The sequence below is a fragment of the Lissotriton helveticus genome, chromosome 6 (genome assembly GCF_964261635.1).
Source record: "Lissotriton helveticus chromosome 6, aLisHel1.1, whole genome shotgun sequence".
Lineage (NCBI taxonomy): Eukaryota > Metazoa > Chordata > Amphibia > Caudata > Salamandridae > Lissotriton > Lissotriton helveticus.
In genome coordinates, this window is record NC_136067.1 from 1014347613 (window position 1) to 1014491791 (window position 144179).

The following is a 144179-nucleotide window of genomic DNA, read 5'->3' on the forward strand; positions in this document are numbered from 1 at the left end:
ACAAGGACCTGTCTACCAGGAAGGAGGGGAGAACTTTTTTAGATAAAGGAAGATAGAGATTTGTTCTCCTGGAACGTAACAACAAAACTAATGAGGGTATCCCTCTGCCTAAACAAAACTAAAATGTACCTAGGACATACAAAACTTTTGCAAACAAAGAAAAAGGACAAGGAGTCTTTTTCTTTTTATGTATAACTCTCACCCACTCTAGTAGTGACAGGCTTCATCATTGGGTTCATCCTGGTCCTTAAAAGTCAGGATTGGCTTGACCATGTTGAGGAATCTCTTTGAATATTATGGTGACAAAGGGAAGCTAAGTGTCATAAAAATGTCTCATCCACACCCAGGTTTCCCTTTATTATTGGGTTGATGGGCACAGTATAAAATCAGTAGAGAGGGACAATGGGGGATGTAATGGTCCTCCTATTGTCTTAATGCGTCAACATGTTTCTGCCCTACTCTATGGCCACAAATGGTCTAGAGCATTCGTCACGTGTTGTCACTACCCCGGAGACATCCTGTGAATCTCTCTTCACTGCAGCATGCAATTATAATTAGCATGCAAAGGGAGTATTATACTCGCCTGATCAATGTAGGGGTACCCGATCGACTGATAAGTGGTGCCTGTAAATGGAGACTCATAGCTACATATGTTATCAAGCTGCATAAGTGGGGATCACGTGGTGCACCTGCGAAAAAACACCAATGCGTGTTTCACTTCATTTTCTTAATTCATGCTCAAAATCGCCTAAGTCACGTATTTAAGCCCGTGCTATGCTTCATGAAATTTTGGTGCAATACAACGAGACCTGTGGAAGAACGCTCACAAATTCACTCCGTGATGGTAGGGCTCCTAGTGGTTACTGCAAACCAAGCAGGTTAAAAACAATCAGAGTGAGCCGTGGTAGCACGGTTGACATATTTGACAAGTTAGGCATGCATCAACATAAGTAGTCATTGAAACTTACCCGTACTAGTATATTGTCAGACCCCACGGAGGGAGGTTGGGCACTGTAGTCAGACATGGTTGCCCATATGATATCAGTAAATGGAGGATATTACCACAACAACAAAAAATACAAATATATTAACAACAACATAAAAAATACAAATATATTAGTAACAATGAGGCCATTGCTCAGAAACACTGTCTCGTGGACCCAAAAATCCACAATGCGGCATAAACTGCCTGGGACTGATGTCTCTTTACTCACGTCTTCAAGGGACCCAAAACCTCCTGCATTCCTGCTTGGTTCCTCATTCGCTTGACTTTCTGTACAAAGAAAGCAACTCCGGGACGAGGATTTATCTCCCCTTGCTGATTCCAGATGTAACAAATTTTGGTCATATGGTGTGATGCGAGAAATGTCATGCATCTGCTGGACCGGAGGCTGATGGGGAATGGGTTTCATTCCCCCTTCGTGTAGAAACACTTTTGGAAACAAGGGCTAAAGGTGACTGATAACATCTCCACATGCAAATGGTCATTACTGGGCATCAATCATTGTGAAAATAGACAAAAGTTCCCACCAAACTTTTATGGGGATGGCACTAAAATGAAAGTGAATGCCCCTATGAATAAAAAAACAATTTAATGCGCAGTGGTAGGTGCTTATACTAACATTCCTTCCTGCAAATGGTAGTTACTGGGCAAAAATCAGAAAATAGCTTAGGATAGCCATGTTAATACCAGGGAATTGTTTATATTATTATGAATACCTCTAAGGCTATAATATTTAGGCAGAAGCTCTGTGTTGGGCATTAGAATTGCATGATTTCTCATTCAGGTTTCCAGGGGGCACTGAAGGAACTGGGCACAGAGGTGCATCGCTATGGGGTCTTCTGGAGGATATACCATATGTGTTTCCCTCAACTGTAGAACATTTAGCCCTTAGTCTGTGTAAGGGTATCTGGTGTATGTAGGGTATGGAGACCATTGGTCATATGGAATTAAGTTGGTTCCTCAAGGTATCATCATTGATCCCAGTCCTGTTAGTGGGAAGCCTATACACCCACCATTGCTCTCTCTCTCTCTCTCTCTCTCTCTCTCTCTCTCTCTCTCTCTCTCTCGCTCTCTCTCTCTCTCTCTCTCTCTGTCTCCCTCTGAGTCCTAAAGAGGCCTCCGTCTGTTGGCATATTTTCTCAATTACTGTCTAATCCATGCCACTATCACTGTGATTTTTTTCAAGGTAGTTAGTGGTGAATTTAGTAGATGCTCTTTTGCACCGAATGATCCTTCTATGTTCACCTATCCTGACCATAATTTCTCTTGAGGTTATTCCTATGTAGCACAGTCCGCATGGACATTCTATCAGATATATCACATTTTCTCTGTAGCAATTAGTGTGTACGCATTGCTCCCATGGGTTAAATAATCCAAGGTCTACGGTTTAGTGTTTGGTTAGGGAGCACACAGAGGAATTTCCACAGTGGTAATGGCCGGATACCAGTGGTAAATTCCACAGGGTGTATGGTCTCTCAGTGTTTTATTTCTAGGTTTTTGTGTGGACTTGCCTATCCCTAATGCTCCTATTTTTTTCTGAAGGGGAAGAGGGATTTGGCAAAGATCAGCTGGCTTGAAGTGAGGATCCACCAGTGTTACTTGATAATCCTCTTAACATTGTTTTAGGAGGTTTTGTAAGTGCTGAAACAGATCAAGGCCTCCGTGTTCTGCTCACCATTGTCTCCAGAAGGACCTCTCTGGGAACGTTGTGTGCTTGTTTTTTTGCTTTTTTGCTTTTGCAATTATCTTGCCAGTGTATTGATTTTCCATGAGTATGTTTGTGAGGACCTCTACTTCTCTTTTAAAGTCATCTACCTCTGAACAGTTTCTAATTATGTGAAAGAACTGTCCCACCAAGAGATGTTGCCTCAGTGTCCAGAGGTGGGTGCCGTTAAAGTGAAGGAGGCCATACCGATCTGTAGGTTTTTTGTTTATGGTGGTAGTCAGCTTTCCGTTACTGGCCTCAAGGGTGACATCAAGTAACAATACAGATTGTCTACCTGCCATCATTGTGAACATAAGGTATGGGTTTATGTTATTAAGCTACTTTAGAAAAAGCTCTGTGGTCCTATCCTCACTGTGCCAGATGACCAGGACTTCATCTATGTAGCGGTGCCAGAGGCATATCTCCTCCAAAAATGGTTTGTTGGTCTATATGTTCTGCTCCTTGAACCAGTACACATATAAGCATGCTTTGCTCGGGGCAAATGTGCTTCCCATAGATGTTCTGTGGCGTTGTTAGTAGATTTTGTCTTCGAAGGTGAAAACGCTTTCTGTTAGTACCAGCTTGGCCAAGTCCATAATCAGGTATATAGGGCCACCCAGTTGCATTCTTGAGAGTGTAGGAGGCCTGTGATCACCTGTAGATTTTCCTCTTGAGGGATGCTGGTGTAGAGTGCTTCCACATCAAGGCACAGCATCTTCTCAGTATTAGGGTCATACTCTACATCTTTGAGTATGTTAAGGAGGTGTTTGGTGTCCTTAATGTAACATCTGGTTGGAGTTACCAAAGGGCGTAGGAACTAGTCCATGAACTGAGACAAAGGCTCAAGAACTGTACTAATGACACAGACTATGGGCCGACGTGGAGGCAGTGATTTTCCTTTGTGTATTTTTGGGATAATGTAAAGAGGCATGTGGGGTTCAATAGTGGTATGGAAGTTCCATTCCTTCCTGGAGATCCACTCATTTTCTTTTGCCTTTTCGAAAAGAGTCTTGATTGTGTCCTGTTATCGCCCAGTGGGATCTGATCTGAGGACCTCATAATTCCTCTTAACACGTAATAGTGGTTGGAATGTTTCTCTGTAGTCGTCTTTTCATTGTATCACAATAGCACCTCCCTTGTCAGAAAATTTTATAACAAGGTGTGCCTTTTTACTTAAGATTTCCAGTGCCTTCTTTTCACCTGTAATCAAATTCTGGCAAGTATTTCTTCTGGGGTTCCGCTGTTCAACTTCCTTTATAACCGCTTCTTCAAAGGCCCAGACTTCTGTAGGTATCATGGAGGGAGGAGGGTTGAAGTGGGATTTTTTTTTACGCAGTGCAGTATGCCCATCACTAGTATCAGTGGTACCACAATCTTTCTAAAAAATTCAGCCAATTCATACCCCATTTTGAATCTGCCCATATTCGTTGTAGGTACGAAGCCTATTCCTTTATTTGATACGGCCATCTTATCTTTAGTGATTTTATACTGTGCCCATCCACCTCACTAATAAAGGGATACCTGAGTGTGAATGAGACATTTTTATCTTACTTAGCTTCTCCTGGTCACCATAATATTCAAAAAGCTCAGAGGAACACAGTTGAGCCCATCCTGACTTTTAGGTGCCAGGATGAACCCGATGATGAAGCTACTAGAGAGGGTTAGGGCTATACATAAAAAGAAAAAGAGTGTATACGTGCGGTGCACACCAGTTTTGTTTAGGCGGAACACGAGAAGAGCAACATGTTCAAAAGCTTTGCGAGATGTGTAGCCCATAAACCGTACCTACAATTCCCATCCTCTATCCTCAGGTGTACTCCAGGGGTCGGCTCTCAACCCTATACTATTTAACATTTATGTGCCTCCCCTGGTCGACATTTTGGAAAGTAGTGGTCTCTCTTTTTTTATTTATGCAGATGATAGATACACAGATTATATTTTCCCCTTCACCTAATGAGCATCATAGCTCTGAGAACCGTCAACATTTGTCTTTCGAAGGTGGCTACCTGAATGAGCAATAATTTCCATAAATGAAATAGTAATAAGACAGAGGTTTTGTTCGTGGGCCCTCATCCTTGGGGACCGCATCACTGGCCAGATGTCCTTGTTACTCCTCCGGTCCCTGTTTCTGTAAAGAAGAACTTGGGTTTATTGCTTGATGACAAGCTCTCAATGAATTACCAAATTTTGAAGGTAGCTGTTAGATTTGGGGGTCTCTAGTTGGCAGAGGTAGGTACCTTTGACAAATAGGGACCCTTCCGTCTAGTCAGGGTAAGGGGGTACACTCCTAAAATAACCCCAGCTCACCCCCTTGGTAGCTTGGCACGAGCAGGCAGGCTTATCTCAGAGGCAGTGTGTAAAGCACTTGTGAACACATACAGTAACCCAGTGACAACACTACAGATGGACACCACACCAGTTGCATATTAAAAACAAATATTCTTTATATAGATTTAACACAAGACCACAAATGACAAAAATGCACAATACTGTACTTAAAATGGTAGAATTAGCTTAGTTCTTTTTAGATTTTAAAATGCGGCACTTTGAGTTTAATGTACCTTAGGATGCGTAACTCTATACAACAAAAGTGGTGCAGGGATGGTGATGCGTCTGTTCCTTACACGCAGGAACGGGTATGCATTGGTTTCTTACTGCTCTTCTGTGGCGGTGCGACCCGCAACGCCGTGATGCAATGAAGATCTGGTGTAATGAAAACAAAGATGGTGTCTTCTTCTTGATGCAACACGATGCATGCACACCCGACGGCCATGCGGCGACTCACCGATTCTTCTGAGCCGCGACAGGCCATGCGACACGCTTCTCCTGTGAAGCGAGCGCTTCAGCGATGCGATGCGTCAGCTGCAGCGGTGACACCCTTCTTCAGTGATGAGACAAAAGCGGCTGCGGCGGCAACACGCTGCTCCGGTGATGCAAGACGCTCCGGCGATGTAATGCAACAGCTGCAGCGACGACACCCTTCTTCAGTGATGCGACAACAGCGGCTGCGGCAGCGACACGCTTCTTCCTCGTGAGCCGCGCTTCCAGCTCCTTCTGACACGCAGTCCCTCAGAAAGCCCAACACAACTGCAGGCACTTCCAAAGAACTCTTGGGGAGCTGGTTGGTGAAGTCTGTTGTCCCTGTGTCTTCAGCAGGAGGCAAACTCTTTCTAAAGCCCTTGGAGATCCTTCACAAGTTGATGAAAGTACACACAAAATTCCTCTCTCCTCTCTTTGGCAGTTAGGCAACCACTGCAGGCCAATCCCCCAAGCAGCACTTCAGCTTAGCGATAGTCTCTTCTCAGACTCTCTGGTTCCTCTCCTCAGCAAAGGTTTCTTCTTGTGTCCAGAAAGTGATCTAAAGTTCTGGGGTCTGGGTCCCCCTTTTATTACATAGTTTCTCTTTGTTCTCTGAAGGCATAGAGGCCTTTGCCTAGTCCAAACCAGTTCTGGTCAGTCCTGGAGCACTCTGTTTACATGACTCCTTCTTTCCATTCACAGTGCAGGGCAAGAAAATCAGACACGCCATAGGAGGCGGAGCCAGCAATGTGGAGGGAAGGCACAGCCCTATTCAGATGCCAGGTGCAACTCCTCCCTCCCATCTACATGCAGATCTCTCTATTCAGCCCTGTGCTGACTCACCCTGTCTCCTGGAATCCCCCGGCCCCTGTCACTCAAATTCCAGACAAGGAATACACAACCTAGCAGAGGCATGCTTGAATGGTTAGACAAGAAAATACCTACTTTCTAAAAGTGGTATTTTCAAACACAACATGTTAAAACCAACTTCACTAAAAGATGTATTTTATCATCCTTGTTCCCTGAGTCAGTTAGGATTATAATAATCAAACTGCCCATTCTGGCCTATAGGGAACAGGTAGCCTTGCAATAGTGAAAAACAGAAAATGGCTGTAATTCACTATTAGGAAATGCCACACACATCAGGGTTTGTCCTACCTTTTACCTACAATGCAACCTGCCCATGGGCCTACCATAGGGGTGTCTGATATGAAGAAAAGGGAAGGTGTAGGGACTGGCAAGAGGGTGCACTTGCCCAATCAGCATGGCAGTACCAGACTGCACCCAGGCTCTGCAATGGCAAGCTTTAGACACACTTTTACAGACTGCTTCGGTGGGTGGAACAACCAGTGCTGCAAGCCCACCAGCAGCATTTGGATTTACCAGCCCTGGGCTCCCCTGGTGCACTGTACTTGGGTCTGACAGGTAAATCAAACCAGCCAATTATGGAATCACTAATCCATACATGAATTTACCATAGGAAGCACTTGCACTGTGGCACTGAATAGCAGTGGCACAGTGCCAAAAGCACCCAACACCAGCAAAAATACACGAGGCAACAGCAAACAATGGAAGGGAGACCCAGGGCAAGGTGCCAGGTCTAACAGTAGCCTCCACCTGTTTTGGTGTTTTAAGCTGGCGTAGGAAATTACTTTGGTTACTGCCTGTTTATGTGCAAAGAACAGGTTTTGATTCTGTCTTGGTTGGAATATGGTAACATTCTTTATATTGAGGCTTCCAAGGCCTCACTCAAACATCTGAAAATAGTCCAGAATGCAGCCGATAGATTATTTCTCCATCTGCTCAGACATTCGTCCATGTCCAGTCTTCTTAAAACTTCCACTGGCTTATGGTTGATAAGCGGATCCAGTTTAAAGTACTGTGCTACATGCCTAAAGCAAGGTCAAACTCAGGTCCACAGTATCTTAGATTATTGGTGCCACTCTACCGTCTCAGCTGTTCTCTCCGATTAAGCAAAGGTAATTCCTTTATAGTGCCGAACCTCTTTTTATAGAAAGTTCTTTGTTTTGATATTTTTGATTTATTTGAGGTGAATTAAAAGCTGAAACTTTATGCTTTTCTCTCACTCTCTCAAACTAGAACTCTTATTCGTTTGTGACGTACTCCTTTCTCACAATTCTTTAGGGATTCTTTTGTTTATGGAATGCACTTTAATGCATTCATTATTTGATTTGATTAACCAATATTGTTTTTATATTTCTGTCATATATTGACTATTGAGATGAATCTGAATTTAACTTGTGATTTGCAATAAAGATAATGTACTAAAAGATTTTGGTTAATAAAGGATTTTAAAGGGTTAATAAAACCCTTTAAAACTCCCACACACTCGCTTTATTGACAAATATGTGGCTAATAATTGTGATGAAAATTTATCTGATGCATTGCCCTCTTCTTCTCTAAAACAACAGAAAAGATCCATACGACCAGAAGCCAAGATAGATAATAATAGAGCGGGAACTAGCTTGTGTGATGGTAAACCGAGTAAATTTATATTTTCTGAACTAATTCCTGCTGCAGCAGCACTTATATCCCATGTATTATTAAAGTCTGTGGGCAATTATAATCTAAGGGAGGGATCACAGAGGCTCACACCTCGTTTGTTTTACTATGGCACCTTATGTTGTAGTTAATGGAAAATAGGTGTTATCCAAATGCATTTTAAAAGGATGTTACCTGTCTAATTTATCCTGTTTGTTCTGCAGTTCAGGTACCAAGTAAGTTAACTCATAGGACCTCAGCCAATAACATGTTGTCCCTCTTCAAAATCCAAAACATCTGCCTATTAAGGGTTCTCTAGATCCAAAACTACTGGTTTGCTTGTTGGCACAGGGGGAAAAGGGCCATTTTCAAGTCAAAGGAGAGGCTAGAATAAATTGGCATCTAGGCTCCTATGCGGTAATGGGGGTTATTGGGTATAGCTGAGTGAGCCCACTGAGGCACCACACTTTAGGCTCATGATTGTTAAGGAAGCCTAGGAGTAAAGTAAAAGCAAATGGCACCCCTCAAGTGGCACTCACGGCGTCCAGAACTTTAACAGTTATATCTAATGACTGGCATGTCACACAGGTCCCCAGTACTATGTGGCAACCACAAGACTGTAGTCACCTACTGGACATGGTGGTCCCTCCAGAGAGCATGGTAATTACAGGTAAAAATCCACAGCAAAAGTTATCAGTAGGTGGCAACAGGGACTGGGCAGCCGGGCAGTTGGGCAGCAGATAGGTCAAGTAAAGAGAGATGCATTGCTGCCAACTCCCCCTATGTCTTAAATACTGCCTGTAGTGTTGCTTTTCACTGTGGCCAGCACTGCACTGGGAGAAATGGTTAGGACGTGGGTGTGAGTTACTGATGTTGCTGCCACGATAGCTACAGCTCAGTGAGTTCCATCACAGTGCTTGCCCCAACTCCTTGCTCATGCTTGGTGCCCTCACTGCTGCCTCCACTTGCTGACATACCCCACCCCTTCTCATGTTCTGCATTACCTGCTATTTTTGAGGTCCAGCAGGCCTACATGATGAATGAGGGATGGGGGCATAACATTGTCCAGCACTTACCGGGCCACAAGGTCTGCCTTATAGGTTTTAGCTTCCAGCAGTTATTTGATTTGTTTCAGGGAGTAGACTCTGCAGGTCCAGAGTCTACCCGGGATGCTTTTTCGCTGCCACCTTTGGGACCAATTGCAATAGGGAGCTGCAGAGAGAAAGACTTCAAGTCTCCTGCCTTCCCTCCAGATACACATTTCTCACAGTGTGAGGGAGGAGGCAGAGCCTGTGGCGACGCATAACCGGGAGATCGCCATCAGGTTATGTATGACTTTCTGGCTGTCACAGCTAACTTTGAGTAACATTGGAGCGGGCTAGGCTTTAAGTCATCTTGAAGGGAACGGGATCTGGAGAAGTGATGGCTAATCCTACCCAGGCCAAAAAATGCTACAAATGTCTCCTAAGACCACCTCCCACAGATGCCCCGGCGAGGTTGTGAAACGTGAACTGCTTTTCGATCATGCCAATAGTGCTGAGCCTTCGTACCTATGCTGGAAATGTCCACCTCATCTGCTGCTGGCTGTGATTTTGGCTCATCAAGGATTGACCGTTTGAAGTGTGTTGATTTCGTGTGGCACAGCATGTCTGCAGCTTAACTAAAGCAACATCAGCATTGGAGGAGGAAATGGAAAGTTGAGTGTGGTACTGGGGTAGGAAGGGACAGTAAAGACCACAAGTTGGAGCACACATCAACAACTATAGAAACTGACAAAGGACAGCCATATTATGAAGTTAAACAACATTTCTATGTTAGGACAACCGGAATATCCACGTAGCAACTATGGTGTTTCCTTCTCGAGATAAAATTAATTTATCATAGGATTTGTTTAATTATTTACAGATTTTTCATGAAATAAGTACCAAATAAGCGGCCATAGTCACTGACAAGGACTGTTGTGTGCTTTCAATAACTCGTGAGAAGCCCAGTAATAGTAGTGTGGTGGCTGCCATGTTTTCAGCTATCCTGCCACTCAAGAAATATTGTTAATTTCAGAAATTCTTAGCATTTGTACAAGGTAGAAAGGTATTTCAATCCATTGTATGATGACTACAATGGTAGGTATGAGGCGGGAATGGACCATGGTGCATGGAATAACTAATTCAGTTCAAGTATTCATGTTGTCTCTTAAGTTGGCCCACTGTCTTTGTGGAAAAGTCAGCCCATAACGCACCTGATGCCCAGGCTGCTGGCGCAGGACGCCTCTTAGTTCCCATCTTGAACAATTACCAAATAAAGAGACGGGCGCTGGAAGCAGGAAAACAAGAACAGAGTTTTATTTCTCATGAGGAGAGCCTGTCATTTCGGACACTCGCATAGTGTCTTCAGGAGGTGCTCTCTCTTGGTGCCCACCACACTACAAGTTTCTCTGAGGCTTCGTCTTTTATACACATGTTTATGATGCACAAACATTCCTTATTGCAATAAAGACGCTTTGAAGTAGGAAAAGGTATGCTTGGAATCCCGGCTTCAGGCCTATTCCCATACCAGTCGCTCAGATGTCATCCTCCCCTCCTGAATGCAACAAGAGATTGTGATCTCTCAGCCGGACATTCCTACAGGACACGAGGGCAGGAGGGGATGATCAGGTCAAAGGTTGGGCAGGCGATAAGATCGGGGACTTCGGCTGGTGTATCACGGTTTTGTTATGCTGGGCAGGAAAAGGGGGGGGTACATCCACGAGGCTTGGTCTTAGGACTTGGGACTGGGTCGAAAGGCCAAGTGCAGCTGGGGGGGTCGTCAGCTGAGGGGAAGGGTGTTCTTGGGAGGAAATGGGGGGTGTGGGTCAAGCAGGAGTGTTACTTCTAGGGCAGGGTCACGCAGAGGGAGAGGGTCTTATGGCCGATGCATGAGCAGTGCGCGCGGGGAGGGGTGCCGGGGGGTTAACAAACGGGCAGAGAGGCCATGGTGCCTAAAATGGCTGTCGTGTATGTGTGTGCATGGGTCTATGCTGGCGGGATAACACAGTCAGTGTTTAGCGATATCCGTTCTGCTTACAACAAGGGGTACAGTGAACACAAATGAACGCCGCTTATGTGCATATACATTGCCATTTTCAACAGTCGCCGCTTTTTTTACATAAGCTAGTTCATTTCTATACAGTCGATACGATTGGCGGAATGCGGTACATATGATTTTACATTTGTTGGGTTATTCATACAAGTCTAGAGATCGGCATAATACTTAGTCGGGGTCAATCAAGAAAAAGGTTCCGACACATTATAGAATCAGGTTCTGACTTTCTCTCCGGTGACATCAAAATACAGTAAAAAGTGCTCTGATACCTTCGGGTCTTGTCAGTGCTATAAGAGATTTTTGGAAAACTAAATACATGAGTGACCGATGAAACATTTTTGAAAGCAACACAAAAATAGTTGAGGGAGGAATTCAGTTTGATACAAGCAATTAGTCAAGGGGTGGGTAGAAAGTTCAGGAAGGGGGGTCTTCGTCACAATGTCTTTTTAACAGAGTCCGTCTTCTTTTGTTGGCGCTGTTGAGCACCGGCGGTGGAGCTATAGGTCCAGCTCGCATTCATCCTTACGCGTTGCAGGGTGCGATCAGTCATCTGCTGTTAGATCACAGTCCTGTTTCCTAACTAATCTTCTTAGGGGTGCCTCATGCTGGGCACCTGCGTGTCTTTCTTCTTCCATGGCAAAACCTTATTCTATCTAAATGCTGCTCTTCTTTTCTGAGTCAAAAGTTATGCGAAAAGGGTGATGTTGTTGAATAATCAAGCGAAGAGAGGGCGGAGTGGGATCAGATCATTGAACACACCAAGGGACCAAAGGAGCAAAGGACAACGAGCAGGCAGGCCCATCAGTCGGACTCAAAAGGGACGGGGACTTCAGGCACGAGTGGGTCAGCAAATCGAGGGCTTCAAGGCAGCCCTTCATTCCTTCATCTGCCGAGTTTGAGAGTGGTGCCTCGTCCCGCGTCTCGTTGCTCTGCGACTCCACCTTTGGTCGTGGTCACACGTGCTTCATGATCTGTGGCCAGGCTGTGCGTCACGTCCAGCTCCTCTCCTCCGGTGATTGTATCTTGAATGGGTTCAAAACAAGTTTTAGAAAACTGGCAGGAGAAGACATTTATACATCTCAATTCCGTCCCCAATCCTAAGTAGGTGGGGGATAGGTTCATCGGTCACAGTCAGAAGTCATCATTTATGGAGTATGTAGGAGGGCATTTCCACTGTATTCGTAAGCCTATTTGGCGTTCATTCGTGGCGTACGTGGAGAGAAATCGGACTTCTATCGACAGTGTATTATATCAAACTCGAAATCGAGTCCTTAGGTAGAGACTCGACCCTTTTTTTAACCCAAGTACTGACAATCTTACATTTCCCTTCGGGGTCGACTAACTCTTGCAAGCAGGGGGGTTATCATCATGAGAGGGGGGCAGAGGTTAAACATGCTTTTCTTGGGGAGCGACGGCTAATCAAGGTCATCAATTATGCTTCGGGGATAGCGGGCATGGAGCTGGGGTCAATCGGGAGAAGCGAGGACGCTTTGGACAGGGAGCTGGGGTCAATCGGGCTGAGGCGAGGACGCTTTGGACATCCGCACTTAAGTGCAGAGGGGTGAGGCAATCTGGACATTGGGGATTGCATTTCTAACGAACTGAAAAACAGAAGACCATTGACATTATAGTCCCCCTATAAAAAGGCCAGATTTAGGGGACATCAGTCGTCTTACCTGTCCTTTCTTTCATTACCAACTCGGGTTCTATCGTTTTGCAGAAAGGAGAGGTAGTAATATGGCAAGTTACAATCGTTTTAGTTCCGGTCAATTTTGCCGAACACCTTTGTGTTCGAAGAGACCCAATTAAGTTTGTGCCGGTGGGGCACAACGTTACCACACAAGGGAGGAGGGAACAGGGGGACCCTCAGAGAGAGAGAGAGAGAGAGAGAGAGAGAGAGAGAGAGAGAGAGAGAGAGAGAGAGAGAGAGAGAGAGTCCGCACTCTAAACGAACCATTCGGTACACGTATGACATGGAGAGAGAGAGAGAGAGAGAGGGAGAGAGAGAGAGAGAGAGAGAGAGAGAGTGAGAGAAACGTGTACAATAATAGGCCATTTAGTGCGCACACAACACAGAACAGCAGGGGTCAAGTAATACGGAAACACAGGCAGAGGGACGACGTAGATCCATACATTACGTACACACAAACTCAGGCGGGGGAGACAGTACATGTATTATTTACAAAAATCCAAGACAAAACATAGAACAGTGACTGGTATTATATACAAAAATCCAAGACAAAACATAGAAAAGTTATTGGCCAAAATGATCTCTTCCTGTACGCTGCGCATCCTTAGTATCCTAAGCTCTTTTTACCTTTTTCTTCTCTTTTATCGTCGGCTGCCTCCACTGGTGGCTTTGGTTGCGCACACTTACGCCTTTGGCAATTGGTCAAGAACTAACCTGGTCGGGCTAATGTGTTTCCAGGCTGAGGCAACAGTGGGTGTCAGTTGTGAGAACAATGGGGCAGCTTTGAGTTTCATGTCTATGAGGGTGCGAAAAGGAGGTAGTAGATTTTAAACACTGGCAACATTCCTAGTCCTCCAAGCGGAGGGTACTTGGGTAAACCTCACCTCGGAATATTCCTTAAACTTTCCCTATTTAGTTAAATGTAGGAATTTATTCATTAGTGCACGTCATTCTTGGTTGTATTATTCGGGGTGCCAAGCGAAGTCATATTTTGTAGTTTCCGCTTCAGGCTGTCCTCTCAAGCGCTAAGTTCAGGGAGAGAAATAGCCATTGTTCGCTCGTCGTGTGTAAGCACCATAATCGCACCCCTTTTTCCCATCTCTTCGTCCGCTAGATCACCATTTTCTTCCGATGTGACCTGCAGAAAGAGGGAAAAAGAAGGGGGGCGGGGGCAGCATCTTAAAAACACATCAGCGCGCATAAACTCGAAAAGGCTTTTACTTACTACATACTCGGGCTATCTCCACTGGACGCAGTCCCTGCCAACTTGGCGTTTAAGCCCAGGTGGACCGTTTAGTGTGGGAGAGATGAATATCGGAAGCCTGTGGATAGCATAGGTCGCCCAAGTGTGGTATTACGGATCGTGCGCAGGGGGGGGTGTCAGAACAAAGGGCAGTTGGTGCAACGTGGGGGGCGAGCTCGTGCTCTCCTTTGAGGAAAAGTGATAACCTACAGTGGTACGGGGTCGTTTGTCGTTCGTACTAGTGGGGTCAGGTGGCGCTCCTTCGGGGCGTTTTAGGGGCATTTTAAAACAACTTTTCTGACACAGGTAGCATATAAAGTATAGGCTAAATACCAGGATCTTTAGCAGTCGCTTTAGGCTTGTACAAAAATGAAGAACACATACAACAAAAACCTGGACCATTCATATTTGCAATATTTCTGCGTATTATACTTTTTTAACCCTTAACTAATCGAGCTGAGCCATTTCACCTGTAATCTAGTTATATCGGAAATAGTGGTCATTTTTTCGAAATTTATCAATTTACGCGTGACAACTACGTTTGCTTTTTCCAAAAATCTTTAATAAAAATGTCGGTGCATAAATACGGGCCTACAACCTCGTGGGCCGGCCAGAACTGTACATGTGGGGATACTTATTAGTGGAAAACCTAATGGAGTCGGTGGTCGTTGATTTCATAATAAAAATTGCGACAAGTGCAATAAAATCATATCGAAACTTCAGTGTGAGCGAGTATCATAAGTGTTGAAATTCGAACTTTCAACAATCATGATGCGCCAAAACTTAACAACAATTCATTGTCCGAATGTTCAATCAGTACCCATCTCACTTCAATTCATTGTCCGAACACATAATCAGTACCCATCCCATATCAATTAATTGTGTTTAAAAACTGCATACATATTTCATGACACCAAGGCTGAGCAATCGGGGTACAACAAGGAGTTGAAAGTTTCATTTGTACCAGCGCCATTTTGGGAGCAGCCAGGCAGATCTAGACATAGTCAAAATCTCCACCAACTCGTGGTTGGCCCAGAGCCTCGTTCGGCAGTCCAAAAGTTCCGTTAAAGGGCAACAGAAAGGATCGGCGGTATGAACCATCAGTCAAATGGGGGAGGGAGGCAACAATTTTTTCTACCGGGTCATACTGGGTTTTCACCGGAACTGATCCGAACTGTAGTCTGCAGGATTTTAGTCATTCAAACTGAGGCTGGCGTCAGCATGGGAGCGCCGACGTCTCGCGGCTACATTTTCATCGTTCCGCGGGTAATCATGGCAGTCATTCCCCATCGGGGGTGTCTGCGGGGGTCGGGGGCCCCCATGGCTTTTATAGAATCTTCAAAGTCGAGGAGAACACTTCTGATTGTGGGACTCATTTCTTAATCAACAAGCAACCGGGCCATCTCTTCACGCCGGGCCCGCTCCTGCAGGGTCGACCGCCATTTTACGAGTGGACGAACCCTCGTCGGGTGAGTGGAGCGCTGGGGGTAACGCTGGGGGCCTCCACCTGGGGAGGTGGGAGAGGCTCGTTCGCGCCGCCTCTCCCTCCCAGCGCACCCCACGCCGTTTTTCTCGGCGTTAATATTCATGATGGCCGGACCAGGCGATGAGAAGGGGGGGGGGTCGGAGGCATAGGCAAGACATCCCCCCCCCGGTGGCCTGCAAGGCGCCGCTTCAGGGCCGAACGGGGAGCTTCTACCAAGCCGTGGCTGGACCAGGAGATGCGAGGGGGGGGGTCGGTGGCATGAGCAAGACATCCCCCCCGTGTTGTTGCAGCCATTATTGAAGAAAGAAGAGGGGACGCCCGGATCCCGTCGGCCTCGGCTCCTCTTCTGGCCCATCTTATGCGACGACCTCCGGCCGACGGCTGGCAGCAGGACCCGCCCTACACGTGCCGAAGATCTCGTCTTCCGGATGGGCGTAGCCGCGAACCTGTAGCACTTCGGGAGTTTCCAGAAAGGGGGTAGGTATCTGCTGATTTGTATCTATCTCATGTTACCGTTATTGAGGCGTGGCAGGCGGTGGGACAGACATGTTTGGAGCAGTGAGGGGTGGCGAAGCCTGGTTGCCTCGTGGCCGTTGCGATGTCAAGCTTGGCTTCTCTCCCCATTTTCGTGTTTCTTATTACGGGCTTATTTCTAACATTTCTTATTTCTAGCGAAATCATGTGTTTTATCGTGAGCTATTTCTAACGTTTTCCTATTTGTAGTGAAATCAAAAAAACTCATCAGTGGCCTACTGACTTTGCTTTCTTATTTCTTTCTTCCCTTTTTTTCCTAGCGTGTTTCATGCTAAAGTTTCTGTTAACAGGATACGGTGATTACTTCGTTATTGTTGCACATGTCCTTTTTATTAGGGGTGCCCTCTGGTCGAGCCAGATGACCTACCTCTAATAAACGGTCCGGGTGGAACTAGTTTACCAATCAGTGGGGAGTAGATAGGCCCGAGAGATTACAACGGGGGACAAAGGTCCGCATTACCTACCCTTCACTACTTGCAAAGATTAGACAGAATATTTCTATTCCACGTTATTTTCAAACAGAGAATACCTCAAAAGAACTATTCCTTGAACAATAAATGTCCAGACAATCAATCAATCAGTGGGGAGAAAAACAGGCATGACGGATTACAACGGAGACAAAAATCTGCATTACCTATCCTTCACTATCTGCAAAGGGGGCAGAATATTTCTATTCTTCCCTGTTTGTAGACAGGGAATATCTCAAAGAGCAATAATCGATAAAAATCGATAACAAACAATCAGTGGGGAGAAAAATAGGCATGACGGATTACAATGGGGGACAAACGTCTGCATTACCTATCCTTAACTATTTGCAAAGAGAGGGGAACGTTCCTATTCATCGCTGTTTGCAAATAGAAAATGTCTCAAAGAGAACCAATACTTCAAGTACAATCAATCAATCAATCAGATGGATAAAGCCATCCTACCAATCGGACGTAAAGACGTCCTACTTAACCTTACCCGGACCGGACCGTGTGGGCAATTCTTCGCCTTCCCTTTTCCAGCGCCCAATCGTTCTCTTTCTCCATGTTTTTACCGCAGCATTCCTGTGGGATTCCAGTCAGGACAGTAGGTCACTTGAGAGAGGTCCGTTCGGAATCGGTGAAGTTCATTCAATCGGCAGCCGGACGAGGGCCCTCTCAAGGCAGGTATACTCCAATCATTTAGATGTTCACCCCATCGTCTGGACCTCTCTTACCGGACCTTATGTCGCTGATGGACCCCGCGTTGGGACGCCAATTGTGGAAAAGTCAGCCCATAACGCACCTGATGCCCAGGCTGCTGGCGCAGGACGCCTCTTAGTTCCCATCTTGAACAATTACCAAATAAAGAGACGGGCGCTGGAAGCAGGAAAACAAGAACAGAGTTTTATTTCTCATGAGGAGAGCCTGTCATTTCGGACACTCGCATAGTGTCTTCAGGAGGTGCTCTCTCTTGGTGCCCACCACACTACAAGTTTCTCTGAGGCTTCGTCTTTTATACACATGTTTATGATGCACAAACATTCCTTATTGCAATAAAGACGCTTTGAAGTAGGAAAAGGTATGCTTGGAATCCCGGCTTCAGGCCTATTCCCATACCAGTCGCTCAGATGTCATCCTCCCCTCCTGAATGCAACAAGAGATTGTGATCTCTCAGCCGGACATTCCTACAGGACACGAGGGCAGGAGGGGATGATCAGGTCAAAGGTTGGGCAGGCGATAAGATCGGGGACTTCGGCTGGTGTATCACGGTTTTGTTATGCTGGGCAGGAAAAGGGGGGGAGGGTACATCCACGAGGCTTGGTCTTAGGACTTGGGACCGGGTCGAAAGGCCAAGTGCAGCTGGGGGGGTCGTCAGCTGAGGGGAAGGGTGTTCTTGGGAGGAAATGGGGGGTGTGGGTCAAGCAGGAGTGTTACTTCTAGGGCAGGGTCACGCAGAGGGAGAGGGTCTTATGGCCGATGCATGAGCAGTGCGTGCGGGGAGGGGTGCCGGGGGGTTAACAAACGGGCAGAGAGGCCATGGTGCCTAAAATGGCTGTCGTGTATGTGTGTGCATGGGTCTATGCTGGCGGGATAACACAGTCAGTGTTTAGCGATATCCGTTCTGCTTACAACAAGGGGTACAGTGAACACAAATGAACGCCGCTTATGTGCATATACATTGCCATTTTCAACAGTCTTGAGATCTATTGGGAGAAGAGCATTGGCACAAATGCCCTCTATATGACTTGTATTGCACTTCTCAGGGAAGTTTCCACTATGAAGCAGTGCTTAATTTGTAAAACATTAAGTGCCAGGGCTCTGACCAGGAGGCCATTGCCGCTTGCACCACCCATTGCCCTTGTCATCGCTGTCAAAACAACTACTAACCATCTCTCTCGCATGTAAATGCGGCAGTTCAGATTATTCCAGGTCCCAAAAGTTAAAGAAATGGCTGGGGAGACAGATATCAGCAATTTAAATGCTTACTGTACAATCGTTGTTCTGCTCATCTCTAAATTAGATGAGCAGCACCCCCATGTGGTAGACTGTTCTAAGTATGTTGTTGACAATTAGGTGCCGGTCCCGAGCACCGAAACCCATTAAGTGCCGGTGCTGAGCACCGGAAAGCCCCAGCTCAAATTAAGCACTGCTATGAAGTACTGCACCCTGTTGTAAGTCTGCTAAGCAAATCTGCAGATAAGAATAGTCTATTTTACACAGAATGTTCTTGCAGGATTACCATGATGGCAGCAGAATTGCCATGTTTCCATGTATGTGGCAAGCAGCATAATTCACTAATTAACTGTGTGCTTACAGGTTCAAAGCGAGCTGCTTTGTTATGCGTTTGACGTTTGACCTCCAATATCTGCGTACTACTTGGTACTATTAAGCGCCTTACGGTTGATTGCTTTGCTGGGTAATATTTCATGTTGACCCCCACAAGGGCAGTGCAACACAATGAAATAATGCACTCGGGACACTTGCAAGAGCACACGCGCACTCCTCTACTGCTCTCTACTCAGGACCAGAGACAAGCACGTTCCCATCTGACAACCATGATTGTGCACTCACCCAGCTCTCGGGAACCCAGGTACGCACTAGCAACAAGGCCAGACTAGCTGTACCTGACATTGAGCATTTCCCTGGGAGGCTGGAAGGGTGGGAGCCCACTTTTGTTAGAGGGGGGTTTTTGTAGCAGTGCCTCAATTTGAAAAGCACTGCAGAGTTCCTTGCACATCCTACAGTTTTGAGGCAACAATAATAGTGCTAAGATAACTCTGGTGATTAATGTACCTACTGGAGAGAGATCAGAGTTTTGTCAAGTGGCAGTTTTGACTCATCCATAAAAATCTTTCGTAGAGTTATTTTAAGTAGATTACAAATCTGGGCGGAAGAAAATTCTATTATTAGTGACCTTCAGTATGGGTTCCAGAAAGGGGTAGGAACGGTAGATCAGGGCCTAAACCTATTCATCCTACAACAAAAATATATTAGGGCTAGGAGGGAACGCATCTTTTTTACATTTGTTGACCTAACGTCAGCGTTTGACTGCGTTTCACATAGCAAATTGTGGTTGATATTACAAAATTTGGGGGTAGAAGAAAAACTAATCTACTTCCTAAGGGAGCTTTACTCAGGTGCCACTGCATCAGTGCGATATGGAAGAAACGGGGAGTGCACAAAATCATTTGGCATAGGGCGCGGAGTACGCCAGGGGTGCGTTCTTGCTCCCTTTTTATTTTTTATTTATATTAATGACCTTGAAAAAACATTACTCCAGGAGTGCAGGGATATGCCTATGGTAGCAAAAAGATCAGTCCCTGCACTCCTGTATGCTGATGATGCGGTCATAATGGCTCGGACGCCCCTTGCCCTACAAAGACTGATAACATCCTTTAATACATTTATGTCAAACTTAGACTTGAAAATTAACTGCACAAAAACGTTTTCTATGAACTGCGGCCCTGGTGGTAATAAACGGAAAAAAATCATGTATATTAATGCAAGTCCCTTGGACTTCACCCCCACTTTTCCATATTTAGGTATCCTGTTCCATGAATCCTGTTCTGTGGTCAAGTGCAATAAAAGCAAGAAGATTCATGTTTTGTAAATCAATAATGGCTTTAAAAAACTTTTCGAAAAAAATGGGGAAAAAGCCAATTAGGGAGCTTTTAAAAATGTATAGTGCTACGTGCATATCAAATGCTGTCTATGGCGCAGGTATATGGGAATATGCCAATGTGAAATACATCCAGTTAGCAGAAAATATGTTTTTGAGATACATCCTAGCTGTACCTGAGAGTGTCTCAACTTACATTTGTCACTCGGAACTCGGTCAACCATATATTGAGGATACCATCAAGGCCCAACCAATACTCTTGTGGCATAGGGTTTGGACAACCGAAGACTGTGCTTTGAACCGTACTATTTTAATGGATGCGATAAGTTTAGATCATGTGAGCAGGATAAGATGGCTCCCCTATGTTAAAGAATTTCTTGTGAAATTGGGCTGTCTTAATTACTATGATGATCGGCTCTCAATGTGTCGTATCTCCAGGAAGGAGTTGAAAAACCAATGTATGAAGTACCTGGAAGAGATAAGAGCCAGTGATGAAATGAAGAAAAAGACAGTATTAGCACATCAATTAATAATGACCTCGGGCAAACTACAACCATATTTAACCTTATGTATGAGTGATCGCGAGAGGTTCTTATTAATACGTTTTAGGTTAAATATTCTTTTTAGAGTTTTTAGCTTCCCTGAGATGAATATTTGGACACGAGAATTGACTAAATGTCCTTGTGATGACCTATCAGAACAATCAGATATTCATATTTTATTCTTCTGCAAGTTTTATACATGGCCACGGAAGAGACTGATTGTCCCCATATTGAAGGAGATGGGAGTGAATCGATGCCGCCTCGCTTTTTTAGTAATGCAGAAATTAGACACTATATTAACAGTTGCATCTATTTTTGAATTTTTTAAAAATGTTTTTTGATTGCGGAAATCAATTTGTATTTGAGAATTACTATTTTTAATGCTCATGTGATGCTCATCTTTTTATATTGTAACTTTTGATTGTAGTATTTAATCATTAAAATTCTGTGTGTACTTTTATGGTTGTTTTTCTCTGATAATAACCGAATAAAGTTTATAATGAATGACTCATCTAAGATGGCGGAGATGGTTCATATTCCTGCTACATAGAACATGCACTATGTAGATGACAGAGCAGTATTTTATGTGCATAGCTCTGAGGGATACCGCTTTTGTCACAGAGTTCCTTTTGTGACTGTGCAGTTCATAAATCACAATCATACTCTGGCACAGTGAGCTATGAACTGCCATTAAAGAGCTGCATGCAAATTTCTTTATTGAAGGCAAAACTACACTCTCACAATTGCTTTATTCTCTTTCTTGCTTTCCCAAATGTGCTTGAAAATGCACATTTGCCCACTATTTCCCCAAAATGTTCTAAGGAGGACAACCCCCTCCCCCCCAATTATTCCTTATGATGGTCGGGCTCGCTTGCTCACCACAGGACACTCCTCCCAAACATTTTACTCCCCACCAATTTCAAATGTCTCCAGCTGCCACTGCCTTTAGGAAAATTGGGAGCCCTGGTGGAAATCAGAGCACAAATCATAGAGTGAGCCACATTTGAGCAGGGAGCACTGTGGGAGGGAGAAGAACAACTTATTATTGAGATGTGGAATGGAGAAAGCAACAGCAGAATATACGCTGGTGGCCAAATCTATTTTAGCCTCATGCTGTGGTAGGGTAGATCAATCACGCTGAATGTGGATTTCAACACATAAACTTGACTTGGGTGAAACCACTGTGATGTTTCCTGTACTTTTGGTTCAGTCTCCAAATATAGAAAGCATCCTCCTTCTTGTGCTACACGAGTTGTGTCTTCAGATCAGACTCCACTCCCCCAGCACACAGTCTTTATAGAAAGCACACAACCACCACTCCTACACGGGGGAAAGAGGCAGGTTATTGATCAAAATTTTAAATGATGTTAGATATATTTCAGTTCCAAAAGAGTATCTTACCCTCACCAACATGAGCCCTGGCCATTGGAAAAAGACACTGCTTATGAACTGGAACTGACCTTCAATGTCAAGATTCGTAGGGTCGATGCACTGTAATTTTTTAAAACAACAAAAAGCAACCATTGGACATGAATTTTTGTAATATTATGTCTGTTTACCTTCTTTTTTGTGCCTTACGTGATGTTGTATAATATTTGATGATTGTGTTAAAAAAACAATAGCTTTGAAACAATTAAAAAGAAAGTCATTGGACACTTCTCCTAGAGGTATAGGTAATAATGTGTGTGCCTTAAATACCAGTCAGCTGACACCAATCACCCATTTACTCATGCTCCAATGCAAAACCATTAGTCAACATCCAATATGTAGGAGGAATAAGTTGGAAGCACCCCCAGCCCAAGCAACATACCCCAGTAGAGCTGGAGTTGTCTAAGCAACTAGGGGAAGCCAGACGGGGTTAGCAAGAAAGCCGAAAAAGAACAGGGTGGTGCACATGTCCGCACAGCACGGTTCTTCCAACCTTTCAATGTGCACAGGAACCAACCACACAAGCACAGGTACATTTTGACTTTTGTAGCAGACGTAGGAGTACCAAGTAGCAAGTTATGTGACAGACAGGATACATGCAATGTATACAAAATCCAAAATAGCACCATTCATGGCATTCAAATACAATGATGAATTCTCCTGCGAGACAACACTTATTTTAGCACCTAACTGACAACCTAAGGGCTGGGAGTAAGTTCTTCAAAAAATGTAGTAAACTGTATTCAAGTTATTTCAGGATGTGAGGCTGAGGGTACCATATTTGATGAAAGAAAATGTCCTTTGGAAAATCTAGTACAGGAGAAAAAATGTAACATTCGAGAAGAATTCTAGCACTACAAAAGCAGAATGTATAACTTACAGTACGAAAAGGAGTGAACGTTACCTTGTACTTTAAGACTGAACATATAAACGTACTTTACAAGATGCATACTTTGTCAAGTTGCATGAAACCATTCACGAATAATTAAAGAAATTCACAGATTATGCATAAATATAATTTACACATTACTTAATTCACACATTTTTTTCCCACACCTTCCTTAATTTCCCCCCTTCACTGCAACCTACATTTTTAACACCGGATATTAAACCTAACATAGCTATTAAGTGGCCATGTGTCCCACGTGACACCTTATCCTGGCCTGGCTTTTTTTAGCCATCAGCCATATAAGGTTTGACGTGTTGCTGTTACCGGTGTGAGTAAGGCCTCACAAATCCCACCATGTAAAGTGCTGGTGCCTGAAAAGCAAATACTAGAGGAAGAGGAATGTATCATTGATCACATCATGGGCCACTTGACAACTATGGCATATATAAATGTGCTTTCATTGAAAGATGGCAGTTTCGGACAACATGGCATGAATTGGAATGAAACATTTTAAGGGCCTCACTACGAGTTGTGCTGTAGCAACATTACTGCTGGTTTCATTAAAATACACACATGTTAAACACTTCGCACAATTAAGAGTTGTTTATTGCAAGCATTAAGTACCATGCGCGTAAAAAAATTTAGAAAAAATTATAGAATTTGTAAGACAACCCCATTTGATATTTACTGTACGTGGTAAAAAAATACACTATGTCGTATCAACGACTGCCGTTAAATAAGCCTAATCACAAGTGAGGCTAAATGGGGAAATTGTTTGGAAATTAGCATAAAAAATAACACCAGCCATGACCTGGTGGTATTTTAAAATAAAATATACATCTCTTGAAGAAAAGTGAGTTGTGTACCCAACAATAAGTCTGATTTCCTTTGTACACCTAAGACAACTTATTTGCACACCTACGGCTGCATATTTGTGGAAAGATTTGAGTTTTGTGAATGCACCCAAAACACATGACACTATAGTTGCGTAACACATATCCTCATAATATATAACACAATAGAAATACTCATATTAGCCAAATAAAACACAATATTGAAAGGACTGCTACCGAACATTTATTAAAATGTGCAATAACATGCAATTAGTAGCATTACACAAGTGTCATCATTTTAAATATACAGGCAAATATTCTTATAGCAAATGTAACAAGCAGCTTATGTGAACAATATAAACTGGATGGTCAGTTAGTTGTTCGGATAAGGCTCAATGAGTCAGTCAAGAAGTAATGTATTATGTGTTGCACACTTCAGTTTCTTTTGTGAGGTTTGAGAGGTTGGAGAAGTGGATGCAGTAGATGGAATAGATGGAGTCGCCCTTTCACGAGACACAAATTGTGCCATTTTAATTTTTTTTAATTTTTTTTATTGAAGTTCTTTAGGGTCTTAAAAACAAAACATACAAAAGGGAATTAAAAGAAAATTAGAAATATATAACAATTGCAGATACAAAAGCAAAGAAAGTATACTTATAAATCTCCATACATCTGTCCATAATTAGCCAAAAAATGATTTCCAAATTTTGTCGAACTTTCTAATCCCTCCTATTCGTTGTGCGTACAAGAGTTCATTCTTTCTAACTCTCTTCATTTTCTGCAGCCATTCTGGGAACAGAGGGACCTGTGTTGACAGCCAATTCTGTAGTATAAGAGACCTCGCCACTGCAGTTACTATATACAACAATTTAACCAACTGGTCTACTAATCCAAGATCGGAATCATAACCATACAACATTAATTTAACATTGTAGGTAATCCTGATCTTATAAAAGGTGTGAAGAAAAAGGAAAATTTCATTCCAGAATAACAAAATTTCACGGCAATGTACAATTATATGAGACCAATTAGCTGGTGCAAATTGTTGACATCTAAAACAGTTGGGGGAAGTATTAACATACATTTTAGTGATAACAGCAGGAGTGCGATATAAAAGCCATTTACTAAAAAATAGCATTCTACGCCAATTAGAGCCTCTCAATACACTAAAATTTAATTTATTTATGTTCTTCCAAGTATTAAAGGATAATGCATGGTTCTCTTGTTCCTGCCATTTTCTAATTGCTTTTAAAGTAAAATCTTTCTCGATACTCTGTGCCAAACAACGTCTTCATTCCCCCGGATTTCTGGATCGTGAGGTCAAAAAGAGGTCATTCCAAAGCTGGGTAGGAGTCATAATATACCTTAGATCCAATTGTTCCAGCATTTTGTAAATCATGATATGAGACAATTAACAAAAAATTTCCGTGGATTAATCGTGACATCTCTCCCTGTGTAATCCACATTCCATTCCTTAAAAAATCTGATAATGTATTGAACCCAGCACGATACCAGTTAATTACGATTTCGGATCCAATTTTAATCCCTATATAGATAAAAACATACATTAAGGGAGTCATTAAATTAAACTGCGGGAGAGAATATCTTTTAAGCATAGCGTCCCTTTTTTTAAAGAACCAATTCATAATCTTATATCTGACAAGTTTCGGAGATTTAGGCACTTGAAGGGGGAAGGGATTTGAGCCTCACGACAAATTTGATCAACAAAAAAGTTGATGAATAGATCTGGACATTGTATTTCAGTTTTAAATCTATCCAAATATTGTGCAGAATATGCATTGTAATAGTCGTTAATATTTGTTAACGAAAGACCTCCCTGCTCTATATCTGCATAGAGTGTCCCCAATGCTAAGCGGGGAGTCTTTTTACCCCATACAAAACCTGAAAACAGAGATTCTACTTTTAAGAAAAAAGAACCAGGCAAAAAACAAGGAATGGTTGAAAATAAGAAATTGAAAAGCGGAAGAACGGATATTTTAATCAATGCCACACGGCCCAAAATGGTTAATGGCAGCGAGTTCCATCTAGCAAACATGGAGCGAACCTTCTGAAGAAGAGGATCAAAGTTAAGTGTATATAGGTCTAATACTGGGACGGAAAACAAAACTCCCAGATACCTTTTAGGTTTTGGGTTAATACAGCCTGCTAAATCTGGATGTAATTCTGGATCTGAACCCCCACAGACCAAAATTTCAGTTTTTTTTAATTGATCCGATAGCCACCTAGGGCTTCGAATTCTTCAAAAATCTGTAAGATGTGGATCTGATATTGCCGGTCAGGTTTAATTAATAACATAATGTCATCCGCGTAAAGTTTGATTTTGGTCATCGAGATAATCGGAGAAACAATATTCCCAGAGTTCCGAATTGCAGTAGCTAGTGGCTCAATGAAAAAAGCAAAAAGAATAGGTGACAAAGGACAACCTTGCCTAGTACCTCGTTGAACTAAAACTGAGCCCACCATAATAGAATTAATAATTTTGTTGGCTTTAGCACCAGTGTATACATTTTGAATTAAGCTAATAATTTGTGAAGGAACTCCAAAGTGCGCTAAAATAGTAAAAAGTGTTGCCCAAACCACCAAATCAAAAGCTTTTTCTGCATCTAATAATAAAATTAAAGCGGGAATACTCCTTATCTGAAAATAATCTAATGCCTCAATCAAAAAGTGTGTATTGGTAATTAATTGATGACCAGCGATAAAGCCGTTTTGATCCGGGTGAATAAGATCAGTAGTAATAGTATTAAAACGAATAGAAAGTAATTTAGTAGTAATTTTATAATTGGAATTTAATAATGTAATCGGTCTGTATGAATTGGGATCTTTAGAATCTTTCCCCTTCTTCAGAAAGCTCACTACCGTACCTTCATGAAAAGAATCTGGAACTCGCCCACCAGTCAACGTAGAATTTAACAATTGCAGTAATAAATCAGAAAAAGAATTGAGAAAAACATTTAAAAATTCAGCAGGAAACCCATCAGGACCACAAGCCTTACCGATCGGTAAGTCCTTAACCACCAATTCCAATTCTGCCTTGGTAAATGGACTCATCATTGTCTCCTGCTCAATGTTTGAAAGAGAAGGCATTGGATATCTACCAAGAAAGTTAGAAAGCTTAGAATGGTCTATATCTTGATGTTTGCCATAGATCTGTTGGTAATGAGAGAACATTGTAGAGCCAATTGCCTCAGACTGTGATATATCAGTGTTATTAACAGGACATTTTAGGCAATGAATCTGGTTCGCGGCGGCTTGCTCTTTAGCCTGCCAGGCTAAGAGTTTGCCAGTAAAGTTGCTTTCCTCGTATATTTTTTTAGATTGACCATGAAAAATTTCTTCACTTTGCGTAAATAAATTAGAGCTAAGTTCACGTTTAGCTTCATTTAATTGATTTTGAACATAGCTTGAAGGATTAAATTGACGTTGCAAAGTTAAGGTCTGGATTTTTTGTTGTAGTAAATTTCTAGATTTCCTAATAGCCGACCAACGATCTGCGTCCTTACTTATCACAATGCCACGAATAAAAGCTTTCAACGAATCCCAGATAATATGCAAAGGAGAAGTAATGAAATTGCGAGCTATAAAATCAGAGATCTCAAATTTAAGGAAATTGTGTCATTTGTGACTATGTCATTTCTTGTCCTTCCCTCAGTTGACCCAGGGTATTTAGGGATGGCCCAGTTTAAGTCTGTCCAATCATCATCATATGACTTATTGTGAGTAGAGATGCAGTCATGTGGTTCATGGCACCGGTATTTAAACACATTAGATGTCCATGTTGTGCATCAGAATACTTCATGTGCTGTAGCTGCTCCTGGTGGGTATCCCTGATCTCAGAAATAGCGGCATGTGACTCTACCTCATTCTTGAAAGCTTCTAGGAATTGCTCTAGTCCTTCAAATGTTGTTGTTCATGCATTGGCATAGCACTTCATACATTTTACTTGTGATGCTGATCTTCTGTCATTTGTATGTCCACATCTTCAAATGGTGGTGAGCTGAAATTGTCATCATTTCTTTGCATGTTGATGATGTATTTTTGTTGGTCAGTATCAATGAATTGTACTGGGATCATTTCCTCAGATGGAATTACCCCCCCCACTCCTGTACTGATTGCAAGCGGTGCTAGGGCCACAGTCACCACTGAACCGGTAGTTTGACGTGTTGGTGTTCTCACATGTACCCAAAAGACTACCTTCTGCTGCAATCTCCATTGTTGTTGAAGTGGTGGTGGGTACAGTCGTAGTTTTGTTCAAATGTTTGGCATACGATGCCAACTGACTCTTTGACTTTTCAGCAGATTACACATTTGTATTTGACATGGCATCATCTTTATGGTCACTGTTTGTTTTCTTACCAATTGCTCTGGATGTTTTGTCATTTGTTCTGATTTTAAAAGTGGGGGCTGAAGTGACAGTTGTTTTCCTTGGCAAAGAGGATGTGGTCTCATGACTAGGGAAACCAAGGTTCGAGCCTGGGGTCGACTCCCCATCCTGTGATTCTGGGCAAATCACTTAGGGGCATATTATTAAGAGCTGACGATTTAATTATCGTCGCTTTAGCGTCCGTTTTTAGGCGAAAAGCGGCGATAATTATATCGCAATATCATCAAGGACACACTAGTGCGTGTTTTCCTCACTTAGCGCCCGTTTCCAGCACGCCTACCATCGCATCGCTAATGAGATGCGAAGTAGGCGTGGCTGTCAAAACAACACAGGTAAATATCGCAAAGGCAGCAGCGCGATATTACCACTGAGTTGCAGCGATAATTTCAATCGCGCTAACTGTGCCTTAACGCAGGAATTTAACGTCTGTTAAATTCCTGACTAAGGCATACCTAACATGGGGGGTGGATTGTGCGGCTAAGGCCACAGGGCCTTATTATCAAGCCTATCGCCGTTTTCCATGGAACATCGCTGGAAAACCAGCGATGTTCCATGGAAAATCCCGCTATTGCTGGATTTCATATCTCCTTTGAGGTAATCGTTGATAATACAACGGTATCTCGGCGATTAAATCCAGCGATAGCCGGTGATAAGAATAACAGCGCTAAGGGTGCTTTGCGTTATTTATCGCAACTCCTTGGTAATATGCTCCTTAATCTCCCCGTGCGTACCCAAAAAACATGAATGTGTACTTGTGTAATATAACTGGTGCTCATGTAAAGCGCTCCAATACCTTCGGGTCGAGTTTGCGCTATATAAATCTGCACAAAAAAACAAAAAAACTGTCTTACTTGTAGATCCATATGTAATTGGATCTGAGGATGGTGCACCTGTTAAAGTCGAGCCACAATTGTTTTCTTCATCCTCACCTTCAGGGGGGCCAGTGTTCTGTACAATAAGGTGATATTTTTCTCATACCACATTTAGGCATCTGATTGTGAATTAATAAATCAGTGCACCATTACATAAGGAATGAATGTTTGGAAGTACATGCAAGTGACAATGTTATCATCGTGAAGCATCGTTGTTGCCATTAATTTAGAGCCATGTGAAATTACAAAATCACCATAATTATTGGAGATGGAAAGGGAAAAGGGTACGTTTGCATAGTGCATAGACAATGCAACAGAGTTAATGAAGTACTTCTCCGATGCTGTACTGCGTGGAAGGGATTGAGAAGTGATGATATATATGTAGATAAATATGGCACTCTTGATACCATTTGTGAACCATATGTTAACATCACACTTGATGAATGTACATTACGAATAACGGGGCATATTATCAAGGGATTTATCTCCGCTTTTTTGGCTTTAAAAGCCAAGAAAGCGGAGATAAAATTATCTCCCTATTACCTAGCTGTCGCTAACACCAGTTAGCGAGAGCTAGTAGGAGATAGCGACCATCTTGGGCCCCGCTTTGCATATCAGAGAAATTTATCACTAATGACATGCAAAGTGGGCGTGCCAAGATGTTAGCGACTGGAAACAGTCGCTAACATCGCTATCTCCTATTACCAACTTTTGGAGATATTCGCACTAAGCGCAAATATCTCCAAAAGCTAACACCTGCCCTGAGCAGTTCTTAGCCATGTTATCCAATGGGAGGTGGATAACATGGCTAAGAGCATTTGCTCGGTAATGCATGAATATTGCTGACTTTTCAGCGATATTCATGCATTTCGGCCGATTTTTATCGCTTAGGAGATAAACCTTGGTAATATCAAGGCTCCTAAGCGATAAAAATCGTCGCTACACGACGATAAAAGTATTGCCGCTAAGCCAACCTAGCGATAATTATCGCTAGTTGTTGGTAATATGCCCCAACATTTCTTCAAATGCTGTATTGGGTTGTCTGATGAAGTGATATTTTAAACACAATGGAGTAATATTGGATGCAGTGTTTTGTGATAATGTTTCTTTATGTCCTCGACCTCACGTCGGAATAATGAGACTGCATTTACAATGTCTGTGATATATTTCCATAGAAGGGTACAGACTTTACGAGGTGTTTTTAGCATCGAGTGAGCCGAAATTCTATTGTGGTGCTTCACTACACTATCAGCAAGTGCTTCAACCTCTGGCTCTGAAAATGTATATTTACGTTGCCTGCTGCCATCAATCCTGTTTAGTTTTGTACCTAGGGGCATATTATCAAACAGGGCATTAAAAATGATCGCTGTTTTAGCGGCAGAAAACTGCTGCTAAAGCAGCGATAACGGGATTGATAATATGGCCTTGTGACTTCCAATAGAAACCCATGTTCTGGTGGGAACATGGGCTTCTATTGGTATTCTCCAGGGCATATTATCAAGTCCATTATCGCCGCTTTAGCAGCAGTTTTCTGCCGCTAAAATGGGGATAATTTTAACGCCCTGCTTGATAATATGCCCCTTAGTTTGCTCCACTGAAGACTCCTCTGGAAGGATGGATGTGGATTGCACATACTGATGTTTTATCTTGCATGGGTGGACAAAATAGCCGCCACCATCCACTATTGCCTCTCCAGTCAATGGAGATGTTTCTGCAGCCTTCAGATGCTGCACACATCTGTGCATGGGCAATTTCTATTGTGGTTGCCAGTTATTTCTCAATAGGAATTGTCCTTATGCTCCATGCCTCGTGAAATTGCTTCTTTCTGGAATTAAGCACTTGTGCATGACTTTACCCAAGAGCTATTCTGTGCATGTTGGAAATATGGCATACTTTAAATACCTATTCCTGCGATGCAATATTTAGCACATGCAGAAATGAACGCACACGGTAAACAACAATATCGTAGGGGACGGTAAATACTCACGTAATCAAACAATATTTACACCAAGGTATCTTTATCATTATGCAATAATTCCTGTGATTTTTATGCACAGCTCGTAATCAGGCCCTTACTAGTGCTAAATTTGCACCAGCGGCACCAGTACTCATTTTTTCAGGACTGATATTTATTTTTTATTTTTAGACTTCGACCCAGAGAAAAAGGCTAAAAATGCAAAAAGAAGGAAAAATAAAGAGTTTATCACCTAGGCAAAGGAGAATGCAGAGATGAAAAATTACTTGCATGAGTGTCATAAAGAGACCAGAAGTGTAGGATCCTAAAACAAAGGGGCTTATTTACAAGTCCTCCATGCCACCGGTATGTCACTTTTCCCCATATTAAAAGTGATGCACCAGCGGCTCAATGGGCTTGTATATAAGCCCTAAAGAGTTATGTGGTGGAATCAAGGCTAGTCAGCCTAGCCTCCCGCCAATCCCCGCAATTGGCAGTGCTGGTGCAGGGCTCCTAAGAACGACTCCTGAGCTTCGGTGCTTATTGTTTTAGGTCTCAGCTACAGACTTCGGGCCTGATTACGATCTTGTGGATGGGATACTCCTTCACAAACTTGACAGATATCCAGTTAGCCGTATTACAAGTTCCATAGGATGTAATGGAATTGTAATAAGGAAGAAGTGATATCCATCATGTTTGTGATGGAGTATCCCATTCAACAAGATCATAATCAGGCCCTTTGCTACCTGTCTGTTGGCAAGGCCTATTGTCTCCAGTACATTAGATAGACTTAGAGCATGCTCTGGGTCAGTCCTTTGCTTATGATTGGATGGCTATGATGTCTATTTCACTTCCTTGCTCCTAATTCCATGACTTTCCTCCCTTTTCTTGTGTTTGACCCACCAAGGAGTATTTCGTAATCACAGTGTTCTAAGTATCCTTTCATTGCATAGTTGAGGGGATTGTTTTTTCTTTTCTTGTCAGGATTTGATATGATAGAATATGTTTCCCTCTCCCCTTCATTAACTCTTGCCCTGTCCTTGCATCCCGCACTCTGTTTCCACATCTTCCTTTTCCGTTGTTTTCAGCCCTGCTCTGCTCCCCATCCTGCTTCTCATTTTTTTTCTAAGTAATATTTTTACAGCAGCCCCACAGCTGCCAAGAGCTGCAGGACTGACTGCGTCCATTCATGCCCTTTACTTATCTTTATTTTGACAGTTTCATTTACCGTTCTTACATGGTAGTCTGTCATATTGTAAAAATAAATTACAATATAGCCAACACCATGACACATGCATACAAAAGCGTCACAATGCATGTCATGACTCAAAAATATGACATGTTACAACACGTACTAATACCACGCATGTCATTACAACGCGGGTATTACTACGTGTAGTTATTCACCATGACCTACCATTACAACACAGACTTTTACCACGAATATGCCTTTACCACGCATGCCATTACAACTCAAAGGCATGCGTGGTAAAGGTATTCTCTTGGTAAAAGTATCTAAGGTAAGTTACACTACCCTGCCCTACCTTAACCCTAATTTAGTACCCCTGCACGACCCCCGAGCCCAAATCCTTTCCCTACCCTGAACCCTGAATCACTCTGAATCACTACCCCTGCATAACCCCAACCCCTAATGACTTACCTCCCACAAAACACCACCCTTGCACGACCCTTCCCCCAACCCCCAGTCCTCTCCCTACCCGAAAACATTACCCTGCATGACCTTCCCCGACCCTAATCCCCTCCTTACACTAAAATTCTACCCTGCATGCCCCCACGACCCTACATTAAACCCTAAAACACTGCCCTGCATGGCCCTCCCCTGACCCCTACTCCTCTCCTTACACTAAAACACTACATTGCATGGCCCTCCCCACCCCCAGTACTCTCCCTACCCTAAAACACTACCCTGCACAACCCCTCCGAACCTAACCTAAACCCTAAAACAATACACTGCATGACACACACATCCCACCCCCACCCCAGGCCCAATCCCTCTTACCTCTCTCTCCGTGTGGTTCCTCTCCCCTCCTGGTTCCTGCTGCACGTCAGGTCTGAGGGGCGTTGCACGTCATTATGAGGAAACGGAAGAGCCTCTGTTTCCTCACAACGAGGTGGGTTGATTACATTTTTTTACAAGGCATGTGCTTTTACAACGAAATTCATTGTAAAGGCATGCGTGGTAAAAGCACATGCGTTATAAAAAAGTGTGAAGTAATGACTACGCATTCTTACAACGCATGCGTGGTAATGCTTGCACTGTAATGGTATGTGGGGAAACAGCTGCATTGTAATGTCTGTTTCCCATGACTCACATGTGTAATGACAGGTGTATGTGTATGCATCATGTTGCATATTGTCCATCATCGAGTGAGGTTCTTTTAGTAATAGACCTATTCCAATATTTCCAGCCATGCATGCCCATGTGACTCGAGGCATATATTCATATGCCAGTGGCAACAAGCATCAGCAAAGCCAATAGGTTACTTATTTAAAGATGCCACTTATTGGCTTTGCCAGTGCTTGTTTCCAAATTACTTGATGGTTCTAGTCCTGAGCACACGTGATGGCAAATGGTGATGGAAAGAGCTTATGCTGAGTGATGTACAGGAGAAACTAACCAGACAAGTGTAGTACATCGGCTGAAGGTTTTCTGTTTTTTTAAAGATATTTGTTGATAGGTTCAGTGCTAAATGCCATGTGGATCCTGCCTATGAAGAGGGAGGAAGGTGTTTGGAAATTATTGTCTGCTGACTGAGGCACGCCGCGAAGATTTGTTTGTCTCTTGATTTTTGTGCAGTGGCGTAAACAGGAATTTGTCTTCTTCCCATATGCAGGAAACAGCTGCTTGGGACCAGAGACCTCACATTGCAATGACTGATAAGTGATAAAAAATCTTTAGAACCGCTGAAAGGAATCAGAATTTTAGCACACTTCTGTCTTTTGAGCCTGGTCGTTTTTGATCAACTACAAGGAAGAACAAAATGAATAGTTTGGCATAAAACTCCCATCTGTTAATATACAAAGTTATGTGTAAATGTAGGACAGGAATACTGAGTGGGATAATGCTGAAAACAGATTAGAGAATCTACCAACAAAGCTTAAAATATTTTAGAATTCATCCTCCAACCAGAATTCAATATATTCAATATCATTGTATAACCTATAACAAAAGTATTTTTCTGAATTCAATATGCCTACATATATATTATCACTGAAAAAAACAGGTTTCAGGGACGTTATAGTTAGTTGGACATTTCACTCATACAAAACCAGTGAAATTCAGCCATTATAGTTAGTTGAGCTAACTATAACTCGTGCCCTTGCAATGCACTCCTGATGACGTCACATTTTACATCATTTATGACATGGTCAGTGACATCACTGATGACATCTCAAATGACATCACTGATTACATCATCCATTGAATGTGTGTTTCTGTAAAGTTTAAATATGTTTCATATGTATTTATATACAAGGTGTATTGAAGAATGAGTGTGTGTATAAGAGTCTGAATGAATGATTAAGTAGGTGCGTGACTTACTGTATAAGTGAGTGATTAAATGTGTCTTACTGAATCCATTGTTTAGTGACTAAACTGTAAGGATGTCTGTATCAATCTGTCAGTTGGTGTGTAAGCGGCTGCATGGGTTGGTGAGTAGCTACATGAGTGTCTATGGGTTATTGATTGGTTGACTGAGTATCTGTTTGGGTGCCTGAGTGTCTGTGTGGGTGGGTGGGGTTGTGCGACTGTGTTCAGATTTGTGAGTGGGTGATTCACTGGGTGTATGGGTTCAAGAGTGCATCTGTGAAGGGCTGTATGGGTGGGTGAGTGTGTGTATGGGTATGTTGGTGATTGAATGGCTGTCTCAGTGGTACATGTGTGAGTGACTCCATATGTCAAAGGCAGTATATGTGAGTGTTGGAGTACATAAATGACTTAATGTGTGAGTGAGTGATTGTGAGAGTGGCTGTATGGATGAGTGTGTGCTTGTATCAGTGATTGTATAAGAGACTAAGGCTAAGTTAGTATCTGTATGAATAAGTGAGGTCGTGTGTGTATAACTGTATAGGTGAGTAAATGGGCGTGTCATTGATTCTTTGCATGACTGACTAGGTGTGTGAGTAACTCTATGGATGACTGGCGGTGTGCAAGTGTCTGTAAAGGTGTATGAGGGCATATGATAGTGCTGTATTGATGAGTGACAGCATGTATGAGTGACTGTGTGGGTGAATGAGTGGATGTGTGTGTAGACCTAGGAATCAGTGAGTGGGTATGTAGTAACTGATGTTGGTGTGTCTATGGTTTAGAAAATTGCAGTCTGTATTTTTGAGTGGGTGTATCAAAGGTTATATTAGGGTATGAGAGGTGCATCAGATTATCACATGGGTGATGTAACCAGTGATGTCATTTGAGATGTCCTCAGTGATGCCACTGACCCTGGCATGAATTATGTATTATGTGACGTCATCAGCAGTGCATTCCGGGGGCTCGGGTTATAGTTAGCTCAGCTAAAAATGATGGCCGAATTTCTCTGGTTTTGTGCGAGTGAAATGTCCAACTAACTATTACGTCCCTGAAACCTGTGTTTTTTCAGTGAATTTTTAAGGTTTTTTCAATACTAATTTCTAACTACAACGTCCCTGAAACCTATGATTTTTTCAGTGAATTTCAAAGGTTTTTTAAATGCGAATTTCTAATTATAACGACCTGAAACCAATGGTTTTTTCAGTGAATTTCTAAGGTTTTTTTAAGTGCTAATTTCTAACTATAAAGTATTAGTCGCGTTTGCAGGTGTCTACTTGGCCACCAAAGGCCCTCAGGAGTAAAGTGGACTTCATCCCCCAACCAGTACTGTGCCAGGAGGCGCGTTTGCAGAGTGGTAGAGAAAGGTGAGCGTTGCCTCTGAAGACCTCTTAGCAATCTCACTGTGTGGGACTCACTGGAGGTAACAGGAGGGGTAGTTGGCCTTCAAGGTCAACCTTGGGGGCCAACTACCCCTCCTATTACCACCAGTAAGTCCCACACAGAGGGATTGCTAAGTTGTCATAGCAGGCCATGCCCCCTTTCAAAACCACTTTGCAAACACACTCCCTGGCGTCCTCTTAGATGGGGATTAAACTTCCCTTCGCTGCTGGGGTTCCTTAGAGGACAACTAGCCTTCCTGATACCTCCAGTATGCCCAAATAGTGGGATTGCTGATGGGTGGGCACAGGCCATGCCCCCTTTGTCCACCACTCTGCAAATGCTCATCCTAGCATGCTCATGGTTGGGGGATGAAGTCCCCTTACCTCCTTAGGGTCCCTGGGGCCAATTAGTCCACCAGGTACCTCCAGTAAGCCCCACACAGCTAGATTGCTGAGAGTGGTCCGAGGCCATGCCCCCTTTTAACACCATTCTGCAAACACGCCTCCTGGTGCACTGCTGCTTAGGGGATGAAGTCCACTTGTGTTCTAAAGTCCTCAGGACACAAGAGGACCTCACCGCCCCACCAGCAGTGCGCTATATATATATATATATATATATATATATATATATATATATATATATGCAAATCCAGCTTCCCAAAATGTGCTTTCTGTTGTTTTCTCGGCGCTTTCCACACCACACAGACAGAAGGACCTCCAGAAGCAGGAAAATTACTGGTGAAGATTTTTAATATCTCGCAAGAAGTAGTATTTTCGGCATGACGCGTTTCGGTTAACAAATAACCTTGATCACATATATATATATATTCAAAATGTATTTATTTAGTGCATTAAACTCACAAAGAGATTGCTGTGATACAACAATAGACCATCTCCAAGAAGGCCTGATTACCACAAAAATGTAGTGGCACATCATGCACATGTAATTATGCAGAACCTTGCTAAGGAGGAGCATGCAGTTCTTCTACACAACACATCTCTCTAAGGCAAGCACACTAGTAATGCTGTATTCCACCCAGAGTACCAACATGGTAGTCAGACACCACCTTGCAGAGCTCAGGTACACCACAGAGGCACGAACATCGGAAGTACCGAACGAGCAGAACCCCCGACCCAGAGCACGACATCCTGGAAACGAAGGAAGCCTGAACTACATGAACTCCTATCCGGCATATGTACTGACATTAACACGTTGAGAGCATATATACAACAAAGAACTCCTATCCAGCATATGTACCTACATTACTGCGTCAAGAGCATATTTACAACAAAAGAAATAGATTACGGCACTTGACATTTCCGCTGGAATTCGAATAGAAAAATAGGATTTTGCCCTGAATGTTATAAATAATAATCGTCGGATATTTGAGAGTCAGGCAACTTCAATAAAGACTCCATGGAAACGTTTTTATCGCAACTTGACCTAATTAATTGAATTCAACACGTGATTGAGTGCGCTGAAAGTCATTTGCATAAATAAATCAGCATAGCAGAATCGATACCAATGAAATATTAGCTGCCTGCGTAGGAACCAAATTTTCTGTGTTGATTCCACAACGTGACATTTATGATGTCATATCACATTTTTTGTTTATATGTAATGTACGAATGACGGTCACCTGACGAAGGCCTTTGGGCCGAAACGCGCGTAGTTCTATTCAACCGCATTGCCTTCATCAATTGTTCCAACGACTGAATATCTCGTATATCACTTGTGTATTTTGTTTTTAATATTGTGGTTATGTAATTTTTCTGTTTACACTGATTGTCCTTGCACTTTTCTAGTTGTAAAAAATTTCTCTTCACAACATTTGAATGTCATTTATCATATATACAAATGTTTTTAGTGTAAAAAATGAAATGAATAAGTAAAAGAATTATAAACAAAAGGAAAAAATAACATGAAAATATACTATAACCAAAATAAAAAGATTTAAGAATTTTTTGATAAATCACTGTTTCAGCACATACTTATTTGAATGTTGTAGAGGGTACATTATTAGATGTTGATTTAGGGTCTATATATGCCCTTGGAGTTTGCTACACCTCTTCTCTACATACACCACAGAGGCACAACAGGAATCTCAGAATCACTGCATGACACATAGTCCATAGGGGAAGACCCTACCCGCTCCCACGGGTGGTCGCCACCTCCCGTTCACCTCAGCAACTCAACATCGCCAGGGTCAGTAGCCACTTCTTCACCATAAATGAACAAATATAATCGAAGAAGTCCCCATACATCGCAAGATCTAGAGGCATCCGGAAGCAGGTCAGAATAAAGCTCGAGCTGTTCATTGCAATAAATCATATCACAGAGACAGTACTTAAACTTAGAAGTCTTCCCCTGCCCTAGATACATGCTGTCTGGCGCTATGCCAACAAAAAGACAAGAACCAGGAACCATGCGTGGGGGCAATCCAGATACCCTAGAGAGCCCAGCAGCGCAACCAGTGGATCAATTGGCATCCTGTAATCCACCATATCTGACAGTACGGTGATCATCTCTGACCAGCAATCATAAACCACTCCACAGGACTAAGCCAGATGAAGAAACCCCAGCTTTGGCCAGCCACACCTGCACAATTTACATCCCCCCTAAAGCTGAAGCTATACAGGGAGACTGGCGTATAGTAAGCTGTTTGCAATATTTTAAAGTGTATGATGCGGAGACGGCTACTAGAGGGTTCCAAATGTGTCTGGTTGCAGACATGCACCCACATTTCACCACTAATCTCCTGGTCCAATTTTTCCTCCTAGACAGCGCTCGCTGCCTGCTGACTGCCCACCCTGCTCCCTTTGCAAAGCAATATATAATATAGTGATTATATGCTTCATTGAGATCATAGAGATCGGGCTCAGCAGGCATTCAAGGGGTAGCAGAACAGATCGCTCTGCAGAATATTGTGGAAAAGAGCTTTGCATCTGCTACAAAGCCTGAAGTAATTGAATATATCAAGCAGGGTACAGGGGAGATCCCCCTATACTCCTCCGATGTAAAAAAGGAGCCATCCCAATATAAGTCCCCCCAAGAGCGCGGTACTCTGGCCTGAAATTGCACTTAAGTACCAGCCTTATGAGTGATTGCCAGAAAGGGGTGATACTCTAATGACATGCGAGGTGAGTATATGTAGCACAGACCCTCCCTCCTACTTAGCCTATCCCATGCTCTGATTGTGCACTCTGCCGTCAATAAATTCCTCCGTGTATTGGACACCTGCCACCCGAGGAAGGAGTTAGATGGAAAAGGGGACTTACTATCAACCTCCAACACAAGGTATGGTAAAAAAGGGGAGGTTTGTACCAGTAGTGAGCAGAATAAGCCTGTGTGTATAGATAATAAAGCTCAAGGTCTGGCACCCTAGCTGTGGTCCAGCCCAAGCCAGTCTAAATGTTTGCATTCACGGAGCAGCAAAGAGAACCCTATTGAGCAGGAGTGGTATGTTAAAAAATATATATAACACCTGGGGTAATATCACCATTTTCATGAGGCCCACCTGGCCAGCCAAGGCAAGCGGAAGAGATATCCATCAAATTATCTGCTCCATGATGCACTCGAGGACCACTCCATAATTTTCCTTAATTATCCCCTCTGGATACTGGTGCACCCAGACACCCAGGTATTTAAGAGAGTCATCGCACCACTCAAGGGAAATTCAGGCATGAAGTGTGGTGTGTAGGAAGTAAGAGGTAGGATCTGAGACTTACCCCAATTAATGGTGAACTCAACAGTAGGCCATACTTTTGCATGATGACACTGAGACTTGACTGCAGGTTCTTAAGACACATATGGTCATGTTGTTTGTGTAGAGGGATATCACGATAGGCCAGCTGAGATATCTTATTGCATACTGGGAGTAGTGCTACCACAGCCCAGCTGCCAATGGCTCCATGGCCAGTGCAAAGAGCTGAGGCGACAGGGTGCACCCATGCCTCATACCACTAAAGATCATCAACGGCACAGAATAAACATTATTTATAAGCACCTGAGCCACAGCAAACTATAAAGTAGCTGTATCCAACTCAAGAAAACTCAAGTTATACCCAGCCTGCTCAACACAAAGGTATCCCCACACTTGGATGCGCCTAAACAAATTCTGCAGCATTTATGTTGGGGTTAATGTCCTGCATAATAGGGAATAAAGTGCACAGATTATTTGCAGTAGAGTGACCTGTAACATAGCCCGACTGATCTGGTCTCACAAGATCAGATAGGAAAAGGACAAACCAATTGGCTGCAAGTTTAGCCAACATCTTCGTAACACAATTAAGAAGAGACAAGGGCTGGTAGGAAGTACATTGGTGTGGTAGCTTGTTTGGCTTTAACAACATTACAATCACTACGTCCTGCAAAGAGGGAGGAAGAGTCTCAGCCAACCATGCCTTCCCAAAGAACCCTAATAGCTTAGGGACTAAGAGATCCAAATTTTGCTTATTGAATTTGGCAGGCAAGCCAGCTGACCCAGGCTCCCTTCCCATGGAAAGTGCATCCACCACCTCTCTCAACTCTTCCACAGTAAAAGACTGCACCAGGAGGAGGTGTTGTGCCTAACTCAGCTATCCCAAAGTTGTATCTTCCAGATAGTCCTCCACTTTGACTGATCGAACCCCCATAGTCACATCTAGGCCCTGAAAACATTTGAAGAAGACAGCCCAAATTTATGACAAGTCACTGCACATCAGCCCCTGATCATCCTTAACCTCTACAATGTAGTCAGGGGCCCAAGGTTGCCTAATCCGAGTGGCCAAGGATCGGCCCTGCCTCTCTCCCTCACCATACGCTCTCGCCCTGGCATATTTGCCCCTGAATTTACCTTCCCTTGCCACCACCTCATTGTACTCAGTAAGCTAAGCACAGAGTCGGGCATACCCGACAGTCTATTGCATGCACCAAGGCACACTCCGATGCCCTCAACCCTCCCTCCATCCGGACCAAGTGAGCTCGAAGAGACTGCAGCACACCACTTGGCCATCCATCTGCCACAAACTGTAGCCTTGAAAGACTCCCACTCCATGCCCTTAGAAGTGGCAGTACCATAATTTATTTCAAAATATTCCATGATCTCCACGAAGAGTTTCTGAGCAAATACCCTCTCAAGCAAGGTCTCTGAGTGCAACTTCCAAGATAGGCCAGTCATAGGTGTCATAGGAATTTTCACAGTTAGCAAGTACGTCACCTTTTCTAAGATGGTATGAGCACCCAAGGTACCACATCTTTAGACAGCAACCAATAAGCCAAGTTGTGACCACTCCCATGTACGGGGGAATAGTAAGTGCTTTCTACGACATAGAGGAATTTATGCTACCAACTATCAGTGAGGTCATAATCCTACATAATGCTCTCAGATGTGCAGCTGGAGTTGTTGCAGTGCCAAGCGACACTCAAATTCTATCCAGTTGGGGCTGCAGAACACAAATGAAATCACTGTCCCTTATCAAACCATTTGGCTCAAAAGCCAGTATCCTTCCCCATAAAATGTCAAAGAAGACGGTGTCATCAATATTGGGCCCATAACAATTGACAATTGTGAGTGTCATAAGTCCTAACCTTCCCATAGAATAGCAAACCTACCTTGTGCATCCATGAGCGACCCACCCATGGTAAAATGGAGACCATGCCTTACCAAGTTGGCCACGCCACAAGCATAAGAGAAATGAGATGAGGTAACCCTACAAGTGGACCAACGTTGACCCAGAGTAGCCTCCATGCATGTTGTCAGATGTGGCTCTTGTAGGAGTGCAATGCTTAGCCTGTGCCTGCCATGATAGGCAAACACTTGACTAATTGCCCCAGGGTTATTGAGTATCCTGACATTCCAAGTCAAGCTGTGGCAGGACTCATCCGTCCTATCTGCCATGCCTGGAAACATTCGGATAGAAATAGGATCTCCTCAGGCTGGAAGCGTGCACCAACAGTACTGTGTTTCCTATACACTGCAGTGCTGGTAGATAACATAACATACAGCGGTAAACAACCCCCGCACTACCTACCCACCCACTCTGATGGCCTAATTCCACCAGGAATATTAACCCCCTGTAATGGAAGACAAACTCAGCCACATTAAAACAAACTAAAAACAGAAATAGGGGCAAGTAATGCCCAAAGGAAATTTACGGGTGTGTCCCTCAGAGTCTGCCACGAGGGAAAGTCAAGTGACCCTAGCGTAAACTGAGGGTGCCTGAGACATCCAGGTCCATGCTCAACAAAACAAATGCAACTACACATTGTGAGAATAGTGCAACCACCCCTCCTCCCAGCATCAATAACGTTGCAGGTGCACATGCCCATAGGTCCAAGAGCTAAGCAGCGATGGAAGCAATCAATTCAACACCCCCATACCAGGGGGAGATCCAATTGAGATGGGAGAAGCTTCCCACCTCGTAGAGGGCACTGCCAGGGCAACAGCGAACAGTCTCCTCTCATCAGTCATTCTGTGAGGCTTGGGAGTGACAAGAAATCTTTCCCACACTGTGGATGGGGCAACAGGCCAGAGGTCGAATCCTTTCCCTCGATTGGCATAAAATAATAAGAGAGTCCTTAGTGGAAACCACTGCTCAAGTGCTAACATTCGTAGCGCCTCACTATTTGGAAATGATTCCTTTAGAAATCCCATTTGGAAATATTTCTTCTTTACAGAGTCCCCAATGAGGACCTGCCTTGTCTCTGGATCCACTTGATCCATCACCTTCCACAGCATCACGAGGAGGGACTTTGATACTATTACCTTGACCAGGCTGTATGTCTAGTCCTGAGGACAGCAGCGGCTGGTGCAGGTAAGCTGGGTGGGGCAGTGGGGCAGAGAGGAGGGAAAGTTGACAGATGACGGAATAGGATTTTTTTAATTTTCCCTATTTCCTTGTCTGTCGACCCCCCCCCCGCGCCCCGCCCTACTGCACTTACCTGCACCGGCCACTGCTCCCTGACGAAGACCGGTTATGGACACACTCTGTTGAAAGTGTTGAAACATCAACCATATGGATAAGTGTTTTGTATCTCTGTCTCATATATCTACCATCAAGAAATGAGGAAATATGTCTGAGTTGCAAATAGACGCCCAACTGAATATTTTTTTATTTTCTGTATACTGTCATATGTTTTGTATTATGTTACATATGAAGCACACTTTCTATTGCACCAATTTAAATTATTTATGTTACATAACAGTCCTGTGTTTTTTGATATGCAACATTTGTGTCTTTCCACGATATATGAAAATTAACATATAATGCAAAGTACAGTTTTTGTGTCAGTAGTGAGTATTTTCCTTTCATTAGTCAAAATATATGTGGCACTCCATTCATCGGTATTTCCTGGTTAATCTGGATATAAATGTTCTAACTTGAAAGGTATTGTAGTCGTGGCTGGCAAGAGCGTCACAGAAGTGTGATCATCGTGCGTGTCGACTTTCTAGTGGCCCCCGATATGCCTATATTTATACCTTGCATCACACTGTCAATTTACCTGCACAACCAAATTTCACCAGTGGGTGAAACTGGGAAACAGAGTGATGATTGCTGGTTTCCAAGTCACAATCTTATATAGATGTTCTTATGAGACTTCTAGATCACAAATCATGAGAAAGTAATCAAATCCACAACAAACAATTTGAGCAACTTCTCTCCAACCAGAGTCGCCCAAATGTTATTTCTGCACCTGTGCAAAAGCAGGCCAGAATACATTTTGGGGAATCTGGCTCCCTGGATTAACAACAATAAAAAAGCCAAGCTGGGGTGAACTACTGAAATACATTTGAACAACTGCCGCTGTGTGGCAATATTTCAAATCACTTCTTTCATTTTCTTTTGTATTTCTTTAGAATGGTATACATAGGTCTGGCATTAGCCAAGACCTTTTGATTTTACTAAAATTGTATTCATAAGATACTTACTTAAAGGGGCTTTCAGCCAGCTCTCTTCATCCATATATCTCTGGTTGTGTCATTCACATTTGGATTTTGCCCACTACTGCATAAAGCATCGGCACTGGGCTATCATACTTCAGCCACTGACCTTCTTCACTTTATGACTGCATTGTGCTCTTTCACAAGGAGCACACCGCACAGAAATTGTCCCTGAAGTTCTAGTGTTATTGTGTTTAGTTTATTATTACATTTGTGTTGTCTTTGAGGTTAGAGCCTGAAGTGATAGCAGGATGCTTTTGATGTGAGCAGAGTGCACATTCTAGCTTCAACAGATCCCAACACCGCTAATGATGTTGTAATTTCCTTTTGGGTTGGCCTTTGTTTATCTGACTGTTGCTATGACACAGCATATCACATTGTGTTCATTTGCAACTTGTTTTATAATGTTATCCTCCTTTTAGTATGCAGGCAATGAAGTGCATTTATAACTGCACTCATGCATGGCATGTTGGCATTTCTTTTAATTGATAGTTTACATATAAGGGCAATTTAACAGATGCAGTAGTGATATGTACTCTTCATAATGGGGCAATGTGTAAAGTTCATGTTTACATACATAAACAATGGATTGTGTTAATTTACCCCTTAATTGCTGTTCATGATTCTAAAGGTACCCGGGCCCAGAGTTATCATTATTTGGAAGGCGTACAATTTTGATGCATTCACAAGTTTGCCAGTCTTGGTAAATCTGGGACTGCACCAAAAAGCATGAGTGGTGGATGCGTGGGAGCATCCGTGCTTCACCCATGTGTCAGGAAGCCATTGTTTCATCACTTCTTAAAAAAGCTGACCCCCTGGAATTGAAGAATCTCCACCCTATCTCCCTTCGCCCTACCCCGGCTAACATCCTGGAGAAATGAGTTAATAAAGAACTGATTAAATATGTTGAATCCCAGGAGATCTTGGATCTCTTTCAGATTGGGTTCTGCGGCGGTCACAGTACTGAGTCTGCCCTTAATGCAGCTACCGACTGTATTCATGCGCAGGTAGATCAGGGCGGGTGGCGGTTCTGATTATGCTTGACCTCTCAGCGGCATTCAACACCGTCTCTCCAGTGCTTATGGTTCCACGCCTACGGCAAGTAGGAAAATCTGGGCAAGCCTTACAGCTTTTACAGTCATTTCTTTCAAATAGGGCCCTGTATTGTCAGCTGTGAAGGATTTAGAACCAATTCCTTTAGTCTTCTCTATAGCATGCCCCTGGGCTCACCTTTGAGTCCTAAACTTTTCAATCTTTATGTGACTACCTTGGCAGATTTGTTGCGGTCTTTTGGCTTTCATGTGCTATCCTATGCTGACGATATGCAAATTATTGTTTCCATTTGAAATGACCTGCAATGGTTCTCTGAGAGGTTCAATCATTGTATGTCTAGCATTATTTGCTGGATGAAAGACAATTCACTGAAAATCAACATGGACAGGACAGAAGCGCTGGTGTTTGGCTAGCAAAATTCCATCTGGTCAAAATCCTGATGGCCGGAGGTCTGTGGTCCCCTCCCAGTTAAGACAGGAAAAAATCTGGGGGTCATCTTTGGTAATGGTCTGAGCTGTGATGCCAAGGCCAGCTGTATGGTTAGTACATATTTCTATAGTCTAAGGATTTTGAGAAAGGTTATGCCATTTGTTTCATCCAAACTGCACCAGCCCATTATTATCGCTTTGGTTACCTCTAAGCTGGATTATTGAAACGCTCTGTACCTGAACATCAATGGTGTTTCCCACAATAAGCATCTGGTTGTACAGAATGTGGTGGTCTGTCTTATTTTGAAGATTCACAAATGTCTGTAAGCCAGGGAGGGGATTTGTTTCCGTCCTTGGCTTCCCATCAGGAAGCGTATCTGCTTTAATGCTCTGAGAATGGTATATAAAGACCCCTGGGAGGAACTTGAGATCCGCTTCACAAAAAAGACTTGTGATCTACAGATTTCAGAAGACACAATGGGGTGGCCGCTCATTTTTGGTAGCGGCCGCCAAGCTATGGAATTCCCTACCCAATTTTATCTCCAAAGCGGACTCTTATCCAGTTTTAAAAAAAATCTGAAAACCTGTTTGTTTTTATCCTAGGTTGTGGCCTTGCACCTCCTCTCGGTCTGCTCTATGTCGGCTATAGCGCCTTGACACCTTTGGGTATTAGTGCGCTCTGCCGGTGATATCCTATTCTATCTAATGCATTCCTGGCATAGAGTAAGGCTATGTTACTCCCGGTTGTCCAGACAACGCAGGGCCTTGCAAGATGGCCTTGTGTGGCTTGGTAAATCTGACCTATGGATTGTGTTGCCCTTGGGCCACCTTGTGTAAAGCAAGAGCAACACAGTCCTTTGATAAACCTGGCCTCTATGGTTTATGGATTTCAATGGAGAGAACCATGAAAATAGCAAAAATTTAGCAAACTTTTTTCTTGCAAAATTTGAAAAAATGCTATCCATGAATCTGTATTTGTTTCTAGCAATGGCATCAAGAAAAGGTTTGCTGTGCTAAGAAAACCCTCTTGCCAGTTTTCAGGCAGAGGTAGAGTTGGAAAAAATATTTTTAACACAGTTGTTTATGCGGTAATCAGTTTTTTCTGTTTTTTACCTATGTTATGTTAGTAGTGGAAACAGATGTAAAACCCATAGGTAAATCTGTAGATGTATACATTTCTGAAAGATAGACAAAATTCTTTAAGTGTTCATTAGTGTAAATTTCTCATGGTTTTCCCAAAAGACACTAATTTTTAAAATCTAAAAATAAGCCACAAATTTGAAAAAATTGAAATTGTTGGCAACAATGTAATTTGCGATTTTGTGCTGATTTCTAAAAGTAATATACCATTAAGTCTTACATACTCTTCTGGTCACAGGGTATATTCTGTTTTGTCAGTTTTTTGGGTTGTCCAAAATCATGCAATATCCAGAGCCATCTAATGAACTACGGCTTATAATGATTTTACACGGCGTATCAATCATGCATCAATTCATATAATAAAATCTAATGTATGAAAAATGGAATAGTGGTTATTTCAACAACTCTGAATTTGGGGTTACCAACACTATTATGTTATCCAGACGCATTTTGCTAACTGTGTTCTTTCTTACACTCTGGCTAACATTTGGAAGTCAAAATGGAGATACTTTTTGTGTTCTCACACTTCTCCCAATAAAAATGTCACTGAAATTGTGTTTCCGGCATATTAGCAGTGACAGGAAAATCCACAAAATGCATCAACAAATTAGCAAGATTTTACATTGCAATTTGACCCATTAGGGCGCAACCGCTTCTCTGAATCTTACCAAACCCATAAATTTCTGAAAGCTAGACTCCCAGGTAAATCCAAGGTGGTGTGAATTTCCTTACCTGGAATACACTGCAAATGTCAAAGGTTGCATAGAATTAGATTTTCCTTTCAAATCTATGAGCGAAATCTCTGGAATCTGTGCTTTCCCACACTTGTCCCGATTAAGACAGTACCCCACTTCTGTGGCTGGGCCTATAACCCACAAAAGGATTTTCTTCAAAACAAGACAAGAAAACATCAAGGTTTGCGCTTTCAAATTGACACATTCTGATGATGTGGGTAGCTGCAGTATTTTGACCCAGGCTTGGTCAGCACCCAGGGAAACCTATTGAAGCCAAACAATTTTGAAAAGTAGACACAAAAGGTAGTCAAGGGTGGTAACGCTTGTGTGGATTCCACTACATTTGGTTCCTCAGTATGTCCTGCAAGCATTCAGGGCCTGATTCACAAAGGGCCTCCTCACTCGTGGGGAAGGCCCTTCAGTTGTCGATAATTCCTATTATGGTGATCCCATCACAAGTGCGGAGACCCCTCCACGATTGCAGGGCCTCTGCCTTGAGTGCGGAGGCCCTTTGTGAATCAGTCCCACAAACTTTGGCTAAAATTACAGATTGTCCTCACAGTCCTTTGAGGGAAAGTTCTGGAATATGTGGGAGCTACAAAATTACTACCACCAAGCAGTCCAACACTTATCCCATTAAAAACAATACCCCACTTCTGCAACAGGAAAAGCACTAAAACGCACCAAGGATACATCAACAATTTGACATGCAATTTGACCCATTTGTGCAATGTGCATAGGTGCAGTATTTTGGCCTGGGCTTAGCTGGCACCCATACAAACCTCCAAAACTCAGGCATTTCTGTTTACTAGACACCGGAGAACAGTGTAGTTACCCAGAATTTCCTGCAAATGTCAAACTTTGGCTAAACTCACATAATTTCCTCAAATTTCTGTGAGGGGAAGTTCCAGTATCTAAGTGACTCACAAAATACCAAGAGAATTCCCACAATTCTCCCAGGAAAACAGTACCCCAACATGGGTGGTTGAGCCTATCGCCCACAAAAGGAACTGGTCAAAACTTTGAGTGTGTGGAATCTATGTGGTGTCAATGAGGTCTTCACAAGGTTACAGTTTTGGTTTGTGCCTTTGACATGCTTCAGGTCCACCGCCACATGGGAGGCAGTATTTAAAGCAGGATAAGTGTTGTAACAAAGGGTGAGATGCCTTGGCCATTGGCTCGACACCCGCTTTCTGTGAAATGAATACATTGGGAAAAATAGCCTATTTGTCCAATACTTTGATGTTTGGTGGCCATTCAGGGTAACAAAACTTGCTGGGATTCGCAAAGCCACACCATCTTGGATTCCCCTAGATATGTAGGCTTCATAAAAATCCAGGGTTGGAAAGTTCACCTGGCTGCCGGCTGATCCAGAGTCTGAAAAGTGTATCCATTCACCATGGCAAATGGGAGGAAATGTGGATTTCTTTGGCCATCTTATTGACAAATGTGCCAGCAAAGAAGGGGTAAATATCCCATTCTTCCTCCTCTGGGTAGCAGGAATACTAGATTCAGGATATAAAACGGAGGAAAGTTTGACATTTCCGTATTCACTGTTCGAGGCTCTGGACCCGATTTGCCGTCCTACGGAAAAGAAGCAGGTATGACATTACTGCTAGGCGAGGGGAAAATGATGGAAGAGAGGAAATATAAGTAACCTGCCTCTCTTTACTTCTTTTTCAGACTGCGGGCGGTCTAGCTACGTATGGGGACTGTGATTAGTTCGTAATTTTAAACTGACGACCCGCTTTATAAATCAGCAAATTATTTTCTGAAGCGTATTTTTGCGCGGACACTGGAAAAGTAACCAGGTAATTTTTGGCGTTCAGAAAGTCCGTCCTTGGTTAAGGGTGGACAGATGTTCCCATGCCTTATACTAATTGTAAAGAGTGAGATTAAACTGTCTTTAAGTTTGATTAATGCATCTTTCTCACTCCATACCTACCGTTTTTGGGGGATTGAAACGCTGTTAGGGCCTCTCCCAAGTCTCAGATGGAAGCTTGAGGTACCGACGGATAGCGCGGGGCCTCGTACAACCTGAGCAAGGTCCAGGTGAGGTGAGGTCCTTCTCCCTACCATGGAGGAATTTGTATTTCCTTATTGACATGGAGGGCTAATGTCTTCGGTTGTTACAGGTTGTACCGTATTCAACCTTTCTAATTTTTTATTTCTCTCACTTTGGTGGTGGTGGTGTTTCTTTTGTTTCACTACTACTTGTGCAACTATTGAAAGAACAGAGGCCCTGACGAATGCCATGGGATTTTATACCCGATAGGCAGAAACATGTTGGCCCGTTATCAGACAGATATTTGTTTGACTGTCTCTCTTGCACTGTTCTTGTTTTTTAACTAGGAGGTGTGGTTCGTCCGCAGAATAAAGTTATTAGTAGGAGGACACTCCATCCTATTTTAAAGTCACTATTTCTTTGTTGCACTGCTATTCACTTGACCATCAAGGATGAGCCATCACTGACGGTTCGCATATGTTGGTGGACCAAATCCTTAACCAGCAATAGATGGTGCGGTGTTTGCTGTCCCAATGATCAGGGGACCAGACTGACATGCACTTGGGTTTGGCCAAATGATAGGACTGATCACTGAGTCTATTTGATGGAAACCCTTCACTAATTGTTCTGGATTTGTCAGCCATGTATGAATGATCATCGCTGTGTTGGCTTTTCCTATACACATGGTGTTCACCGTATATTGAATTATGCTGTCTTCATGTGATTTATACACCCCGAGATCCTGGTGACTCGGACTGACAGTCCAGCTATATAATTAAGCTGATAGACCCTCTGTGTTTGCTGTGTTATACATATAGAAGTTGCTGGGGATAATAACCAGGTACGAGTCTTTAAACCTTATATCCCTTGGACCCTCCCTGAATCCGTTTTGTTGTTGATTAGGGCACAATATAGACATACGAATGCAGTTCATGTTCTTTTATAAACACATGACTGCTTACTCTGACAGAACGACATATATAAAAGTAATTTGTGCGTTTTTACTAAGCTGTTACTGTCTATAAAAACAGCAATTAATTGAATATTGGTGTTCCCCTGTTGTGTAGATACGTTTAATTGATAGAAAGATATACTTAAGAGCAACTCTTTTGCCGTTTGAACCAAAAAGCTAGTGTCGACAAATATATGAATGAATTGAATAATGGTATTCCTCTCTTCTTGTAGAGAAAACTGGAGAGTACATTCGTCTATTGCCTCGCATTTTATAATCTCGAATACATGAGATCTACAAACCTGATATAGGTGTGTAAAATATGGGTGTTTAAAAACCGCGTGTAGCATGCCCAAATGAACTATGGCGCAGCATTATATAATATTTGTATTTTTCAATCCTAATGTTTAGATGATCATTAAATGGTATCGTGGATACAGCCTGAAGGTCTGAGGCCCTTTTGTAACCCGCTATGAGGTAAAACGACCCTATATCATTACTGATCTAGGTAGGCCTTATCACCAAATGTAGGCAGTTGCCTTCTTGTTATAAGCTGGTTGTTATGTGGCAACTGAGTCATTTCTAATAAGAAAAATTAAAATGTATAGACTTAACAGGGTGTTGAAGACAACACGTAGTGACTCTTTTTATGATATGATTTAGAGTGGTGATCAAGTATTCTATGTGTATTGACGAAACTAATCTAGTGTTTCCTGGTCAAATTGCTATGCAATTGTTATACAATGATAAATGATTTGGTATGCAATTGATTGTATGATAGTATTGTCTTAGTCTTGAGCACTTTGTATAGGAGCAATATTGTGTATACTAATGAAATGGTTTTTTTTGTGTATCTTATGCTGTGTATCATATTTTCTGTTTCAGATGTATTACATTGTTTGTGAGAATTGATTTTTAATCCTGAAGAAGGTGTTGGCTTTAGAAATAAGTGCCAAACCGAAACGCGTCGATGCAATTTTGAGCTGTGATACGTTAAGTCGTTGGAAACAACTACCCCAATTACGATATTAATATATGATTTGGAGTCTGATTAGGTTCTTGGACTAGTGTATTCAGCTCATTTTAATTGGAACTATTTTCCCTGTTTTTGTCCCACTGTGTCTAGAATTATCATGTGCATAACTTTATTTTTATTGGTGTAACACTGTATACTATGTTTTTTAATATATACTGAAATAAATTGTACACTTTTTATGCATTTATTATTATTATCATTTTTGCTCCTTATTTGTTGCTCAATTTAACTGTGTATGGAATGATGTGGATATAAACATTGGCTATTTGTAAGTTCACCCAAAGGGGAAACTTTTTGACAATTTGTCTTCTGGTACCCTACCCCTTTGGATTTCGGGTCCCTCTCTTTTGTTAGGAATAGCAGGAATACTGGCCTGTGACAAGGCAAGGTTTGGGCCTGTTGCCGGGGTAGTCCAGCATCCCACCCCATTCCTTTTCTCATGCATGTTTCCTAGAAATCATGTGGGCTTTCACACCCCCTGTGTGAACTGATTAGGGTGTTTTTCACCCATCTACACATCACAAGGGAATAAGAACCCACAAAGGATCATCAAGAAAAAAGTGAGAAACATAAAACAGAGTGAAGAGTGTCCATCCTGGCACCAAGCTGCCTCCCCCACCCTGGCACTGACAGCACCGATTATTTTTCAAAAAGATAATCCTTTCAGAGATTACATCAAAAAGATGTTCTCTGTTTGTACTCATACTCTAATTTCACAGGAATTTCGGTGCTATTTCTTTTTGTGATCTTAATTTGACACAACAACATCAGATGGGGACTCCGGAGTATGAAGAAGCATCTAGATGTGGCTGCCTGACCTGTAAATATTATACCAGAGATGTCATCCATAATGTATATTACATGTCAGAGGTGTCTTCCATACATGGGCACAATAATAATAAAAAAAATCAGATGTGGTCTAAAGAAATTGATACATTCCTGAATTTGGCACAATACCACAGGGTTGTATGAAGTTACAACGCATGCTTTTACTCCACTTGCCAGTTTGCAGGATGTTTACACCACAAAACTTTTACAACGCAGGTCTTTACAACGCAATCCATTACAATGCATTCCCCATTACAATGCAATTACTATTCTACCTCCACTGTGGCGTTACTTGGGGGAATGCGTTGTAACAGTTCGCAGTGTAAAGCCCTGCGTTGTAAAAGTTTTTGCGGTGTAAAAAATGTCGGGTAATTGCATGCAGAGTAATGCATGCGTTGTATTGGTTGTTTCCCATGCCACAGAGGAGATATCTAGCACTGACCACGTCACTCTAGATGCTGCATTCAGCACCAAAGATAATACACGTAAGATGGCCTTCAGAAAGTGGCACAAGATGCCAGAGGTGGAATAGGCATTAATAATAATAATATTAATCCACATTTGTAAAGCGTGAACAATCACCCATAAGGGTCTCTAGGCACTAGGGGCCGTTGGGAAGATTAAGCAAGTTATTGCCCAGAGTCACATGGTGCTGGGCTAATCTGCCACCGGTGCCACGGATCGAACAGTGATCCCCAGATTCCGGAGTCAGTCGCCCTGGGCGCGGCGCCACACCTCTTCCCTTTGAGAACTGGGTACAACACTCCAGATGTGGCCTCCACAATTAGGAGCTATACCTTTGATGCAAAGGTAGTAGTAACACTCACAGCTGAGGTACTGACAAATAGACACAATATTACAAACATAACGTCTTCGGCACTGGACTTCAATAAGCACTTAAAAGTTAAGTGTACACTGTACAGTAGTAACTTAAACACCCCTTTCTGCTTGTTCTATTATCTACCTCTAGACAGCAAACAGTACATTTGCTCTACCTCTGGCCTTGCAGTATTGTTAACCCAATATGAAGAGTCAAACAGTGTGTGCATGTGTTTTTGTATGTAAGTGAGAGAGAGAGAGCACGAGAGAGACAGAAAGAGATATTTGCACTCTTGTGTCTCTGATGAAGTTACTGTTCTGTTTATGTGAGTGAAGCTCACACATCTACTGCAAGTCTTTCACATCATGGATGAAAGACAGACATGGGGAGGTGGAACACACAGTCTAATCTCCTTTCAGGGTGGGCTGAGAATAAAAAGGAAGAGAACGATGGAGAGCCCCTTCAGGCTGCTTGTAGGACAACTGGAATAAGGGCATGCTGGATGACTAGATCCTGGCAGATGTAGGCCAGTGTAGGAGCTATGGAACTAAAGAAGTGTGGGTATGCTTCTAGTCCCCTCATTTAAACATGTACTGCTGTACAATGGATGATGTGTTGATGGTATGATTGAATGCTGTATAGACGAACTGATATTCATCCAGTTAGTGTGTGTTGTGTAAAGGACAGTGTTGTTGGGATAATGCTGACACCTGAGTATGTGGAATGCCTACTGTGTGTTGTTTGTTTGTATCAAGTTCTGTCTCATGGGCTCTTATGAGCTGGTGTTTGTGTTGAGTTATGTTGTGACTCCATGACAGGCTTTTTGGCTTATCTAAGCTGTGTATGCAGCTTATTTGATATTGTGTCCCAATGGTAATGAGCTGGGCTGACTCAGTATAGAACCGACAACCAGTTTCTTATGCGTCTGGCGTTTATAAAAAGTTAGTTCATGTAATGCAACATTTCTCCGAGTTAGAGATTCATTTTCAGACATACCGGACGCAGTGGACATGGTTTGCATCTTTCTATTTCTGAACCCTGTCGAAAGTAACTGATGGAAACATTTGACTAAATTTATTGACGTTACACACAGGCGCATAAAACAGGCCTTAAGAGAGAGAGAGAGAGAGAGAAAGAGATTGGTGCACATGGGGTTGGTGTGAAATCCTCTTCCTCGTAAGTAATAAATTAAGAGCAGTACCGATCATTCCAGACACATTTTTCAAGCCTCCTAAAATTCTTAATTCCCAGAGAATTTAATCCACGTCTACTTTTCTTACACCTGTTATTCCTCATAAATCAACCTTCACCACTTGAAATATGCCTTGGACAGGGAACAATATGACCCGTTTGCATTCATTTTTCTGGCAGGTGCTTTGTGGACTGTACTCACAATCACTGCTTGTTAATATAGGCCAGAAACGTCTTCAGATTTCCTAAGCGTCACCTTCTAATGCCTGCATTGTACCTATGTGTGATATTCCTATGTCTTGTGTACGACAGCTTTAGTTGCATGGCTCAGCACCACTTTACACCAAACCAATTGCCACATTGTAAACTCTGAAACCCGCATACATCCTGAGATCAATATATATATCTCACTCTTTTATTTGTCTAGCCTTCAAGGTCTTTATTGAGGATTCAGTCCAGAGACCCCCTAAGCTGATTCCCTCTGGTGCTAACACCCTGGCTTGTGCAGGACCTTGTGCAGACTATTGTGCCATGGCTTGTGTGGACCTTTTGGCTTAGTGTGCAGAGACCTACACGCTTTTACAAAGCACACTAAGTCATGACCCTAAAAGGGTTCTAACCACTTGTGGTACTTTTTCAATAATGCAAAATGAAACTCATAACATTCATCAGAAAAAAAGGTGTATGTATTGAATCTTTTGCAATCAACATCAGTATAAATGATACAATGAACTTTATTCCACATATAGCGTATACAAAAAAACCGATGCTGAGGGCATGAGAGATTATCAACGCCTTCAATAGTAACGTGACTTATCGGTCTGAAAATGGGGAAAAGTCTCCCACTTATTACGAAGCCCAAACCTTTCGGGCAACTTTATTGAACGTGCCTCGTTGACAAAGACACCGATACTAGGGGTGTGTAAAACAATTCAAGCGTTTAATGAAGCCTCCCAAGGAGGATCGTCCTATTGGTATAAAGCAATGTATTGAAACTAAAATTACTCGATGCAACAACCTCAGCGCCTTCTTCCACTGCAAGATTAAGGAGATCTATGACAGCTTCAGTAACCTCGATACCCATGACCATCTCACTAAACTTGTAATCATTGCATCCAACGATACCAGAACCCAGTGGACCCTGATTAGTTGGACTCCCCTGACCACAGACGACACCTTAAAGGTCATGAAGAGCATCCACTCGGGCAGTTCACTCTCAGACCCCTGCCAGCAACACATCTTCAACAGAGCCGGCAACTCCATCGCCTCCGGACTCTGCTGCACCATCACCTGCTCCATCAACTCTGCCACATTCCCGGGAGACTGGAAACACGCAGAGATCAACCCCTTGCAGAAGAAACCCTCTGCTGACCCGAAGGACCTCAAGAACTTCAGTCCCATCTCTCTGCTCCCCTTTCCAGCCAAGGTCATTGAGAAGGCAACGCCCAAATTCCTGAGATCATCGAGGGGGAACCACATCCTGGACTACTCACAATCTGGCTTCCGAAGCAATCACAGTATAGAGACCACCCTAATCGCCACCACAGACAGCGTCCCATTTTCCCATTCTTGCACTTGGCTTCTGTGCCCCTGGCTTCTAAGAACACCCTCCAGCTCTTCTCTCTCACTCAGTTCAAAGGGGCAAAGGGACGATCCGGGGTGTTATCGGCCTATATCCCTTCTGGACTCCTCAATAAAGATCTTGGGTAGAGTGCTTTTGGCTAGGTTAAGGGATAGTCTGGAAGGCTGCGGTGGGTTGGCCGATATCCAGTACGGTTTCAGAGAGAAAAGAGGCACGATTGAGCAGTGTTCTAACTTGCACCTGTTGATCTCAAAGTACACGGTGGCCAAGGAGGGGTCCTTGTACTTAGCATTCATGGACCTCTCCTCGGCCTTCGACTTGGTCAACAGGTCCAAGCTTTGGGATACCCTCTTGAGGATGGGGATTGACGAGGCCCTGGTCAGGTTCATGGCCTCACTCCATCAAGAGCTTTTTGCTGTGGTGAGGGTCACACGGGAAGGGAGATGTACGTCCCGCTTTAAATCGATGCGGGGTGTTAGGCAGGGTTGCATACTAGCACCCCTGCTTTTCACAATCTACATCAACGACCTTGGTAATCATTTAGAGGGGGCTGCGAGAGACGTTCCGCGTGTAGGAGAGGTTAAGATCCCTGCTCTCCTATACACGGACGACGCAGTACTTATAGCCCGTACTGGCGTCTGTCTCCAACAGCTTTTGGATGCATTTGGTACCTTCATGGACCATCTTGATTTGAAGGTTAATTCAAATAAATCACACACTATGGTCATTGGACCACGAAATAAAAGAGCCATGGTAAAAACATTTAGATGCAAAGGAGAAGTAGTCTCTAGAGTTCCCGTTTTTCTCTACCTGGGTGTGCTTTTTGACAACAAGGGTACCTGGGGACCCCAGGTAAGGGTTAAAAGCCTAGCGGTGACAAGGACATCAATGGCCCTCTTGGGCTTTGCCAAAAGGTTGGGCCACAGACCGATGGAAGCCATCTTAAAGGTGTACAACAGTAAATGCTTCTCTGTGGCACTTTATGGCGTGCCTTTATGGGTTTATGGGTTTATGTACATTTGAAAAACATTCAGAAGGCAGAAAATAGATTTTTACGCTCTCTTTTGTGCCTTCCCCAATCGACACCGACTTTTTCCATTCACGCGGAGGTAGGAATGGACTATGTCCATGATAGGTTAAAACTGGCGCCCCTAATATACTGGCTCAAGACATGGCTAAATACAGAACTAACCCTTAACCACCTGATTATGAAAGATGTTATGTGCTTGGAGCATAGTAGTGCAATCCCATGGCTGGCTTATTTGAAAAAAACCTTTATGAACCTGGGACGGCCAGATTTATTTACTGACCCTTCTGGCATAACTAAACAAGATGTGGATACCATAAAAAAACAATTTATGCTAAAGGCAAGAATGAGCCGAGAAGAAACTGAATTGTTAAAGCCAACAGTAAGACGCCATTATCTGTTAGTTAATTCACCTTCACTTGAATCTTATTTATGTTTTGTCACCAATCCATTTCACAGGTTTCTTTTAACGAAATTTAGGTTTAATCTTATTCATTTTCAATACTTGGATAAAACCAGAGCTAGCACCACCCTGCACATGTGATAACTTTTCTGCACAAGATTCCATGCACTTTCTTATGTTTTGTGATTATTTTTCTGAACTAAGAAAAAAATATTTGTTACCTGTTTTAAGGGAAGCTGGCTTTTCCCAGGTAAGACCAGTCATGTTTTACCTACAATCATTGAAAAATATCCGCATTACATTTTGCATGGCAAATTTTTTAGTGGCGGCAGCTAGATCTAGATCATGTAGGAATTTAGTAGATCACCCTGTATAAATTGTTTTTATAGATTTCTAATTTTTGCTTTATGTAAATACCCTGTCATATGTATTCGATTGTAATGAAACTGTTTAATTGTATTTTAATTGTATATAATATATTTTTATGCTCTTTGTATGATTTTTAACTAAATCGAATAAAGATAATTTGACTGACTGACTGACACTCAGTTCACCCCCTCATGCCTCTCACTCGTATTGTGCCCTCTTCACCCACCTCAAGCATTGTCCTCATCTTTCCATCATTAGGTTAAGCTCATAAGTGACCGTCATGAGTGTGTTATCCTTAGCTTAATCTAATTCTTTAAATAAGGAAGGCCAATACTCCTTTTGCGAACTGATGAGATAGTAATGCACCTGAATGGTCAATTGAGCTCAGCATTCAGTAGTATAAGACGTTCAAAGCAACTGTGGTAGGTTAAGTTCTACTTTCTGGGCTCCTTCCAGACTCCTCCTCTCTTGTACTTATCCTCTGACTCTCATTGCTTACAATCAACACCCTCAGTTACCCCATGCTCCTCTATCACTTCCATTCTGTAGAAGTGCCACACCTTAGTAGCACTAACTGACCCTGCTCTCTGTGTTTGTGGGCAGCTGCCCCATCTTTTACAGTGCCCCCTCTCTCTTATTCTTTGGTGTAATGCAAAATCATTGGGCCCTCTGGAAGAATACAGAGAGGGGCTCTTGAGGCTTCCAAATCTTTCAGCTATCTATAGATTTGAGGCTAAATGGGGCTTCCTGGAGAGTGAACCCCCTCCTCCACGTCACAGAGGCTTCTGGGGTCTATGTTACACTCCTGCTCTCATTACCCACATTATGTGTGTTTCACCAACTTCCAGACCCACCACTCTTGCCTCACCAGACAGCTCACAAACTCATCTTTCCAACTCAATTGCTTCTGCTTTCAGTAATATAGCTCAATAGGTCATTGAGACTCTCTCTGGGATCTATGCATCATTCTGGCTATCTCAGATAACGATAAAATGAACATCTCAGATCACCTGAAAATTAACTGAAAAGCTATTGGACACTAAACCTACTCATTCTCCCAGCCGCATTTGATATATGGAAACCATCCACTCCTTCTTCGTTAACTATGAGAGGAAGGAACTAAGGGCCAGATGTAGGTGGCCGTTTCAGGCCATTTACCGACCGGTAACGGGCGATTTTGGCCGTTACCGATCGGTAAATGGGTGACAGGTATGTAGGGGGCATTTTTTTACCGAATCGGTAAAATTACCGATTCGGTAATTTTACCGATTCGGTAAAATAAAAATTCTGTAAATTTACCGAATCTGAGGCACCCAGATGTAGGTGGGACTCTTCTGAGTCCCAGAGGCCTTACCGAATCTGTATTTTACCATCAAATCCAAATTGATGGTAAAATACAGATTCCGGTGTGCATGCACATGTGTGCATGCACACCTATGCCATGTGACAGGCAGACCTGCCCTTAGGGCATGTATGCCTGCCACATGGCACCCGAGCCTGTTTTGGGGGGCCAGAGGGTGTCAAAGTGACACCCCCTGCACCCTTCTGAATATCGGTATTTACCGATTCGGTAAATACCGAATCGGTAATGCCCATTCATTCCTATGGGCTTCAAAGCCCATAGGAATGAATGGGCATTACCGATTCGGTATTTACCGAATCGGTAAATACCGAATTTTTCTGATTCGTTATTCCAGCACATCTGGAATACCTACATATCCACCCCTCAGATTTACCGATTATTAATTACCGAATCGGTAACATTCGGTAATTTTCGGTAATTAAGAATCTGTAAATCTATTTTACCTACATCTGGCTCTAAGGGGCATATTTATGAGCCAGTTTGCATTGTGTTTGCATCTTGCAATGTAGTACATGTGCAACACAGACCTTACATGTAATTTATGAAGCCACACAAGGCCACATTGCATAGCCTTGATTTGCTCCGTAAATCTGGAGTAAAGCAACAAAGTGCAAATTGCTGCGTTGTCTTAGTCTGTGCCTGGAACGCATTCCTGGGTAATGCAGGGGTGTTCCCACGCTACTCCCAAGGTTTTTGATGCATTCCCAGATTTAGCTGAACTAGTAAATCTGGGGATGGGTCAAAAAGATATGCCTTTACTGGAGAGGAGTAACAAGGAAAAATATCTTTATTTCTCTCTGTTACTTTCTCTTTCTATGTGAACTGCAATCTTCAACACACATAGATAGAGTAATATGCATCTCAGGATTGCTTTTGCACAGGAAGGTGCCCATCCTGCACAAAAGCATTCCTGCATGCAATTGAGGCACCCTTGCACCATGGCGCAAGGGTGCCTCCATTGACTCTAAGCTGCCAAAAGGGCGCCAGTGCAAGGGAGAAGGCAGCAATACACCATAATCTTTTTAATGCAGTGCATTCCTGTACTTCTCCTGTCACACAGTGCAGCGCAGCAAGGTGACTTACTGCGCTGCACTGCCTAACAATCTCATACATCTGCCCCTAAAGACACAACCCTGAACGGAGTCAAGTCTATTCAGTTAGTCTGTTCCTAGAACCCTGCTTTATTAGCTTTCCTAAATTCCAATTAAATCATAATATTTATGTAAGCTAGTGCTCTCCTATGCCTCCTCTAATCTGGTATGACCTTCAAGGAAGAATGAAGCAGACATTGAAGGGAGGCTTTAGCATATTTTATTTTTCAACCAAATGTCATTATTTTAACGAATAGTATTATTATCTCTGCTGATGTTACTTCATCTTTGAGAACATGGACGAGTACCTTGAGTCCACTGCAGCATGCTTCTTTGGTTGCTTCCTGCCTCTTTCACCAGCTTGAAAATATCTTTAGTGGTGGTATTTCTCGGGAGAAACATTGTACGCGCTCCTCCCCCCCCCCCCCTAGGGCACTCACAAGTGTGTTGGTGAAGGAACAAAATGAAGGGTCACAAAGTGTAACATCCATTCCTGGCTTCTCTTCGTCAAACGTATGTTTCACCACATCGTACAGCTGTGTTTTCTCTGGTCTACCCTTAAAAACATCTGACATCTGTATTGGTGAGGGCAATTATCCATCTAAATCTACTTCACTGCGAATTTGCCTTCTCTCTTGTTAGGAAAGGTGCTACAGGAGTCAGGAGTGTGGCCTTACAAAACCCTGCTGTGGTGTGCACTTCTCTGCTATGTCTCACCAGTGGTTATGTTTTCTCAGTATCATATTGACCATGGTTGCCATTATCCTGGCAGAATTCACCATAGACAAGCTTCTCAGTGAAAATTGGCACCATGGTTGCAAGTATCTTGACACCCAGTGCATAGGAACCTCAACATGTGAGAGTTTGAAAAGTTGTGGGTGCGCTAAAGAAACCATGACACCTGGGAATCTCTGGGAACTAAATGGGTGCTACCAAGCTGTTGGGCAGTAATTCAAACCAAAACAATGGAGCCATGAGCAGGGTAAGCAGTGACTGTAGAATGGGAATCAACACAATCCATGGTGAAAGCAAAAGGAGCTGTGAGTAAAGAAGCAGGAATTGTGAAAAAAAGCCGTGGGATCAAGAGGGGGAAAGGAGCTACTCTCAGGGAATCGCCACACAAGCCAACATCGCCTCTGTCTTGTCTACAGTGTGGCTATCAAGTAATCAGTCAGTCAAGGTGTAACTATCAAGTCATTTTCTCCAACTTCCTCCCACTAAATTCAAGCTCCTCTTAATGCCATGGGATTCTCTTCTGTGGCCCTTTGTTATGGTCACCTGTCCACATTCCAAGAAAGTAGCCTGGAATCTAGGCAAGCTGGTAGTTGCTAATCTGTGACTCTCTTACCAGAACTCAGTAGTGCTAAAGAGTTGTTTTCTTTAACTTCGGAATGTTTTTTTTTATTTATTTATTTATTTGAGAGTTTTGTAGAGTGTGAACTTGACCTGAAGGCTTCAGAGTGCTATTAGAGCACAGGTGGTAGTAACAGAGAATGTGAATAAAAGATGCGAGTGCAGTTAACTTACATTAGGTACAAGTTGCCGTTAACGTTTCTAAGGGGGATATTCTCAAGAACGTGTGATAAGTACCACAAGATCAGCTTAATGTAACTCTTCACATCTCAGTCTATTGCAGGAAAATAACACTGTGTTAACTAAGTATTAACAACACAGAGGCACCATGCAATAGGCCCACGACAACGCATCAAATGTCTGCGAAAAAGTCAAGTGACGCTGCAAAAACACTAACGCAAAATAAGTTGCAATGAAGCGAAACGCGAAACAAAAAGCAGCGAAAACCAGCGACAGGCATGCAAATCCCACGCCTCATGCGGGAAAATGCACTATAAAAGCAACAAAAAGAACACACCAAAAACAATCCAAAGTGAGTAGCAACATGGATGCACGAGGACCGAGTGCGGAGGCCAATGTGAACACTTCAAGCCCCACAGACCACCAGCAAGGAACTTCGGGGTCGGGGAAGGGCAAGGAGTCGAGGAAGATGGGGTGCAGTCCGCAGCAAAACCAGATCAGCGTCACGGAGGTGACAGAACTCTGCCATCAACTGACCCACAATTGGACTAACGTGAATGCAGTTGGTGTGTCGAGGAGGCCAATGGAGGAGGCCAAGAGGCACTGGCATGAGGTGAAAATCTAAACCAAGCACAAACCAGCTGCAAACAGGAAGGCAGCAACGGCGACAGGAGTTGGGAGTCCGGACACAGCCCGAGAGGACTTGACACAACAACAACAGGGTGAGTAATGACCAGGGACTGGGGGGACGGGGGAGCTGGGCACAATGGCACACATGCACAACGATGTGTAGCACACTGAACACCCACAATGAACCTGGATCATGTCCCTGAACCCTGTGGCACACTGCAGCACACACCCATAGCAAAAACAGCACATCGAACTTGATGGCAATGTGGTACAATGTGCAACCCCGACACTGCAGAACAGAGGACACAACTGGCTCCGCACATGTGCAGAACAGGTCAACTACTTCCCACAGAGCAGGAAACTGTGAGATGGAAATGTACACGTACAACCTCACATCCGTCATGTAGTCCAAATGTCCACTGGCCCGCATAAAAATCCTGCACCTCTCAAACAGTCACAATCTACATTGTCATACAGTCTGCATGTAAACAAGAACAATGCGCTAACATTCATGTCAAAACAATGTCAACATGCATCTCCCCTTCACATTGCAGAGCGACAAACAACACCCCCAGCAGAGCAGACAACTCATCAGTAATGCTGGAGAGGACCACCACACCTTCGACACCGGCACCCTAGAACAGCTCATGGACATCCAAGGCAACCCACCACCAGGGCCACGGCAGCCAAGCTACATAGAGGAGAACCCCTCCCCTGCACAGACCACACAGCAGGAAGCACCCACCAGCACAGCTGGCCCCCCAGAACTTAACCAAGCCATACATGGCATTCCAATGCAGGTGTCAGAATGGTAAAAGGGGGTGGCTGAGTGGGGTCCAAACCCAAGGAAGACGAACTAGATCACATACGTGGGTGCCTAATTCCCTTCAGGGACCACCTACACCTCACAAAGGAGACCCACACTGCGACAGAGACACATGCATTTGCACATTTCCAGTACAGAACCACGCCCAGAGGCACACAATTATCATGCATACACCCACGCTGGACCTGCGTAGAACGGCCCAGTCCACTCCTCCTATGTATTGAGTGGGTGACGACAAAGCTACATGTCCAAGGTCTAACCCGCTGCCTGCAGTGACATGGTTGTGTCCACTGTACACAGCACAATGTAATGTTGTAGGGCCCGGGGTCCTCATGCATATATTATAACCACACGGACACATGCAGATAGCTTTTGGAACTGGCTACGGGCACGTGTGCCCAGTCCCTTCATTGACTGGGGCACATGTACAGTAACGCCTGTGCTTGGATGTATGTGTGGTAAGTGTAAGCCAGCCCTCACGGAGTGGTTGGTGCTGGCAACAACTAGAACAGTGAACACTATTAGAACGGAAACAGAAAATACCAGCATTACAGAAACAACTGCGGAACATCAGGGAGGTAGCCTGAGCAGATACAGATGTCACTCAATATGCAAACAGAAGTGTCCATGAGTTGCAGTGCACCGAGTTTGGGGCACTACAGCTGAGCGTGCTCCTTTGAAGAAAATGTCGAGGATTGTGTCCCTTCGGGATATACCTGATGCAGCAGCAGTGGGGTGTGTTACACCTGCATCATCTACCTCATCATCGTCTCAGGTCTCCCACACTACCTGAGGTGACATTGCTGTGCAACCTCTCCACAGCACAAAACTCAATCAGTAACGGTCCATGGGTTGCGGTGCACTGAGTTAGTGTCATCTTGAGTGCTGAGCAGGGTATCAGGCAGATGATGGCATCCAGGACAGGTGTGAGCATCTCCGTTAGTTAGCCAGTACGACTGTTTCAACACTGTTGGCGGTTGGAGGTGGTCCTGGCGGTGGTGGTGTGTGCCACCTACGGTGATGTGACATCTAGGCCGGTCAGGACTTGATTTGATGTGTGAGCCATGGTGTACCGCAGTTGAGGCCAGAGGAAGTGGATAGCTCAGGGCCACAAACACATGGCATTGATGAGCCCATGGCCATCGTCTCAGAGGCCATCCAATATCTCAGAAGACAGGGTCCCTGACTTGAGCTGCACAGAGTTAGTGGCCCCGGATGCACAGCGGGCGGCACAGGCACACCGCCACCGAATGGTGACTTGCGGTGCACTGAGGCAGGGCCATGCTGACTGAGCGTGTCCTCAACGATGTCCAAGGAGCATGTGGTGGAGGGCTGCGGGGGGCTGTGGAAGGTGTCCTCCAGGGCAGAAGCCGTCCGGAAGCAGCAAATGGAGGAGTGGAATGCTACAGTCTCGTTCTCACCACCAATTCGGTATCAGCTACATGGGGATGAAGACAACCCCCAGTTCATAGACTCAGCTGCCACCAAAGTTCAACCAGAGAGTATCCATGAATGTCGGGGAACAGACTTAGTGGCACCGGGGCTGAGAGGGGATGCAGTCTGCGATGATGCCGGTACAATGATATGAACTCGGCCATTGCTAAATCAAGACTCAGTCCCAAACGTGTGGCCTACTGGACCGCAGTGTAGGCTGGAGGCAGCGGTCTGCAGTGGTCCGCAGCCATGTGTCGTTGGCTCGTGATGCACAGAGTTAGTGACTTCAGGACTGTTGTCAGTATTGTTCGATCACCTCCGTAACGATGATCATTTTTCCTCCTGACTGAAACATTTTGTCCTCTTACACCTCTCCTTGCGTGCAATGATAAGTACTTTGCCATTAAATAATCAAGACTCAGTTCCAAATGTGTGATCTACTCGAGCGCAGTGTGGCCCCAAGGCAGTAGTCTGCGTGTTCCCACAGACTCATGTGGTTGGAATGCTATACACGGACTTAGTGGCCCCAAATCGAAGGGAGTATAGTGACATAAAATCTGTCATAAATGATATTCTCTGCCATAGTGTAATCAAGACTCAGTTCCAAATGTGTGACCTACTAGTCTACTGTTTATGCCAGAGGAGTACGTCAACGAGAAAGGAGTAGTGCGGGCCTGTGTCGCAGAGGCCAGCGATGGTCTGAGGAGGCTGCCTGGGTCGCGGACCTCGGGCATGGAGCTTGCACCAGCACGTGGTGGGTCCTCTTTGACACACGCTGATGTCGGCAGGTGAACATTGAGGCCTGGATGCGCAGGGGTGGGCAAGACTGGTTCGGGGACCAGCGGCCGGGGTGCAGCAGGTGCACAGGATCACAGGAACACTGCTCATGGCGTTGGCCTCGTGGCGGGGTGAGAGGAGCCACCCTGGCAGAGACGTTGGCCATTCCAGAAGAGAACCACACCCAGAGTTACGTGCCTTTTATTCAGACCCCTACGCTGGCCTGGTGTACGCCAGGCAAGCCCATTCTGCTCACGCTTATGGGGGGACGTAACAAGCTACATTTCCACGAGCTTCCTCACTGGCTGTGGTGACATGGTTGCGTCCACTGTTCACTACACTCCAAACACCAGCGGTGTATGTCGACATTGATATGTGTGTGGTCTGCATACTGCAGTCTGGCCATCATATCCACGCCACACTTGGCATTGTGTGCATTCTCAGTAATCGGTCACTTGCCTCCTTCGCACATGCCTGGTCCTCACCTCCTCCCACCATCTGCTATCACGTGGCTGAGGTGCCATGCCATTGATGGCTTATGTGCATGGCTGGCCCAAGTTCCCACAGTAAGTTGTGCTGTCGATTCTGGTGGCTCGGCATGTTTTTTGGCATGATGTATGTGAGTTTGTAATGTGTGCATTCCCAGTGTTGTGAGTTGCATGATTGTGGAGTTGAGGTGTGTGGTGTGTTCATTTGGTACTTAGCAATGGGTAAACAGACATAATATCGATTCCAAAATATCGTTTGGGCAAAATATCTAGTAAAAAATATAGAGTAGCCAAAATATCGACCAGACATAATATAGACTACAAAAATATCGACTAATATCGATAATAATAGCCAAAATATCGAATCAAAAATATAGACTAGACATAATATCGACTAGATAGAAAATTAGGTACGTTTTTAATATTTTTTAATAATTGTGTAATATAAATCTGTAGCGGGTTGTGGGTTTATAGGGGAATAGGGTGGGAAGTAATTTAATTATAATTAATTAAATATGTAAATTTAATAATTGGTAGTAATATTTAATTAATTGTTAATTAAAAAATATTTGTTAATTAATTAAAATTTAATTGGTAATTAATTCATTTAATTGATTAATTGCTAATTATGTTAAATTAAATTATTTATTTCCTGTAGCGGGTTGTGGGTTTATAGGGGAATAGAGTGGGAAGTAATTTAATAATAATTAATGAAATATATAACATTTATTTAATTGTATTTAATATAAAATAATTGTAAATTAAATTTTAATTATCAAATAAATAATTGGTAATTAGTTATAAATTAGTATTAATAGGTAACTAATTGAAATATTTATAGTTAATTAGTAATTTTAATATATTAATTATTATGTTATATTAAATAGTTAATCATTTTCAAATAAATTTATATTGATATTATTTTGTAATGTATTTATTAATATATGAAGTATTTACTTTCTCTAATGTTGCACCCACTGGAGTGGGAATAGTAATTTTAACCCTTACGCTATCCAACGCTTTCCCTACTGTTGCACCCACTGGAGTGGGAATAGTAATTTTAACCCCTACGCTATCCTACGCTTCCCCTACTGTTGCACCCTTTGGAGTGGGAATAGTAATTTTAACCCTTACGCTATCCAATGCTTTCCCTACTGTTGCGGGAAACATCCTTTACAACGCAACTTTTACAACGCACTACCATTACAACGAAACTTTTACAACGCAAAAACTATTACAATGCATGTTTTTACAACGCAGATACCTTTACAACGCATACTATTACAACGTAAGTATTGGTAAGTATATAATAATTTTTTTAATGTACATTTTTGTAATTTTTGGGTAAAGGGGTATTTTTAGGGTTCAGGGTCAGTTTTTAGTTTTTGGGTAAAGGGGTATTTTTAGGGTTCAGGGTCAGTTTTTGGTTTTTGGGTAAAGGGGTATTTTTAGGGTTCAGGGTCAGTTTTTAGTTTTTGGGTAAAGGGGTATTTTTAGGGTTCAGGGTCAGTTTTTAGTTTTTGGGTAAAGGGGTATTTTTAGGGTTCAGGGTCAGTTTTTAGTTTTTGGGTAAAGTGGTATTTTTAGGGTTCAGGGTCAGTTTTTAGTTTTTGGGTAAAGGGGTATTTTTAGGGTTCAGGGTCAGTTTTTGTTTTTTGGGTAAAGGGGTATTTTTAGGGTTCAGGGTCAGTTTTTAGTTTTTGGGTAAAGGGGTATTTTTAGGGTTCAGGGTAAGTTTTGGGTTTTTGGGTAAAGGGTTTTTTTTAGGGTTCAGGGTAAGTTTGGGGTTTTTGGGGTACAGGGGTACAGTGTACAAATAAAGTAAAATTAAATTTACATTAAATTAATTTAATGAAAATAAATTAAATTAAAATATATTAAATTAATTTTAAATAATTTAAATTAAACAAAATTATTATATACTTACCAATACTTACGTTGTAATGGTATGCGTTGTAAAGGTATCTGCGTTGTAAAAACATGCGTTGTAAAAACATGCGTTGTAATAGTTTTTGCGTTGTAAAAATTTCGTTGTAATGGTAGTGTGTTGTAAAAGTTGCGTTGTAACGTCATATATCCACTGTTGCACTCTTTGGAGTGGGAATAGTAATTTTAACCCCTACGCTATCCAACGCTTTCCCTACTGTTGCACCCACTGGAGTGGGAATAGTAATTTTTGCTCTTTTGTGTTTGTATGTTAATAATATTGGCTATTATTTAATTAAATTGTGTTACTATATATATATATGTTTTAAGAAATATTAATAAAAAAATATTATTTTTTTACTTTCATTAAATATTTAATTATTAAAAGTTATTTTAAGTATTGTTAAGTATATTTTAGTAATAAATTTTTTATTTTAATGTAATTAAACATTGTTTTTATTAAAGTCGATATTTTTTACAACGATATTTTTGTAAACGATATTTTAAACTCAATATTTTTGTACTTACCTGTTTGTAGATACAAACTCGATATTCTGTCAGTCGATATTTTGTCAACGATATTTTTTCCAGTCGATATTATGTCCCTCGATATTATTTCAGTGATCCTTAGCAATGAGCAGTGCATTTCCGTAGGTGCCATCCTGAAAGTACCAGGTGATGATGGACTGTCGGAAGATGTAGGAATCATGCACTCTGCCTGGGTGGTTGGCGTCGATGTTGGTGGTGATTCCCAGGTTGTCCACTATTGCCTGCACATTAATGGAATACGTGTGCTTTCTGTTGCAGTTATTGTGTGCAGTGTTGCCAGGGGGCACAAGTAGGACATGTGTGCAGTCAATTGCCCCCAACTTGTGCGAGAAGCCATCTATGGCGAAGACGCCTTGCTTGGTCTCCAGCTGTTCCTGCACAGTGTGTGGGAAGTATAGATAGTGGGGTACCAAGCTGATGTTGTCATCCAAGACAGTTGTGATGAACTTTAATAGGGCTGGCTGTGAGACTCCTCCGACTCTGGCAGTTGTTGGTTGGAAGGTACTAGAGTCCAGCACGTGCAGAACAGCCAGCAGTTTTGTCTGAGGTGGGATGTTGGTTGTCCGCTGTGTTGGTACCGTTGGACTGTGGGCAATAGTGGTCAGGATGCGGAGGATGGCTGTCCCTTTAAGCCTGTAATGGGCAATGACATTCTCCGGTATTGGGTCAATGAGGTTGCTGCGTTTTGCCTCAGTGGGGGTGCGGGGGGGTGAGGTCCTGGGGGTGGTGGCGGTGGGTGTTGTGACCCTCTTGGGGCTCCGAGCTGCATGATCAGTGGCTCGATGACATCTGTTGTTCTTCAGGTGTGGCTCTGGGCTGGGCTCCCTTTTCTGGTGCAGGCTGTCGTCCCACTTTACACCAGGTCAGAGCAGGTGTTAATTTCCTGCTGCTAACGCGCCTTATCGCCTGTTGTGTGATCTATTCTCATATCTGGCTGGTCGTTGTGAATGCTGCGGAGTGGTGTTGTTGCAGCTTTTTGCACAGGAACGCCTACTCTGCATCTCATTAGCGATAGTTGCGAGGGTCGTCTGTGGCGAAGTTTTTTGCAGCTACTATCGCAGGTAAACAGGTGAGGTGGGCTCTTAGCACCAGCTTGTACATAGGGAGATACATTTGTTGCCACTTTGGCTGCGATAAAGTGCCAATAACTCGGCGATAAATCCTTGAGAATATGCCCCTAATTGTTGATTACTTACACTATGTGCAGCTAACAGAAGATGATGCGTTCTTCCATTCCCCTCTGTCCTTCTTCAAGTACCCCTTGAAAATGCATATATTTCATCCAGATTGAGGTTTGGTAATAGAGTACACTTTGGCTTACCCGCTCATGCCATCCAGTGTCTGTACCATATTGGACTATTGCCCAGCCTGAAAGATTTACCATGTGTCTCCCTATCTTCAATTACTAAACTGGTTCCCACTTCAGAACGAATCTATTTCAAGACACTCTGTTTATCTCATAAAGCCTACTGCAAACTCTGCCAGAAATTCCTGCAAACTTGTTTAAAAAAATGTCTTTCTGGCCTCTCTTTTTACATATGTTGGCTCCACGCACCCTCAACAGCATCAAAGAATATTGGGTTTACTGGCCGGGGTGAAAAACTCAGGAATTTCTTCTGGGTTTCACTTGGATAGCAACCTAACCAACTTAATTGAATAAAGCAACTTAGAAAGAGTTTCCACACTTTAAACTAGTCAACGACCCAGAGAAATCGACCTCCTCCCCTCCTTTTACCCCTTCTGCCACACCACGCTGACGCTATCAATAATCACACGATTATCTAATCACATTTTGAAATGTTCTTGGATTGTTTAAGGATATATTTTATAATAAGCAATTGTTCTTGCAAGCAAAGATCTGAACATATGTATATTGCAGAAGCGTATGTGATCTGTATATAAAATACGCAGTGAAACCCCTTCAACGAATGTACAGATATCTCTTCAGTAGCATTGCTTAACTATATGAGTGTACTCCTTGCTGTCAAGAATATCAATAAAGAAGTATTCTAAAAAAAAGAAGTGTTTCCACACTTCTCACTAATTTGTTCTTTCTGCTATTAGCACAACACTACTCTTTCTCTAAGTTTTCATTCACTTCAATGTAGCCAAGAAACATTATGGATGCACATATACACAAGAAATGCATTTTACATGCCAAACCATCATATAGCTAAGCACGGCATAACATGAAATTACATAATATACAATTACACAGCATTTGCAGGTCACATGTTTGAATATTGGCATTTCTTTATTCTGTGGTAGCCAATAAGAATTGGGGGGCATATTACCAAGGGCCTTATTGCCGCTTTAGCGGGAATTTTTCCCGCTAAAGCGGCGATAATTTTATCGCCCTTTTACCTAGCTGTCACTAACACCAGTTAGCGACAGCTAGTAGGAGATAGCGATCATCTTGGGGCCCACTTTGCATGTCAGCGATATTTATCGCTAATGACATGCAAAGTGGGCGTGCCAAGATGTTAGCGACTGTAAACAGTCGCTAACGTCGCTATCTCCTATTACCTACAAAGGCGCACTTTTGGAAATATTCGCGCTAAGCGCGAATATCTCCAAAAGCTAACGCCTGCCCAGAGCAGTTCTTAGCCATGTTATCCAATGGTAGGTGGATAACATGGCTAAGAGCATTAGCTCGGTAATGCATGAATATCGCTGACTTTTCAGCGATATTCATGCATTACGGACGATTTTTATCTCTTTTGAGATAAACCTTGATTATAGCAAGGTTTATCTGCGATAAAAATGGGCGGAGCTCGGCGATAAAATGATTCCCGCTAATCCTGCTTAGCGATAAATATCGCAATTGCTAGGTAATATGCACCTGAGTTGCTTATTAGAATCCCAACATATCCTTAATATTAAGTAGCTGTGTAGTTACATATTGGCTCGACTGTGTGAGAAGTGATAGGGCTGTGGAAGGGGTTGGTCAGAGGAAGCAACACAGGTGTGACACAAAGAGAGGGTGGCTGACGAGGAATTTGCCTAGAAGAGAAAAATTAGCTCGGATTGGAGGGAAGGAATAGTGATACACATGTGAGGCGAGAAGGAAGGTGGGAAAGCAAGAAGGATAAAAGAAAGTGCCAGGCTGTAAGGAGTAGAGGAGGCCAAAGCCCTGTTGTTATGTGGGTGAGAACAGTGCTGCAAGTTGGAGAGATGTACTGGCTGTACAAAGAGGAGGAAGGAACAACATTGTTTGTGAGAGGTAGATGGGTTAGATCTCTATACAACTACAACTCCACCAACCATTACCAGTTTGACTGGCTTGGATTTATGCTGCTCATAGAGACAGAACATCACCCCAGTGCACAGAAACAGAATACCGCTGTGACCAGAGGCTGGGATCATAATCTGCCCAGTGGTGCTCTAACACTCTTTCCACACTACAATGTTGGTCTTCAGCCCAGTGACTCACCAGCAAAAGGACAGCTTTGTTTATTGATGGTCTTCCCAGTTCCTGGAACATTCCCTTTCCACCAGTGTCTGTGTTGAGTCCATGGCCCCAAGGAAGTGGCATGCCTGACTGCAGTATGAACTGCAGAAGGAGGATGTCTGACTGTAAGAGCTGTTGTGCTGTTGTAGTTTGGCAGCGATTAGGTTGAGCGTTAGCGAAAGACATCCGAGTTCTAGCTGTTATCTTGACATCTGGATCATCCATTTTGGATTTGCGGCAGCCATTTTGTCTGCCACATGCTGCCTCGTGCAGACCATGTGCGTTGTCCTATCTTTCTGCTCATGGCCTTTGAATCTGCCCAGCAACAGGCTAATAATAGCATCTCTGTGTTTCGCTGCTAACCGTTAGGGTCCACATCTGCCAATGATTAGCCCTGGATTGGAATGTGTTAGCCGAGACCCCAAGACTGTTAACTCCTCCCACTGATCGATTGTGCTCCTTGAAATTGCCTTGTATGGACATAAAATGTGCTCTTGTGCTTTGTACCGCCTTCTTTTGAGCCCCTGTGTGGGTATAAATAAACCATGTGTCCGGTAGCCCTTTGTGCTCCTTCTCGCAGTGCCGAAGGGTACTGGTTGAACTTTAGCACCACTTCATGAAGTATAATAAATTCTATGTTTTGCAATTCCAGTTTCCGTGCCAACTTTTTCCTTTGGGTCTGAGGACTTCGTGCTCAGAAGGGCAAACCCCTTGCACTAGCGGGTCTGGCTGAGGCCTGCACGACAGTGCTATGAAGCAGTGCATGAACACTCTTCTAGTGCAGCTAGATACATAGAACGTTAGGGATTTCTTAGTGGCAGGCAAATCTTAATACCTGTGTGTATAACAGAAAGGAGAGTAAGGGAAGTTTGCACAGTATTATGTGTGGTGGGAACTCCTGGTCCCCTAAACTAGAATTCAACAAACAGTGGAGGAGTACCCCCTCTGGGTCAAAAAGAATTTATACTTTGAAGAGATTCCTTCAGTATCGGGAGCTTAAGGCTCTGGTTTTAGAAAAAGATAGCCCCAACCTTTTTTTTAAAAGGACAGTCATAGTCCTTATAGAAGACCCCTCACTCACCAACCTAGTTGGTGACATGCTTCATCATTGGGGTCCCACCCCATAGGCCGAGTGCCTATAGGGTGTGCTGCGACACCTGATTACAGTGGAGCGGGTTTTTTTGATTTTTATATGTGCAAATAGTAATTGTGACAAGTGTGTTAAAAAGGGTTCAAGTCTACTCACACCAAGAATTTATTCTGGAGTGCTTGGACCCTATTAAAATTATATGTTGCACCAGTGCCTAATTAGGTAGGGTTAGGTGCTACGAGACGTGTGAAAAAAAGAATAAAAATAGCGTAGTGTGCTATGTGAATTATTTACAAGTTAAAATAGGTCTACATGTTTCAACCATTGATAGTATTATGTGGTTTTCGTCAGGACCGTGTTGTTTGAATGGGGTGGTACGATAGGTTAGCCATATAGATGTTGAATAGACATGGGGCTAACACACCCCTGTTTTAGGTCAATGTTCATCAGGATTTTGCGAGTGATGTTATGGCTGTTGCTGATTGTAAATTTGGACCCAGGTATCAGAATACAGATTAATAATGGCATGAAGTAATTTAGTAGGCACTCCCTACTTGCTCATCTTGGCCCAAAGTCAGTCCCTTGGGACTCGGGCAAAGAACACTGAAAACAGCAGTACTGCAGCAGAAATGCAAATGGTGGCATTTGCCTTACAAAGAAGTCAATTGATAAAAAAATATATTACTAGGCGTATGAAACCATGGACATTTTAGCCCCTTGTTTGTCACTCAAAAGCATGCCAGCACCTCTGGATGAAGGGAATTATAACAACATATAGAGATTACACCTGATAGTGGGTGACTTTAATTACAAAAATAAATAGCCAACAAGGTCTTAGCATATAAGCCTTTAAATGAAGATTAACCAGAGCTCTCTTGACATCACTCTCATGTCTAATTAAAGACAGAATCTTCAGAACGTGCTGGTGAAATAACACCCACATTCTGATATAGATGAGACAAGAAAAAGGCAGACAATAGAAACTCAAGCACATACTGCCAAAGCCTTGGAAGAATCAGAATTTGCCAATTGCCATTGTCTCTCTCTCCTTTGAAGTGGGCTGCACATGAGGCAAAACCACAAATATAAAACAGGTATATGAATGCTTATAGTTCCCTCGAGTTGGATGACAGATGTGCCTCTATTGCTGACCAATGACCCTGTAGATAGAGACGCCCCTGAGCTCCTACCCATCTCTGGCAACTATCATCTCTGTTGATTTTGTTAGTTTTCGAGAGACTGGCACTTCTTGTTCAGATTATTTGGGTTCAAGATAACACAAACTGTCAGGTGTCACACCAAAGGCTTATGGGGTGGTTTCGACTAGGAAGATACTGCAGTTGCTCCCAGCACTGACCGTAGTAAATAGTAGATATTGCAGTTCGGTCCTGGGGAGGAATTACCTTCATTTTGTCTGTGCAAACTCAGTGCATAAGGACAGCACAACCTGAGCTCAAAGCAGAGTAGACTTGAGTCTGTTTCAAAGCCTGCTGCCAGGATTCTGTCAACATTAACCAATTATATGAGTAAGGGAACATTCAGACTGTCTTCCCAGTTTTATGGAGGTATACAAGTGAAACAGCCAGCCTGTTGGTAATAAACTGAAGCTACACCAAGGAATGGATGGACATTTTGAAATTATGGTTGCTGACTTAAAAGGTCAGAAACTGATGCTGCTGTTAAGAGGAGATACCTATAAAAATGAATTCTGCAAATCTGCCATGGCTAGGCAGTCTCCAGGGCTACTGAAGGGATGTCAACCATGACGAGAACCATCTTTAATTGGTGTCGGACAATTGACCCATTTATTCTTCTCAAATACCGCGGCTCGCATCGATTCACTGATGGTTTGTGAAGTGGACACTGAATTTAGTATTTTCGCGGAAAGGCATTGAGATGAGTGAATTATGAACAGAACCCTTAAGCAATCCATTGGGACCCTTAGCTTGTTCTCATTCATTTTCTTTTATTGATTGGTTGCCAACTATGTCTTGTCCCCAGTGACAGACTCCTGGCCTCATCCCCTGGAACAAAATAATCTGTGACCTGCCTGGAAGCCAGAGGTCTAAGCTGTAGGTACGAACACACATTTGTTCATTTGTTTTGGAATGAGCGAACACATTTATGATCATCAAAGACTTGCATCACGAGGTCACTCAATTCAGGCCTAAAGAGTTTTTGCCTAGTAATGAGAAGATAAAGCAGGTGACGTTTCTGTGAGGCCTTTACGTTCCAGGAATTAGAAATTAGAACATAGATGCATGTAAATGGAAACCAAGGAAACTATCACCAAGGCACTGGTTAACCAGATGACAAATGTGGTATCCACAACTAATTGGGCCTGAAGTTCAACAATTCTTTGCAAATGGAAATGTATCACAATGGGCCTCTGAAGCCCTAACCAGTGGTGCTGCTTAGGTTGTGCATGTTCTTGTTTTCATCATTGCTCCTGTGATTTTTTTTTAAAATGAAGCCTCCAAGTAACATGGCATGAACAGCAATGGATACTTACTTCAGACGTTTAGGAACTAATGGTTACATTCTACCGATGACTTTGAATCTGGTGTGCAAACCCTTTCAGGAATTATTGTCTTATAATAAAATGAGGTAGCAACACTTTCCCCACTTTCTCAACTTCTCTCATACTATTTTTCACACTGTTTTTGAAAAGCAGAACCTCAGAAACAGAAAAGTGGACCTGAAGAGACAACTAAGAGGCTTCTAGTGCAGGTTCAGAAACCAGCCTCAGCTTTGGTCAGCCTCAGATTGTCCTTTCTTTAGTACGTCTTACTGTTCAGTCTACCTTCTAGTCTAACATTCATAGTCAGCCGCCACCTCATTAGGGTCCTATTTTTAGTCCTAAGGCCAGACCTGAAGCACTAGAGACGGGGGCGGGGGGCATATTAGCAACAACCTCTGGACCCGCTCTCCCCCCCAGACTTAATGGCCACTAAGAAAGCTCCCTTTTTTTCACCCTCTCCTTTTGGTTCCCCCCACATTGCCGAGATGACCTAACGTGGTAATCTAATTTGGCACTGGACATAGTGACTAGTGACTTCTGGGTTAGGGGCCCGCTTACTCTAACTTTTTGGGCCCCCACAAGGTACTTTTCTCCCACTACCGGTCTGACACAACTGATCTGCTTCCTAGCCCCCTGTTTCCAATCCCCTCCCCCATTCCCTCTATTACTCTACTGGGGACTTGTTTTCTTCTGTGTTTGACTATGCAACTGTAACTAATGTAACCATGAAAAACTGTTACTCTTGTTATTCCTGACCACTGAGACTTGAGCAACATGGCCAATGCCCGGTGGAGCTGCTTGACAGCTATAGAGGAGATCAACCCTGGTTCACCCCCTCGGCTGTCACCTACCCAGCCGGACATTGGGAACAGTTCTCCCCGTCTTCCCGCTGCGTCTCCTTCCTCCTTCTCCCTCAGACGAATTACTGCAACATTGTTTATTGCCTGTGTTTTTCTATGGTCTGGTAACAAATGTAATTTGTAACTTGTAACTCAATTGTTTCTCATGTAAAGCGCTCTGATACCTACGGGTCTAGCCAGCGCTATATAAAACTCTTCAAATAAATTATCGCAAACCGCGCTTAGAGCGATTTTTTTTATTGCCTCCTATTACTGGATATTATCGCAGAGATAACACGCTATTAGCAACGTTATCTCCAATGCGATAAAATATCCAGCGATGGCAGCGAAATGCGTGAATATCGCTGGAAATGCAGCGATATTTACGCATTAACACCATGGTTGACTTAGCCTGACAATCCACCTCCCATTGAAGAAACAGGTAAGTCATGTTTTTAGCAAGTGTTAAATTCTAGCGATAATCTCGCTTAGTGCGACTATTTTCATTGCTTCGCCTGCGATGCTAATAGGGGGAAGTTGTGTTAGCGACTGTTTTCAGTCGCTTTTAGTTGGGAATGCCTACCTTCCATGTCATTAGCGATAATTATCGCTGGCATGCAAGGCGACAGGAAAACCGTCCGCTATCGTCAGAAAGCTGTCGCTAACGCCTGTTAGCGACAGCTTGCTGCTAGGGCGATAAAAAAATTGCCGCTTTAGCGGCAAAAAGTGCCACTAAAGCGGCGATAAGGCCCTTGGTAATATGCCCCCCGGTGTCTTGAGTAGAAGCCAGTTAAAGAAGAGGAGTAGAGGTGAGAAGGAGGTGAGCATTGTCCATTGCCTTTTGTGAAAGTCTCCAGAAGAAGACAAACGGCTGTCTCTTCCTTCGTTTTGATTTTGTGGGGCATTTTTTAGTTGGTGTAATGTTTCCTGTTGTGAACTGTCTGCTTTCGCTTTCACTTGAACCCAATGTCTGGGGATGCCATCCTGCTGCAGCTGCTGGTGCTGAGTGACAAAAGAACCGACTATCGTTGCAACCACAATGTCTGAACTCAAGCTCTCTGTAGTGAAGACGTTGTGACACTGAAGAGGGTTCAGTTAAGATTTATTGTAGAACAGCTACACAGCAGACCAGACAGCAAGGTAGTTTCACATCCATCTCCAACAGCTTCTCAAAACCCTTTTTCAAATACAAAGAACCCAGTGACCAGGCAACTAAGCAACCCTTGAACATTCTACATGGTGACACCAAGAATAGAACACTGAGCATAGAACTCCAGCATAAGGCTGTAACGCCAACTAAGGTAGAGGAGAGGAAACAACACTCTCCCCACTAACAGGATTGCTGCTCCGAGTTTAGATGATTTTGAGTACCCCTATTGTATATATCAGCTAGGTAGACCTACACTACAGCAAGGATACCAACTTCTTCCAGTGTGCTGTACTATCAGATATATGAGAGAATCCACCATCACAGTTCAGGAATGTACAGGCAGCAACCTGAGGGTCTAATTATGAGTGCCCTTTTCCTTTCCATGAGGGCTGTAACTGGCAATATTTCCTGTCCGCAGATTTTACCTGCTCTAGGAAAAGGAAATCTGCAAGAGGAAAAACAATTATAATGTGGAATTACCAGGAGAATAGGAACCAGAACTACTAATTCCGTGGTTATTTCTAATTTGTAAGGGAATGCTGAGGTTCCCACTAGTTGTATCTGGTAAATCTCCCGCCACTAGAGTTACCAATGGCCTCTGCATCGGTAAGTCTAGTGGACAGAGTCCCAGGCCTTCAAAGTGGTGCATGGCCCTTGCATAGGACTGTGTCCGCCTATAAGCCAACACCACGCTATCACAGGACAAAAGTGGTCTAGCTCACCTTGATGAGAGAGGATGGACTAAATCATGTTTATAGGTGCATATTCTTCAACAAGGGATGTTACAGCTTCAGGGTGAAGGCTTGCTCTCATATGACAGGTCATAGTGCTAAGTGCTTAGTGAAATTGTAAACACTGCCAAAACCTTCCCTATAACCGAAGGAGGAATGAGCATGGGACCTGCAAATGTGAAAAGTTAAATTGCTGTTTTTATGGGTTTTTGTGGCAGGTTTCATAATTCCTTTTGTAAAAAAAAACAAGTCATTCCTGAGTTTTGCTTTGTAGGTAACAGTGTAACTTCTCAACTGGTTGATGGCTTGCAGCCTTGGCCCTTTGCCGCAAAATAAACTCACGCTTTGTCAATATCAATTACAGCGCTCTGGCAGTCAAGTCACATTGCTTGCATATCCCTTTCTATGCTTGGCAGCGTTTCCATCTCAAAATCATTTCCAAAATGCTGAACGAAAATTAATCTCAAAATCTGGATTTAATAGTGTTGGGCCACGATGGAAAAGTTAAACAATAGGTCCGAAAATTGTTCTTTGGACGATCTCTTTAAAAAAAAGACTTGCAATCCTTTGCTTTTAAACTTTAATAGTAATGTTTCTTTGTATGTTTTCAGTGAAAAATTATCTGGAAGGCTTTCTTTCTTTTGGGAAGAGAGAGCACTACAGCATTAATGGTCTTGCGATGTTAAAAGCACCTTACAGTTATGGAGGTCACCTGGAAACTGGACGACAAACATGACAGCTGAGAAATGCAAATAACGCCATTGTGTTATGGGGGTGCAGGGGATCATCACAGAACAATAATGAAATTGTGTCTATTGAGCTGATAATACACCCTTCCTTACTAATAAGGAACTGAACATTTTGAGGCCGTTCACCAAAATCATTGAAATTTGAGTGACTTATTCCATGATCAGATTGAGCCCGTGTTTAAGTTATTATTACACGTATTTATTTATAATATAACATTTCATTGAAACACATCACAAAACACAAAAACTTCATACTCAAAACAATATACCACATCCGTGTTCAGATCGTCCAATCCCCCAATTGTTTTGGAGATACCACCGTCTGTTAATTAGTAGCTAGAAAAGCAGTATGATGATGAGAACTTACTAGTCACACCTTCTCTTTTATCATCTCTTTCTATTTAGATAAACTTAATGACCAATAGGAATCTGATAAAGAAAAAGACACCTCTTGGCTAGAGGCTAGTGAAAACCGCTTTGCCGTTAATTTAAGCCCTCTGTGAGCTATGTGGGACTCCCTTGCTAAATACAGTAGTTTGGCTGTATTTGAGATATACTTCAGTTGGTAAAAATAGCAAACAACTTGTGCATTGGCTAGTAATCTCTATTGAACATGGTAGCATTCTAAGAATATGGCCCTGATCATGGTATTTGCAGGGATTACTAGAGGCCTTTTTATGAATGGACCTTCAAGAGACCCGCAATCCCATTTATGATCAAGTGGAAATGATTTTGCTTCATTTAGGGCTTGCGGTAATAATTTCCTACGAGTTGCTACTAAGAGTGCTACGAGAGAATAACTTCCATAAGTAGCATCAATCTTTCTCTGGACATTAACAGAACCCGGGTGGGGAACTTCTCAGACAAGAAAAATGGGATGACCTGTTCAGCTTGGTGTTAAAGTTGAGTCCCAAATATTTAAATGAATGCACCTGTTCCAGTAGCTGTTTGTTTGAATGCCACTGACACTTAGTCTGCTTTGCTACAAAGATCAGCGTTTTGATTTTGGCAACATTAATATTCAATTTATTCAGTCAACAATTTCCCCCCCAAAACTTTGATCTTTCTGTGTAGGCCAATTATTCATTTTCAGGTTCACATTGACAACGTTAATGCTGCCAGACTGTTTGTGATCAACAGAAAAAAAGAGCTTTAAAATGCACTGCTGTGAGAGGAGTTTTGGCTCTGCCCATATGTTGGTTAACATTGACTACATAATTTGGCTGTGCAGAAGTTGTATTGCCACCCTGCCACGTGACATGGTTAACAAGGTAAGTTTATGGTTTATATCTTTTTATTGATTTTCAGAAAGAGAAAACATGTTCACCACCTACAACCAAGCGGCCGGTGGGAAGACATCAGTGGTTTAGAAAGGAGGCATGGAGTAGAGGCTAGAAGTGTAGAAAAAGAGGAATGTGAGAGGGTTCTGCATGGGTCAGTCCATGATGTTATCGAGCATGTTTAGTGAGCTTAGTCATCCATCCTATGAGTCTGCTGCAGGGTTATCGGCTGGTCTCGGAGGGGATCTCTAGTGAGTCCAAGTACCCATATATACATAGGGCATGTAAGCTTGTTAAATTCAGAAGATGAAAATTCCAAGGAGGACTTCCAGGTTTTATCGAACTAGGGAAGACTATGAGATATATTGGCTGTAATATTTTTCATTCCTACCACCTCCCATAGTCTATGTAGCTAATCCAACCTGGTGGGTACCCCCTCCTTGCCCCACCTAGTCAGTATCACCTGTTTGGCCAACACTAATGCTAGCGTAATGGCTCTCCCAGTGCAAGAGTTCAGGGGATACTTTAAGGTGTTCGGGAGACCTAGTAAAATGTAACTTGGAAATCGTGGTAAGTCGGTATCATAGATGTTATTTATGTCAGGCAGAATAGATTCCCAGATGGGCTGTAGCTTGGGGCAATCCCACAGTAAATGGGTCAGTGTACCTATCTGGCCACACTGGCGCCAGCAGAGTGCTTCCTTCCCCCCCTTTCCAGCATGCCACCCTCTCGGGGTGTAGTACCAGTAATGCGCTATTTTAAGGAACATCTCCTTGCCGGCCGTACTACAAGAAGATGCCCTTGCCCTGTGCACAATGTTGTGCCAATCCTTAAGGGAGAATTCTCGTGCACACTCTGTCTCCCAGCTGCGCTGCGCTGCTGTTTTACAATGCTGAGTTGGCATAATTAAAAAGGCATATATGTCCAACAGAAGCTTTTTGTCAGAGAATCTAGTGATGAACCATTTCTCAAATTTCGTTAAAGGCCGCCCTGCGTGAATACGAACTGCTTGTTGTGTCACCTAGTGTCTTAGGGCTAAGTACTGCCAATATGTGGATTTAGGTAGCCCATACCCCTCCACTAGTTGGTGGAAGTCTATTATCCCCTTTCCGTCAAAGAGATCTCCCACCCTCTTACAATTAGCTTCCTGCCACGCAATGCTTAATTTGAGCAGGTACTTTCAGGTGCTCAGCACCTGCACTTCTTTCACTGGGCCGGGGCTACAATTTCTGAACCTGCAGGTGGTGGTCTCAATATTAATTGTTCAATACAAAATAAAAAGAATAACATACATTGCATGGTGACTGGCTGGTAAATGTTCATAGACAGGCCGGCATATACCTGTCCAGGCAGGCATGATTGTGTATTAGACCTTTAGTGATGAAGTCATCACGCTGATCACAAATCCAAGAAGTCCTCGACAAACTATGGCTTGCATTCTATTCCCCTAGTCTGCTTCACCCTGCCACTGCCTGAGCCTAAACCTCCCATTGGATAATTGTAGCTGGGGGCTGGCTCATGACGGAGTTGAGGCAAGGAAGCTGCAAGAGCGCATTTGGAAACTGGGAGTCAGGGCTCTTGAGGAAGAATAAATAAAAGTAAGTGTGGACTTTCCACTTGTTGCGTAGCCAAAGTATCATATCAGGCAGCCCTGCATTGCTGCTATCCTCAATGTGCTCGATGCGGCTGAACGCAACTTTTGTGCGCCATGGCGTCACCAGTAGAATCTGTGCGCTGCACCCCAGCATGGTAATTGCTGAGTGTGAGTGAGTCCAGTAGGCATCACAGCCAAACTTAACAGCATTGGCAGCATTACGGCTGGGGACAATGCCTGTGCTGTAGCAGGCAGGATCACAGCAAGCTGAGCAGTGGATGCTGATGCCGTCGTCATCCCTGGACCTACTAATTACAGGCAGCACTAGCAGTGACATGACCTGCTGTGCTCAAGCAGCCGCCTGTTCTGCAATAAACCCAGTCATACCACACTGATTAATATATGCAAAAAAGCATTTTCATTTGGCGTACATTTTGTTTTTGCAATGGGTGTAGGTAAGAAAGTAAAACACGTCATCTTCCGCTTCTTTAGGAATCACAACAGGTCAACGCAGAGTTCAAAATAGCAGGGACATGTATAGGCTGACAACAGGGGTCACAGGCAGCAGCAGTGTTAGAGATGAGAGACAGCAAGGGTAAAGAGGAGAAGAAACAACAAGAGAGGAGAGAGATAAAACAGAGCAAAGTAGAAGAAAAGGAGGAGAGCAAATCAGATACAAAGAGAAAGCAGCCATGATTTGAAGAACAGAGCATTAAGAAGAGAGAAGATAGACTGAAAGGATGTGGAGGACAGGACAGAGGAAAAAAAGCAGACAAATGATAAAATGGAGACACAGCTAATCACTGCTGGAGAGTGATAGTAAAGAGCCAAGATCGAGGGGAGCAGAGCATGGATAAAAGTGAAGTGACAAAAGGGCAGGGCTAAAATGAATAGAGGGCAAATCAGAAATACAGGGAGTGACAAAGGTGATAGAAAACAATTAGAGAGGTGAGAGGATAGACTCTTAGAGCAAAGACTTAGGGGACAGACAACAGATCAAGGTTAGAAGATAGAGAGAGACTGAGGCAGTGAGAATCTTGAAAGTGGGGTTCACCGGAGGAAGACATGAGCCGTGGCCTCCTTGGCAAAATTTTCAGCACCTGCACTTCTTTTTTTACAAAATAAACACTGCTGCCACGTAAGAAAGCTCTGTCCTTGAGATGCCAACTCTGGATGACCAATGAAGGTAGTCAATGGGGACATAGGGGTAGATAGGCCCTGTGCGAATTTTACCCTGTCCCATGCCGTCAGTGTGGATCTCAACACCGGGGCAATATAAACCCCTACTGAGCGGTAACGTTTAGGGAGCCAGGGGACCTTCCACATATGTATACCTGCTATTGCCCGAACTATGAAGCACCCATGTTTTTATGACATAAGCCTATACCATTCGACCATATAGAGTAACCGGGCCGCTTGATAGTAGCGTACCAAGTTAGGAAGTGCCAAGCCTCCGTCTGCTTATTTCAGATAAGAGTGCCGGCGTGCCATGTGGGCTTTGTTCCTACCCCAGACGAAATCCGTTAAGATATGCTGCATTTTTCCGAGTATCTGAGGAGGGGGCTGCAGTGAGAGAGTTTGCATGACGTACAATATATGAGGGAGTATAGTCATTTTGACTGCAGCTAATCTGCCCAGCTAGCGTGGGTGCCTCCATCATTGAAGAGCCGCCGGGTGTTATTTGGAAGTGTATCGTAGTTCTCGCGTACCACACGGTCCAGCGTAGAAAATATTTAAAGGCCCAAGTAGGGGACACATGAGTCGGCCCACCCAAAGGGATAATCCGCCTTTAATCGCTCCTGGTCAGCACAAGGAATGGTGAGGCTAAGAGCTTGGGTCTTGTGTATATTTATTTTGAATCCTGGGACCTGACCAAAAACCTCGACCTCGCGCATAAGTGGTGTTATGGAGGTGTCTGGTTGGGTAAGGAAGAGCACCACATCGTCCGCGTAAAGGGAGATCTTGTGTTCCCTGTCTCCCATATAGATCCCAGCGATGGTGGCATGGTGGCGAATACACTCCTCTAAGGGCTGCATATAAAGAGCGAATAGGAGCGGTGATAAAGGACACCCCTGGCGGGTGCCTCTTCCGATTTTAAATGGTTGTGATCGAGTCCCATTGACAGTAATTATTGCCTCAGGGGCCTTATATGTGCTGTCGACCCACCGCAGGAATCGCGGTCCCAGGCCAAATATCATTAAGACCTGGTGCAAGTAGGGCCACTGAACCCAGTCAAAAGCCTTCTCGGCGTTAACCGACAGGAGCAAGGAAGGTTTCTGTAAATGTTGGGTCTTGTCAATATGGTAACACAGTCTATGGGAGCCATCGCTACAATTCCTTTCGGGGATAAAGCCGGACTGGTCTGGGTCCACTAACCCTTGCACATGTGGTGCTAAGCGAGCCGCTAGTGTAGTGGTGAAAATTTTGAAATCGACATTTAACAGGGAGATAGGGCGGTATGATGTGCACTACTTCGGATCTTTACCCGGTTTGGGCAAAACCACCACTGTAGCAATACGCATGGAGGTGGGAATCGTTCCTTCAGTACTGAAGGATTTAAAAAAGGCGCATGAGTATTCAGAGTAAGCTCGGGCCTGGAAAATCCATCTTCTCCTGGGGCCTTGCCTGAAGCCAATCCTTGTATCGCCCTCAGTACTTCATCTGGGGTGATGTCTGCCTCTAGTTTATCTGCATCTAAGTATGGGAGAGAGGTTACCAGGGATTGGGCGACAAATGCAGCTGCTGCTGTTCCGTCTGAGGGATCAGCCGTGTACAGTGCCGTACAGAATTTTTCAAATTTGCGAGCTATCAGGTCACCACTTTCTACTGTGTCGCCCTCTGTCCAGTGTCTATCTCAGCAATATGGCGTTGCATTATTTGTTAGCGCACCTAGCACGCCAGCAGTTTCCATGCCTTATTCCCCCCAGTGTAGTAGTGTTGTTCGGTGCGGAGCAGGGAGTACTCCGCTCTGTCGAGATCCAACGCTTTCAGTTGCTTGCGAGCATTTATTGCTCCTGTTGCCCTACGTACCCTATCCTGTTCTCTAACCTGTTCCTCAAGTAGGTCCCTTTTCTCTTTTCTGTCCCTGTTCAATTTGGCTGCTATTTCCAGAAACTATTCCCGGGTGACCGCCTTCAATGTGTCACATAGCAGATATATGTGCGTTTGACCGTCATCATTATGTTCCATATAGGTTCGTATTGTCTCTTGGATCTCTTTGATATTTGCATCGTACGTAAGCAATTTATAGTTAAGGCGCCATACCCTTTGTCTTCGGTTTTCCCGCTCAAGGTGCCAAGAGAAGCGAATGGATGCATGGTCTGATAGTGATGCGATGCCTATAGATGTGTCCAAGATCCCAAAGGTAATCCATGGTGTAGTTAAAAAGAAGTCAAGTCGGGCATAGGACTGATGGGCCGCTGAAAAGAAGGTGTAGTCCCTGACTCCGGGGTTACGTTGTCTCCAAGCATCTACGAGACCCACTTCCCCCAGCCACTGTTGCATGGTTGTGGACAACGCCCCCGCATGTCCCGTCCGGTGTGTGGTTCTGTCAAGGGCAGGATCTTGCACTATATTAAAGTTGCCCCCTATTATTAGGTTTTCACCCTGGGATTCCAGTATCGAGCCTATGGCGTCCTTAAGAAACACCTCTTGTCCCTCATTGGGTTCCTAGATCGATACCAGAGTACAGGAGTGACCTCCCAGTACCACCCGCAATGCCAACAGCCTACCCGGTATTTCCATTTGCACCCCTAGTATCCTTCCAGGGAAGAATGTAGCGAAGAGAACTGCCAGTCCTGCCTTCTTCTCAGACATGGATGTAAAAAATTGCCGGTCGAATCACCAGGATCGTAGACTTGTCCAGTCCACACCGTAGACATGTCCAGTTTCAAGTGCATTTCCTGTAAGATGCAAATATCGCATTTGATTTCTTTAACGTAAGATAGGAGAGCCCTGCGTTTCGCCGGTGAATGGAGGCCCGCACATTAAGGCTCACTATCAAAATGCTATGGGGCACCATGGAAGCAGAGTAGTTGTGCGTGCATCGAACACAGGATCCCGGCCCTCTCAATTGCCACTGGCCACCCCCTCTTGTCCCTTCTGGATGTTGTGTGTGGCCTAGAGCCCCCCTCTCGGTGTAAACGGTGTTAGAAGGCCAGGTCTACAATTTTGGTAGACCAGGCCTAGTGAGTTGGTCCCCCCTCGGAACCCTCCATCGGAGTCTGTACTCCGCCTGGAGTATCAGCCAGCCCCATGTGCGATGTGTCCCTATGATCTCCCTTGGTATCGGATCCCTTTGTCCGGGGTCCCTGCAGGAGATCTCTTGACCTTCTAACGACGGAGCCACATGTTGGAAGAGCTGGATCACAAACTCCTCCAGCTGTCCTGCATCTGCTCGGAGAGGAACCCCTTTAATTTGTATATTCGAGCGCCGCAACCTATTTGCCAAGTCCTCAAGTCGTATGCACAGTTCCTCATTGCGGCCTCTCAGGCCCATCAACTCCCAAGCATGTGAGTGGAGCTTTTCCTCCCTGTTATCGCCGGCCTTTTCTAAGGTGCCCACCCGGTCTCCCAGCTCGCTTCTATCCTTCTTGATCAGTTTCGGATCCATGGAGACCTCCTTCCTTAGCGCTACAAAGTCATCCTGCAGTGTAGTGAAGAGTTGCTCCTCGTAAGCGGTGCCTCTGCTCTGAGATCAGCTGGGCCCGGTTCCCCTTTCCGGTGTTGCAACGATGGCACCTTTGAGGCCTGACAGTCCATTCGTTTCCCCCTGGGCTTCTGTAGGAGGTCTTTAATGTTAGCCTCCTTCTTGGCACGGTAAAACAACATGTTGCTAGCACCAACTTGTAGTAGTCGGGGAGGGCCGACACCGATCCCAGTTCTCCACACAGTCGCAGGTCAGGTGTGCAGACAGGTAACCCCTAGGGTCTCGCGACCTGCGATCCTACTGCAGACCCGGCTACGCCCGACCTGCCTCCGGTCAGTTCCCCACTCAAGGTAGACCCCAGCCTGGTGAGGCTACTGCGACTCCCATGCCCAACTGTCCGCGGCCGCCAGCAAATGCTAAAATGCGGGCTCTCTCGTGTCAGCAGTGCCTATTCGGCCCACTGCGATCTCCAATGGCCGCACAGTCAGTCACCCTTCCCTCTTGAGGCCTCTATGCGCAGGTATCCTGTATTACCCAATGATGAGATCGATGAGATTTCACAGGGGGGTTCACCTCCAATCACTGCCTGTGGCCCCGCGTGTGGATCTGGCGTAGGCCGGACCCTGAAGCGTTAAGCCAAACTCTCTTGTCCTGGGACCTGGGGACCTAAGGCCACCTCCTACCACCGGTACCACCTTACTTGTCTGCTTGAGTGGTGGGCCCAGCTCCCCTTCGACGCCGCATGACCTGGAATAGGTTATCGGGGCTCCGTGGCGGTCTTGCAATCCTTCCTGGCGTCCAGGCCCCTTATGGCCCGGCAGCTCACTGTCAGCGACAGGGGCGACCCAATCCTGCCTCATGGGTCAGCTTCCTGGGGTCAGGGTCTCTCGTGAGGGGGTCCTGTAGGACGGATGCAGGCTGCACCTGGAACTAACCAGGCCACCTCCGCCTCCACCTATGGCACACATTCCGCGGCCGCCATCTGACGGCAGCCGCACTCGTGGGTCCCGCTGCTTTTTCATTCTGCTCCCGGGTTCCGACCTGGAGATGGTCCGAGCCCGCGGGCCCAAAGGCTATAAGCAATAAGGGTCGTGGCTGGGAATTGCTTGCAGCTTCCGCAGGCCCAGTTCTGCCAATCGCTTCTCCTCCGCTGAACACCACCGCGCGGGCTCCGGCAGGGCTTCACGTCTGCCACGAGGCGGCCTCCCACTCCTTCTCTCCTGTTGTCGGGCAGACGCTTCTCCCCACCTGCTCACTTTGCGTCCCTAAGAGGGGTTTGGGGCGTCCATAGAACGGTTTGGGGGTCCTGGGGTGCTTAATTTAAGTCTTTAGGCGGCCTCGGCGAGCAGAGCTCTGAGGAATAACTGCTGCACCACTGCCATCTTGGCCACGCCCCCAACAAGGTAAGTTTAGAACACAGACAAAATGGTGGCCTATGGCAAATAGACACACACTAAACACACACTGGCCACACAAAAATGGCCAATTGGCCAGCAAAGAAAGGAGGCATGGTAAACAATGAAGAAACCACTACCATTAATTCAGCAATGTCAAAAATGAAAGTTGGGTCAACTTTAAAAATCCCCCGGCCACAAACATTCCAAGGCATCAACAATTACGCCACCTAAATAAACCTTAATGACTGATTTTCTCTTCAATCTTTGGCTTCACGATCTCCAGCAAGAAAAACAAGGGTACTTCACCATCTTCTTCGATACCTCCTTCAGATGATCTGGACAAGGATTAGACCCCGGCTGAGTCAGACACCCGCTAAGAGAGACAAGGGAAGACAGTATGGAGTGCTGCTCAGAGGATGTCGAGATGACCTCTCCTATTCAACCTGCTCAGAGGGATTTGGTTCCACCACCACTGCCGGCCTCCATATTTGTAAGACCCCTGCAGAGACCTGCATCCACCACTACTGTAGTCAAAGAATTCCTTACAGAGAGGCAAACAACACACCCATTTACCTTCAGCTCATTAGGCATCAGCAGTGTCACTCTAAAAAGCTATGCTCCCTAGTTTGGGACTTCTTTTTTATTAGCAAGCAGGAGCATATTATTGCATTAAGCTCCATTTGCCATACGAGTTTTCACCGAGGTAAGTCAGGTACTGAGGGCCAAACGTTGCATCTGAAAAAACATCATGCAATCCGGTTGGAGGAGCACCTTAAAAAGATAACTGCTGGAGGTGGGGATGAGAGAGGGGAAGTAGTTCAGTTCACAGTAATAGAAGAAGAAGGTGGTCATCAGAAAGAAGAGGATAATGGCATTACACAAAGCACCCCAGCTGCCACAAGTGTCCCCTATAGTGTTCCAGCGTCACCCGTATCAGCAACCTCCTAAAGGCCCAAGTGTCAGATACAGATATCACCGCTTACATTGATTCTCGCAAGATGCACATTGAGTCTACCACCTCTTAGTTTTCCTGGCAGTTGTCTGTGTCAGTTGCATCGCAAAACACTAAAATCCAAGCTACCATTATGGAAATGTTTGGGTAGGAGGGACCCTATGAATTCAACTAACACATGGGACATTTGTACAATTGGAAGCTGGCTATAATGTTAGTGCTGGACTTCCTTCTTTTTTCTTTTGTGGAGGGAGTGGGGTTTTTACGATTTGTGGTGGCCATCTGCCCAAAATGGAAGGCCACCAGCCAGACCTATTTTTCCAGAGTTGCTGCTCCAGCACTCCGTCATGATGTGCTGCAATTAGTTGGCAAAGCTATGCAGCGGAGTGTGGTTCAGACTATCCACCTGACAACAGACATATGGATCAGAGGTCAAGCAACTGATTACATGTGTGACACTGCACACTGGATCTCTTTTATGGGGGTTAGGCAGCAGCTATATGCAGGTCTCAGCACGGAAGAAAGTTTTAAGGGCCTTCGGTTGCATGCAGCAGTAGTTTAGTTTCGCATGGAGAAATCCCATACAGTTGTAAAAATCTTGGAAGACTTTAATGCAAGGGATTTGAATGGCTTTGACTCAGAGGTTTAAGAGTTCGATTTTTTGCCATGGACAACAGCAATATAGTCATGGTCATGTCAGATGGTGGATACGTCAGGATTCTGTGTTTGGTACATTGCATCAACCTGATTGTGCAGGACTGTCTCTAAAAAGAAGAAATAGTCAGTAACATACAGCCACCTACCAAAAAATCTGCCCTCATTTCAGTCACTCTTTTAAAGCCCGGATTAAGTTTAGGATCATTCAGCGTGCTAATGGAGTACCGGTTAAAGCCCTTATACAGGAGGTATCAAAATGTTGAAACTTGACCTACTACAAGCTACACATCTGTTTGACTAGTACAGACGTGTGTCCTTCAAAGAAGAGGGGATACAACTAGGAAGAGCATGACAATGGAGGTTGACAAATGGGGCCTAGTAAGTGCCTGACACAAATGCTGTTTCCTTTTAAGATTTTCACATAAGAAGTCAGCAAGAGGGACAGTATAATGAGCTGAACAATCCTGTTGTTGCATCTGCTACTGGACCAGTTAAAAAAGGTGGTGCAAAGGTTCACCAGTGTGAATGAAGAACCATATGAGTTGGTTCAGAGAATCATCTGTTTCATCATACTTGATCCATGACACAAAAACAATTACCCACTTCATACATTTTTTAGAAGGGGTGTTTCACTTTACAAGACTTAGATTGCAAATCATGTGAGAGACCTGGAAGAAGAACATCTAGAAGTTAGAGGCCTGGGAAGAAACTCTGACATCCAGCCTTCAACCTCCAGAGAGGGCAGTGCTGTGTTCTCACAGTCAACACCATCAGCAGCAACAACACCAGCAACAGAAGATTCCAAACACAACCTCTGCAACATCTTTGTTTCAAGTGGCAGGGCTCATGTCAAGTGCAGAGGCGATGGCAACAGAGGTTGCTTAAAGGTCCTGAAGACAATGCCTTCCATCCATATCCTTCTTTTTTAATTCTCTAGCTGCCCTTGAGTTTATCGCTTCCATTGCAAAAGAGATAGAAAAGAAAAATGTGTACCATGCTTGAAACTGAATACTATTGACCAATGAGTAATATATTGAGTGATTGATGATTCATGTGGTGGCAGGAAGGGCATTGAAAGTAATGTTTAAATTGGATTCATAATATTTGGGGTCTGGGGTATGATTCTGCCTAAAATGAGCCCTTGCTTTCACGTTTCACTCTAATAACTTACATGTTCCTTTCGTGTACTTCTTACTTTTTCAGGTTCATCTGAGGCTAGTCAGTTTAGTTACCAAAACTACATAAAATGCTCGAATTCTTTTACTTTTCTTGTTCATCAGCATTACAGATCTATCTCATTTGGGTCGTGAGTCAATGCGGGACTACCACAACAGCCAGAAGAAGGTAGTTCAGAACAATGCCTGTCTTCTATAATGGGAAACAACTGGGCTTAAAAAGGTCTACTCTTGTGGATTGGAGCGAGGGGGCTAGGAAAATGCAGATTAGTGACTCCAACATCAAACTCTAATTAAGTGGTTGTATTCTGGTGGGGCTATCAAAGGACACATGTCGCTTGATGGATGCCCACAGCTAAATGTTATTGACTTTTGTGAGATAGATCAGCCAAGTACATGCAGCTACTTGTCTGGGATTGGAGGTAGGAGATTGTTCTCAGTTCTCAGTTAATCGCACACAGCTTCAACAGCCTCTGCTATACTCTCTTGATCCTCATACACCATGAAGCTTGCCTTGACTCTACAATATTGACATTTATTTTTTTTGCACTCCACAGGCTTTCTCCTCTTCTGCATGAAAGCTCCATAACATTCCTGCTTACCAGACCGGTTCAGCCTTGCACCCAAGATGGAAATTCCAAGAAAAAGAATGCAGATGCACCGCCCATTTTGGCATTTACATTATCAATTATTTTCTTAACAAAACAATTTTTAGAACTGTGTGCCCTTTCTATGTGCAACCCTAGATAACATACAGTCAGAAAACCTTTGACTCTGGGGCTGAAGGACTGTTTACATTTAGTAACTTAACTGTCTTCTTCTTTCCACAACAGATGTGACGATGTGCTGCTCATTGACTTAATGACTGTTGTGTTTGTTTGTTTTTCAACCCAAGGTAAAATACAGTTAGAAAACGTTTGACTCAGGGCCTGAAGGACTGTTTGCATTTGGTAACTGAACTGTCTTCTTCCTTCCACAACAGATGTGATGATGTGTTGCTCATTGACTTAATGACTGTTGTGTTTCTTTTTGCCTCACCTTTCCCCAACTCCCCCTTCCCATCCATTCATGAAATCCCCTAACCCTCTTCTTCGAGGTTGTGGGATGTATTGAGGTGTGACTTAACAATTTACACCATAAACAGGGCCAGTGGATTTATTATACCATGGAGTGGCTGCATTGTCTTTCGCAAAGTTATGGACTTGTTGCATTTGCCACATAATCCATCATCTGCAGCACAATCCAATCTGTAGACTTCCTGACCAAACGAAGCCTCTGCCCCAGACATCGCAGTGGCCATCCCCGACGGATACAAGATCACCGGCAGAGACCGCACCAATGGCGTCGGTGGAGGAATCGCCATCATCCACAAGGACACCATCAAGATCTCTACCAACACCACCGACACCCTCAACACCGCCGAACACATGCACTTCCAGATCCACACGGACCCCAAGACCACCCTGAGAGGCACCCTCATTGATAGACCACCAGGACCCCGCCCCCAATTCTGCAACTCCATTGCCTACTTCATCAGCACGCACGCACTGACCTCCACCAACTACATCCTCCTCGGTGATCTGAACTACCACCTGGAAAACAACAACGACAGCAACTCCTCCACCCTGATTGACAACCTCGCCACCGTCGGACTGAAACAGATCGTCATGACACCGACCCACATCGCCGGCCACACGCTCGATGCAATCTTCTCCTCCAGTCTCCACGTCACCTTCAGCCACGCCTCCGAACTCACCTGGACCGACCACCACTGCGTCCACTTCACCGTCCAGAAACCCGTCTCACACCACCGCACCCTGCAGATCCCTGAACGTCACTGGAGCAAAATCACCAAGGAACTACTACAAACTCACCTCGCACTCAACCCCCCGACCAACCCCACCAACCTCGAGGAGGGGGCCCGCACCCTCAGACTCTGGATGGAGGACTGCGCCAACACCTTAGCCCCGCCAAAACAACACGCCAACAGAGATACCAGTCAGAGAGCCAGCTGGTTCACCCCGGAGCTCCTAGCCTCCAAGCGCACCTGTCGGAGACTGGAAAACACCTGGCACAAGGAGAAAACACCAGACAACCACGAAGCTCTCAAACACGCCACCCGCAACCACCACCACCTCATCAGGACCACCAAGAAAGCCGCCTTCAAGAACCGCCTCGACAACAACGCACACAACAGCAAGGAGCTCTTCAATATCGTGAAGGAATTCTCCAACCCCAACTCCTGCACCAACGACATCCCCCCGTCACAAGCCCTGTGCGATGCCCTCGCTGCCTTCTTCCACCGCAAGATCACCGACATTCACAACAGCTTCAATCCTCAGACGGACCGCGCCAACCTCACCACCACGGCCCCACCCATACCCACCGACCATGACCACCTCACCGCTTGGACCAGCGTAACCACCGAGGACACAAGCAAAACAATGAGCTTCATCCACTCAGGCACCCCATCCGACCCTCTTCCCCACCACATCATCAACAAGGCAGACTACGCCATCGCTCCCCACCTGTGCAACATCATCAACCTCTCATTCAAGACCGCGACCTTCCCTGAGAGCTGGAAACACGCTGAGATTAACGCCCTACTGAAGAAACCCAAGGCGGACCCGAGCGACCTTAAGAACTTCCGGCCCATCTCCCTTCTTCCGTTCCCGGCTAAGGTCATCGAAAAGATCATCAACACCCAGCTCACACGCTACCTAGAAGACAACAACATCCTCGACCCCTCCCAGTCGGGCTTCCGCAAGAACCACAGCACCGAGACCACCCTCATCACCGCCACAGACGACATCAGACTCATGCTCGACAATGGTGAGACAGCGGCCCTCATCCTCCTGGACCTCTCCGCTGCCTTCGACACCATCTGCCATCACACACTACGCACACACCTCTATGATGCAGGGATCCATGACAAGGCCCTGGACTGGATCACCTGCTTCCTCTCCGACAGAACCCAAAGAGTCTGCCTCCCCCGTTCCACTCCGAAGTCACCAAGACGATCAGCGGTGTCCCGCAAGGATCATCCCTCAGCCCGACGCTCTTCAACATCTACATGGCCCCACCCGCACGCATCGCCAGACTCCACGACCTCAACATTATCTCCTACGCCGACGACACCCAGCTGATCCTCTCCCTCACCAACGAACCCCTCACCACCAAAGCCAACCTCCACCGCGGTATGAAGGCGGTCGCCGACTGGATGGAAGAAAGCCGGCTCAAACTCAACACAGACAAGACAGAGATCCTCATCCTTGGGCCCAACCCCTCAGCCTGGGACAACTCCTGGTGGCCCACCTCCCTGGGCACCGCCCCCACACCGACCATCCACGCGCGCAACCTGGGAGTCATCCTCGACTCGAAACTCACCATGACCAACCAGATCAATGCAGTCTCCTCAACCTGCTTCTACACCCTCCGCATGCTCCGCAAGATCTACAGATGGATCCCTACAGACACACACGCCCTCATCAGCAGCAGGCTTGACTATGGCAACGCCCTCTACGCCGGAGCCCCAGCCAAACTCCTCAACAGACTCCAAAGAATCCAGAAAACCTCTGCACGCCTGATTCTCGCCGTCCCCCACCAAGACCACATCACCCCCACCTCAGAAACCTGCACTGGCTCCCCATCGACAGAAGAATCACCTTCAAGCTCCTTACCCACGCACACAAGGCACTCCACAACACCGGCCCGGCATACCTCAACAACCGACTATCATTCTACGCACCCAACAGGAGACTCCGCTCCGCAGACCTCTCCCTGGCCGCCGTCCCACGCTTCCACAGAACCACCTCCGGAGGCAGGTCCTTCTCCTACCGTGCCGCCAAGACATGGAACTCCCTCCCTCTCCACCTATGGCAGACAGAAGACCCTCAGACCTTCAGGAGACTACTCAAGACCTGGCTCTTTGACCACTAGCTGCAGCCCCCCTCCCCCCAGCGCCTTGGGACCCTCGCGGGTATGTAGCACGCTTTATAAATTGCTTGATTGATTGATTGATAGACTTTAACAAAATAATAGTTTCTAGCTCAAACGGTTCAATAGTTACTAAAAACGCAGCAAAACCCATTGCAGAGGAAGTGGACGCCCCATTGCAAAGGTTGAATGGTCACCTGTTATTATTGCCTAATGCCAAATTTGGGTGTTACACTGGTACTAACAAGGTACAACCTATGTCCAGATAGTACTAACAAGTGTAAAAAATACAAAATACTGGAGCAATACTATCACCAAATGTGCCACATTACAACACATATTTTGGCTTTTCTTGCTGCATAATTTAGTCAACCCTGCTACATAAATTGGCCGCCGCTACCACATAATTCCAGTGGCCCTGATCATAAATGGATCACAGATGGATGTGGTTAAAGCAACGCCAACGTTTACAGGATCTTCTTAACTAAACAATAGCCCACACCAGTCCTACTACCCTCCCAGGAATGAAAGGAACATAATCATAGTGCAGAGTTTCAATGTCTGTCCGAGGATTGGTAGTACTAGTGTGCACTATGGCATGATTCAAAAAGGTAATGTTTCACTTTTGGGCCCATATTTACAAGACATACACACAACAAAGCGGAGCAGCCAAAAATGCTGCACTGCATTGTGTGAGAGGTAGAGAGAAGGACAACACCATATCTACAGAGATATCGCAGAATCATGCTACATAGAGCCACAAACATACACACACCTTTGCACCAAAGTACAAGGGTGTGTGCATGACTCTAGAATAGGTTTTGTGCTGGAAGGGAACCCTTCCACTGCAAAGTACTATGTATAAATTAACTTTAAACCATTTCCCATGTTGTATGTGTGCTGTACAGTACAGCACACATGCAAGGTGGGAGGCGTTAGGAGAAATAAAAGCATTTCTTCTTTTAAAGGTCTGCTTCAAAGCAGCATTATTTTTTAGACCAAAACCCTGTCTACTAATGTTGGTAGATAGGGTTTTTCATCAAAAAGCATGGGTGGTTTCATGGGAGCGCCAATGTGCCACCCATGTAATGCACTCTTGACATTAAGTAACACAAAGCAGCTCTTTGTCTTGCTCAGCGTTACTTTTAAGCAAACTTTCAAATCCAAAACAAGTTTTGCACTGGAAAGTAAATAACAAAAAATAATTATTTTGCACTGTTTTGCTTCACTTTTGTGAGGCAAAAATAGCGTAAAATATTTGTAGATCTGACCTTGGTGTAAGTTTGCTCTTGCAGTGTAACTGTACTACCAGTAACTTTATGAATAGTAACTTTACAAGTAGTAACTAGCTAGTAGTAACTCCTTTTAAAATAATACGAGTTACTATTCACAAAATTACTCTCGTAAAGTTACTCATGGAAAATTTACTAGTTGTGACCGCAACAGCAAAGTAACAACAAAAGTGTAACTTTACCTTTGTGAATCAGGCCTTGTGCTGCTTACAAAATAAATCTATGTAACATGAAATAACCTTCTCCTGAGTCCTGACTCGTGGTTTTTGTAAGTTTAGGTACTCGTGGTTTTTGTAAGGTTAATTAAAAAGAATGTAAGTAATTAAATACTAGCTCTCCAGATTGCTTACTAGTTATCGTTTGTTTGACTTTTTTTTGTCATGGTGGTCTCAATCTTGGATTAGCCATTAACTCTGTTTTCTTTCATTCTAGTTGACTGTGATGGATAATCCTACATTCAGAGTTCACCCACAAGTATCTTTCTGAAAAGGTGGGACATTGTTTTGTGATGTCATCCCCATTAGAGCTAGCCCTCTGCCACCAGCAATAAGAAGGTCTTTTGGGAAATCCATCAATAAGATTTGGGAAGATTGAGAGAGGTAGCAGACATCACTTAATCTATTCAGGTAAAAATTAGTTAAAAACTTAGTACTGAAGTTGTTCCTGGTTGCAATTTTTGTATAGGTTATTGGCAGACCCGATTTGTGGTCAATAGTTACAGAGGGTAGGACAAGGGTTGTAACTAACTAATTTACAAGTATCACTGATGAGTGGCTAGGAGCTACAAAACCTCCTCAAACAATAAAGTCAAACATATGGTCAGTTTTTCTTTCCTGCTCTGGTTGCGGGGTATACTGGACTGCAGGAAGAGGTAAGTAACCTACAGAAGAATAAACACACAGCAAAGGTCTTCAGATATGGAAAGTCTTGGGTGAAAAGTGGATGTACAGTATAGTGTGTGACTATTTCAAAGGACAGCTTCTCGTACCGCTCTAATAATTAGCCCACAATGCTACACTAACTAGCAATGCAACAACAGATACTGAAGATAAAGGCTCTTTTTCTAACATGAACAACCCACCCTCTCCACCCACAATATGCCCAACCCCCTCCCCAAGCAAAAACCCCAAAATGTCCCTTTCCCCAACTTTCCTTCCCACCTTCTCCGCCCACAAAGGGCACATCCTTCTCCCCAAGTAAAATCCCCAAAATGTCCTTTTCCCAAACTCTCCTTCCCACCCTCTTAACCCATAAAAAGTCAATATATGACGTTCTTGGGGGAATTCAGGTTCTTTTTTAACAATGGCCCCCTTCTGAGCCAGGTTCAGCTGGCCCCGCCTGATGAGCCCCAGCTCATGGTGTTTTGGGTAGCAATGGACCCTAGCTGCAGGTGGTAGCTGTGGAGTAGCCAAGTTAAAGGCGGGCCTGGCTGGTGGCTCAAAGAACTAGAGGCCCTAGTCTCCTCCTCCAAGAACACCAGTCATTACTATTCTGTATCCACTGCCTTCAATTAGTGGCACCGCAACAGGGAGGCTATCTTCCACCGTTGATCTCCAGCAGCAGTAGTAGCTATATCAAAAAATGAAAAAAACACGATTTGTAATGCTCAACGCAAACACTTGTTTATAGTGGAACAGTAGCTGAACATTGCTGGTCCCCATTGGGCATTGGAATTTTTGATCTGATCATGTGTGAGCAACAGTGCAGAGGGTGGTTTGGTGCGTCCCAGTCCCCAGTATGTGGTGATCGAGTGGTGCACAGAATTGTACATCGCAGAATGCCCCATTGGTATACCATATGCATCGCTGAGTTCCTGACAGGACTGGAGAGTACCCTCCATGAAAAGGTCCCCTGTGTGCTCTATACCTGCCAACTCCCTTCAGACCTGCCATATGCCAAAGAGGATTCCAAGGAGAGTATGGGGGGGGGGTGGCTTCTTTACAGTGTATATATTTTTGCCAGCAGTGTGGGCTATTCTCATCACTTTATGTGTGGTAATAAATGAATTAGATGCCATAACTTACTATATGTGTAACACTGATGAAGCCATGCTGGTGGGTCTGCAACTCTGCAGCATGTTATTGGGGCAGCTATAATGGCATGTTATTAACTTATTATCATTATTTCCAATGGGCCTGCTCTTCTACTCCTTCTTCATTTCCAACCTGTATCCAAATTTAGGGGCTGATAGTCTGGCAGATGGGATACTCTGTCACACATCAGGCACATAACGGCTATCCCATCTACCGTATTACAGTAGACATTGCATAGAATATAAATTCCCCGCTGTCCCTGGCTGGCTGCTGCTAGCGGCAGTCCTTGTGGACTGCACACTTAGATACAATCATAATGCACCCATTCTAGATACCAGATTAACCACCTACCTAATTGTTTGCACAAGGTACAACATAAATACCTCTCTAAAGTTAGGTTAGCTTTCTTCCATCAAAAATATCCCTTTTGGAGGTTTGGTTGATATTTTAAAAACAAGGTAGTCAACCCAAAATTCTTTTTCTCCTAATAGAGGGATTTGGCTACGAATAGACAAGAATGAAATGCTATGAAATGATAGAAGGTAATGCAAATTACATATTGGTTGGTATCTCATTCCTGCCATGTTGCATTGTCATGGAAAATACTAATATAAGACAACAGTGGGGGTCCATGACCACTCTATCCATGCACTTTTTGACTGATTGATCAAGAAAACCTTCTCAACCAACATGTTTTACAAATATTTTGGCATGCTATCCTCTTTACATTATCAAAAATCTGTTCGCTTAACACTATTAGTACTAAACAAGACATGTAAAAGAGGAGCAAGCAAAAGCTTACTAAGAAAGGGGTCAGTAGAAAGCTAAAGATGTGAGAAAGCCAGCTGTGGAAACAGGAAATATAGAAAACCCAGGGAAATACAGGGATAACAAACAGAAGGCCGTTATACATTACTTGTGGAAAAAGTAAGAAATAATATTAAACATGACTTACTGGGGTTAGCAGCACCATCTGCTGTGGCTGGTGGTGGTAATGGTCGCACTCACCACAGTGGTGGTGGTAGTATTGGTGGCAGCCTCTTAGCCTTGGGTTAACTTCGTCCCCTGAAAAGAATGAAGATAAAAATAACAATGATTAGTGGTTCTCTATACAAAAACAAATATTTTGGCAGGCACAGCATTTTACATTCTAGATCAAATAACCTATTCTCAATTTTCTGCCCTAAACTTACATTATGAGCTATTCTTTCCAATGAATGATCTTTGCTTCACCACCCCCTTTAACAGTTGATGGGCCATGTCAGTCTCCTTTTGTGTACTGCACCTCAGGGAGATTGGGACTATGTGAGCAACATAAGGCCACAGAGAATGCTAACACCTCTGATATACTTCTGTCATAATAGTGACATCCCTTAAATCAGCCCAAGCAAGCTCCTAGCTCACAGTGGAACAGAGTCCTGGCAGTATCATTCACTTGATGCTCACTACAGTCCTTTATCCTTCCTGTCAGGCTGGTACCAGAAACCACTCATCTGGATACCAGAGCCCAGATTATCAAGGGTGTGTGCTGCCCTTATGCCACTCAAAGTGGCGCAAGGGCAACAAAAAACCTTAAGTGATTTTTACCAAGCCATGCAAAGCTTTGTGGCTTGGTGAATCTGGAGCACAAGTTGCTGGCTTGCTTGTGTTGCTCTTCACCAGGAAGGCATTACATGGGTGGAGACTGAGAATGGGTGTTTTCATGCATCCACCCATTTATACTTTTTAGTAGTATTTCCACATTTTCCATCACTGGCAAACCTGGAAATGCATCAAAATGCTACACCTTCTCAGTGGAGGTGCATGCAACGAAGAGAAATATGCTTATTTCTCCTCGTGTTTTTCTTTTTAGGTCTCGTCTGGTGAACGCAGCGCGAAGTGCTGCCTCCAGTGAGAAGTATTGTTACTGACTTGCCTCTCATGCGAGACAGGAGATGGCCACGCGCAAGAGACGGACTGTAAAGGTGAACGCCCACGTGAACAGGAGGGCTCAGCTCGCTCCCTCTCTCCACCTCCCTCCCTGTCTACGAGCATGCAGGACAGGAGATATGCACGCGCTCATCGTGCGCTTTCACTCCCTCCCTCCTCCCCCCGTCAGCTCCACAGAAAAAGCTTGTTTTGATGGGTTGGGGCACATTTAATGCACGTTCTTCATGCTCTTGGCGTGCACCAAACACGACGTCACCTCTGATTTTGTCTGCTGAGTGCCCTTGTTTCATAGAATTGCCCCGAGCCCGTGTACCCCACCACGTCCTCGAAAACTGCAGTGGGCCCCCGCTGAGGTTCAATTGGCCACAACGTGCACAAAACTTGGATCACTCGCTTCCATTTCCTTCGTAAAGCGTCCTTCTAAAGTCTATAAGCGCCACCACCCTATGTGTATTCTAAGCTACTTTTCAACCTTCTCGACTGCTTTCTTTACATTACCAATTACATGCTCCAGTCATGCTAAAGTGCCCCCGATTCTTAGATAACCCTTTTTGCATGACCTCTGAGGTTTCTCTCACCCCCTCCGCGCCTCCAATTTCAAAAGCACCATCTCCTGCGAACGGCAGCTGTGCTTAATTTGCAATGCACTGTGGCCCTTTCCCGATATCCGAGCGACGCGCGCGCCCCTCGAACTCTCTTACCGCTGCTGCAGCCTTCGCTACCCTGGGCCTGTGTGAGCCCAGCACAGTCGCACCAACTTCCAGTGCAGCTAAGGGAGGGGCACCAGGCGCTGGTCGGATGGGGTAGGCCACGTAGAAGCAACATTAACCAAGTGGGGTACCCTCTTGCTCCCCAACGTCTGTAGCGTACGCGAAGCTCCCGCTCAGCCCACACCTCACCTGGGTACCCGCTGCAGGCTGGAAGAGCTCTAGGCGGCCGGACTTGTTTTTCTCGCTCCTTCAGCCACTTCTTGGCCCGGGAGAGCTGAGCCTGCCGGGATTGGTCTGTTTGCTTCTCTGTCCCCCCTCTGCCCCCACCCTTTGTCTGAACAGACTTTGTGAATGGAAACACCTGTGCAGGACGCCAGAGCCAATGGGAGCGTAGGGCTCACCTGGGCGGCCTGCGTTGCAGCCAATCACCGCGTGAACCCGCCAGCTCCATTCACAGCTTCCCCATCTCATTCATTAAAAAAAACATTCGGTAGAGTTCATTCATGAGGTTCTGTGAAAGAGAGCCTGGGGCAGGGGAAGCAGGGCCCTGCCAAGCACAAAAGAACAACAGTCCGGAGGACTAAGTAGACAATAAAACTTCTCCCCATCCCTAGATCTATTGTCTTGTACTTCCCAGATGTATGAAAGGATGAGTGTGGTGTGAAGGAAATGTAAGAGATGTGTATGAATGAGAGGTTGTTGATAGGCTGTTTGTAGTCTCTCTACCTGGGGCTATTTATTATCTATTGTTCCTTTTTGATTCTCTATTGATGTGTAATCAAATACATTTTTTGTCAATAATAATGTGTAGAGTTTATGTATAGTATTTAAAAAGGAAAAAAAATGATGCAAATTTTGATAAAAGAAATAAAATAAAAATAAATACATCTCCAAATATAAATAAAATTGTCGTATCATGTTGTTGTTGTAAACTGATAGTTAGCCCACTTTTTGAATTTGTGATAAATCATTCAAAAGAAATATAGGTCAAGAGGGAGACTTTTTTCTTGTTGTGAGTTTTGGATTGTGTCATTGTCCTTTTTAAATGCTGGCTTCTGATTCCTTAATCGCCTTGCTAGTCCCTTCTTACTACAGCCTGGTCTTCATTTGAAACCTAGCATGTTGACTGGCCCTTATACTTCTGTTGTGAGATGGTATGTTTTATTTCGTGTGTAAGCACTAACTACTTTAATGGGTTTTGACCTACTGCATGCATGACGTGCTTTCTTTCAATTCAGCGCGCCATGAGCGCATTCACTTTCCAAGCAGCCAGGACAATGTCGCCCGCTACTTTGAAATGCCATAGGTCTTGCATTTGCAAAAGTTTGAGCTGTTGGCATTGTAAATGCCAACAGCTTAAACTCTTGCAAATGCGGGACCTATGACATGGCCCCAAAAAATGTTTTGTCGAAGCCCCTGTGCTGCTCTTTCACGTGTATGAAGGCCGTGCCACCTTCTGTAGAAGAGCTGTGTCTAAGGAAAGGTGCGTGGACACTATTAAAATGAAAACGGCTTTTACAAAAAACCAAGCATTTGCAATGCAATAGGTCTCGCATTTGCGATTGTTTGAACTATTGGTATTGTAAATGACAATGCCTTTTCTTTATGTGTTAGCTTTTAAAACATACATAAAAGGCATTGTCATTTACAATGCCAATAGCTTAAACTCTCGCAAATGCGAGACCTATTGCATTGCTAATGCTTGTTCTAAATTTGTTGCATTTTGCTGCAGCACACGTAGAAACAGGAAGGTGTACCTTGGTGCACAAAAACAATCCAAGGTGTCACATGGCACCCTTGCACAACGGCACAAGAGTGCCTGCATTGGCGCTAGGCAGCACTCGGTGTGCCAGTGCAGGGAGAGAACAAGAATGCAGCATATCTTGTTAAAAAGACATGTTGCACTCCAGCCCTTCCCTTTTGATGCAGATTGATGGAGCAAGTTGTCTTGCTGCCCTGCACTGGGTGAAATGTTGATAAATCTTGGCCCCGATGCACTCCGCAAAATTTATAAATAAACCCTTGTGTATTGTAAATATATGCCCACTCTTTTTAAAACAAAGACAGTGGACCAACTGGAAGTTCTCTCTGATGCAATAATTGCATTTATTTATTAAGTAGTAAACTCTCTCTCTCGCTCGTTCTCTCTATACATATATATATATATATATACATATATATATTACCTACTGGCGGTCGCCAGTAGGTATATATAGTTAGGATTTTTTCCCTATGGGATTTTTGAAAATTCTATGTCTAATAACTTTGGCGTTTGTGGACGGAATTGGCTGAAATTTTCAGGAAAATGGCACATTTTGTTTCTGAGCAGCCCCTGAAAATTGGGTGGGGGTTCGTCCAGGGGGGGTCGAGAAAAAAGGGGGGTCCCAAAACGTGTTTTTAACATTGAGTTTTCCATAGGGCGGTTGGCCTCACTTTTAGCCCGAACGGCTGAATGGATTTGCACGAAACTTGGCAAAATTGTAGGGACTGGTAGCCCGATGTGCCTTTTGTAGGTCTCAATATATGTGCTCCAGTGGATTTTGAGAAATTAACGTTTAAAAAAAGATATATATCTGTAACAGCGGACCGGGCAGCGGACCGGGCAGCGCCCCGGTTCGCGGACCTTACGCGTACCGGAACTTCGCGTAGCGAAGCTGATTGGCTCTCCGGTGTCTGTCAACATTCTAAACAGTCCGGAGCGGCCGCCATCTTGTCTCTCGGTAGGATTGAGAGACAAGAGGAGGCCAAAACAAAGGGGGAAATAACCATAAGGGGGCATAGTAGATCCTCCCTGACCCCCTAGGTTTAAAGTGGAGGCTTTAAAAGGGCCCGCGGGGCAAAAAAAAAATACATTTTTTTTTGTTTTTTTGCGTGGGTAGCGCCCGGTCCGCGAACCGGGAAGCGTTCTGGGCAGCGTACTGCAATGAAAAATGAATGATAGACTTTTCAAATACTGTATGTTAATTGATTGTTGGTTTTGTTGATTATTTTTTAATTTTAATTTTTTCTGTAAACTACTTTCCCACCTTTTTTGATGGTGCGCTTCCCAGGGTGCGCTTCCCTATTTTTTTTTTTTTTTTTTTTTGGGTTAGCTCCCGGTCCGCGTACCGGGAAGCTAACCGGGAAGCGAACCAAAAGAAATAGAGCTTGCCAGAGTGCTAAACATTCTAGCAATTTTTTAATAACGGGGAGGTAGTTCTGAAAAGAACTTTTTTTTTATATTTTTGTTGTTTTATATATTTTTTTTCTTTTTTGAACATTAATTGTTTTTTTTGTATTTTTTGAACACTTATTTGTTTTTTTTGTTTTTTTTCAAAGGGAAAGAACAGAAAGAGGCATTGAAAAAGGCTCAACAGGAGCAAAAAAAAAAATTAAAACTTGCTGCGTTTGGAGCATCGGTGTTTCTCGAAAGCCAAATTAATTAATTTCAGACTCATGTTTGCGCATGAAATTAAAGTGCCACAATATAAGCATGTCAGCTTCATATGGACAAAATTTTTTTGAATATTTGCCACTGTTTCGTTGGCCTCTCCAACTGTGAGAGAGATATCAGTAGATGTTCTTGTCACCGAAGTTGGGGGGTTCTGTTGTAGTTCACGCATCTCTGCACGACTATAGTTGTTTGGATGCCACCTCTGCATATGTCGGTGCATCGTGTGATTTCCATAACTGTATTTTTTATTAGTGCCCCGGGATAACTTATCTTGGCAGATAAGGCACGTAGCATGGCGTGCATTGACTTTTTTCTCTCCTGGTGGAATGGAAAAAAATTGCCAGATAAAGCTAACTTTGCGATGAGATACCCGGGGTAACTCTTTGACAAATCGTGGTCCCTCTTCTTCCTCTCCGTCTTGTTCTTCCTCTTCCTCCTCTGTGTCTCCAATAAACTGTGCAGGTGGTCCTCTCTTCCTATGAGGAGATGGTGGTGGTGGTGGTGGGGGTGCAGAAGCTGAAGCTACTATTGAAGCCATTTTTTAATCAGAGCAAATGATCAGGTCTTCCTTTCTCAAAGTTGAAAGTCAGAGTGAGAAAAAAGGTGGGGGCTTTCATCATTTGGGAAAAAAAATAGTTCTAAACCAATGAAAAGTGTTATTTTTAGGTCACCTGACCTAGCCTTACATCATTATGAAACCAAAAGTGAAATGAACCAATGAAAAGTTTTATTAACAAGTCACATGACCTCTCACGCTCATGTTACGCGCTGCGGAACGCGCCCCGGTTAGCTTCCGGGTCGCTGCGCTTCGCGCCTCGGTCCGCGCCCCGGGGCACTTCCGGGTGCGCTAACGCGGTACGTCACAAGACGCATTACGCGGCAACGCGATATGTCGCGCTTTCGCGACGCGCCGCGGATCGCTTCCGGGGAGCTGCGTTTCGCGCCTCGGTCCGCGCCCCGGGGCACTTCCGGGTGCGCTAACGCGGTACGTCACAAGACGCATTACGCGGCAACGCGATACCGTCACTATGTTGATTTCTTACCGGTTCGCGGACCGGGTCGCGGCATCAATTTGAGCTAACGGAAAGCTTTCCGGTTCGCGGACCGGGAGCGAAACAAAAAAAAATATTTAAAAAAAATTATTAATAAACATATAAAATATCTTTTTGGATTTAAAGAAGAATACATTTTACAGCTATAGATATTAGCTTTTAAAAAACCAATGAAATTCACTGAAAAAACCATAGGTTATAGACCATATATAGTTAGGAATTAGCATTTACAAAACCTTGAAAATTCACTGAAAAAACCATAGGTTATACACCATATATAGTTAGGAATTAGCATTTAAAAAACCTTATTTTACTCACACAAAACCAATGAAATTCCATATATAGTTAGTTGTACTAACTATATATCGCGCACCCGCAATCCACTGCTGATCATGTCACATATTACATCATTCATGACATGGTCAGTGACATCACTGATGACATCACTGATGACATCTCAAATGACATCACTGATGACATCACTGATGACATCTCAAATGACATCACTGATGACATCACTGATGACAACATCCAGTGACTGTATTTTTCTGTAAAGTTAAAATATGTCTTACATATTTAAGAATGAGTGGATGTATAAGTGTCTGGATGAAGGATTTAGTAGGTGCATGACTGACTGTATGAGTGAGTGGTTAAATGTGTCTCACTGAGTGCATGGGTTAGTGACTAAACTGTCTTAATTTGTGCATCATTATGTCTGTTCTTCTGTAAACTGCTGCATGTGTTGATCAGTAGCTATATGAGTAACTATATGGGTTATTGATTGGTTGCCCAAGCATTTGTATGGGAGACTGAGTGTGTGTGTGGGTGGCTGGGAGGTGTATGACTCTGTGCATAGATGTATGGGTTCAAAAGTGCATGTAGAAACAGCTGGATGGGTGGTTGACTGTGTGCATGAGTGTATTGGTGAGTGAATGGATATCTCAGTGCTACATGTCAAAGTAAGTACATATGTAAAATACAGTACATGTGAGAGTTGACATATATAAATAACTGTGCATAAGAGCCAGTGAATGTGTGAGTGGCTGTATGGATCATTGTGAACTTGTATCCAGGATTGTATAAGTGAGTAAATATGTTTTAGTATATGTTTGAATAAGTAAGGTGTGTATAACTGTATAGTTGTGAAAATGGAGGTGTGATTGATTCTTTGCATGACTGACTAGGTGTGTAAGTAACTCCATGGATGAGTGACAGTCTGTGAGTGTCTGTTTACACTGAGTGTATCTAAGGTTATAATAGAGTCTGAAGAGGTTCATCATATTATCACATGAATGATGTCATCAGTGATGTGATCAGTAATGTCAAATGAGATGTCATCAGTGATGTCATCAGTGATGTCATTTGAGATGTCATCAGTGATGTCATCAGTGATGTCATTTGAGATGTCATCAGTGATGTCATCAGTGATGTCACTGACCATGTCATGAATGATGTAATATGTGACATGATCAGCAGTGGATTGCGGGTGCGCGATATATAGTTAGTACAACTAACTATATATGGAATTTCATTGGTTTTGTGTGAGTAAAATAAGGTTTTTTAAATGCTAATTCCTAACTATATATGGTGTATAACCTATGGTTTTTTCAGTGAATGTGAATATATATATATATATATATATATATATATATATATATATATATATATATATATATACATATATATATTACCTACTGGCGGTCGCCAGTAGGTATATATAGTTAGGATTTTTTCTCTATGGGTTTTTTGAAAATTCTATGTCTAATAACTTTGGCGTTTGTGGACGGAAATGGCTGAAATTTTCAGGAAAATGGCACATTATGTTTCTGAGCAGCCCCTGAAAATTGGGGGGGGGTTCGTCCAGGGGGGGTCGAGAAAAAAGGGGGGTCCCAAAACGTGTTTTTAACATTGAGTTTTCCATAGGGCGGTTGGCCTCACTTTTAGCCCGAACGGCTGAATGGATTTGCACGAAACTTGGCAAAATTGTAGGGACTGGTAGCCCGATGTGCCTTTTGTAGGTCTCAATATATGTGCTACAGTGGATTTTGAGAAATTAACGTTTAAAAAAAGATATATATCTGTAACAGCGGACCGGGCAGCGCTCCAGGACGCGTACTTTTCGCGCAACGGAGCTTTGTGAAGCGAAGCTGATTGGTTCTCCGGCGTCTGTCAACATTCCAAACAGTCCGTAGCGGCCGCCATCTTGTCTCTCGGTAGGATCGAGAGACAAGAGGAGGCCAAAGCGAAGGGGCAAATGACCATAAGGGGGAATAGTAGATCCTCGCTGACCCCCTAGGTTTGATGTGGAGGTTTTAAAAGGGCCCCGCGGGGCAAAAAAAAAAAATAATAATAATAATCGAACGGCTGAATGGATTTGCACGAAACTTGGCAAAATTGTAGGGACTGGTAGCCCGATGTGCCTTTGCTAGGTCTCAATATATGTGCTTCAGTGGATTTTGAGAAATTAACGTCCAAAAAAAGATATATATCTGTAACAGCGCACCGCTTCGCGTACTTTTCACGTTACGGAGCTTTGCGAAGCGAAGCTGATTGGCTCTCCGGTGTCTGTAAACATTCCAAACAGTACGTAGCGGCCGCCATCTTGTCTCTCGGTAGGATCGAGAGACAAGAGGAGGCCAAAGCGAAGGGGCAAATGACCATAAGGGGGCATAGTAGATCCTCGCTGACCCCCTAGGTTTGATGTGGAGGTTTTAAAAGGGCCCCGCGGGGCAAAAAAAAATAATAATAATAATAATGGAACGGCTGAATGGATTTGCACGAAACTTGGTAAAATATTAGGGACTGGTAGCCCGATGTGCCTTTGCTAGGTCTCAATATATGTGCTTCAGTGCATTTTGAGAAATTAACGTTCAAAAACAAGATATATATCTGTAACAGCGCTCCGCTTCGCGGAGATAAAATTATATCTGTATTACCTAGCTGTTGCTAACACCAGTTAGCGACGGCTAGTAGGAGATAGCGACCATCTTGGGCCCCACTTTGCATGTGAGTGATATTTATCACTAATGACATGCAAAGTGGGCATGCCAAGATGTTAGCGACTGGAAACAGTCGCTAACATCGCTATCTCCTATTATCAACTTTTGGAAATATTCGAGATAAGCGCGAATATCTCCAAAAAGTAACAGCTGCCCTGAGCAGTTCTTAGCCATGTTATCCAATGGGAGGTGGATAACATGGCTAAGAGCATTAGCTCGGTAATGCATGAATATCGCTGAGTTTTCAGCGGTATTAATGCATTGCGGTCGTTTTTTATCGTATTTGCGATAAACCTTGATAATAGCAAGGTTTATCTGCGATAATTTCTGACGGTAAAAAAATCTTTGCAATGCATCGTTAGGGATAAATATCGCTTAACTTTGGTAATATGCCCCAACGTCTGTTAACGTTCGATTCGAAGGAAATCAGGAAGTGTTGAAAAACATTGTCTGCGCCATCTTGTCTTTTTTCAAATGCCACACTTTTGTCGTGCACGGCAGCCATTTTAGATGCCTTGACCAGACCCACTCTGTGCACGCTGTCGATCCTTAGCATGGCTCCCCACCCTCGCAAGCATCTCACCCAGGCAGGGGTCACCCCCGCTCTCTGTCTTATGCATGGGTAATAAACCTCCCCCCATCTGCGCTGCTCTTCCCTGAGAATCACACCCTGTGCCCGCCCGACACCTCCCTTTCGCCCTATTCACTACCGCACCCTCTGACACTCCTTTTCCTCTGTGTCCGATTGTCCAGGCCGGTCCTAGGCTATCAGCTAGCCCTGCAGATATAGTTTATGGCCACAGCTGTAAAGAATCACCCCTCTTCAAAGGAGTTATAGTAGATCAAGGCCCACACTCGATGAGATCCGTCACAGCAGAAGCGTTGCTATTATCTGAAAACCATCCTGTATTGTGATTGGGGAGGGGACCGAGCGTGAAGCGGAAGATTCCAGGGATGACTCTTTGTACATCAAAGTTTTTACAATTATGTGTCACATTAAAAATATATAGCACTCCGACAAAGTAGTAAGATTATAAAACTTTAATAATTTATAAATATATACAAGAAAACAAAAATAGTAATAACATATAAACATTTTTAGGGAAAAACAACGAAGTAGCGGTCGGCTGTGCGAATAGTCCCAACGCAGCACAACGTCCAGATTTCCGGCGTGGGGCGTCGCGGGGGGTGGGTCATCAGTAGCAAACTGTTGTGCGAATAGTTCCAAGGCAGCAGAACGCGCCGAAATCTAGATGACACGAAAGTGATGTCTAGTAAGTTGCCACCCAGCAAATAATGGCGTGGGGCGTCGCGGGGGGTGGGTCATCAGTAGCAAACTGTTGTGCGAATAGTTCCAAGGCAGCAGAACGATGGCACCAAGGTGATGTCCAGTAAGTTGCCGCACTGGTTTTGGTATCCTACAATGCTGCTCCGAATAACGGCGTGGGGCGCCCCGGGGGAGGCGGCGTGAACGGGCCTCTCCAGGTGGAGTGTCATCTGTTGTAGTGGGGCGCCCCTTTACCGTTTCAGTTGCCATTCCGTCCGTTTTTTGTCCACTGTGTCAAAAGCCGCAATTCAGCTGAGTTGCGCCCACTCTTGCGGTGCAGCGATAGGCGGCTGTCACAGGACTCTCAAAATGGCGGCAGGCTCTTTCCTTTTTGGGCCTGGTCCACTGAAATGGCCCTGGGACACCTTGGAAATCGGACGCTTGTCTGCTAGGTCTTGGACCCCATTCTCGAAAGCGTCCCCTCCGCCTTGAGAATTCATCAAAAGTTTTGGGGGCCCCGACTCCTGCAGGCTTCTGGTGGGGAGCGGCTGCCATGATTGCTCGCGGAATGACCACGACGGAGCTACGAGATGGTGGTGCTCTCATGCTGACGCCAGTTTAGTCTGAAACATCCAGAAACAAGGTGGGGCTTTCATCGTTTGGGAAAAAAAAAAAGTTTTCATCCAATGAAAAGTGTTGTTTTTAGGTCATATGATCAAGCCTTCCATCATTAGGAAACCAAAAGTAAAATGAACCAATGAAAAGTTTTATAAACAAGTCACATGACCTGTTATGCGGCATAGGGTATAAAATGCGGAGAAAATACGTTGGCACGTGAGGCGGCGTCAGTAGCGGACCGATGTGCGAATAGGCCGAAGGCAATACAACGCGCCAAGATCCGGATGGCACCGAGGTGGTGTCCAGCAAGTTGCAGCACTGGTGTGGCCATCCTACAATGCTGAAAGTCGGCGTGGGGCGCCCCGTTGGCCTGTGAGTTTGCGTCAGTAGCGGACCGATGTGCGAATAGGCCGAAGGCAGCACAACGCGCCAAGATCCGGATGGCACCGAGGTGGTGTCTAGTAAGTTGCCGCACTGGTGTGGCCATCCAACAATGCTGAAAGTCGGCGTGGGGCGCCCCGTTGGCCTGTGAGATGGCGTCAGTAGCGGACCGATGTGCGAATAGGCCGAAGGCAGCACAACGCGCCAAGATCCGGATGGCACCGAGGTGGTGTCTAGTAAGGTGCACTGGTGTGGCCATCCTACAATGCTGAAAGTCGGCGTGGGGCGCCCCGTTGGCCTGTGAGTTTGCGTCAGTAGCGGACCGATGTGCGAATAGGCCGAAGGCAGCACAACGCGCCAAGATCCGGATGGCACCGAGGTGGTGTCTAGTAAGTTGTCGCACTTCTGTGGCCATCCTACAATGTTGAAAGTCGGCGTGGGGCGCCCCGTTGGCCTGTGAGATGGCGTCAGTAGCGGACCGATGTGCGAATGGGGCCAAAGGCAGCGCAACAATATTTTCTGACTGACACCACAAGGCGCTGAGATGCCAAGATCCGGATGGCACCGAGGTGATGTCTAAGTTGCGGACTGATGTGCGAATGGGGCCAAAGGCAGCGTAACAATATTTTTTGTATGGAAGATACCACTAGGCGTTGAGATGCCAAGATTCGGATGGCACCGAGGTGATGTCTAGCAAGTTGCTGTACTGGTGTGGTCATCCTACAATGCTGAAACTCGGCGTGGGTCGCCCCATTAGCCTGTGAGATGGCATCAGTAGCGGACCGATGTGCGAATAGGCCGAAGGCAGCACAACGCGCCAAGATCCGGATGTCACCGTGGTGGTTTCATAGTTGAGAGGCACTTCATCTGCAGTGGGGCGCCGAGATCCGGATGGCACTGAGGTGATGTCTAGCAAGTTGCTGTACTGGTGTGGTCATTCTACAATGCTGAAAGTCGGCGTGGGGCGCCCCATTAGCCTGTGAGATGGCGTCAGTAGCGGACTGATGTGCGAATGGGGCCAAAGGCAGCGCAACAATATTTTCTGAAGAGAAGACACCAAAAGGTGCTGACATTCCAAGATCCGGATGGCACCGAGGTGGTGTCTAGCAAGCTATGCAGTTGAGTTGTGTGCGCACTTGCGGCGAATAGGTCGAAGGCAGCATAACAATGTTTTTTGAATAGAAGACACCACAAGGCGTTGAGATTCGGTTATCACCGAGGTGATGTCTAGCAAGTTGCCGCACTGGTGTGGCCATCCTACAATACTGCTCCGAATAACGGCGTGGGGTGCCCGAAGGGGGGGGGAGCCGGCGTGAATGGGCCTTCCTAGGTGGAGGCTTGTCTGCTGTAGTGGGGCGCCCCTTTACCGTTTCAGTTGCCATTCAGCTGAGTTTCGGCTGCTCTTGATGCTACAGCGACAGGCGGCTGCAAGAGGACTCTCAAAATGGCGGCCTGTTCTTTGGATTTGGGCCTGGTCCACTAAAATGGCCCTGGGACACCTTAGAACTCGGACGCTCGATTTTTTTTTCCTTTCCTGTACATGCAAAAAAAGGTAAATGCCCGGTACGTTAGACGCTTCATCTGCCACGATGAACTCTCCAGAGGAACCGAAAAAAAATATAGTTGTGGTAACTATACCATGCATCGTCATATGGAGAGGTGGCACCAATTAATTATAGTGCTGCATAAAAGAGAGATTTGGAGGAGAACCCCTGACCTGCTAGTACATTCATCAAAGAAGTGGCACTGAGAGCTTCAGAGGCAAGGGAAACGGTCCCAAATATTTAGAAGAACTTTGGAAAGATTAAAATGACATGTTTAGATTGTGGCAAATTAATTTCATGTGGACAGATGAGTGTTACTCTAATAAATACAGCATATGAATATCATCATAGTCGATGGTTGGTAGAGACATTTTGACTATATCCTGGACCTGCCCGTCCTCGCCCAAAATGGCGCCGGAATAAATGGGACTCGTAACTCCTTGTTGTGTACTGGTTGCAGAACCTTGAAATCACGAGATACGTATGCAGTTTTGAAGCACATGGCGGGCGGGGACGAGAATTGATTGAATATTTCGACATCCCTATTGATATTAAGTTCTGATGTGTTATTGATTACTATACTGTTGAAAGTTCGAATTAACGTCACCCATGGTACTTGCCCGCAAATGTATATCTAGATAATTTTATTGTAACTGGCCCTGTCGTATTTTAATTATAAAATGTACGTCCACCGATTCCGTAACTGTTAGACACCTTAGTTCTTGCAACCTAATGGCCCGCCCGTTACGTTCCTCTACAGTGTAAATGTCTATTCATCATATACGATTACAGTTTGCTCTGTGGCAGGCCCACGTGGTTATAGGCTCGTATTTGTATAATGAAATTTTCACAATAAAGGTTTTTAAAAGAAAACATGGTAGTAGTATATACATTGGTAAAGTTTTTAATAATAGTGACTGTTTTAGAATCATTAAAAGGCAAGTGAAATAAAGCAGACCAATTACATGAAGGGTAAAAGGTATAATACGAAGGAACGCAGTAAAGATAAATGGTCAAGGGCTGTTGTGTTTTCTATTCCTGCAACATAAAGTGATCGATAAGAATCTCATATTCAGGCGTATCGGCGACTAAGACAGCAGGTCGACCCTCTTTTGCTCAACGGCTCCGTCATGGGACGAAGAAACGCTCTTTTTCTCGAAAAAAGAATATATTTTACTTCAGGACAGTTGTAAAATTTCCGGGAAAGTACATTAGCCTGGAACATTATAACATATATTTAAGAAAAAATAATGTTCGGAAGTAATGAAAAGCGTAATTTTTAGGTCATATGACCAAGCCTTTCATCATTACAATAAGAAAAGTAAAATGAACCAATGAAAAGTTTTATTAACAAGTCACATGACTTGTTATGCTTACGTTACGCGCTGCGCGCCCCGGATGACTTCCGGATGCGCTAACGCGGCGCGTCATATGACGCATTACGCGACAACGCAGGTACAGAATATAGTCAAAATGTCTCCACCAACCAGCGGTCGGAACACAACCCCTTTCAGCAGGCTAAATAGTTCTGTTAAATGACAACAGAAGGGACAGGCAACAAGAACCATCAGTCAAAGAGGGGAGGGCTAGTTCTTCTCTACCGGGTTACATTGGGGCGCTACCGGAACTGATCGAATTGGTAGTCTACAGTGTTTCTGGATGTTTCAGACTGAAGCTGGGGTTAGCATGAGAGCAGCACCATTTCGTAGCTCCGTCGTGGTCATTCCGCAACCAATCATGGCAGCCGTTCTTTATCGTTATTTTGGGCGGGGTGGGTGGCGGAGCCGAGCTGTTTTGCAGCCATCATTGTGTGGAGTTCAGTTCATCTCACTAGTTTTGTATTTGTCATGAGGGGTTGTTCCTAATGTTTCTATTTTAGCGAGGTCAAAAAGAGATCCCATTAGTGGCCTACTGATTTTGCTCGATTCCTTTTCTTTTTTTTTTACACGATTTTTCGTTATCTGCAAAGACTAAACAGAGTATTGCGACTCTGTGTTTGTTTGTAAATAGAGAATGAACCAAAGAGAACTAATTCTAAAACAGTAAATACTTGGATAACAATCAATCAAATGGAGAGAGAAGCAGGCACGACGGATTACAACGGGGGCAAAGGCCTGCGTTAACTACCTTTCACTATCTGCAAAGAGAGAGTACTCCTAATAGAAATGAGGGGGGGGGGGCACCATTCAAAGCAGATCAGTGTGCATAAACACGAAAATGTTTTCACTTACCACGTACTTGACATTCGACAGTTTTTGATATTTGCTATTAGAAAACCATTGAAATTCACTGAAAAAACCATAGGTTATAGACCATATATAGTTAGGAATTAGCATTTACAAAACCTTGAAAATTCACTGAAAAAACCATAGGTTATAAACCATATATAGTTAGGAATTAGCATTTAAAAAACCTTATTTTACTCACACAAAACCATTGAAATTCCATATATAGTTAGTTGCACTAACTATATATCGCGCACCCGCAATCCACTGCTGATCATGTCACATATTACATCATTCATGACATGGTCAGTGACATCACTGATGACATCACTGATGACATCTCAAATGACATCACTGATGACATCACTGATGACATCTCATTTGACATCATTCTTGTGCTAATACGATAAACCTCTTCAGACTCTAATATAACCTTAGATACACTCAGTGTATACAGACACTCACACACTGCCACTCATCCATGGAGTTACTCACACACCCAGTCAGTCATGCAAAGAAACAATCTCACCTCCATTTCTTCAACTATACAGTTAAACACACCTTACTTATTGAAACATATACTAACACATATTTACTCTCTTATACAATCCCTGATACAAGTTCACAATGATCGATACAACCACTCACTCATTCAGTGGCTCTCATGCACAGTTATTTATATATGCCAACTCTCACATGTACTGTGTTTTACATATGTACTTACTATGACATGTAGCATTGAGATATCCATTCACTCATCAATACACTCATGCACACAGTCAACTGCCCATGTAGCTGTTTCCACATACACTCTTGAACTCATACACCTAGTGAATAAACTGCTCACACATCTATGCATAGAGTCACACACCTTCCAGCCACCCCCACACAAACTCAATCTCCCATAGAAATACTTGGGCAACCAATTAATAACACATATAGCCTCTCGTATAGCTAATGATCAACACATGCAGCAGTTTACAGAACAACAGACATAATGATGCACAAATTAAGACAGTTTAGTCACTAACCCATGCATTCAGTGAGACACATTTAATCACTCACTCATACAGTCAGTCACGCACCTACTAAATCCTTCATCCAGACACTTATACATCCACTCATTCTTCAATATGTAAGACATATTTTACCTTTACAGAAACATACAGTCACTGGATGTTGTCATCAGTGATGTCATCAGTGATGTCATTTGAGATGTCATCAGTGATGTCATCAGTGATGTCACTGACCATGTCATGAATGATGTAATATGTGACATGATCAGCAGTGGATTGCGGGTGCGCGATATATAGTTAGTGCAACTAACTATATATGGAATTTCAATGGTTTTGTGTGAGTAAAATAAGGTTTTTTAAATGCTAATTCCTAACTATATATGGTCTATAACCTATGGTTTTTTCAGTGAATTTTCAAGGTTTTGTAAATGCTAATTCCTAACTATATATGGTCTATAACCTATGGTTTTTTCAGTGAATATATATATATATATATATATATATATTCATTGAAAAAACCATAGGTTATAGACCATATATAGTTAGGAATTAGCATTTAAAAAACCTTATTTTACTCACACAAAACCAATGAAATTCCATATATAGTTAGTTGTACTAACTATATATCGCGCACCCGCAATCCACTGCTGATCATGTCACATATTACATCATTCATGACATGGTCAGTGACATCACTGATGACATCACTGATGACATCTCAAATGACATCACTGATGACATCACTGATGACATCTCAAATGACATCACTGATGACATCACTGATGACAACATCCAGTGACTGTATTTTTCTGTAAAGTTAAAATATGTCTTACATATTGAAGAATGAGTGGATGTATAAGTGTCTGGATGAAGGATTTAGTAGGTGCATGACTGACTGACTGTATGAGTGAGTGGTTAAATGTGTCTCATTGAGTGCATGGGTTAGTGACTAAACTGTCTTAATTTGTGCATCATTATGTCTGTTGTTCTGTAAACTGCTGCATGTGTTGATCAGTAGCTATATGAGTAACTATATGGGTTATTGATTGGTTGCCCAAGCATTTGTATGGGAAACTGGGAGTGTGTGTGGGTGGCTGGGAAGGTGTATGACTCTGTGCATAATGTATGGGTTCAAAAGTGCATGTGGAAACAGCTGTATGGGTGGTTGACTGTGTGCATGACTGTATTGGTGAGTGAATGGATATCTCAGTGCTACATGTCAAAGTAAGTACATATGTAAAACACAGTACATGTGAGAGTTGACATATATAAATAACTGTGCATAAGAGCCAGTGAATGTGTGAGTGGCAGTATGGATCATTGTGCTCTTGTATCCAGGATTGTATAAGTGAGTAAATATGTTTAGTATATGTTTGAATAAGTAAGGTGTGTTTAACTGTATAGTTAAGGAAATGGAGGTGTGATTGATTGTTTGCATGACTGACTAGGTGTGTGTGTAACTTCATGGATGAGTGACAATCTGCGAGTCTGTGTTTACACTGAGTGTATCTAAGGTTATATTAGAGTCTGAAGAGGTTCATCGTATTATCACATGAATGATGTCATCAGTGATGTGATCAGTAATGTCAAATGAGATGTCATCAGTGATGTCATCAGTGATGTCATTTGAGATGTCATCAGTAATGTCATCAGTGATGTCATTTGAGATGTCATCAGTGATGTCATCAGTGATGTCATTTGAGATGTCATCAGTGATGTCATCAGTGATGTCACTGACCATGTCATGAATGATGTAATATGTGACATGATCAGCAGTGGATTGCGGGTGCGCGATATATAGTTAGTACAACTAACTATATATGGAATTTCATTGGTTTTGTGTGAGTAAAATAAGGTTTTTTAAATGCTAATTCCTAACTATATATGGTCTATAACCTATGGTTTTTTCAATGAATTTCATTGGTTTTTTAAAAGCTAATATCTATAGCTGTAAAATTTATTCTTCTTTAAATCCAAAAATATATTTTATATGTTTATTAATAATTTTTTTTAAATATTTTTTTTGTTTCGCTCCCGGTCCGCGAACCGGGAAGCTTCCCGTTAGCTCAATTTGATTCCGCGATCCGGTCCGCGAACCGGTAAGAAATCAACATAGTGACGGTATCGCGTTGCCGCGTAATGCGTCTTATGACGTACTGCGTTAGCGCACCCGGAAGTGCCCCGGGGCGCGGACCGAGGCGCGAAACGCAGCTCCCCGGAAGCGATCCGCGGCGCGAAAGCGCGATGTATCGCGTTGCCGCGAAATGCGTCTTGTGACGTATCGCGTTAGCGCACCCGGAAGTGTCCCGGGGCGCGGACCGGGGCGCGAAGCTTAGCGACCCGGAAGCTAACCGGGGCGCGTTCCGCAGCGCGTAACATCAGCGTGAGAGGTCATGTGACTTGTTAATAAAACTTTTCATTGGTTCATTTCACTTTTAGTTTCATAATTATGGAAGGCTAGGTCAGGTGACCTAAAAATAACACTTTTCATTGGTTGAGAAGTATTGTTTTTTCCAAATGATGAAAACCCCTCCTTCTTTCCTCACTCTGACTTTCATCATTGTGAGAGGAAGACCTATTTTTCTTGTTGGAAGACCTATTTTGCTTGTGTGAAAATGGCTTCATTGGTTGCTTCAGCTGGTGGACCCCCACCACCACCTCCACCTCCTCATGGGAAGAGAGGACCACCTCCCCAGGTGATTACCAACACTGAGGAGGAAGATGAAGAAATGGATGAGGAGGGAGAAGAACCACAATTCCTGGAAGAGTTGCCCCGGGTTTCCAGAAAGAAAGCCAGTTTCATCTGGCAGTTTTTTTCGATGCCTCGTGGACAAAAAAAAGTAAACGCGAGGTATGTCACCTGCCTCATATGCAAGGAACAATTGTCCAGAGGGACGGATAAAAAATACAGTTATGGTAATCACACCATGCATAGGCACATGACGAGGAAACATCCCCTAAATTACAGCCGGGCGGAATTAAGGGATATGCTGGACAATCCTAGACCAACTCCTGTGGCCAGACCAACAATACCGGTTTCTTTAACACCAGAGGAGGCACGGGAAACTGTGCCAAATATCCAAGAAAATTTTGGGCATATGATACATTTATGTATGCACTGTCGTGCATTATTAGCTTGTGGCAACATGAGCATCAATGCACTCAACCTTTCATATGAACACCATGATTGCCCTAACCGCCCCCAGTAATTTTTTTTTGCTCCTGTTGAGCCCTTTTCAACGCCTGTTTTTTGTTGTTTCCCCCCCCCAAAAAAACCAAAAAAAATATAAAATCGTTCAAAAAATACAAAAAAAAAAAAATTTTCAAAAAAAAAAAAAAATATATAAAACAACAAAAATATAAAAAAAAAGTTCTTTTCAGAACTACCTTCCCTTTCAAAAAAAATTGCTACAATGTTTAGCACTCTGGCAAGCTCTATTTCTTTTGGTTCGCTCCCGGGTTAGCTTCCCGGTACGCGGACCGGGAGCTAACCAAAATTTTTTTTTATTTTTTAAAAAGTGTAAGTATAAGGAAAGTAAACAGAGAGTGATGTTAAAAGAAAGACAGCTATAGGGAGTAAAGAAGAGATACTGTTTAATAGATCTATTTACCGAAGAAAAGACAGAAGAGGGTATAATTGTGAAAAACAAAATAGATAACGAAGTGAAAGAAAAAAAAAGAGAGTATAACATTAACAAAGAAGAGTTTCTTGGAGAATGTGAGTGAATGTTCAAAATAAGATTAAAATATGGGGAATAACAGAGAGAAAAAATAGAAAACAGAAAACAAAAAATAACAGAAAAAGATTAATTGAAACAGCAAAGAAATGTAAGTAACATAGAGCCATATCATCAACATAGGCAATAAAAGTTTTGCAGCTTTTATTGGCAGAAATGTGTCGCTATAGCCGCTTTTGCGGCAGAAAACTGCCGCTAAAACCACTTTTTAACCAGTTTTCTGCCAATAAAAAGAGCAATAATTTTATTGGCTGTGTTCATAATATTCCCCTTAGTGTGCTTCAACTACACAGAGAAAGCATTATGAACAAGTAGTGATAGAGTGATCAGTCAAAGACACTAAGAGTAATAGAGACGGAGTGAGTGAACAAGAGTGAGGAACTATGAGAAGAGAGGGACTGAGAAAAAGAGTGGAAGGAGTTGAGTAAGTAGATAATAGAGAAAGGAATGAGGGAAGTAGCAAAGGCAGGAAACTGAGGGTTAAAGAAATGAAGCAGTGGAACGAATAGAAGTTCAATGTGATAGAAATGTAACGAAAAGAGTACAAAATATTTACCTTATAATTGTTGTTAAATTACGCACTTTTTGTTTTTATACTTTCAATCTGTGAAAGAGAGAACAAACATTTGAAAAATATTAAAACATGTATTTAAAAATTACAAAAGACAAGGGCAAAGATTGAAGGACAAACAGTTTTTCAACAACTTTGACACTTACAGAAGCTTCTGCTTCTCCAGGCCCCCTACACAGTCCTAAAGATATACATTTTAAACTAACAGTATCTTGATGCAGATGAAGTGAGGCCTATCTTAAAACATGGTGCATATTTTGCATTGCTGTTGTTTCAGAAAAGTGTCGCAAGACACTAAAATTTTAAATAATTGCTTCAGGATGCCAATAAGATGTCTACTATCCAGAGTTTTGTTTCAGGTGAGGCCTACTCAGGGTTGCAGATGAAATTTCGAGTTGTTGAAGAGAATAGAGGACATAATACATGTGAAGGTCTACCAATGAAGTGAGTCATGTCCACTGTACTCTTCAACAAAGTCCAAACCTCCTATGTTTCCCTGGACAGACCTAAACTTGATCTGCACAATGTGATTCGTAATGATAGGAAACACAGGTGATCTAATTGAAATACATGCAATTTATTTTGCTCATTTCTCAATCACATCACTTGCGTTTCCTTTGCTTAGGTATCTCATTGTGCAGATGTAGTCTAGCATATGAAAGAATACGCAGAAGTGCAGCACTGCATGCAACAACTTTGACACTTACAGAAGCCTCACCTTCTCCATGCCTCCTACACAGTTCTACATATACATCATAAATGCAAACAGTACAGAATTAATTATACATGTTAAATGGTTTATTTTTGCTGTTCTCAGAATGTATCAAAATTCACTAAAAACAGTGACTTGAAGGTATTCATCATGTAACAGCGGGGAAAAAAAAACACAATCAAAATGATTGTGTTTAAAAAACCCATACAACATCAGAAATCAAAATTCAGAACTCCTTAAAGTTAACTTACTTTCCATGACGTCCAAGGATGTCCTATGAACAGCTTACACTCTTTTGTGCTGTTATTACTTTCAGCCCGCCACTTTCTGAAAGAAAATCTCCATCGTTTTTAAAAACACGTTACATGCAATAAATGACTTCTTGCTCTCTACCACAATTTTCCACAAGGCCAAATCTTGTCAGAGCCATTTATAACTCTTGGATTTCTTGTAAGCCAATCCCGTCATTTGGCATTTCCGCAACTTTCAGAATTAAAATGTTGAAGATCATTTTCACAATCCTGGAATAGTAATATCTTCCCCTTCTTGCTCAGTCATGTTCTACTTTTCCTATGACACTGATACAAGCAGACTTACACTACCTCTATGACTACTACAATTATTTAATTCTCTACATCACTTTTAATCACAAAGCAATGTAAAACAGTAGACAGCATTGCAGACTTACATTCCCTCTACTCCATGTTTTGATTGGCTGCTTCAATTAGTTTATAAAAAGATACAGTTTTTCTGAACTCATTCAAAGTGCACGTATTTCTCCATAATGTCCAGTCCTATGGTTAGAAGTTATGTCTCTGAACTACACTTATCCTCAAGGCCAAATTGTGTAGGAGCCATTAGAACTTCTTGAAATTCCACAGAGCACATCCCGAGATTCTTTCCCTAAAATTTTGGTTTTAAAAACACCAGGTAAGAGTTTTTAAGGTCATACGGCAATTTTTTTGTGAAAATTAAAACAGAATCATTGCAGAATGACCAGCCATTTCTACACTTTAAATAAGCTGTGTAATGTCCTGATGTTATTGAAGGGCCGTCATGATATATAATTGCTGCAGTTACAAAAGTCCTTCCTGATATTGACAACTGCGAAGCTACAAAATGTTTAATTAAAGTTGTCAATTTTGTTCCATCAGGCCTACATCGTTGGAACATTAAAATGACATACTGGCCATATGTTCGTATAAATAATGTGGACATCATTTCAGATTTACATTGGCTACACTCCATGTTGTGATCAGCTGCTTTTACTAGCTTATTAAAGGAGACTGATTTACTGTCTGGCAAAGTTAAATATATAAATCTTTCTGAGTCTACACTAGTAGTACTTGATACCATACAGTTCTCGCAGTCATGCTGCCATTGATAAGAAAGCCCAAACAGCTGATCTACATCTACACCTTCAGCATGTAATACATCAAGCATATACATTAAAAACTCCTGACAATCTTGCTGAATATTTTGAGAGAATTGTGTTTGGCCTGAACATCTGTCTAACAGATTTCGAATTTCAGACACACTTTCTATGTTTCTTCTATCAGTGGTACATTTCTCTAACACAGAATTTAACAAACTGCAAAATCTTTGATCAGAATTGACCACAATCTCTTCTTTTACATTTTTTAGAGAAAATAAAACATTAACTACTACATTAGCATAGCAGTTGACACCAGAACTGTTTTCAAACTGAAAACCAACAACATCTTCAACAGAATCCTTTTTGTTTCTGCTTGTAATTTTAGGTTCATTGACTTTTTGTCTTTTTGCTACAACCTCCCCAGTATTGTTCTCATTTCTTCGTTTCCGGCCTACCACACATTTCTCAAACAAAGGATACTGAGGCAAATGTGGCGCATACTCTCTTCTTAACCTATTGTATTCCTTAACACAATCTAGATCTGCACAAATGTTTGTGACATCACACTCAATCAAGTACAATCCCGATAAAGTTCTAACTCGTGACAATGCCACATATGCCATACCCTCCTTGAACACAGAACTGCCAATATTCACCAATGCACTGTCTACGCTTAAACCTTGCGATTTATGAATTGTCACCGCATATGCCAAGCAAACAGGAAACTGCTTACGGCGAACATATAAGTCTTTTACAAGCAAAAATCTAGCAGAACAACGACCAATTAGCTGTACTTCCTCAATGCCATCAAATTTAATTTTTAAAAATTCAATTCCATCTCTATTTCTGTATTTCACAAAATCAACAACATTACCCATTGATCCATTTACCAGACCTCTTTCAACATGTAAATTCCTTCTTAAAATTATACGGCAGTTCAAGCACACATTCAGAGTCTTTTCAAAACCTGCAGTTTTAGATATACTCTTCTCTAATGAATCCAATTTTGTTTTCAGATTCTCAGACAAAATAATTGTTGATCCCATATGCTCTACTCTATCAATAGCTTCCAGTTTCACAATCTCTTGCTTTTCTAAATGCAACATTTTGTTGTTAAATTTGGCACATTCTGCAAGAGTTGGCATCAAACATATTCCAGATTTCTTCTCAGTAATTTTCTGAAAAATATTCTCAGGCACAACATCTTGTTCTGGATATAAATTTGACAGTAATCGTGCATGTAAAGCTTCTTTCCCATGCTCGGTCACTTTTCCAATTCTAACATCTTGTAGAATAGTCTTGTAAACTTCATCCTTCGCCTGACGCATATTTTCATGCAGTTCAGCATAATTGAAGTTTAACCATATATTGACGTTGCCAATGCTGCCTAGGCACTTCCTGGTATCTTCATGCGTGAGCATTTTGAACACAGGTTGCCCTTTCACTGGTGTCAGCTGCAAAAGATCTCCGAAAACAATGATGTGTTTGCCACCAAATAACACATCATACTCTGTTTTGAGAACTTCTTGCATCCTCAAATGCACAAAGGCAAGCATGACATTGGAAACCATGCTTACTTCGTCAATGATAAGAAGTTTCATTTTCCTCAAGATTCTTGAAACTTCAAAACAAGCATCTCCAGATAGCTTGTGATATTGTAATTTGTTGTCATGCTCCACTGGCAGCATCAGTAAACGATGTAAAGTAATCCCTTTAATATTATGTGCTGCCAGTCCAGTTGGAGCAGTGACAACACAAGACAGCGATGACTCTGTCCTTTCCTGCAAATAGCATGAAATTGCTTTAATGAGGAAACTTTTTCCAGTTCCCGCTTCTCCACTCACGTACAGTCGGACAGGCTTCAACGACGTACATGAGCACTCTTTCTTGTCATGACTTAATCCATGATCAATTTGCATGGTAACTTCGTCATATATTTTCCTCTGCTCAACGTTGAGTTGTCTTTCCAACTCTTCTAAGTTAACCGCATCCTCCTGAGCATGTGCCATGGCTCTTTCCACTTCATTCATGGCAGTGGCAGCTTCATTTTCGATAACAGGTCCTCCTAGTGGATCCTGACTCAATGAAGCAGAACTCTGACTGTCCTGAGAACTGTCTCTGGCAATCTCGGCTGCAATCGTTGCTTCCTGCTCAATTTCCGCATTCAACATTTCTACATATTTGGGAAAAGCAGGACATTCTATGGTCTCCTTGGCGGCATTGAAAGAGTCTTCGTAACAGAGGAAATCTCCAAGCAGTTCCTCTTCTGCACGCCAAGGCTTGAAAAGTTGCAAAAGTGCTAAATAGAAAAACTCCTTTTTTTCAGGAGATTCGCCACTCAATTTTCGATGGTTTACCAAGTGGCATTTTCTTTGCTTGACCAGACATCCCTCACTTCCTATTACAGCATACACTCCTTTCTCAGTATCTTCTTTGATGTTCCTCTTGAATATGTAATTTTGCAGAACCTCATACAGACAAACATTCTCGAGGTGACTGCTTCGATTTGGATAATATGTATCCAACATGTTTGTCTTCAAAATGTCGGTACTGTTTGGCTCCTTTTCCGCCAAATACTCAATTTCCCGCACAGGTTTGAGAACTCGATTACGCGTTGCAGCAAGACCAAGACTCGCCCAAACGATACTCCTGGACTTGGCATAGAGACTTGCTGAAGACAACCGGTCAGAACATTCGTACGCTCCGATTTCTCGATGCGACAACATCTTCAGACTGAAACTGTACAACTTCTTGCTGAGGCTCTTTTCATGGGAAATGTCCTCCCACATATCCTTCAATTCTGTCTTCTCTTTTTTGGTGATGTAAGACGTCACATACCGAGCCACAGCCATACAGTTATCAGCCACAAACTGTATATCCATGTTAGCATTCCACATGGACAAAATCACCGGGTTGTAGTCGTTGATGTACTTGGACTCTTCGTTCCTCTTAAAATTGTAAGTGTTTTTAGGTGATTTCTTCATGACATTGTGTCGCAGCGAAGACATCAAACTGTTTACTCTTCCTTTATAAATCACCGGTCGTGGAAAGCCGAAACGACATTTAGTGTAGAACTTGTCCTTGTTTCGGAATTTACGACGGCAGTACTTTCCACATCGATGGCTTTGGAAACGCAGAACTTTTTCTCTTAGGCTTTTCTTCTCCTTTGCATTTGGAACAGCACACGTAGAATACTGTTGGATGAAACTCATCACTGAGTCTTCTGGATCCGTTCCAAATTTAGGTGCAGCCTTGATCCACAGCAACATATGTATATGAGGAGCACCTCTTGCTTGGTACTCTTTTCTCCAGAAGAAATCCAACACCTCTCCAAGAGGTGGATTCTTCTTATTCATGATGAAAGACATCATAGCTTCAAATCTATGATTGAAGTACCTACATACATTGACTGGATCCAAAGAGCACAGTTCTCCGGGTGTCTTGAATTCGATGTTATCTACGTTAGCATTTGCCTCTCGTAGAAATTCAAGTAAGTCTTCCCAGCCATACTCGGCACAGCTCAGAGTGAGGAACCATGTGGGAGTACCTAAGTTCCTCAGCATACATTTTAAATCACCATGACGACGGTACCAGTACTCATTAGTACCACGCTGACACGCCATGAGATTAATCAGGTGAGAATCCAAAATACTATCTTGGACATTGACTTTATCCATAAAGTCACTTGCCGAGATGTTTTGCATGTGTATACCACTTTTCAAGATGTGGTTCACTGCATATGACAGTCCAGACAGATCGCTTTCAAACAGGAGATGAAACAAATAAGGAATGCATTGTCGAAACCTAGCATCTCCTGCATACAATCGCAAAGTCCGGTATTCAGAAGCAGGAATTTGATGAGGTCGCTCATCATATCTTCCTCCCTGACCTGTTGGAAAAAGCTGTGGGAAACACCGAGCTTCCAAACTTTCCTCCCAAACACTAATGGGACTCCCTTTGGCTTGTTTCATTTGAAACAACTCAATAGCATTCCCCATGACTTCCTTGGAATGCAAAGGATGAACACTATAATGTTCATATATTTCTTCACTAGTAGAGGGTTCTACTTTCTCAATTTGACCAGCACACAAATCGCTATCCTCTTCCTCACTTACTTCCTCTTCTGCAACATATACATTCTTATAGTATTTATTATTTTTTTTCAAATACAATGTTGCCTTTTTAACTTTCCTAACATCTACTAAATCTTGCCATATTTTCTTATTCTTTGTCGGAACCCCATTAACTAAGATAACCAGAGGTTCCTCTTCCACTTTTTCTACTCCAATTGTGTTAATGTTTTTCTTCAAATCTAGAGGCACATAAACAACTCTTCCCTTTAATCCTCTCTGTAAATCTGATGGAGGCAATTTCCCTGTCTTTGGCTCCATTCTTACAATAGCCTGAAAGGGATGGATACTTTGAATCAAAATAGATTCATAAGTATTTAAATCCTTCAATTCAGAAGGAATCTCAACCAATTCCAGATTATTATGAACTGCTCTAGCAGGCATCTGGTTTTGATTTAATTTGCAAGAACAATAAGTACACACACGTTGATCCAATCCCAAATCAAAACAATTTTCTACCATCAAGTATGTTGCAAAATCCTTCCATTCACTATTATTTTCCCTTTCACTTTTTGCATATAAATCCACTAACTTAGTCTGATTCTTATAATAAGTGCGTCGACACCACACACAAGTGAAATTCGGCCTCTCACTTGATTTCACCTCAAACGTCGCAATTTCCCTCTGGAAATTATCTGTACTGGAAACCTGTACACTATCTTCCACAAGACCCTCTTCTTCTTGCTCAATTTCAACATTCTCCTCTTTACTTCCAAAGTAACAAAACTCAATTTCTTCACATATATTCTTCACATCTATTTCAGAACCATGCAAAAGAGCAGCGCATAATTGTTTAAGCATAATTGCTGGACTCTTAGCATAATACAACATTCTAACTAATTTCCTCACTTTGTTATGATGCACTGCTAGCATCCTGAAATGATGAAAAACACTCTGGCATACTCTCCTGGAAAGACAAGCCAGTGAATGTCCATGCAAACTTGTCACTTCTCTTACTCTGCAAGGATCTAATTCTTGCAACAACATCATTTTCTGCTTCAAACTTTTCTTATTAAATGACCGTACAAAATCACAAAGCAAATTGATGGAATCCTGTCGCACACTGCAAATACTACTACACTTCCAGGTGTACACAGGACCCTTAGCACGTCTTCCTAAAACCTCATTACCTAACACCTCTTCTGCCTCTGTTGTCACAAGTTTTTCTTTTTCAACTGGACAACCATCTTTCACTTCATAAGCACGACCACTGGTGTCAACTGCATGCACCAAATCATTATCCTGGAAATAACTCTCCTCATTAAAAAATGCCTCACAGCTTGAACTATGCATCCATTCTCCAGAAAAAAATTCACAAAAATTACTACGATTAACTATTCTCTTCCATCTACTATTTCTTTTGAAATCAAAAATTGCCTTGTTTAGCTTCCTAATTCTATTGATTATCAAAATAAATAACTTACGTTTAATTTCAAATGCCTGATCAATAACTTTCTCAACTTTTTTTTATTTTTTATAAAAAACTAGTTTATGTTGACCTTTCTTAATATTTTTTAACAAATTGCCAATTATCCTGTTCCGGAACATTCGTTTACGAATCTCCCTAAACTGTTGTTTCCTTCTACTATCATGCACAGAGTTATCTCTTGCTCTAGTAGTAACATTTTTCATTGGCCTTTCTTTTCCATTTGATTTCCTTCTCGTTTTATGGACTGAAACATTTTCTGTAGTAATATTTTTTTTATTACACATATTTCTTATAAAGTGTTTTGTGCTCTTACCCGGTGCTTTCTTCGTGACTTGACAAATCTTTTTGTTAGAGGACTGCTGCGTATTATTTTTCACCTGCTGTCTTTGACGTTTTGCAGCCTTTCTCTGTCTTTCTATTGTAGGCATGGTGAAATCTTGAAATGATCTGCAGTTGAATCTGTGGAAAAATATAATAAATAATGTTATTAACCATTATTACCAAACAGTAAATCAGTAACAGTGATAAAAAACTTAACACACTACTTGACATTTTAATTAGAAGATTTTTTAGTCGTTGGCAAATTTACAATACAGAAATACCAGAAAAGAAATGACATTTATATTTATGTTACCTATGCTATTTTATATGTGAATCTGATCTAATTTTATGAGCATATTTTAATATTTTATTGAAGACACTACACATAACCTGCTTTTGAATGTGTCTTTATTTTTAAATTAAACGGTTTACCTTTTTACTTTTTATTAATTATAAATTTTAAAAATAAATGTTTATATTTCCAAAGGCTCAAGCAGGTCAGCTTCCCATCCTATATCATATAATTCGGACAAATCTGCATCCTCATCACGCTCTTCTTCATCCTCATGATTTAAATCATCCAATGGATCAACATCCACTGATGTTTCAATTACAAGTTCAATGATGAGGTCAAAATCAACTGATTGCAGATTGTCGCTCATGTTGAGGTTGTCTTTATCTTTAAAGAAAGATAACAACAATGAGATGTTGCAGAGTAAGAGACAAATCTCACAGATTATAATAGTAAAATTGTTTAACAAGAGTAACATTTTGCAGCTATTATTTAGCCATGTCCAGCGATGCTGAGCAGGTGAAGCCTATGTCTAATTTTTCACTGAACAGGACTCATCTGTTCTTAACCTTGGATAAGCCTCACCGACTCTGTGTCCCCTGCACATACTTAAATGTAAAGGGGCAGATTTATGTTAAATGGCACATCCCCAGGCATGCACCAGTTAACGTGCACCACTGCTCTGCCACCCATGGTGTGCCGCATTTACAATCAGATAGGAGAAACCTGTGTCAAAACCCTGCGCCTGCTTGAAGCAGGCATAGGTCTTGACGCAACATTGTGGAGATGGTGCACCCCTGAGCCTTGCTGGAGCTGCATCGCACTTGCGATACAACTCCAGCAATGCGCCACCTTAACGGCACAGATGCGTCAAGCATCTGTGCCGTTTTTGCCCCATGCTGCGCCGCATTGTAAATGCAGCACACCATGGGTGGCGGAACAGCGGCGCAAGATGACTGGCACATCCCTGGTGATGCACCAGTCATCATAAATCTATCCCTAAGCTTCTTATCTTGTTAGAGATGAACTGCCATATGTATCATCAAAATATTTAGCATTTCCTAAATAGCGAATTTTAAGGAATAAATAGCGATTCTTTACCATTCCTAATTTGCGATGAGCAAATTGCTAATTGCAAGTTACCCATTCATTTCCATGGGCTAGGAGGCTCATAGGAATGAAGGTTTAATTTGCGATTAGCAATTTGCTCATCACAAATTAGGAATTTTTCCAAGGGTGCAGGGGTGTCTCAAGAACACCCTGCTGCACCCCTGAAAAAGAAATTTGGGGGCATATGGCACACATACATGCCCTAAGGGCATGTGTTGGCCTCATATGGGACCTTTTGTTTTTTAAAAAAAAAGCTTTTTGAAAAGAATTCACAAATTACCACCAATTTACCACAATAGTTTCCAAATCCTTAATGTCATTTTTTACATATTTTTTGTTTGATACATTGCATTTAAGTAGTCACAAAATTTGCAAATCCTTCAGTGCAATTGCAAAATAAGGAATAGCAAATTTTGCTACTCCTTATTTTGCATCAAACTTGTTTGATACATACCATTTGTCTAATTAACATTCGCAAAGGCCAAAATTCGTAGAATTTTGATCTTTGCGAATGCTAATTAGCTTGATACATATGGCCCCAAGTGAGGCCTGTCTTACGACATGGTGCATCTTTTGCATCACTGCTGCATCGGTTTCATGTGGTACGTTTTTTTTACACCATGACATATCTGCCTAAATGCATCAATTTGTAATGTTGTCGCCTCATAGCAAATCTTTTGCACCACCGCTGCATCATAAAAGTGACGCACAGTGGCACAAAAGAGGCATACACCTATCATAAATCTGTCCCTAGCATTTTAAATGATTAATCCAGGATGACGATAAAGTGTGGCCTATCCAGAGGTTTGTTTAAGGTGAGGCCTACTCAGGATTGCAGATTAAAGTTACGCTTGATGAAGAATACAGAGGAGATAATACATGTAAAGGCCTACCAATGAAGTAAGTAATGTGCACTTTATTGCGCCAGTCATCATAAATGTATCCCTAAGCTTCTTATCTTGTTACAGATCAACCACCATATCTACCATCAAACTATTTTGCATTTCCTAAATAGCAAATTTTAAGGAATAAATAGGAATTCTTTACTATTCCTAATTTGCAATGAGCAAATTGCTAATTGCAAATTACCCATTCATTTCCATGGGCTAGGAGGCTCATAGGAATGAAGGTTGCAATTTGCGATTAGCAATTAGCTCATCACAAAATAGGAATTTTTTCAAGCGTGCAGGGGTGTCTCAAGAACACCCTGCTGCACCCCTGAAAAATAAATTTGGGGGCATATGGCACACCTACATGCCCTAAGGGCATGTATGGGCGTCATATGGGACCTTTTGTTTTTTGGAAAAAAATGCTGTTTGAAAAGAATTCGCAAATTACCACAAACTAGAAGTTGGTGGTAGTTTCCAAATCCTTAATATCATTTTTTACATATTTTTTGTTTGATACATTGCATTTAAGGAATCGCACATTTTGAATTAAGGACATTTTAAGTCATTTCCACATGTGCAGTGTTTTCAAATTATGATTTGAAAATCGTTTTTGGGGAAAAGTAATGGTTTGCAAATTTATGACAAGGACATAATGGTGTATGCTTCTCTATAAGGCATTTCAGTGTCTCTGATGTCATTTTTCCCATATTACATTATAAGACCTTTCCCCATGGAGCACATTCCTTGTAAATATGCTCCCACCTGTGCATGGCGAATTTAGATTTTGACTGTTTGAGTCACATAGCCATGTTAAAAGTGACCCAAAAAAATTGCAAATGTTTTAAAAAAACACATTCATGTGTCTTAAGGACATTTTAAGTCATTTCCCCATGGACAATGTTTTCTAAGTGGCGCAAAAGAGGCATACACCTATCATAAATCTGTCCCTAGCATTTTAAATGATTAAATCAAGATAACAATAAGATGTGGCCTATCCAGAGGTTTGTTTAAAGTGAGGCCTACTCAGGATTGCAGATTAAAGTTACGCTTGATGAAGAATACAGAGGAGATAATACATGTAAAGCTCTACCAATGAAGTAAGTGATTTCTACTTCATTGCGCCAGTCATCATAAATGTATGCCTAAGCTTCTTATCTTGTTAGACATCAACCGCCATATGTATCATATAACTATATTGCATTTCCAAAAAAGCGAATTTTAAGGAATAAATAGCGATTCTTTACCATTCCAAATTTGCGATGAGAAAATTGCTAATTGCAAATTACCCATTCATTTCCATGGGCTAGGAGGCTCATATAAATGAAGGTGCAATTTGCGATTAACAATGTGCTCATCACAAATTAGGAATTTTTCCAAAGCTGCAGGGGTGTCTCAATAACACCCTGCTGCACCCCTGAAAAAGAAATTTGGGGGCATATGGCGCACATAAATTTTAACAACATTCCTTTACCTCAAAAACGATTTTCAAATCATAATTTCAAAACACTACACATGGGAAAATTACTTAAAATGTCCTTAAGACACATAAAAGCGTTTTTTGATTGCCTTTCCTGCATGGTTGGGTCACTTTTAACATGGCTATGTAACACAAACATTCAAAATCTAAATTTTCCATGCACATGTGGGAGCATATTTACAAGCAATTTGCGCCACAGAGAAAGGTCTTACACTAAAATGAGAAAAATAACATCAGGGACAGTCAATTGCCTTATAAAGAAGCATACACCATTATGTCCTTGTCATGAATTTAAAAACAATTCCTTTACCCCAAAAACGATTTTCAAATCATAATTTCAAAACACTGCACATGGGAAAATGACTTAAAATGTCATTAAGACACATGAAAGCGTTTTTTGATTGCCTTTCCAGCATGGTTGGGTCACTTTTAACATGGCTATGTAACACAAACATTTAAAATTTAAAATTACCATGCACAGGTGGGAGCATATTTACAAGCAATTTGCGCCACAGAGAAAAGTGTTACATTAAAATGGGAAAAATAACACCAGGGACAGTCAATTGCCTTATAAAGAAGCATACACCATTATGTTCTTGTCATAAATTTAAAAACAATTCCTTTACCTCAAAAACGATTTTCAATTCATAATTTCAAAACACTGCACATGGGAAAATTACTTAAAATGTCCTTAAGACACATAAAAGCGTTTTTTGATTGCCTTTCCTGCATGGTTGGGTCACTTTTAACATGGCTATGTAACACAAACATTCAAAATCTAAATTTTCCATGCACAGGTGGGAGCATATTTACAAGCAATTTGCGCCACATAATTCATAATTTTCTCCTTAAAGCACACTATTCTCTATCTAAGTTAAAGAAATATTTTCTCACCTTAGCAAATACTTTGAGTTTGAAAACAGTCTCAGAAACACACCAATTTGTCTTCAGCAGAGCAAAAGGTATGCACTCCAGAGTCTGCAGCTATCAAAAGCACAGAAATGCTGTAATTCTTCACACATATTTCTCATGTCACCCAATCAAAACTCTTCCCTCACTTTTTTTCAAATGAAAACCCTTCCCCCCTCTGCCCTTTCTGTCTTTTCTGCATGGCAACCACCTCATTGGAAGACTTCTGGTGTTTGCAAGTTCACACAACTTTGTTGCAATTGAACTCTGAACTCTCAGTGCACCTGCATATCCAGTGCATTCTTTCATTTAATGATTTTTTATTGACCATTCAAAATACATCTTTCAAAGAACACATCCGTGCACCCTAACTTTCTGTTTTCAGCAATCAAAATCCACCAATCACTGTTACTGCTTCATGAACACAGAAACTCCACAGTTTTTTTCATTTTAAACTCTCATTTTTTCAACTGCCATTTCATTGCCACACTTCATCTGACTGCAGGAGAACCTTCTCTCACCATGTTTTCTGTCTGGATTGTTGGACATAGTTATATTCACTGGGCTCAAAGGTACGTTGAAAACAGGAAATTACCTAACCTCAATTTACAAGATGTGGAAATTAAGTGGTTTGGCCACAGAGGATTAAAATGTCACCAATTGATACCATTGGTGAAAACCTTTATGCATTTGCCCAAACCTGACCTGTTAATTGTGCACTGTGGAGGTAATGACTTGGGCACTTTGACTGGTGTAGGTCTGGAAATGCTTTTAAAGGACACCTTTGAGCAATTAATGGCACTTTTTCCTCAGACTGCCTTGGTATATTCAAATATATGCCAAAGACAGAAATGGAGGTGGTCAAACCAATTTTGTCCACAAATTGAGAAGTCGAGGAAGCATGTAAACAAATCTGTTTCAGCTTACATGAGAGACCATGGAATGGGCTCCCTGTACAACAATAACTTGCGATACTACATGCAAGATATCTACAGAGGAGATGGAGTTCACTTCTCAGATGAGGGCAACAGAGTTTTCACTCTGAATTTAAGAATGTGCATTGGTACCTACTTATAAGTACCTAAATGTACCATAAACCCAAAAGCTCTTCTCAGAGCTACCCTACATCTAATCACTCACAATTATTATTTTACTCTAACATTTTCACTAATTTTCAACAAAGTACGCTCCCCGGGGCGCTACCCGGTACGCGAACCGGGAGCTAACCTCGCGAAATTTTTAAAAAAAATGTTTTTTTTTCGCACATATGGGCCTCCTCAGCCACCCTCACAAAACCTAGGGGGTCAAGATAAGTCTACCGTGCCCCCTTCTACCCATTCTGAACATTATTTGCCCTCCATCTTGTATCTAAATTCGACCGAAACACAAAATGGTGGACTCCCGGAACGCTTAAGGTTCGCGAACCGGGGCGCTCAACGGTTCGCGTACCGGGTCGCTCCCTGGGAAGCGCACCATCAAAAAAGGTGGGAAAGTAGTTCACAGAAAAGCCACTGGAGACAATTTCACCAAATATAGATTAGCTCATACTACATACCAATCCCTACCATTTTCACAAATTTGATTGGAATTCCATTTAGTCATTTAGCCTGTAGACCTCTCTAAATACCCTGAGGTAAATTACTTCACAAAATACATCTGAAGTGTTGGAATTGACAACCAATGAAAATGTTACTTTCATTTTCTATTTTTTTTACCTGACATTTCATTGGTTATATACCTGAATATATATAAAGGAAGAGAAGAAAACACAGCCATTTTGACTACTACTTCTTGCTGTACATTTCAATAGTATTTTCACTAATTCCTTCAACTTCTTTCTAAAGGTAAGTTTTTATTTTTAAAACTGAAGTATATTGTGCACTATAAGTTAATATGGTAAACTTTTTCTGATAGATATATACTATCCCTCTGTAGTAGTTATAGATTTAGAGAGACTTCTCTGTTATAGTTAAGGATGGAGTTAGGCTTCTCTTGTATAATTATGAATTTACTTACGTTAAATCACATACACATTTTTATATTCCTACTTCCACTCTGATACTATACACTGCCCAAAGATAAATTCACTGATAAAAAATGCCTATCTAAAATTATTCCCAACATTGCCCTATCTCTACTAATATATATTTTTTTAATTCAAATTTCAGGCAAAATGGAAGGCGAAAACCAAGTTTCTTTTGAAATGGACCTGCAAGACAGCAGCCAAGAATTGATTGATACAATTGATCAAATTGACATTGAATTTTTCGATGAAACTTGGGACAATGAACTACTTCAATGTGTACAAGCAGTAGATAACCTCCTTGCAAATGAGGACATTTTACACCCTCAAAGACTACAATGTATATTCCATGATAATTATGAAATTTCTGACAATGAAATGTTAGAAAGTTTAATAAATTATGAAACACAATCACATTAAAAAAAATGCTTAAAAAATAAAGAAAATAAAAAATAATCAACAAAAACAACAATCAATTAACATACAGCATTTGAAAAGTCTATCATTCATTTTTCATTGCAGTACGCTGCCCAGAACGCTTCCCGGTTCGCGGACCGGGCGCTCCCCACGCAAAAAAAAAAATTTTTTTGTTTGTTTTTTTTGCCCCGCGGGGCCCTTTTAAAACCTCCACATTAAACCTAGGGGGTCAGGGAGGATCTAGTATGCCCCCTTATTGTAATTTTCGCCTTTGTTTTGGCCTCCTCTTGTCTCTCAATCCTACCGAGAGACAAGATGGCGGCCGCTCCGGACTGTTTAGAATGTTGACAGACACCGGAGAGCCAATCAGCTTCGCTACGCAAAGTTCCGGTACGCGTCAGGTCCGCGGACCGGAGCGCTGCCCGGAGCGCGCTTACAGATATATATCTTTTTTTAAACGTTAATTTCTCAAAATCCACTGGAGCACATATATTGAGACCTAGAAAAGGCACATCGGGCTACCAGTCCCTACAATTTTGCCAAGTTTCGTGCAAATCCATTCAGCCGTTCGGGCTAAAAGTGAGGCCAACCGCCCTATGGAAAACTCAATGTTAAAAACACGTTTTGGGACCCCCCTTTTTTCCCGGCCCCCCCTGGACGAACCCCCCCCAAATTTTCAGGGGCTGCTCAGAAACAAAATGTTCCATTTTCCAGAAAATTTCAGCCAATTCCGTCCTCAAACGCCAAAGTTATTAGACATAGAATTTTCAAAAATCCCATAGGGAAAAAATCCTAACTATATATACCTACTGGCGACCGCCAGTAGGTAATATATATATATATATATATATATATATATATATATATATATCGTAGCAGCAAATGTCCCAGTACGAGAGAAGCAACTTTATGGCTGGTGCTGGCGGCGGGGTCCGGGACGCCCTCGCAATTAATGTTAGACAGCAAGAATTCTTCAAAAAGAAGACACCGCACACCACTTCGCATTAAACCTCAATTTAATTCACTGTAGGTTCCCCACATGAATTAAATTGAGGTTTAATGCGAAGTGGTGTGCAGTGTCTTCTTTTTGAAGAATTCTTGCTGTCTAATATATATATATATATATATATTCACTGAAAAAACCATAGGTTATACACCATATATAGTTAGGAATTAGCATTTAAAAAACCTTATTTTACTCACACAAAACCATTGAAATTCCATATATAGTTAGTTGTACTAACTATATATCGCGCACCCGCAATCCACTGCTGATCATGTCACATATTACATCATTCATGACATGGTCAGTGACATCACTGATGACATCACTGATGACATCTCAAATGACATCACTGATGACATCACTGATGACATCTCAAATGACATCACTGATGACATCACTGATGACAACATCCAGTGACTGTATTTTTCTGTAAAGTTAAAATATGTCTTACATATTGAAGAATGAGTGGATGTATAAGTGTCTTGATGAAGGATTTAGTAGGTGCATGACTGACTGTATGAGTGAGTGGTTAAATGTGTCTCATTGAGTGCATGGGTTAGTGACTAAACTGTCTTAATTTGTGCATCATTATGTCTGTTGTTCTGTAAACTGCTGCATGTGTTGATCAGTAGCTATATGAGTAACTATATGGGTTATTGATTGGTTGCCCAAGCATTTGTATGGGAGACTGAGAGTGTGTGTGGGTGGCTGGGAGGTGTATGACTCTGTGCATAGATGTATGGGTTCAAAAGTGCATGTGGAAACAGCTGTATGGGTGGTTGACTGTGTGCATGACTGTATTGGTGAGTGAATGGATATCTCAGTGCTACATGTCAAAGTAAGTACATATGTAAAACACAGTACATGTGAGAGTTGACATATATAAATAACTGTGCATAAGAGCCAGTGAATGTGTGAGTGGCTGTATGGATCATTGTGAACTTGTATCAGGGATTGTATAAGAGAGTAAATATGTGTTAGTATATGTTTGAATAAGTAAGGTGTGTATAACTGTATAGTTGAGAAAATGGAGGTGTGATTGATTCTTTGCATGACTGACTAGGTGTGTATGTAACTCTATGGATGAGTGACAGTCTGTGAGTGTCTGTTTACACTTACTGTATCTAAGGTTATATTAGAGTCTGAAGAGCTTCATCGTATTATCACATGAATGATGTCATCAGTGATGTGATCAGTAATGTCAAATGAGATGTCATCAGTGATGTCATCAGTGATGTCATTTGAGATGTCATCAGTGATGTCATCAGTGATGTCATTTGAGATGTCATCAGTGATGTCATCAGTGATGTCACTGACCATGTCATGAATGATGTAATATGTGACATGATCAGCAGTGGATTGCGGGTGCGCGATATATAGTTAGTACAACTAACTATATATGGAATTTCAATGGTTTTGTGTGAGTAAAATAAGGTTTTTTAAATGCTAATTCCTAACTATATATGGTGTATAACCTATGGTTTTTTCAGTGAATTTTCAAGGTTTTGTAAATGCTAATTCCTAACTATATATGGTCTATAACCTATGGTTTTTTCAATGAATTTCATTGGTTTTTTAAAAGCTAATATCTATAGCTGTAAAATTTATTCTTCTTTAAATCCAAAAATATATTTTATATGTTTATTAATAATTTTTTTTAAATATTTTTTTTGTTTCGCTCCCGGTCCGCGAACCGGGAAGCTTCCCGTTAGCTCAATTTGATTCCGCGATCCGGTCCGCGAACCGGTAAGAAATCAACATAGTGACGGTATCGCGTTGCCGCGTAATGCGTCTTATGACGTACTGCGTTAGCGCACCCGGAAGTGCCCCGGGGCGCGGACCGAGGCGCGAAACGCAACTCCCCGGAAGCGATCCGCGGCGCGAAAGCGCGACGTATCGCGTTGCTGCGAAATGCGTCTTGTGACGTATCGCGTTAGCGCACTCGGAAGTGTCCCGGGGCGCGGACCGAGGCGCGAAGCGCAGCGAACCGGAAGCTAACCGGGGAGCGTTCCGCAGCGCGTAACATGAGCGTTAGAGGTCATGTGACTTGTTAATAAAACTTTTAGTTTCATAATTATGGAAGGCTAGGTCAGGTGACCTAAAAATAACACTTTTCATTGGTTGAGAAGTATTGTTTTTTCCAAATGATGAAAACCACTCCTTCTTTCCTCACTCTGACTTTCATTATTGTGAGAGGAAGACCTATTTTGCTTCTTGGAAGACCTATTTTGCTTGTGTGAAAATGGCTTCATTGATTGCTGCAGCTGGTGCACCCCCACCACCACCTCCACCTCCTCATGGGAAGAGAGGACCACCTCCCCAGGTGGTTACCAACACTGAGGAGGAAGATGAAGAAATGGATGAGGAGGGAGAACAACCACAATTCCTGGAAGAGTTGCCCCGGGTTTCAAGAAAGAAAGCCAGTTTCATCTGGCAGTTTTTTTCCATCCCTCCTGGCCAAAAAAAGGTCAATGCCAGGTACGCAACATGCCTCATATGCAAGGAACAATTGTCCAGAGGGACGGACAAAAAATACAGTTATGGTAATCACACCATGCATAGGCACATGACGAGGAAACATCCCCTAAATTACAGCCGGGCGGAATTAAGGGATATGATGGACAATCCTAGACCAACTCCTGTGGCGAGACCAACAACATCGGTTTCTTTAACACCAGAGGAGGCACGGGAAACTGTGCCAAATATCCAACCAAATTTTGGGCATATGATACATTTATGTATGCACTGTCGTGCATTATTAGCTTGTGGCAACATGAGCATCAATGCACTCAACCTTGCATATGAACACCATGATTGCCCTAACCGCCCCCAGTAATTTTTTTTTGCTCCTGTTGAGCCCTTTTCAACGCCTGTTTTTTGTTGTTTCCCCCCCCCAAAAAAACCAAAAAAAATATAAAATCGTTCAAAAAATACAAAAAAAACAAAAAATGTTCAAAAAATACAAAAAAAATATAAAACAAAAATATAAAAAAAAAAGTTCTTTTCAGAACTACCTTCCCTTTCCAAAAAAATTGATACAATGTTTAGCACTCTGGCAAGCTCTATTTCTTTTGGTTCGCTCCCGGGTTAGCTTCCCGGTACGCGGACCGGAAGCTAACCAAAAAATTTTTTTTTTTTAAAAAAAAGTGTAAGTATAAGGAAAGTAAACAGAGAGTGATGTTAAAAGAAAGACAGCTATAGGGAGTAAAGAAGAGATACGGTTTAATAGATCTATTTACCGAAGAAAAGACAGAAGAGGGTATAATTGTGAAAAACAAAATAGATAACGAAGTGAAAGAAAAACAAGCATTGGCATAGCCAATAGGTCTCGCCTTTGGGACCTTCTAAGTATTTAGTTATGCAGCATAATATCCTTGGTGCAGCAACATCAACTGTTGCATGGTTAAACACGTATAAGGTCCCAAAGGCGAGACCTATTGTCTATGCCAATGCTTGTTTCTTAAGTAGAATTGCAATACGTCTGACTCTTCCATGTGAAAAGATCTTATCTTGTGCTCTAAAGATTGCTAAAGTCTCGACAGAGAACAGGCTAGGCTGTAAGTAGGGTTAATTGCGCTTGGTGATCTGTTTGAGGGAGCGTCTGCTTTGCCTGGTGTCTTTGGAGAGCAATTTTGATTGTTATACTGGACAATATAGCCCTAATGTAAATAACATAGGGGCATATTATCAACATAGGCAATAAAAGTTTTGCAGCTTTTATCGGCAGAAATGTGTCGCTAAAGCTGCTTTTGCGGCAGAAAACTGCCGCTAAAGCCGCTTTTGCACCAGTTTTCTGCCAATAAAAAGAGCAATAATTTTATTGGCTGTATTCATAATATGCCACTTAGTGTGCTTCAACTACACAGAGAAAGCATTATGAACAAATAGTGATACAGTGATCAGTCAAAGACACTAAGAGTAATAGAGACGGAGTGAGTGAACAAGAGTGAGGAACTATGAGAAGAGAGGGACTGAGAAAAAGAGTGGAAGGAGTTGAGTAAGTAGGTAATAGAGAAAGGAATGAGGGAAGTAGCAAAGGCAGGAAACTGAGGATTAAAGAAATGAAGCTGTGGAACTAATAGTAGTTCAATGTGATAGAAATGTAACGAAAAGAGTACAAAATATTTACCTTATAATTGTCGTTAAATTACTCACTTTTTGTTTTTATACTTTCAATCTGTGAAAGAGAGAACAAACATTTTAAAAATATAAAAACATGTATTAAAAAATTACAAAAGACAAGGGCAAAGATTGAAGGACAAACAGTTTTTCAACAACTTTGACACTTACAGAAGCTACACAGTCCTAAAGATATACATTTTAAACTAACACTATCTTGATGCAGATGAAGTGAGGCCTATCTTAAAACATGGTGCATATTTTGCATTGCTGTTGTTTCAGAAAAGTGTTGCAAGACACTAAAATTTTAAATAATTGCTTCAGGATGCCAATAAGATGTCTACTATCCAGAGTTTTGTTTCAGGTGAGGCCTACTCAGGGTTGCAGATGAAATTTCGAGTTGTTGAAGAGAATAGAGGACATAATACATGTGAAGGTCTACCAATGAAGTGAGTCATGTCCACTGCAATCTTCAACAAAGTCCAAACCTCCTATGTTTCCCTGGACAGACCTAAACTTGATCTGCACAATGTGATTCGTAATGATAGGAAACACAGGTGATGTAATTGAAATACATGCAATTTATTTTGCTCATTTCACAATCACATCACTTGTGTTTCCTTTGCTTAGGTATCTCATTGTGCAGATGTAGTCTAGCATATGAAAGAATACGCAGAAGTGCAGCACTGCATGCAACAACTTTGACACTTACAGAAGCCTCACCTTCTCCATGCCTCCTACACAGTTCTACATATACATCATAAATGCAAACAGTACAGAATTAATTATACATGTTAAATGGTTTATTTTTGCTGTTCTCAGAATGTATCAAAATTCACTAAAAACAGTGACTTGAAGGTATTCATCATGTAACAGCGGGGAAAAAAAACACAATCAAAATGATTGTGTTTAAAAAACCCATACAACATCAGAAATCAAAATTCAGAACTCCTTAAAGTTAACTTACTTTCCATGACGTCCAAGGATGTCCTATGAACAGCTTACACTCTGTTGTGCTGTTATTACTTTCAGCCCGCCACTTTCTGAAAGAAAATCTCCATCGTTTTTAAAAACATGTTACATACAATAAATGACTTCTTGCTCTCTACCACAAGATTCCACAAGGCCAAATCTTGTCAGAGCCATGTATAACTCTTGGATTTCTTGTTAGCCAATCCCGTCTTTTCGCATTTCCGCAACTTTCAGAATTAAAATGTTGAAGATCATTTTCACAATCCTGGAATAGTAATATCTTCCCCTTCTTGCTCAGTCATGTTCTACATTTCCTATGACACTGATACTGCTTACTATGAAGCAGACTTACACTAACTCTATGACTACTACAATTATTTAATTCTCTACATCACTTTTAATCACAAAGCAATGTAAAACAGTAGACAGCATTGCAGACTTACATTCCCTCTACTCCATGTTTTGATTGGCTGCTTCAATTAGCTTATAAAAAGAAACAGTTTTTCTGAACTCATTCAAAGTGCACTTATTTCTCCATGATGTCCAGTCTTATGGTTAGAAGTTATGTCTCTGAACTACACTTATCCTCAAGGCCAAATTGTGTAGGAGCCATTAGAACTTCTTGAAATTCCACAGAGCACATCCCGAGATTATTTCCCTAAAATTTTGGTTTTAAAAACACCAGGTAAGAGTTTTTAAGGTCATACGGCAATTTTTTTTTGAAAATTAAAACAGAATCATTGCAGAATGACCAGCCATTTCTAGACTTTAAATAAGCTGTGTAATGTCCTGATGTTATTGAAGGGCCGTCATGATATATAATTGCTGCAGTTACAAAAGTCCTTCCTGATATTGACAACTGCGAAGCTACAAAATTTTTAATTAAAGTTGTCAATTTTGTTCCATCAGGCCTACATCGTTGGAACATTAAAATGACGTACTGGCCATATGTTCGTATAAATAATGTGGACGTCATTTCAGATTTACATTGGCTACACTCCATGTTGTGATCAGCTGCTTTTACTAGCTTATTAAAGGAGACTGATTTACTGTCTGGCAAAGTTAAATATATAAATCTTTCTGAGTCTACACTAGTAGTACTTGATACCATACAGTTCTCGCAGTCATACTGCCATTGATAAGAAAGCCCAAACAGCTGATCTACATCTACACCTTCAGCATGTAATACATCAAGCATATACATTAAAAACTCCTGACAATCTTGCTGAATATTTTGAGAGAATTGTGTTTGGCCTGAACATCTGTCTAACAGATTTCGAATTTCAGACACACTTTCTATGTTTCTTCTATCAGTGGTACATTTCTCTAACACAGAATTTAACAAACTGCAAAATCTTTGATCAGAATTGACCACAATCTCTTCTTTTACATTTTTTAGAGAAAACAAAAAATTAATCACTACATTAGCATAGCAGTTGACACCAGAACTGTTTTCAAACTGAAAACCAACAACATCTTCAACAGAATCCTTTTTGTTTCTGCTTGTAATTTTAGGTTCATTGACTTTTTGTCTTTTTGCTACAACCTCCCCAGTATTGTTCTCATTTCTTCGTTTCCGGCCTACCACACGTTTCTCAAACAAAGGATACTGAGGCAAATGTGGCACATACTCTCTTCTTAACCTATTGTATTCCTTAACACAATCTAGATCCGCACAAATGTTTGTGACATCACACTCAATCAAGTACAATCCCGATAAAGTTCTAACTCGTGACAATGCCACATATGCCATACCCTCCTTGAACACAGAACTGCCAATATTCACCAATGCACTGTCTACACTTAAACCTTGCGATTTATGGATTGTCACTGCATATGCCAAGCAAACAGGAAACTGCTTACGGCGAACATATAAGTCTTTTACAAGCAAAAATCTAGCAGAACAACGAGCAATTAGCTGTACTTCCTCAATGCCATCAAATTTAATTTTTAAAAATTCAATTCCATCTCTATTTCTGTATTTTACAAAATCAACAACATTACCCATTGATCCATTTACCAGACCTCTTTCAACATGTAAATTCCTTCTTAAAATTATACGGCAGTTCAAGCACACATTCAGAGTCTTTTCAAAACCTGCAGTTTTAGATATACTCTTCTCTAATGAATCCAATTTTGTTTTCAGATTCTCAGACAAAATAATTGTTGATCCCATATGCTCTACTCTATCAATAGCTTCCAGTTTCACAATCTCTTGCTTTTCTAAATGCAACATGTTGTTGTTAAATTTGGCACATTCTGCAAGAGTTGGCATCAAACATATTCCAGATTTCTTCTCAGTAATTTTCTGAAAAATATTCTCAGGCACAACATCTTGTTCTGGATATAAATTTGACAGTAATCGTGCATGTAAAGCTTCTTTCCCATGCTCGGTCACTTTTCCAATTCTAACATCTTGTAGAATAGTCTTGTAAACTTCATCCTTCGCCTGACGCATATTTTCATGCAGTTCAGCATAATTGAAGTTTAACCATATATTGACGTTGCCAATGCTGCCTAGGCACTTCCTGGTATCTTCATGCGTGAGCATTTTGAACACAGGTTGCCCTTTCACTGGTGTCAGCTGCAGAAGATCTCCGAAAACAATGATGTGTTTGCCACCAAATAACACATCATACTCTGTTTTGAGAACTTCTTGCATTCTCAAATGCACAAAGGCAAGCATGACATTGGAAACCATGCTTACTTCGTCAATGATAAGAAGTTTCATTTTCCTCAAGATTCTTGAAACTTCAAAACAAGCATCTCCAGATAGCTTGTGATATTGTAATTTGTTGTCATGCTCCACTGGCAGCATCAGTAAACGATGTAAAGTAATCCCTTTAATATTATGTGCTGCCAGTCCAGTTGGAGCAGTGACAACACAAGACAGCGATGACTCTGTCCTTTCCTGCAAATAGCATGAAATTGCTTTAATGAGGAAACTTTTTCCAGTTCCCGCTTCTCCACTCACGTACAGTCGGACAGGCTTCAACGACGTACATGAGCACTCTTTCTTATCGTGACTTAATCCATGATCAATTTGCATGGTAACTTCGTCATATATTTTCCTCTGCTCAACGTTGAGTTGTCTTTCCAACTCTTCTAAGTTAACCGCATCCTCTTGAGCATGTGCCATGGCTCTTTCCACTTCATTCATAGCAGTGGCAGCTTCATTTTCGATAACAGGTCCTCCTAGTGGATCCTGACTCAATGAAGCAGAACTCTGACTGTCCTGAGAACTGTCTCTGGCAATCTCGGCTGCAATCGTTGCTTCCTGCTCAATTTCCGCATTCAACATTTCTACATATTTGGGAAAAGCAGGACATTCTATGGTCTCCTTGGCGGCATTGAAAGAGTCTTCGTAACAGAGGAAATCTCCAAGCAGTTCCTCTTCTGCACGCCAAGGCTTGAAAAGTTGCAAAAGTGCTAAATAGAAAAACTCCTTTTTTTCAGGAGATTCGCCACTCAATTTTCGATGGTTTACCAAGTGGCATTTTCTTTGCTTGACCAGACATCCCTCACTTCCTATTACAGCATACACTCCTTTCTCAGTATCTTCTTTGATGTTCCTCTTGAATATGTAATTTTGCAGAACCTCATACAGACAAACATTCTCGAGGTGACTGCTTCGATTTGGATAATATGTATCCAACATGTTTGTCTTCAAAATGTCGGTACTGTTTGGCTCCTTTTCCGCCAAATACTCAATTTCCCGCACAGGTTTGAGAACTCGATTACGCGTTGCAGCAAGACCAAGACTCGCCCAAACGATACTCCTGGACTTGGCATAGAGACTTGCTGAAGACAACCAGTCAGAACATTCGTACGCTCCGATTTCTCGATGCGACAACATCTTCAGACTGAAACTGTACAACTTCTTGCTGAGGCTCTTTTCATGGGAAATGTCCTCCCACATATCCTTCAATTCTGTCTTC